Genomic DNA, 137,656 nt, shown 5'->3' on the forward strand with positions numbered 1-137,656 from the left:
CAGCTTAGGAAGAGCAGTGTGGCCATGTAAGCCTGAACAGTTAAAGATATTGCCTTGTATTAAAATATTCATGTGATCATCTAGTTAAAAAAAAAATGAATAAATAAGCCCAGCTGAAAAGAAAACCAGGGTTTAGTAGCACAGCAGCGGTGTCCAGGAGAAATTGTGGATCCCGTGCTAGCTGCTGCCCAAACCCAAGTTAATTTTCTGCCTCTCAGTGCTACAGCAGCACACCGACAGACAAGAGGCAGGCTTCCCAGGGATGGCTTTGCACTGCCCTTCCCCATCTCTGCTGTCCCCTGCTCTTCGTTTTTCCCCAGTTCAAGCCAGCTGCCTGTGCCGTGTCTCATCACGTTGACTCATAACGCCAAGATAAACACGAGCAGGTTCTAAATTTATCAAAACTAGCGCGTATTTGTGGTGTCACGATCATCTCGAGCAAAGGGAAGGCAGGGGGAAAAGCTCATCTCTTCATTTAAGAGCACTTAAGTTTACTGTCGGGATGCTGCCTTAGTAAAAATCCCCACTGAGCATCTTTTTCCACTAGGGTATGAAATTGGTGTGTGTGTAAGCAAAGGCTCCCTTTTTGTGAGGTTACCTTCTGCTCTGAGGCTTGCTGCTTGTAATTTCTCCACGCCGAGGGCCTGCACAGACCCGGACATGGGGGATAGAGGGCTGCACGACAGAAGATTTTAGTAAAAACCTGAAGAGCAACAACAAACAAAGCAGAGGCTTTCCTGGGTCTCCGCACCAACCAGGGCTTGGATTTGTGATTCATCAGAATCTGGCAGATTGTGCCAAATAAAAAAAGGCATGGTGATCCAGGAAAAAAAAAAAAAAAAGCAGAAATACAACCCAAAATTTACAAAACAAATATTATTGCTTGCTGAAAAGTGCAGGTAGTCTGCCTGCGACTTAAAATTTAACTTGAGGAGGAGCCTCGTTTAGAAGAGAAAAAGAAAAATACTTAAGGCAAGAGCGGCTTTAACTAAAAGCAAAGTTTTCTTCCATAGGTGTAGTCTGGGTACATAAGGTTGGCTTGGCTCTGGCAGCTCTTGCTGTGATGGGAGAGGTGAGAATCCTTCGTCCTTACATAACGGAGATATTTCTGTGCCGTGGTAGCAATACGCAGTTTTGCTGATGCCTTGAATTAGCCTTTTTTTTTTTTTTTTTGCTCAAGACACAGCGTGCAGCCTGTGTTGCTAAGCCTCGGCCGGATCGAGTGGAGAGCTGTAATTACAGCAGCAATCTGAACGTCTCTGACTTGTCTTAGGAGATTTACAGGTGACAAAGAATCAAGCCCGGCCAGTTCAGTGACACAGCCCCAGAAAATGCTCCCCGGGCAGGCAGCACCGCGGCCATCGCCGCGAATTTCCTCCAGCTAAACGCTTGCTTTCAGGCTCGGTATCTGAAAGGCCACGCATCTGATAGCAGGACGCAGGCAAGGCAGTGTTTCTGGTCCGGATAACTGGCATCCAAGGTTATAAACTGGCATCCAAGCTTGCTGGAAGGGCTGGGGTAACTCGGTTGTAAATCAATTTGCTGCAACCGGCGGGCGAGCCGCTCAGCTCCGCGCCCCTGCTTGCACACCAGCGGAGAGCAGAAAGCAGATGGCAGCGCATGGCAGGGCTCGGGCTGCCTGGCACTCCCCCAGGGCTGAGGGCAGGGACAGAAGTTTGCTTTCCTACGGAAAATGCAGCAACAAGGAAACGCCGGAGAATTCCCCCTGCTCCGGCACAAAGGCCATTTCCTCCAACGGTTCCCTTCTTGCTGCGTCACGGTGACAGAGGATGGGACACATTTTGCAAAAAAAATTACATTTTCTCCCTTCCCTCCGGTCCCGCTGCTGCCTGGAAGACTTCAGATCCCTCTGTGCACATCACCAGCACAGCATCGTTGGGTGGTGCCTGGCTCAGAGAGCCACGATTCGGCACCCAAAGCTCCGTCTGAGCGCACTGAGAGCATCACCCCTCCGCTACCCCCCCAACTGAATAGTGTTATCTGTCTCTTAGGCCTTGCTCATGCTGCCACCATAATATCTGAGTGCCTCCCAGCCTAGTGGACTGCTATCGTGAGGTCCCTGCTCGACCTCATGGAGTCCTCTGCTCTCCTCCCTGCCCAGGTGTCGGGGAGCACCGGCTGGGGTAGGTTTTTGTGCGTTTTCTCTGCCCAGAGCGAGGCACCTTTGGGGAAGGACTGCAGCCGTCTCTAATGCCAGGGGGATTCTGGTGGAAAGGCTTTTGGTGGAAAGGAGCTCTGCTGCTTGCTTGCTTCTTGGCAGGTTGTTCGCCTTGGGCATGCAGCTTCCGACAGGCTGCGTGTTGTTCTCGCCTCTAGCAGGGGTCTCTTCCAGGCTCAGGACGCAGCAGAAGCCGTGAACTTGCTCTTCGGTCCTCCTATGGGGTTAAGGATAAGGCTGGTGATGGGTGTTTTTGCATGGTTTAGAACTAAAGGGGTGTTTTTTTTTCTTCTCTTCCAGAGTCTCCCAGGGCTCTCCTTATCTCCCCGGGCACCGTCATGTCGTGTTTCACCCAGCTGTGGCACTCCAGCACCCCGGACTCGCCCACCAGCCCCGTCCCCGCCTCTCCAAATGAAGCCCCCATCCCCATCAGCCCCATCGTTATCACCTCCCCGGGGGACAGCAAGAGGAAAGCCAGGTCCCCCACCGACAAGCCGGGCTCTCCAAACCCAACCTCCCCGAAGCCGACCTCCCCCGTCGAATGCTCCATTTGCTTCAACACCTACGACAACACCTTCAAGACGCCCAAACTGCTCCAATGCTCCCACGTTTTCTGCCTGGAGTGCGTGGCCCGCCTGAGCAAAGGGCTGCCCCCAAACCACCCCGAGGACCAGCTCCCCTGCCCTTTCTGCCGCCAGCTGACCAGCATCCCCCTGGAAGGCGTCCCGGCTCTCGAGACCAGCAAGGAGCTCCTCGCCACGCTGCCCCCTGAGCTCCAGCAGGAGAAGGTGCTGTGGATGGAGGGGACCAAGCTGTGCTGCCGCCGGTCCTCCGACGACCCCGAGAACCCAGACTCGTGCATCTCCATCGACGTTGCCATGAGCAAGCCCGAAAGCCCCGAGGCTCCCCCGACGGGGCTGGCAGGGAGGCTGTCCCGCTGCGACATGTGCGACGACTGGAAGCGCATCGTCCTCCTCTCGGCCCTCATCATCATCCTCTTCTGCATCATCCTGTGGCCGGTGCAGTGCGCCCTGAAGACAGGGAACCTCCGCTGCTTCACCAGGACTGTGGCGATGAGCAGGCCGGAATACCTCCCCCCGAAACACACCACGGCAGCCCCAGCCGTCACGCAGATCCCTTTCCAGTAGCAGCCCAGCGAGGAGGCACTTTGGGAAGGCAGGAGCAGGGCTCGCTGCCTGACAGCATCCCTCGCCGTGCCTGCACACCCCGAGGTCTCCACGCTCGTTCCGTGGCTGCGCTTGGGTGCAGGCACCCTCTTCCAAGAGCTCTGCTGAAACCCGTGCCTGCCAAGCTGTCTCTGGCCCAGAAACGCTCTCAGGAGCTGTCAGCATCCCTCTGCCAACTCTCCACGGGAACCAGAGCCTCGAAAGCTGTCGCAAAGGTGCGGTGGGCGACGGATTCACTTCGAGGACTGCTCACCCGGAGAGGCGCAGGGGCCTTGGCTGGATACCAGATGACAGTGGGTGTAGTTCCTTCCACCTCCCTTGGGGAATAAAGGGCTGTTTCTTTTTGCAAACCGAAGGATCGACATGCTTATTCCTGCGAGGAGCTGGGTTTGGGAGAGTAAAGACATGTCAGAGTTGTGCAAGCAGGTGAGGAGTAGCCTGATCCCACAGCCTTGAAACATTTCAGTGGTGCATTGGGTGCTGGAGGTGTTAAATGCTGCCTCCTGCTGACAAAACCCATCCATCCCCGCTGCTCACCGGAGCTGTTACCACCGGGACGAGCTAAGGCACTGCTGAAATTGCGAACAGAAGAGAGTAGCATTTATTTGATTTATTTTTTTCCTCCCAGAAGGTGATTAAAAATCACTCATCCCTTACCTGGAAGGATGAACGCGCCCAGGGTGAGCTCTGCTAGGCACACCAGCACGATGCTGCCCCTCGGTGAGCTTCATTCACACCTCTCCCAGGCAAATCGTTGCCAAACTGACAGAAGCTCCAGCTTCTGACAGCTTTACCCTCCTAATCTCAAAAGGTGTCAGTATTAAGACACGGGCCAGTTGCTTACACGATATTTTTATTTAAAGCAGTGATTTTCCGACAGTGATTAACAAAGGTCTTCGTGAAGAAGGCGGCTTACAATTAAATCTTGTTTATTCAAACACATGGATGTAAGACAGGATTGTATGCAAGTACCATACGTGTATGTATTAAATTATGTTTTCTACGATGCGAGGTGTCAATTTGTAGCATTTACTCCACATTTTCCCCTCTTACTTGCAGTTGGAGGTGCCCGCTCAGCAGTGCCGGGTCTGGCACCTCTGGAAGTTCATACTTACTGCCATCGAGGTGGTGTTGTCCCAGATGCAGCTGCCCCTGTAATTCCCCGATTTAACCTGAAAAAGGAGACGCTGCCAGGGCTGCTCGTCCTTTGCTTCTTGCCAGCTGGATGAAAGACGTTTCCAGTCTCGCTTTGCAGCAAAGCTGGTTTGAAATAAAAAAAAATAAAAAAAAAAAAAAGGCCAAAGCAACGGCAGAAATAACCCAAGTCTGTCGTTATGCAAACCTGCTGCTGGGCTGCAGCTGGGATTATCTGTGCCAGCCACACGGCTGCAGAACCCCCCCAGGCACTGCAGCAGCCACCAGAGGCACTGGGCTTGAGAGGGATTCTCCCTGCCCGTTCCCCGGTGCTTGCTATCTTCACAGCACCAACTTCAGGGTGTTCCTGGAAAAAGGCAGATTTAAGGCAGAGGAGGCACTTTTTTTCCATTTTACACGGGGTGCATTGGAAAGCCCAGCAAATTGATGCTAAGCAGCAAAAGTGCTTTGCCGTGCACATCTTGGTTGGCGCTCAGTCCCACTGATGAGACCTAAGGGCAGGCGAGAGGGAAATAATATCTTCAGCTCAACAGCCTCATAAAAATCTGTCGTGGTGGCAAACTGAGCACAGAGATGTTCTCACAGCTCCGGCTATTCCTAGCAGTCTGTCGCAGCATCCTTCTGGGGACTGTCCCTCTGCACTTCCCCTCCTCACCGCCTACTGAGGAAGAAGGGCTGAAGGTCTAGCTCGCACGCAGCCGAACCTCACACTCATGCATAGTCAAAAGGAAGGATCAAAGCAAGTGGAAACAGGCCCCCAGGCAGTAACATTGGGGTTAGGAGACATCCCTGCTGTCCACACCACTCAATGCTCCGTCGCTTTCCCAAAGAGCAAGGCGCTTAGAAAGAAAGAAAGCAGAAATAAAAAGCCTTGAGAATAATCAACATTTATTAAAAGTGCAATAAAAAGAAACAGTTCTCCCATCCCTGTGACCAGGGAGCAGGAAGACCAGCCAGGAAATACAGCCAAGGTATGTCATTGTGCTTTTGTTCAACCCCTTCTGCTCAGCCAGGGGAGCCAGCACCCTGGGCACCAGTGCCTCAGCACGCAGGGGGCCGCACGTCTGCCCTCTTCCAGGCACCTAGGAGGACACCAGCATCGTCCCCACGCATGCTCCAGAGCTTCAGGCACTGGCACTCAAGCCCAAAACTCCCCAGAGAGAGCACTTTCAGTCCCTGGTGCATCCTGCAAAAAGGGGGTTCTTTGGCAGGGCTCGTTGCAGACCTCAGGGCCGGAACGGCAGGGAGCCCTGGGAGTCACAAGTCGAGATTTAATCAACAGAGCTGGAATATTCCACTCAATAACACACGTCTTCACGGCACTGGTCAAGTCACAAGCGCTCCTACAGCACCCCTACACTCCGCAGACACAGCACTTGCCTTGTGGTAGGGTTGCAAGGGGGAAAAAAAAGAGCTCATACAGCAAGGTAACGGCAGAGCTGCGTCCAACTCAGAGGGGCCCAGCTCAAGTTCAGCTCAAGTCTAGCATCCTACGCTGTGTTACTCGCTCGGGGGTGGCTAAAAGCACAGTGCACAGCCAAAGCTGCTTTCCTACTCTTCAGCACCCTTCAGTTAGGTGGGATCTCCCAGAGCTCAACGTTCAGACCCGCACCAGGGTGGAGATGCCCCCCTCCGGCCCCAGTTCTGCTCCAAAAACCGAGCTCCGTGGGCTCTCAGGCACGCGCACACCCTCCTGCTGCACGGTGGCAGCAGGGATGCCCGGGGTGCTTTGGCAGGCTTGCATAGAAAGCTAAACTGGGACAACCCAAAGGAAGCGTGAGGAGAAGAATTAGAGGCACAGACAGCCTGGGCCAGGCCGTGCTTCCTCTTCCTCACCTCCACAGGCAGCGAAGTCACTCCAGGAATTAGCCGAGAGCCACTTCTAGCTTGGAAATGATCGACCTAATGAAAACATCCGAGTGCACTAATACTTTGCTAACGCCCTAAACGGGCAACCCTGGGAAAGCTCCTAAGCAAACAGTCGTTTCCATTCCTTTAACGATTTGCGTGTAAAAAATAAGAATCTTAAATTAAAAAAAAAAAAAATTAAAACTGAGCCTTGATGCCCAACGAATGTCCAGAGGCACTTCCACATAAATATCGACCTACTGATACAGGGGAGACCGGGAGAAGATCCTTCTCGAGAATAAGTTAGGTCAAGGCATGTTCTTAAGGCGCAGACTCTGCTTGCTTCTTGCAGCCAGCTTCTGAACTCCTTGCTGAATCCAAGGTGCTAGGGGAAGGCAAAAAGGGCAAAAAACCATTGTCCGCAGTTGCAGCACGTGGAAAGGGTGGACGTAAACACCATAAATCCTGCAGGCCAAGACAAGAAGGAAGAAAGAGGGCAGGGTTTATAACCGAGGGAAGGGGATGGGGATGGCACAGAGCTGAGACACTGTCGGCGTGCAAAGTCCCTCCGACTTGTTTCCAGTGCCTGCCAGCTCCCCGAGTCCGAAAAGCAGACCTCTCCCTTGCAGTACAGGTAGCATTTTTTATTAAAACGAGCACGTTTGCCTACTGAGATCTCACCACCCCATTTCTCCCCGGCCACAGCCGCGTCTTTAGGCTCTGCCAAGCTTCATCAGAGCACGTTTGGCTTCCCTGGTGGGAACAGGGAGCTGTGCGTGTGCTGAGCTGAAGGCTGGGGTGAGAGGCGAGGTAAAGAGACGGCGGCAACACTCGGTTAACCACGGGAAGCATTCCTACCTGGGCAGCCTCCGTACAGCTCACCTCCGACTCTTTATCGCCCCGTGTTACTCATCCCTGAAACCTTGGGGCTTTTGATGTTGAGGTTCTCGTAGACGGAAGCTGATTCATCATCCACCCTGTCAGGACACAAAGCCTTGTCATGCACGGCCTGGGCTTTGGATCCTTGCCCAGGGGCAGGTGGCCGGTCGGAAGCAGGGAATGACCCAACCAAGCTCCCTTTCTCCCTCCCTGGCCCTGACACTGGTTTGGGGCCCTGTTCTCCCATCCTCTGGCTCAGCTGTCCCTCCGAGGTGTGAATCCAGCTGGGGAATAGAGCCTTGAGCCTTCCTCTGCGTGCCAGCCTTTCAAGGGTGCAACCTTCCTGCAGGATCAGTGCACACAGTTCCTGTTTTTTTTTTTTTTTTTCTTTTTTTTTTTTCCCCTATTTATTTTTTTTTATCTACATACCCAATTCTCTGGATTTTCCAAAATCTAACGGAAGGGAAGTGTCAGACTGGGTGTTAGGAAAAGGTTCTTCACTGACAGCACTGGCAGAGGGACGTGGTCATGGCCCTGAGCCCTTCAGGGTTTGAGAAGTGTTTGGACAACGCTCTCAGACACATGGTCTGATTTTTGGGTGGTCCTGTGTGGAGCCAGGATATGGATCTGATGGTCCTCGTGGCTCTCCTCCAGCTCGGGATATTCTGTTATTCTCTAAAAGGGACACTACAAAGCAGATCTGAGCACCTCTAGAGCCAATCTGACACCCAGAACCCAACTCAGGGGATGCCTGGAGCTGGCAGGACCGGCCCTTTGGAGCTCCTTAACTCCATCCCTCACACTCCTCCCTGCCATCGTTTACGCAGAGCTCCAGTTTCAAAGCCAAACGCTTGAAGCAGGACCCAGAGGACTCCTCTTTCCTTTCCAAAGCCTGTGCAGAACTCCAAGACAGGAGGCGGGTGGGCTGCTCGCAGCATGCTGACAGCGTGGTGGGATCACCTGCTTATTTTGAGGCACTGCCATCTGCCAGCCAGGAACAGGCTGGCAAGGGGTGGGTACTGGGGACTACGCTGCAGCTATTCTCCTGCTGCTACGGGATTTTTTAGACCCAGCAGAGACATCCAGCTTACACAGACTGGGCCCGTGGTGAAGGAGGCTGCCCCTTGGCTCGGCCTTTTTCCATAGGAGAGTAGCCGATATTCAAGTAGTCTCGCTCTTTCCTTTTATTCCTCTGGAAGAGAAAGCAGAGACATTAAAACCCCAGTCAGAGCTGAGGCAGAAGAAAAGCCCTACAGCATCCCAAAGCCAGCAGGGAGCAGTGGGTGCGGGTTTATATCCACGTGCTCAAAGCAGGATTTTGGTCCCAGTCCGAAGGTGGCAGGGGAAGCGGTCGCGGTGCCTGGCGTGCACCACAATTTGCCCCTGGATTTCCAACCCAGCTGAACAGGACTCACCTGTTCTTCTTCCAACCTCTTCTGCTCAGCCTCAATGAACTGCTGGACTGCCATGTAAACGAACTTGTACTGTGCCTCCGTCTGCACCATGCCCGAGCGCTGCCTGCGTACCATCTGGATAGTTTTGGGGATGTCGATATCGCAGTCCAAGCCTGCTCGAGGTGAGAGAGGGAGGTTTGAGGGAGCGGCAATGGGGTTGAAAAAATTATTCATGCTTGTGTGGTTTAAGAAATAGGCTCCTAATGGCCCCTGGAGCAGACCCAGAGCTGCCCAAGGAGAGTGCTGCAATAGCGCTGGGGCTTCAGGTAAGGGTGGCAGCCCTCCCATCCAGAAGGGTTTGGGGGACTCCTCTCCAAAAGGGCTTCTGGAGTTACATGCCAATAAGAGAGGGCTGCCCAGGAAACCTTGAAATGCTGGCCCCATTTATGCCAAAAAGAAAATTCTCCCAAAAGAATGGCCCATGCGCACACCCACTACTTGGGGCTGGGGCACAGCTCAGTGCTGCAGGGATGGAGCAACATTTTTTGGCTCACAGGCTACAAAAGCCCCTCTCACCTCACATGCAGACCCGTCCTGTGTCCAAAACGAGTAAAACCCACTGCTGGGAGATTGTGGACCCGCTGCTTGCACAAGAGCAGGGTTATCCCCTAAGAGGGCAGGGTCAGGCAAACAGTGGAAGCCACGAGGTGTGCACGGGGCCGTACCTTGCCTGTGGATAATATCCACCAGAATGTCTATCACAATGATGGTGCCTGTGCGTCCTATTCCAGCACTGGAGAGAGAAAAGGAAAAACGACTGCAGGAGGAGCCTTTGCCCCGTTGATCGTCGCAGCTCCCACAGTCAGCCCCATCCCTGGTCCATCCCAGATGGATTTGGAATAGCTGCTAGAAAACCAGCCTGGGCAAAAGCTGAGCTTTTCAGGCCACCAGGGTCTAGCAGGCTGCATTGGAGCTAGCAACTTCAGAGCACGAACCCACCACCAGTTTGTGTGATAACCCAGCTGTGAGTAATGAAAGGAAAAGACACGAGGTTCCCCTTCCCCACGGCACCGCCCCGCTGGCTCGTACCTGCAGTGCACTATGATCGGCCCCGTGTCAGGAATGCTTCGCTGTGCCCGGTTCACTTGGTCCAGAAAGCTGAGAACCCCTCCCGGCTCGTTGGGCACCCCGTGGTCCGGCCAGCTGAAATACTGATAGTGCTTCACCACCCGGGGACGCTCGTCCTGCGGGGAGCAGAGACCCACCGCCTGGTCAGGACACCCCTTCCTTCCCTTCTGCTTAACAAAACCGGGGCAAAACAGCCCAGAACTTCAGCACTGGGTAAAAATCCCCGGGATCTCTCAGCTCCAGGCCTTTCAAACAGCGTGGGGACAGCAGCAGGGGACTCACCCTGTCCGTGCGCGCGATCTCCAGCTCCCGCAGGTAGTAGCCCTGGGCCTCACGCTCGCTCACGTTGCGCACGCAGATGCAGCCGTACTCCTTGGCGCAGCCCTTGTCTGGCCAGTAGCGGAAACATTTGTTCTGCAGCAAGGTGGGAGAGATGCTCGTTAGTGGGGAGCTGGGGAGGGACCCCCGAACGCCTCGCCGGGGATGCTGCTGCGCTCCGTGAGCAGCCCCGGGGTGAAGGTTTAAGGGGAACCACACGTTTCCTCGAGCTGTGCTGGGAAGGGGCAGTCCTAGAAGTGTTGCTTCATGGAATTCCTCTCCCCTTTTGCAAGAGCAGAGCTGTCCCAGCAGGGCTTGAAAGGCAACTTTCCTCCCTTACACAGCCTGTGACTCCCTCCCCTGCAAGGTCCCCATCATTACAGGCAGGGACCTGCAGCTGTCCAGGCAGGATAACGCACTCAGGTCGACCACCCAAGATTATTTCATTACTGATTCCGCTTCACGTGCTCACACAAGCCCCTGCTAAGCACCCAGCCTGGCTCTGCACCACCCTTTCAGCTCTGAAGGCCTGGCTTTGAGACTACTCCCTGCATCCAGCCTCACAGGCTGGCACGCGACGTAGGTGACGTTCAGGCTTGGTGGCGGTGCTCACCCTGCCCCGCTCCACTTCCTTGGTTGTCATCACGATGACGTGGCTGTTCTCTTGGTACACCATGGTCCAGAAGTCGTTCACGGTGGTCTGCAGGCAGCCCTGGGTGGCTATGTAGATCTTGCAGTGCTCCGAGTTCCTTCCATCCTCAGGGATGCTCTGAGGAGCAAAGGGGAAGGGGGAAGAAAAGCCAACGAGACCAGAGTGAGGGATTGAGAATAGTTTAGCAGCAAAGCCAGCACACCTTGCCGGGCAGGATTTCTGAGCTAGGTGATTCTCCTCCACTCACTGCCCTTGTGGACAGGAGCCGCTCCCATCACCAGCTTCAGCAGAAGCTGATGTCCCCAACAAATGGTGCCAGCTCGCCACCAGGGGCTTTGTACTGAGCTGTAAGACATTTCTGAGCATGCACTCAAGCCACCTGGCAGCTGCAGAAGCTGGCTGGGATGAAGCGACCATGAAGGTTTCCCTAAGGCTGGTGCTAAAATGCCTCGGTGCTGCTGGAAATACACCTCCGGGCAGCTCTTCGCTTTCAGGTGACAATTATAATTTGACCTCAGAGATAATGGCCAGCGACAGAGTCTGGGTCAGTCCCCTGGGACCTCCTGAGCAGGTAAGGAAAGGAGGGGATCGAGATCAACTCTTGGATGAGGGCAAATAGGACTTGGTAGAACGGTGAGATCCCTTGGGGATACGGCAGAAAAAGACCCTGGGGATGAAGATGGCTCCTGACAAGCTGCTCCCTCCAGATTTACACCAGTACTGCATCCCCACACCAGCAGTGGGGTGAAGACAGCCCCCCCGTGCTGCCCTCCCCTCCCCAGGTACCTTGATGTAGTTGGCGTTGATGTAGTCTGACCCAGGCACGCTCTCGTCCACGTCTCGGAGCGCGACCCGCGTGGTGTCGACTGGAGGAGAAGAGCCCGGAGTGAGCAGGGAAAGCAGCAGCCTCCAGCATCTCTTTTGGAGATTCTGGCTCTGTGTGACTTTTGGAGCTACACTCGAGCTCCATGAAACAAGCTTGGGCTCCCAGCACCAAGTGGATAGCGGTGCACTGATTTCCCAAGCAAAAGGGTAACAAAGGGGATGGAGAAGGCCACGAGCTACCCAGACCACTCCCATGGGACACAGCACACCTCTGTCCAGCTCAGCCATGATCAGAAAGCTCTGCTGGGTTAACTAGCCCCGGAGAAGGCTTCAGGGAGAAAAGAAAAAAAAAAACAAGCCTATATTCAGCGACTCCTTACAGGGAAGGATGTTCTTGTAGCGATTCTTCGCCTTGTTCTCGGGTCGCTGTCCCTCCTTCCTGGGGTAGAGGAGCTTGCACTCCTGCTGCTGCAGCATCTGTGGGGCAAATCACACAAAATAAACTGTTCTGGGTAGAAAAAGGGCTCGGAGGTTCTCTCGGATAACTGCTTGGCTTCCCAATGCTACAAAGAGCAGAGCGCTGGCAGGAGAGGGCAGGGAGCCAGGGTGCAGCCTGGTGGGGGAGTTAATAGGGGGAGAAGGCACAGACCTCTGCAGGATGAGGAAGGAGAAACTGCCTCAGACATAGAAAAGACAAGGAAAAAAAAGGACCAGGAAGCAACTCAGTTAAACACAGAAAAAGGGGAAAGGAGCAACAGCACCACAAAAAGCTGTTCATTGGGGAACCACAGCACTGCCATGCAGGGATGATATTCTTCACTCGTAGGTACTACCAGTGGGACAGAGCACAGCAGCATCCCATACCTCAAACTCTTCCCAGAAGCCCTGCTTGGCCTTCTCGCTGTGATCTGCCATTTTGTTCAGCTCCTTCACCCTGTTCTCGATGTTGGCCGCATTGATGCGGGTGGCATTGAATGGCTGAAAGACAGACGGAGACGGAAAAGAAATCAAGGTAAAGAACAGGAAGACAGATCTCGTCCCTTGAAAAATCAGTTCCTGAATCCCAGGGGGGTTCAGGCAGGAGCTGAGTCCGTCCCTGAGATCTTTGTGGCAGTGGAGAGCCCGGACAAGAGGGACAAGTGGCCAGCAGAAGGTGCTGGGGCAGACACGTGCACTCACCCAGGAGCTTGCACAAGCTCCAAACCAACACCTACGTGCTACAGCAGCTGTTACCTGCTTGAGATGAACCACGGCTCCAGATTTCTCCACCATGGGGTTCTTCTTATAGTGCTCCACCAGGTCCGTGAGCGTGTCAAACCTCTCTCCTCCTCCCACGTCGTACTTCCCATCTGGCTGCAGGAGGGCGACAGAAGCACGGTGAGACTCGAAGGCGCCGGGTCACCCACCCGGGGGAGGACAGCACATGGCCCACCTGGTAGTGGATCATCACGTGGGTGACGTGGGGTTTCCTGTCCCCCGTCTCCATCTTGTCCTCGTTTGTCAGCACTGACAGCACGAAGTCTCCTGGTTTGCTCTGGCTCTCCCGCACCAGAAAGCTGCCTGGCTTCCCCTTCTCCGTCAGAAGTTTCTCTGCCTCCTTGCCAGTCAGGTGCCCGTGGTACCACCTGGAGAGCAGCGTTAGAGAGGAAAGTCAGCTCAGGAAGGTGCAAGAGCCTTGCCTCTAGGCGAGAGCTGCACCAGCTGCTTGGGAAGATGCTGGTGGGACACCGCCTCTGTGCTCCTGGTCTGGCTGCTCGCCTCCCTGGCATCACCAGACGGAGTGATTTTAGAAGTGACGTCCCTCTAATGCTTCACAATGTCACATTGGTATCTTGGCCTGAGGCTGGAAGAGGCAGGATTTTGCTCAGCCCTCCAGCCAAACATGAGATGGCATCAGGAGGTCGAACCACCACGGACAGTGAGCATCAGGGATCCATCCTCACCTAGGGATTTGTGGTGGAGCAGTAAGAAACATGATTCTGGCAGTTCTTACTGGAAGGTAGCTATGTTTTTCTTTATTTTTTTTTAATATTGAAGACAAATAGAATGCTTGGAGCCAGTAGGCTGAACCAAACAGACAGCACAGCCAATGCTGACACGGGGCAAGAGGCTTTGATGCAGTTTGGGAACAATTTTTGCACAGGTTCTCCTTGCTGTGGTCAGTGCCATCACCTCCCAGGATGAAGTTGACAGAGCAGCAGTCAGTGACGCTGAGCCTTTCAAATCCCCCTCCCAGCCATGCCAAGCCTGGCTGGGAAGACCTTTAAAGAGCAAAATCCCTTCCTGCAGGCCTGAGGTCTGCACAAGAGCAGGATGGAGCAGCGCTGAGGTGGCTCAGTACTGCTTATGGCGCTGCTGCTGTTCAGGGCCACGTCTCGGAAATGCTACGATCCTGACGCATCCCGCTATATTCTGACACCACCGTCATTTCTTATATTTAGAGGACTTGGAGCCTTTTCCCTCTCCTCTCCCCGGTGCTGTTGGATGTGTGGTCTGGAGCACAGACCTTTCTGGAGCTCCTTTGCCAAGCCAGCCTCTTCTTGGCGGCAGAGCAGGGGGAAACCCAGCCGAAGGGGCTTTCCACTTCTCCGCAGCTTCTTCTAACGTGAGTGGCTGCCCGGCTGCTGCCCACTGGGATTTGGGACTAGCAGCAAAACCCCATGAGCTGGAGGGGATTCCCAGTGCCCCGGCTCTCATCAGAGAGCATAACTCACCTCTCCGAGGTGGGGTCCTGGCAGTTGAGGGGGTATTTCAGCTCGATGACGTTGCTGTTCTTCTCCCGCAGCAGCCCCTGCTGCTCGGTGTAGTACTGCACCAGCTCCGCAAGGGTGGCAAACTTCTCCCCTCCGTACAGGTCATAGTAATCCCCCGTGTTCTGGATCTTAATGTGTGTCACCTCATCGTTCCTCCTGTGGATGGATGGCAAACAAGGCTGTAAGGGGGGCAGAATGGAAACCAGGAGGAATGCCTGGCTTCCAGTTGCACCGTGAGCTCCCTGCTCACGCGGGTGCTGCTACAGGTACGGGAGCACCTCGGCCCTGTTTTCAGCCAAGGTTTTTCAGCCAAGGATGGCCTCAGCACCTCCAAAACTCCCAGCCTGATCTCCTTCCCAGCCAGCCTGTAGAGAAGAGGTGAAAAATTCATGCCCTGCCTTCCCCTCTGCTTCCTGCACCACTTATCCTCTCGGCCAGATGAGGCTGCCACCTTGCTCTGTTTACAACAAACCATATTCTACATAAGGGAGCGCTTGCTGTCATCTAAATAGCTCTAAAAAAACAAGAGACAGAAAAAAAAATCACCCATACTTGGCCTGGTATTCAGAAACCCTACAAACTACAGAAAGGGTTAATGTTTCCTCTCTCCAGTGATGCCCCTCAGGGAATATGGGGAGGTCTGGGGAGTGCCTTTATCAGCCTCCCCCCTCCAAAGGCCACCCCAACCTTCCTGAGAAGCAGGGTAATTGCATTTTAAATGCAATCAGCAGCAGTCCCCCCCCAGCCCAGCAGCTAGGGCTGGAAGCCCGTGGCTTGATGGACGAGCCGGGTCAGGGAGATTTGTAAATCTGGGCAAATTTCTCATTTTCTTTACCGTGCCGAGCTGCTCCCAGCCTCTCTCAATTTGTTGCCAAAGCAACCACGACGGCGAGATGCAGGAGACCCGAGGTGGTGCGAGCAGCCTATCAGGTCGGCCAGAAAAGCCGTTTCATGAAGTGTGAAATTAGAAATGCTACGGCGGTCTGTGCACAAGGTTAAATGGGAGAACGAGCTCTCCCAGCTGCGGTACCGCTCCCCATTTCTGCAGCAGAGGGCACGGCCCCACGCAGGGCAGGCAGCACAGCAGCAGCCCAGGTTTCTGGACGCCAACCCCAGCTCCACAAAACCACCTCATGCTCCGTTTCCTCGGTCTGCAGGTGCCAAAAGGCCAGGCAGCAGAGGACAGGAGGCTCACAGAGCTGTGGGGCTGCAGGATAGTGAGCGAAGGGCACACCTGTGATGGTACAGCAGCCCTGACAGTGACAGGAGGGTCATCGAATCCTTAGGATGCACTCAGGTAGCCCAAAGCTGTGGCTGCCTTTAGGTACCTCCTGCCAGGGATTCTGCAACTTCCACCTGCCTCAAGGGTTTTAATAGCCACCAATTTTGCCTTTTGAGGGGCTTATTTGTTGTGGGGCCAAGCAGATTAAACACTGACTGCCCACTGAGATGTCCTAGAGCATGAGAGACGAGAGGAGGCCAAGGTGGAGCTGGGCAATGGGGTTTCTGTGTGCCGAGCCTCCCAGAGCCCACAGAAGCATTGGCAGCCCCTCGTACCATCCTCTGGGACTGCCTTTTGCAGAGACACGGCCTCAGGCCAGCAGCACTCGTAGCCACATTCGAGGCACAGTGTCACGAGGTCCTTCCCAAAACGCTGCCCTGACAGATGGCCCCAACCCCATGCGCTCCATCCCAGCTGCTAGCGAGGACCTCATCAGCGTGTAACCCCTAATTGCGCTTAGTGCTCACGCAGCTCTTCTTGGATGCTTCGTTTGGCTCGGGTTGGGCATCGAGGTGACTTCCAATTAGCACCACCCCAGGGGAGATGACCAGCCGAGCGTGAACACAGACTGCATCCACAGTGCTACCATCACCCCGCAGCGGGGCAAAACCAGCAAGGGGCTGACAAACGGGGCCTGAGCTGTGAAAAATTGGCATCTGGGTCTCGACCAGGCACTCTGCCCCTGGTGGCAAGGTTTTGGAGACTGGCCCGAGCCATGTACAAGACGGGAAGCACCGCATGAGACACGGTTATCTCGTCCTGGCCCATCTGCTGAGCTCGGCCTAGCACCTCGCTTCAACCACCGCATCGTCGCAGCCTCCAGAGCTTGGCAGCGTTTGCATCTAGGGCACGAGCAGAGCTCACCAGATGGAAACGAGAACTGGCAGGGAAATTGAGAAGCCACAGGAGGAGCTGGCACATGGCTTCGGCCAGCAGCCGGGCCTGGATGAAGCTGTGCTCGTGCCTCTTGGCCTGAGGCTCCCCAGTTCCCCGCGTCCCAGCCCCATCGCAGACCGACAAAGGCTCGGTTCACAGAGCCACCCCCACGGCCTTCGAGCACTTGGGGGATGAAAAGCAGGGGAATAATCAGGGTCATTCATCCCACCAGCCCCCAAGGTCAGGCTAAGCACAAAGGGCATTCATCGGCTCCCCTCTCCCTCCTTTTCTTCTCGCAGACCTCGCGTCACCTCTGCAGCCCCAAACGGGGCAGCACTGGGCTCCGCACCAGCAGTATCCACGATGCTGTGCCCTCAGCGTGCTGAATGGTGAAAGAAAGCACAAAAAAGACACCCGAGCACCCAGCTGCCTTGTGCTGGAGGGCTCGGCTGCTCCGAACAGCTTTGTACAAGGATGTTATGCTGTTTGGTCACAGCCACCAACATCTTGGGCGGCTTCAGAGGCAAGCAAGAGCTGCCTCTGTCCCCTGCGAAGCTTCTGTGTGCTATCAGAGTGGACTGCCATCCTCTCCAGGCTTTCAGCAGAGAGTTGTGTTAGTCCTAGAGAAGCAGGGAATCGAGCAGTTGCATCTTCACCTTCACTATGCAACAGGCAATTCGCAACCCAGAGAGAAAAAGAGAGGAGCTCGTGCACAATCTCCCAGCAAGTCATAGAAAAACTGGAAGCTGAGACTCCCTTGCCAGTCCCACGCTGCCCACAAGATGCCCATCCTCGCTTCAGCACCTTACTTCAGCCTTGCTTCACCCCTCTGGCATGTCCTCAGCAAAGGAAACATGTTCCAGCCCCATCCCAGCTCTGCTCTGTGCCATCTTCAATGCAGGAACTCAAGTGCATGTTAGTATTCAGGAGCGAGTTGGCACCACATGCGGGATAATTTGGAAAAAATAATTCACTGCCACTCAACGCTATGAGCTCTAAAATGAAAACTGTTTCCCAAACCCATCCAATGTGCAATTTAAATACAAAATGAGAACATTTGTTGAATTGCTGCCTTTAGTTTACAATAAGCAGCAGAGTGGTTATTCCTGTCACAGTGCAAATAAGACCCGTTTTTCACGAACAGCACAACTCCTCCCTAGATATCCAGGAGTTTCCTGATCCAAAATATTCCAACTTGAGAATTTGAGTCTAACGTTTTCAGTCCACACTGCATTGACCACCAGTGCAGATGCAGTCTGCTCTTCTTTATAATGAAGTACAGTCAAGGACTTGGAAAAAAAACAAAAAAAAAAAAAACAAACAAAAAACCAACCCTACCAAATAGACCTTTTTTTTAATCACTGAAGGCAGAACCACCTCAAACATGAGAAATACATTTCTCTGCATCCCAAGGAGTCTTCTTCAGTCATGTGCTTTTCCTGCCTGCGTCAGACAGAAGACCTAGAGCTTCACAGCACACGTGTATGACCCCTCTGATAAGATGCAAAAAGCAGCCCAGAAAAAAAAAAACAAACTGAACGATCTGCTTCCAGATAAATCCCAGCCACTCCAAGACAGGAGGAAAGGCTCGATGTAGCTGTCAGAGGAGAAGATACTTTCTTAAGAGAAGAGAGGCCTTGTGATGAAAGCACTAGGCTAAGACACGATGATCTAGTGCTGTCGAGTACCTCCTGAGCAAGGACTTTCAAAGTAAGCCAGGATCCGTCATCTCTTTCCCAGCTGTACCACAAAGACCAGCGCTTCCTTTCGCTGGTTGGCCTAGCTTGGAAAAAGCAGAATCAGTCCTATCTCTCCCTAAATATTTGCACAGCCTCACAGGGCCTAAATCGGGTTGGTAGGTGCTGTTAGGACGAGACACAAAGACAAGAAGAGAGCCTCTCGCAAGCCTCCTTCCATTTTTCTCCAGACTCAGCCTTCTTCCTCTGCTGCATCTGGATTGCCTGCAGGCAGCGACTCAACCAACGCAACCTGCCTGTGGTATTGATTTAGTCCTTTTTGTGGAGCACATACTCAATAGGACAAAAAAATCTTCCTTCATTGCATGTCTTAACCTGTGCCCACAGTGCGTTTGTACATGTCTTTTAGGAAAAAAAGGAGAAAAAAAAAGAACAAAACCCAGTCCATTTAAATGTCAGAATGCTCGGTGGAAGTGTTAATAGGGAAGCTGCTCTGGGAGAGCACAGCTCTAACACGATTTCCTTACCAGAAGCACACTTTGCACTGCATCCCATGAGCGAGCATGGGAACTGTTCCCATAAAACCCGACCCAGTGACCAAGTGAGCAGCATCTCCTCGAGATGGTTCCTAAATGTCCTGGCATCCTCATCTCTGTTGTGCCCACAGGCCAAGCACCACTCGGGCAAACTTTCAGGATGCCTTCTCCTTTTGTTCAAGTTCCTTACCCAGCCTTGGCCAGGTCTGTAAGAAGCTGCAGAAGCAGTGGAAATATCTGGGCTTCTGCAAACACACCTTGGCACATCCAGGTGTGCACTGCAGTGCTGGAGATATGGAGCATTTCTCCTCCAAAATCAGGAAAAATCACAAAAATCTGGATACCTATTCAGAGGCCCAGCCCCATGCAGGCTCAGGAGCTGAGGCTTCCCTGGCATCACTACCCACATCCTCACTCAGCACAGGTTTTGTGAGTCCCCAAGGGACAGCACGAAGCGTTGGGGTGCTGGCAACCTCTGCAGGAGCCAACCCCTGCCACAAGAAGCATCTCCCCCAGCCAGCGATGTGTTGATACAGAGCTGTCTGATTTTCTGGGCTTAGGCAGCACTGAAATACCTCCAGAAAGCAGAGCTGCAGCGGCTGCACGGAACAAAACGAGACAGCTTGCATGTAGGCACAGCGCTTAGTACCGCTGCCGTACTCAGGATGACTTCTCCATCATCTCCACCTCCAGCCCAAGCTGCCAGAGCACTTCCCCCCCCCTACTGATGCGCTCCACATGTTTGCAAGGAAAAAAAAAACAAAAAAAAAAAACAAAGCCTTAAGAGCACCAGCTGCTGTAATGGAAAAGGCTGAAAGGGTACAAAGGGCTAAAGAAAGGAAGGAGAATTAGACACGGAACTTCACGGAAACCTCCTCGTAACTTCTGCAGTGCTATTCCCCAGCTCCTCTTCTGGATACGCACCAGCACACGGGTCAGCTGGTGGGTGGTCTGCTCAGCCAACGCTCCAGCGCCTGCTTTCTTTGCAGTCCACGGCCTCTCTCATTAAGCTGCCTTTCCCCTCGCTGGCTCTCAGAAACCCTTGGAGGAGCTGGAAGGAGGGCGAGAGAAGAGGAAGAGGTTTTGCTTGCTCCCCTAAGAGCACTCTCACCCACCAACACATCTATTTTAGGTGTTGTTTCAAAAATATCTGTATTATTCCTTTGTAAGCCTTTCATTTTTCTTTTGGAAAGAATATATATGCATTGCCCTGTCCAGATGCAATTCTAGGTGAGAATAACACCACACTGTCCCACCTGTATGTGTATAATGTAACAGAGAAAGGCTCTCCAGCTTTCTGAGCCCTTAAATCTGCTCACTGTGTACTCTATCGGATGCTTTTGGGAATTAGAGCTGCAACACCTCTGCAGGCGTCTTGGGGCCATCGATTTCAGTGAGACAAGAGCACGTTGCTCAGATGAAGTATAAGCAAAATCAATCCCTAACCTGGACGACGGGACAACCCCTGCCTCAAGTGTCAGGCCAGAGTGATGGCACGAGCCGGGGAGGGGTTTACTCGTAGGTAAAAGCAGTCGCTGAACATAAATTCTTTCCTCGTCTTCAATTCACGATGCCTCTAAGCTTTGTGTCACGTTTCACGTGCCTTCCTGGAAACACCGTACGTGTCACGGCTTTGGGTTACTGAGAACTGTGAGAACTGGTCAGACTTTCCACCAGGGTACAGCACGAGTGGGCTGGGGCGCAGTGGTTCGGTGGCACGGCGCTAGGGCACGCCGTGCTGCTCTGCCCCGTGCTCTTCACGATTGAAGGGCAGTAGCTCTGCGGTTTTTACGACCGAAATGATGCTGTCGTTAAATATTTTCTGCCACACAAGGATCGCCCAGTGGTAGGAAGTGGCCCAGCCCCCCCGAAAACCTGCTGCAGCGAGGGGTAAAGAGATAAAAGCACCAATAACGCTGCTCTGGGGCTCCCCGGGGGAGGCAGCGGGCTGGGACAGGGGGAAGGTGACAAACCACAGCAGCAGCAACGTGCATGGTCTTCTCCTGAGTCACGGGACGGGGCTGAGGGACAGAAACTCTGCCAAGCCGTGGCGTGACTCCCCGGCAGAAGGCACCAGCACAGCAACGCAGGCGTGGGCACGACTCGCCCGGCAGAGCGATTGACTCTGCTAATTCGGGGTAATTAGGCTGCTGGCCGGGTATCTGCCCACGTCACGACACCGCTGCACAGGCAAAACCTGCGTCTGCCTGCACGTCGCCCGGCTGAGCGGGCGCTGTCGGGACTCACTGCATGGCCAGGCATCGCCCTGACTCAGAACACGACACCAGAAGAGCTCACGTGAAGCCAGCCCCCTGCTTCACCCGTATTCCCTCGCTGCTGCTGCTGCTGGCTCGAGGCAGCTCTCCGTGACCGAGTTTATTTCCCATACTAATTACGCAGTTTCCTGTCTCTCTCATTAGCTCGCCGCCGCCTCTGATTGCAAGCTCAGGGGCGAGCCAGCGGGGTCGGATCCCACCCCTGGCAGCACCCCACAATAGCTGGGCTGGGTCCTGCCCGCTGGGATGCTCCATACCCCGATGGCTGGAGAGGAGAGAAGTGGCTGGGTGCATTCCCCTGGCTAAAAAAAAAAGGCAGCACGGAAAAAATAAGGCAGCTGCAAACTCGCAGCAAGCTAAGAAATAACTGCACCTAGCAGACAGGGCAGGTTCTAGTCCAGAGATGACTGCAAGGGGGGAAATAAACTTGAAGAGGGGGAAATAACTTGAAGGGGGGAGAAAGGAAAGCAAGAGATGCTCCGTCCCTTTCGTCATTTGCACAGTCTCTGCACACAGCGTGGCGGGAGGATGCATAAACTCACTGGGGTTTGCTAAACAAAACGAGGGTTGTTTAAATTAAACAGAAGCCACCAAAAAAGAAAAAAAAAGGAGAGGTCTGGCTACAAGTGCCTGGAGGAACCTCTGCAGAGCTCTTTCCCTGCGAGGCCCCAGCTGGATGGAAAGAGCTCGGCCACAACCTCCTCCTCCTCTCATCTTGGGGACGTGCTGGGTCAGTGCTGCTCCTGTCCCCCCTGCCAGCTCTACCTGCTCATCGCCTGCACCAAGGCCATCAGCAGAGCTGCAGCTCTCCCTTTCCAAGAGCTTTGCTCCTACGGGACACCAGAGCAAGGTGCACAGCCCTGGAAACACTGCACCATGCGGTCCCGCTCCCTTATGGGGTCTGCACCTGATGATTCATTCCTGCTGGGACCGAAGATGCTCTTCCCAGAAATTTAAGCACGTTGCCTTCCCTCCTCTGGCATTGAAGGCCCCAAAAGCACACGCAGCAATCTGCTACCAGCTGCTTACCTGACAGAGAGGGTGAAATCCCCGGGGTTGCTCTTGCTGGGCCGAGCCAGAAAGCTGCCATGGACGCCCCTGGTCAGGAGCAGCTTCTCTGCCTCGATGCCGCTGATGTTGGGATGAAACCACCTGCAGAGGGACAACGGGATGTGAGCTACGTGAGTAGCAGCCCATGGGGCAGATGCCATCCTCCTGCCTGCAGTGCTGGCACCGTCCCTCCACCCACCAGCTCCCCGTGGCAGCTGCCCCCCAAAAAAAACCCCAACTCATGTGTCACAGCGCAGGAAACCTCAGATATCCCCCAGGAGAGACCTCTTTGCTCTGCCCTCCTCTTCCTCGGAGCAGGAGCCCCGCAAGCTTTCTGTAGTGCCCCTCTATAGGAAGCCACCAGATGGTTTTTGACTTTTTTTTTTTGGGTCTGGGTCTGATCCCAGCTGGCTGGGCTCAAATCAATTTGCTGGCAGATGGGCTGACCCCAGGAAAAGTCCTGCATCTCCCCGAGGGCACTCGAGGCATTTCTTTAAGGGCTGCCGGGTGGGTTTTACAGCAGAGGACCTGCAAAAAGAAAAGCTCCACCATCAAGAGCACTGAGTTTTTCAGTCTCCTAAGCAAGAGCACAGCCTCAGCCCTTCAGTCTCCGTGCTAAAATCCCCTTACAAAGAGGGGATGCCCTGGCTGGGGAGAAGAAAGGGGTTCCACTGAGACCCCATCAAGACAGAAAGCCGTGCTCCGGACTGCAACACGAGGCAGGGACAAGCCCTGACACTACAAAAGGGATTTTAATTGCTGGAGCAAACCCAGCGACTTGGTTGCATCTCATCCAAGGCAGCTTCGCCTCTCCAGCTCATGACGAAGCAGCTGCTCCTCAACCCCTCAACAGCTGGAGTCGAACCTGTGGTGACACAATCACCTTTCCCGTGAGCACAGAGGAAAAAAAATGACCCAAACCGTGCCGCCGCTGTGCCAAAAAAGCACAATTCTCTGCAAGGGACCAGCGCAAAGCCCAGGGAAGGAGGCTTTTTGCACGGGGCTGGAAAGCATTAGTGCACGGACGTAATGGGATGGCCTAGGAAAGAGGCAGCTGACCCGCAGGGAAAAGATGTTTCATTTATATTGCACGCTGCTTGAAGGCAGTCTTTGTGCTTTCAGTGTCATCAAACCAGCGACTGCCCTCGCTTGTGATGCTATCAGCCTCGATCAAGTTCTCTTGATGGAATCACAAGAGCTGGTGTTTCCCCACGGCTTTAAGGCGTGATAAATATGCAGAGCGGCTTAATGATTTCCCATGTGGCACCAGCTTCGTGGCTCGATTTTTCGGAAGCCACCGAGAATCCACTGCCTAAATGCCAGGCTCTTTTGAGTAATCTCACGACCCACACACGGGCTGATAGCTGCTCAGCTCGGAAATTCTCTCCTGCTTTCGCTCCGGCACCCGTTTCCACGTGGCACCGCTGCGATGTTCCTCCTGAGCAAAGAGGAGGAGAGGAGCCCTGGCTGATACTGCCTTCTGGGCAGTGCCAGCTGCAAGAAAATTAAGCTGCAGTGGCTCTGAGCCCTCTTCGGAGAGCAGGATGAGAGCGCACGAGTTCCTGCACAGGCGGATGGGTCGGCGGCACCACCTCTCAGCCCAGCGGCTCGAAACCGCAGCGCTGAATTTTCCAAGCAAAGCGAAACGCGGCCCTCGAGAGAAGCATCTCTGGAAATTGTGAGTAAGCTAGCTTCTTGTACACAGCTGTCCCGGGGCTCGGAGCAGCTGACACGCCGTCCCCACAAAGGGTTTGTGACTTGGTCTCGGTTGCTGCAGGGAAATGCGCAGCCCAGCATCTCGCCGAGCGCCTGCCTGGGGAAATACACCCCAAGACTGGATCTACAAACATAAGCGCGCTCGTCAGAGTGTGTTTGTCTCCCAGATACACAGAGAAAAGGTCGAGAAATGTCACGGCCTCCTCCACAATTTGGGATTTCCTCCCTCACACCACAACCCAAACAGTTTTGATGAAAGATCCTTGAGTTCTGGAGGAAGGCGGCGCCGTTCGGAAAGGGCCACGCAAGCAGATGGCAAGCAGGGCTCCCGGCGCTTCCGAGCCTCGTGTTCCCGACATCACCAGTGACACCCTTTTACAAACCCACCCTGCACAGGGCCGGCACTTAACTGCTCTGCAAAACTGCTGCTGGCACGGGAACGGAGCCTCTAATGGAGCTTAATGGAGCTCGGGGACACGGCGGAGTTGCCGAAAGCGAGGCAGAACGGCAAAAATAACAGCGCAGCGCGGCAGGAAAAAGCCAAGACAACATCGTGGGTAAAGCTGTAGGAGGAGAGCCCTGGCAGGCACGTACTGGCAGCCAAAAGTGTGCTCTAGGGCTGAAAATATCTGGGTTGGTGTGACAGCAGTGCCAGAGGGGTGCTCAGCGCTCAAGGGTTGCCACCATGGGAACCACGCACACCTACACATCGTCCCCATCCCCTTATCACTCACGGATCCCAATGAGGGGGCCAGGACCTCGTGGCTGCCTCCCAAAACAGAAGGATGGGTGTTTGGGGAGGGAGGAAGGTTACCCATCACCTTTGGGGGCAGATCAGGGGGCCTGTCGGCTTTGATGTGCTCTTGGTGCCACCGAATAGAAACCTAACTGCTGAACGCCTTTTCTCTCCATCACTCCCACTGCTTGGACAGGGACCAAAGCACACAAGCACACACAGGCCGCTTGTTATTTAGCTCGCAAGAAGCACAAACAATGGGCTGGGGAGAAAATCTCCGCAGCCCTCGCAAGCAGGAGAAGGCAGGGAGGCAGCTTCCAAATCCCGAAGCAAAACAGAGAGGAGGAGGAACAAAAAATGGGGAAAACAAACCTCCGTAAACATCAGTTTGTACCTCTCCCCTGGCTCTGCAGAAGAAAGAAAACCTGGGGAAAGGGATGGTTTCAAACTCAGGGTCGTCTCCATTTGGGAATCCCAGCTCTGAAATCCATCACTTTCTCCCCGGAGGCTTTTCTGCCTGGATTACATGGAAATTAGCAAAAAACCACGAGGTTTGTCCCAGCGCAAATCCTCGCCCCTGCTGCAGCTCCAAGCTGCAGACAACTCAAATCCACCTCTCCCCCTCCCAGGATCTTCTGGCACACCTATTCCCAGCTGTCAGCCCTGCTCCTGTAAACAGCGGATTAAAAACCGAGAGCAAGACCGGCTAAAACAGGATTTGAGGCTCTTTACGGCTGTTTTTCACAACGTTTTTATACCAAAGTGCATTTGTTGGTAAGCAAAACCAAGCCTCAGTGCAGCAGGGGAGAAGCAAGCACCAACCCTGGTGGAGGGAGGGCACCAAAACCTGCACAGAGCAAGCACCGGGCTTCGAGTCCAACCTCCTGCACTTATATTTATGTGCCGAGCTGCAACATTTTGGGAAAAAATGGGAAAAGAAAAGCCAACAGAGAGGATCCAAAGCAGATCCCCGACCTAGGAGACCAAAAAGGGTTATTATTAACATCAATGGCAGCTAATGACAGGCGTTAGCGTGCAGCCGGGCACGGGCAGCCCTTCGGTCGCGAGCTGTTTTGTGGAGCTGAGTCACGCCTGAAGAATTGCTTTAAATAATAAAAAAAAAGGGGGATCTCGCCACTTTTCGTGCCTCCTGCTACAAGTCAATATGCGCCCTGCCTGCTGCAGGCAGCGCTGCCTTCTTGCAGAGGAACGAGTTTCCCTTCCACCCGCCAAGCCATCTAGAATAAAAGTTGAATTAAAAATATAGAGATATCGAGTGCCTGTCAGGAACCAAAGCTAGACAAAAAAATATTTTGAAATAAAGATAGAAAGCAGGCTTGCACGCAGCGTTAGGTGCCCAGGACTGCCTGCTGGGACGTCGCCCAGGCTGCCCGGGGGCTGGGATTCAGATGGGAATTGCCAGCACGTGGTGGGAGCTCAGACATCAGCCTGGGCTGGCTTACACCAGGCCACACGGCACGTTCAGAAGCAGCAAGCACGCTCTGATGACCACCAGCATGCTAGCAAAGCCCACATGGAAAGCCTGGCGTGAGCACAGGCACTGGGCACTAGCGGGACACGTTTGGAGCATCCCTCCCCTACTGGGAGCCCCCACAGCACAGCTCCAGCTCCTAACAGCTGCCCAGCACCCCAAAACGCTCCCGTTTCAGACCTACACAAGCAAATGTAGGCTCAGGACAGCTTCTCCAGCTGGGGTTTACCCACTGGAATAAAAAGGCAAACCCTCAACGGGTGATTGCCCCCACCCAGGCATTACAGCAAGGGCTCGGTGTGATGGCACCGAGGTGAAAGGCACAGCAGTCCCCGGGGTGGGAGCAGGGCTCCAGCAGAGGCTCTGGAGAAGGAAACCTTTCTGCACATTAAAAATTCCCCCCTAATTTCTCTTTCATTATTGACGAGGTCCACGCAGCGTTACTCATTTCCTCCCGACCACACGCATCACGCTTTTTTCTGCTGCAAGCGCAGCCCTGGCGCCCTTGGGACAGAGTGGAACAGAGAGTTCACAACGCTGTCAGACCCTCGGAAACGTATAAAATCAGGCATTTTGATAAGCCTTGCCGGGAACCCCTGTATTCTAAACACGTTTTTTTGTTAGGCTTGGAGAAGATCAAAGCAAACGTGGCTCAAGAGCCGCCGCCTACGCACCGCGTGTGGTTAGCGCTGGGTGGCTGAACACCACGGAGACCTGGCTGGCCGAGGGGCTGGCAAAGGGGGATGAGGGGACCAAAACCCTCAGGTTGGCCCCCCCAGGAGCTGCTGGTGGCCCTGTTTGCCCGGGAGAAGGCAGGGCAGGATGAGGACCCAGCAGCCAAGCAGATAACGGAGCGGTGCTTCTTCCAGCAGAGAAACAGGGAGGTGGGCTGGGGAGAGCTGGTGTGACTGAGGGCACCGACTCTGCTTCCTATTTAGCAGCTAGGAAGGAAACTTCAGAGCTGCTTAAAGGATCCCTGCGCTGATTTTCTGTTTAAAGGGAGGAGAAAATGCCATCAGTTTGTGTTTGCGCACAGCTGAGACGCTCCCTTCGGTGCCAAACACGAAGGGGATGCACAGTGTGAGCTCTCACCACGCAGTTTAAGCAGCAGTGGTGCTGAGACAGGCACAGAATTCACTCTCTGCAAGGTTTTTAATCCTTGGAACGGTCCTAAAAGGTGCAAACATCTGGGCTGAGTGAATGATGCCGTCCTGTGCCTGCAAGAGCCCTATGGACGGCGAGGAACACCCCTGGCTTGGAGAACCAAGCAATAACTCCTCTTTTTGAGGGATATCTCCAGAGGTTTGCCGCAGACCCTGCTGCCTCCAGGAGCAGCGAGGCTCAGCACAGCACCGTTTGCTCTCTACGGCTTTGCAGCTCCCCAAAGAGCAGCAGAAATTCGCTTGGGTCTGAGGAGCTCATGGATTACCTGGGGGCATAGAAGATGCTTAGGGTCACCTCGCCCAGGCTTTTTCTTTGGATCCACCAGGGCTGAAAGTTTCCTCTGCCCAAAATACAGGCACCCCAATGCTTGCTTGGCAGACGGGGACTCATTCTGCAGCAGCTCCAGCACCAGGGGGTGATGCTGACACCGACTCCCCTGCAAGGAGCCGCTGAGCAAGATGCTAAAACACTGGCCATGGGCAAAAACCTACAGCAAGGTGACATAGCACATCCCAGACGGCTGGAAAAAAAAATCAAATAAATAAATCAAAATGACAGCCCTTGCTGAAGGGATGAAAATAAGCAGCTGCACGTTAGCTGGGGAGGGGACGCACTCATCCTGCTCCCTTATGGCTCAATTTAGTGAGGCGTGCAGAGCCAATGCTGCTGTTCTCCTGGTGTTTCCGTACCAAATTATTAGCGTCCACGTCTTCATTGAAAGCTGCTCTCCACGGGCACGCCTGCATCTCGCAAACCCTCCTCTGTTGTCTCTGGTCTGGCTCAATCCAAGCCCCAGCAGAAGCCTCGTTATGCCGAGCGGAGCCCCAGGGGGGGCGCGCTAAATAAACAGACCCCGCACACATCCCCCTCGCTGCCACGTACAGGTAAATATTTTCCTTTTCCTAAAGCAATTAGCCTTGTGACGGCTCGTCACGCCGCCGCGCAACACCTGACATCCCCCAAGACTGCTGGAAACAGCTTTGAAACCACCCCCAAAAATTCTCGTTGCTTTTCCAAGTCGGCGCATCCGTTTCCAAAGCAGGTGCATGAGGGTCTCGCGATCTCTGGGGTGCTTGTGCCTTCCCCTTGTCTTTTTCCAGAGCATTTCCTAATGGATTCCTGTCTCAGGCGAGAATAATTTATCTGAGGGGGTGTAACACTTGATTTTCACCAATTTTTACTACAATCAAGATGCCTGACATCCCTTTAGCTCATTGGAGCCCAAGTTGTGCGCAAACCAAGTTCTCAGCACCAGCTCAAAGCAAACTGCACGTTTGCGCAGCAGCTCTGGTGTGCCTCCCCCCCTTGTTTAAAGATTTAAGGCTGGTTTAAGCATCTTTTTCTTTTTTTTTTTTTTTTCCATAAAACTTCAAGGCGTATGGTTAGTGAGAGTGTGTGCACGGAGGGACTTCCCCAGAGAACACAGCAGCAGAACAACGCAGACACCGTGTCGGAGAGGAGGGACCGGCAGCGGCGGGCACAGCCAGCTTGGCACCGTGGGTTGGGCTTATTAACATCCTGCTAATTAGCCCAACCACCTTCATTACACGGCTCGGGTCATAGGAGGTCTCGCCCTGCTCCAAAGCAGCAGGAGGGCCAGGGAAATGACCCAGAGCCCTGGTTCTGGGCACTGCAGCCCTGGGGAAGTCCCCGGTGCTGGTTTCAGCAGCCTCAAGGGACAAGCAGCCAGGCTTTCCTTCCCCTCCCAGCACCTTTAGGTGGCTTTTCCAGCCAGTGGCCATGCCAGGACCCAACACCGAGGCACGAGCAGCTTCCCCACTGCACTCAGCAGCCCCTGGATGGGGCTGGACCCTCCTGAAACCCCCCCAGCCCTGCTGCAGGACACCCCACAGGGCAGGGGACATCCCCGGCCAGGACACCCCACTGATACCTGAGCTGCAGCAGCGTACCCAGAGCTCCTCCACGGCACGCTCAGAGGGTTTTTGACCCAACCCCATGCGTTTTGCTTGGAAACTTTGGTTTGGAAACGGCACAGCCAGGAATGGTTTCACACGCAGCTCCTCAGAGCTTTGCCATGAACATCACACACCAGGCACAGCGCCTTGAGGCAAAGCAACTGGGTTGAGCTGGAGAGCAGCAGCACCTCACCACGGCACCAGCTTCATGAATTTGTCATTTAATCCACGCTCAGGCCCGGGGACCTGCAGGAGGGTCCCCGGGCACAGTCCCCAGCTGCCCCCTGGTTGTCCTGAGGCAGGAGAGCGCACGTGCAAAGCCCAAAGCCAGCAGCACCAGCAGGCACGGGCTCTCTCCTCCAGCCCTTGCAGAGGTGTAGCAGGATGCGGCTCCCTCCTGGCAGCAAGCTGCTGCAGATGAGTTGATTTACCAGCTCCGGAAACCCAGCTGGCATTAAGTTAATTACTCTAAATCCACATCTGTCCCATCTCCGTGACACACGCAGGAGGCTGCGCTCATCCTCTCCCTCTGATTCAGCCCCTTTATCTGCATTGTTCCAGTCCCTGCTTGCCACTGGCACCTCTTCCTCTTTTTAGGCCCTGTCCCATTCTTCCTCCTCCTGATCCATCCGCCCCACCTCCCAAAAGCAGCAAAATCCTGTCCGTAACTAGCAGCCCGTCAAAGGCACACATCAGTTCCTCTGCCTGGGATGGATGCGGGTACAAACTCAGCCTCCAGAGCGCCTGGCACATAAAATCAAACCATTTAGGTTGGAAAAGACCTCTGGGATCAGCCAGTCTGACCCTAAACACAGGGCCAAGGCCCTACGGTAGCATGGACCAGAGGCAGCATGGCCTGAAAATCACCCAGCGCTTCATGTTCCTATTAAATACCACCTCTAAGCCAGGCCATTAGGGCTGGAAGGAAAATACACCATCCAAGGGACCTGCAAAGTCTTAAAACTCGCAGGCTGACGTAGGGACAACGTCCATGGCCTCCATCCCTGCCTGCCTGCTTGGGGAGAAGGAAAGTCTGCGAGCACCAGCTGGCTCCTCTAAAGGGCTGCGAGCTGCGATGGGAAGAGTCAAAAATGCCATCCCACAGCCACCTGTCAGCTCTCGGGGGGAGGAAATCCAAGGCTATTACCCAGGTCATCAGCTCAGAAATAGCCATTTCCAGAAGAAAAGCCAGAAAAATGTAAAAAAAAAAAAAAAAAAAAAACCCTGCAGATGCAGGCACTCCCTTCTTGGTGAGCGCTTCTGCCCGCTGCACAGGGCGCATCATTTTTGTCCTGTACACTGAAGACTGAAGAAGCCGGGGTGATCTTTACAGACAAAAGGTCACGTTTTCATGCTTCTCGTTAGATAGTCACCATGCCCGCCTTACCATGGGGACAGAAAACAAGGGGGAAAAAACACTCATCTTGGGATTTTTCGCTTTGACCCAGCCAGCACTCGCCAGGCGGAGCTGAGACAGCTCCACCAGCAGCCTCCTGCTGATGGCAACGCCTGTGGCACAGGGATGCTCCTCGTGCCAGCTAGCAGGGACCAACCATGGGCACCTGCACCAGAGCAGGGCCACGGAGGAGCAGCTAGGAGGATTTTGTGCCGTGGGGCACGCAAACCGCCCCGGTTCTGACATCGGTTCATCTGCATGCCCGGAGGGCGGCTCGGAGGAGAGGCTGATTTCGGAGGATCACTGCCTCCAGCAGCCAAATCCAGGCTGGGCCGTACCCAAAGGCCACCAGGCTGCCTCCAGCCACCCCAGCACACGCAGGCAAAGCCTTCAGACAGCCTGGTCCTATCTCCGAGGCTTCCTCGCAGCCCATCCCACAGCGCCGATACGGAAAACCTCGTCCACCACCATCTCTTGCACCCCGCAGATAAAGGCCTGACGGCGGCAAGGAGAGGAAACCACGGGCAAAATTAAGATCGGGGGGGGGACAAAAATACATCTTTGAGGATGCCAGTTTGTTCTGCAGGGCTGGAGCGAACAGCAAGGCGATGGAGCATGCGAGCTGGCCTTCCACTGCTGCAAAAAGCCGAGCTGCGACGTGTTCTTTGCATGGCTGCATGAAGGATGTGAGAGAGACGGCACCTGCCTGCTGCCTTCCCCTCGTCCTGCTCCAGTGAGCGGCTTTCAGCAGCACCACTGCACCTGCCCTGGTCCCACTGGGTCCATCTCCTCCCAGGAGACACGGGCTGTGCGCCCTGGTGCACGTGGGCAAGAAACGAGAGGCATTACGGCCGTGTCTGCCACCACCCCGCTCCAAAGGGCTGCAAATATTGGGTCTAGCAGCTCAGATCCCGAGCGCAGCAGCTCGCAAGGACTCGAGGATTCAGACATTGCTCAGCCCTTGCTGAAGGCAGGTCCCCTCTGTAGCTGCAGGGAGAGATGCCTCGAGGAGAGAGCAAGCCCCTGTCCTTCCCCGGGGTGCCAGGTGAGAAGGGAAAGGGGAAAACCTGACCCCACGTTGCTGTAGGGCACCACATCGTACCCCCTGTGGCAACACAAAATTCATAATCTGGCTGGAACAAAGCACCTGAGCATCTCGGGATGCAACAGACGTGGCACATTAACACTCACCTCCACGTCTATATCTGTTGGTGGTGTTTCCCCTCTCCTAATAAAATAGGAATTGGAGATAAGCAAAGGGGCAACTCCAAAATGAGTCGGGCTGCTCAGAAAACCAGCCACGCACACAAACACAGCCCCTCTTTGCTCCAAGGACGCGGGTCAGGCTTGCAGGACACACATGGTTCGGGTGGAAGGGCGTTACACAAACCTTAAATTAACTCAAATTATTCGACCTGTGTAATTGAGGCTCAGGGCAGAGGCTGCAGGGCAAGCCTCCTGCCCACACCTCCTCGGAGGGTGCTCTGTGATAAAGGATAAATCTTACAATTTGTCCCCTTGCCACCTCCTCCTTCGCATTGCTTGTACCAGAAAGGATTTTGGCTCTCAGCTTAACAGCTGGTGAAGTACAGGTCTGAAACAGCCAGGGAGCTAAAACTCCACATCTCTTGGCTACCTGCAGCAAAGAACTGACCCCAGCCCGCACCAAGCACCACGGATGCTGGCACCCATCCACCTGGCAGCTCTGCAGGGGGACACTGGGGTCCCGTTGGTGCTCCAGCTGGCACAAGTCACCGCCGATCGAGCTGCAGGATGAGGGCCGAGTGCCCCAAGGGCACTAAGTCTCTCGTTGAGGCACTTTGGGTTTGTTTTTAAAGAAAGCAGCAGAAAACCATACAGGATACGCACGGTGCTAATTTCCCTCTTTGGCATCCAAATATTTGCTCACCTCAGAAATCAGCAGGCTGCTTCCTCAAAAATGTGCCCTGCTGCCAAGGCAGGGCCTTCTCCTGCCCTCTGCCCAGCTCTGCAACCCAGCCAAGCTCCGTGCACGGCCGTGGGTGCACTGCCTCCATCCCTCCTGCCTCTGCTCGCAGGGGGACAGATCCTTTGGTCCTTCCCTGCCTGAACAGAAAAGGCAATCCCAAACGTTTGGAGGCTTTCTGTGGCAGGGAAAGGCTGCCGGTTTGAAATCCACCGTGCATTTTATTCCTGCTGATGTCTAAACCCTGGCTTTGCCAGCTGGAGCGCTCGGGCCAGGTACCGCAAAGCTTTCCACGCCCCGGGCTCGGCGCACGCCGCGCGGATGGAGAGGAGAGGGATGGCGACACGAGACCGAAACCGCTGGGGGGGGAAAAAGGTACAAGCTGTGCCTCTTCTCCATTTCCACAGGATGGGAGAGGCAGATCCAGCTCTGTCTGGCCGCCCTGCACCTCCACACCCAGCCGTACCCACCTGCACCCGCAGCAAGCCGAGAGCTGGGGCTCCTCCAAGGCGCCCGGAGGATTTACACCCAGGCTCCCTTAATTAAACAAGGTGTAGCTGCGTCCCTCCAGCTGCTCTGGATGGAGGCACCAGCCCCCTGAGGTGTGGGAGGTGATTTTTTTTTTCAGCTGCAGCTTCCACGTTTCCTGAATTAGCTCCCCAAATTGAAATTAAATTGAAGCTCAAGCTGCGTTGCCATCGGGCTCTGTGTTAGGACCACCGTAAAAACGTGCTGTGCTTTACCCTCAGCCAGGCATTACCTCCTGGTCCAAAAAAGGTTTGATAGGAGGAGAAATATTGCTTGAGCTTCCCCCGTTCATGGAAGTTTCCTGGCCTGCCCATTGCAGATGTTTTCGTTCTCACAAAGCGAGCTAAAATTAAATTGCAGGCCCACCTGCCAGACTGTTGGGGCATTAAAAATACACAGCTCTATCTCACCAGCCAGCAACGAAACCAGCCCAGCTGCTGTCTGAGTGACAGCCTTCCTCCCGGAGCAGGAAAGAGTTTGTTTAGCTCTTCGCTGTGACCCAGCGGAGCAGAACACACCCAGGGCAGAGAGGAGAAGCTGAGAAATCAGTGAGTGGCACCAGGTGGGCGAGGGGGCTGGTGGAAAACCTCAGGATGCTCCGGCCAAGGGACCATTTCACACCCCTACCCAGAGCCTTCCATGTCTCATATGCCTTGAACAACCCCTCCCTGCTCCACAAAACGCCCTTCTCTCTAAATTTTGCTCGTTTTATAACCACAAAATTCAGCCAGAGGTACCCAGCCCCCCTGGAAGCCCAGTGCCCCCGTGCCGGCAAGGTGGCTGGCAGCACCCAAAGGCACGGCGCACCAAGAGATAAGCGAGCAAGCATCCAGGCAGCCTTGCTAACAATGCAATACACGATACAGATCTAATAACAACCCCGAAATAACCTCCTGCTCACTGGGGTAACCTCTCCCGGGCACCGCCAGCCTTATCAGCGAGCCCTGTTAACAATTGGGGTGATCACGCTCATGAAACTGCTCGCGCGGCGCTGGAGCCAGCACGAGGAGAAAGCCACCAGCACCCGAGTGACGAGGGGTAATTTCCAGTGGAGAATCTTACACGGCTGCAGAGACCTTGCCAGCTAACGAGCCCTGTTAATCACCGTGCCCACGCTTTTGTTAGTAGCTTCACACAGAACCAGAGGTTTTCTTGCGACCGAAGCGCCGCAGACGACCTCCACGCCGCGTCCCCATCACCTTGCTCCCACTCAGATTTCCCATCTCCGAAAGAAACAGAAGCACGCAGAGCAGACATCCTACCTCACCATCCCTGGCCAAGGCTCCCGGCCCCGCGGAGAGATTTCCTCGGTCCCCAGAAACCGCAGGAGAGCTCGAAAAGGCCAAAAGGGTCGCGGGGTACGGGAGGTGGGGACGGCTTGGTTAGGACGTCCCAGCCTCCAGCATCCCCCGCGGGGCTGGCCGAGGTGGCGGAGCGAAGAAGTGACAGCGAGTTATTTACCCAAAAAAAAAAAAAAAAAAAAAAAGCTTGTTCTGGACGGGAGAGGGGGAGGAGAGAAGAAAAGGAAGTCATCTCCTCCTCTTATCGGCACCAGCCCGGCAGCTGTGAGCTGGGTTTTGGTGGGGACTGGGAGGGCGAGCGCCACGCGCATGGGGTGTGTCGGCTGGGGGGCAGCCCAAACGGCAGGGAAAGAGAGCAAAAAGGGAGGGTAACGGGCAAAGTGGCATCCCTTGGAGGTCCTGTATGTGGACAACACCCCCCCCACCCCATTACATCTTCCTCCTGCAGGAGATTTCTGCCCCGGCAATGAGCGGCTCTGCACGACTCAGAGACGGGGGCTGATCCTGCCAGGGATGGGGCTGCCACACACCCTCGAGAGGAACAAGGGTCTCAGGACGTTCAGATGTCCCCAGGCATCTGTTGATTTGGGGGATTTCGAATTTAAGCTTAAGAAGCCGTCCCTGACCCGGTTCCTCTGCCATCCAAGGTGGGATTCGCAAGGTGGGATTGACCCCGAGGTACCCGGGCTGGAGACCTTGTAAAAGGGATTTCTGCAGGATGAGGACCACGACAGCCCTACACACTGCACGGCAGGACAAAACCCTTCCCCTGCCCACATCCTCAGCATCCTTCCATTACCAGCTTCCTAGGGCAGGAGAAACAAGACCTCAGCTATCCTGCGGGCAGGCAACCAACTAAACACACATCCATGGAGGCATTAAACATCCAGGAGCACGGCCGCCTCTGCCTGAGCCTTCAGCCCATTATCCTACAGCCACTCAGCACAATTAGGGCTGCTTTGTGGCTAGCCCTTAATGTGCCAGCAGAGCAGCTGGGGCACGGAGGAGATGGGGATGACAACAGCCCCAACCGCAGCGCTCCAGCCCAGCCCTGGGGGGGGTGGCAGAGGAGGAAATGCCAGGCAGGGCTGGGATCACCCCCAGCCGGGTGGGATTGCACCCAAAGGACCTAGCTGGGCCCAGCAGGAGGTGGAGAGCTTAACCTCACAGCCCAGGGCATTGGAGACGTGGCACTGGATCAGGACCTGCGCCCCCAGGCCAGCCGGTGCTTTATAACGCACGGCACTTCCCTCCTTCCACAACACCGCCCCCAGCGATGGGCAGGAATCAGAGATGCTGGAGATAAAAGTTGTGAAAAGGGGCGAAAAAAATAGGTTTTGTTGTATTAGCCTTCCATGGAAGTCCTTTTCCACAGTAGGTCTTGCCCAAACGTGGTTGGATAAACCACCAGCGGGGCTCTTTTCCCTGTCCTCACCCAACCTCGCACCCGAGTCCACCCCCTTCAAATCCCAGACCCGCTGCACCCCAGGGATCAGACGGGACGCCAAAAATCTACCCGACCCCTCCAAAACTGCACCTCCCTCCCGAACTGCCCTCCTTGAAGCACGCCAGTTCCTCCCCGCTTTGAACAGCGAAACGACAGCACCCAAAGTTTCCGCTGCTGCAGCAGCAGCGCTGAAGCACCCAGTTCTGACGCCAGCCCCCACAAGAACAGGACCGAAACCCCACTCCGAGCCGTGGGTGACGGCAGGAGGTGAGGTGGGGTGGGGTGGGGTGGGGTGAGCCTGGTGGTGGCATCGCTGCTGCAGCACGGCTCCTCTCGCACGGGCGAAAAAAACCCTGCTAAAGACGCACCAGGGCGCAAGGAGCTGTCATCCGCGTGGCCAGCGGGCAGGGAACGGGCTTGCAACGCCCACCCAGCTCCAAAATCCTGCCCTCTTGCCAGGCTCATCCCAAGCCCTGCTTCCCAGGAGGGGTTTGGAACCAGCACAGAGCTCGGCAAGGCGCTGGGTGCCACCAGTGCCCGCACGGCGCTGGGGACACCTCCCTGCCCAGTGGCAGACCCTGGCCAAAACCTCAGCTGGGGCTGTTTTAAGTTCCTTTGCTCCATCTGGTGGCTGCAAAGCTTTTGAAAGCTTTGCTCCCTCGCGGGACCCGCTCCTCGTGGTCTAAAAGGGGTGGGTGAAGAGAGGCTCGGGATGAGCCACGCTGCGCCGGGTGAGCCCTCTCCTCCGAGGAGCTGGTGGCCTCTGGATTGCCCCACGCTGGATCAACGGGGTCATTGTAAACCTGGATGCAATTGGGGTTCCTCACACAAAGCCCAAGCATGGCCATCCTCAAAGCACATGAATTCTGGGGCCGAGCAAAGCTGCAGTGGCAGGGCTGGAGATTGGGCACAGCGCAGAGCCACCTCCCCTGGTGGACGATGAAATTAGGATGTTTTCCTAAGCTTAAACCCTCAAACCTGGGCTATGGGAAGACAAACGTCCTCCATTCCACCAGGACCACAAGATTTACTGTCAGGATGCTGCCAGGAACACCCTGAGCCATTCCCCCAGGAGCAGAAGAAACCCAAAACCAGCCCCAAGGCAACGCAGCCGGCCGAGCAGCTTGGTTCATTTCCCCAGACCCCTTCCCCACTCAGCTGGCTCCTCGCTCCCCAACCAGGACAAAACGAGGAGATAAAGGCAATAAAGAAGAGAAAAAGAAACAGGGAAGAGCAGAACCCGGGGGCACAGGGTGACCTACGGCACCGTGGCTGCCCCAGGTGGCACCGGGAGGGTCCCGCGGTGCCGTCCCCACCGCCCTGCCAGAGCCCAGGGCATCACGTGCGGGCCTGCTGAGCCCAGAAATCCTCAGCTTGCAGGATTATATAACCCGGCGAGCTAATTAAAACCGAGGGGGGCTATTTTGGAGCTACGGGCAGGGTGACAAGACAAAAATATAGCCCGTAACAGGCCCACGTCCCCTTTGAAGAGTCGCCAAGGCTATTTTTTACCTAGATACATCACGAAGAATCGGAGGGAGAAAAAAAAAAATAAAAAAAAATAAAAATACCAGGGCTATATTTAGAATTTAATCAGTGGCAGGGCTTGTTACACTTCTTAGAGAGGAGACCGATGGAAATATTTCAGGAGGGTGGGAGGAAGGAGGTGGGGGGGGGGGGGGGGGGGGAGAGAGAAATAAAGACAAAAATAAAATTTGTAATAATAATAATAAAAGAAATCCAAGGCCAAAGATAGCCCCGGCATCTCCCTTACATGGAAGAGATGCTGCTGGAATGGCGTGAAGGGGGATTTTCGGTTGTTGTGAAACCAAATCTTGTGCTGTCAGGCGTCCCACCCTCCTGACACCCCTGCGGGCAGGCGGCATGTCCCGAGGGAAGGGCTGTTCCGTGCCCGTGCCAAGCACCCACAGCTCCCTCAGGCTGCCCCAGCTGTCCCCGCTTCCCTTTGTCACATGCGCCCGGTGTGACAGCTCTGGTGGGGACACAAAAAAAAAAAAAAAGAGCTGGAGGTGGCCACAGGGCAGTGGTTGCAGGGCCACGGGTCCCTTGGAGATGGCAGCTGGTGGAGGTGGCACTGCCCAGAGCCTCGTGCCACCACGCGCACTCCTCCCGATGTTTCCCCAGCTAGAACCCATCCACTTTGTAAAATAAATACTTTTTAAAGTACTTAAAATCTCGTTGGAGCAGAGGGGAGCTGCACATTCCCATCTTCTTGCCCATATCCATGAAAACGCGCTGGGTTAAAGCATCCGGGGCACGGCAGTTCCCTTGAAAGCCAACTGGAACCTCAGCCCGAACCAAAAAGGGAACTTCCAAGCACATTGTTTTGGAGAGAGGAAGGAAAAAAGAAAAAAAAGAAAAAAGAAAAAGCCACGTTTGCTTTGGCACCACAGATGCAAACTGCAGCTCGCGGCCGGGCACCAAAGGGGACCCCGTAGGCAGCGGGGCCAGGACCAGGAGGGGCTCTGGGGGCTATGGCAAGGTTGAAATTTAAGTGAAAAACCACTGCTGGAGCAGCCTGGGGAGGCGGGTGGGCTGCTAAACGGAGCCACAGCGCTGTGCTAGCGGCGTGATGACCGGACACTGGGAATGTAAGCAATTTCCAGACCTTACACCCCAAGGTCACAGGCAGGATCTGGGCGAGCCTGATAGGAACGAGGAACGGATTGGGTTGCACGAAGGGCCCTCACGCAGCAGCAGCACCGATATCTTCTCCAACAGATGACACGAAGGGGGGCACGGAGGTGCCTGGAGCGCAGGGGGAAGCCACAACCATGCCTGCTGAGCTCCCGAGGGGCTGGGCAGCTGCACAAACCCCTCGCCATGCGGGAGAGGGAGCGCACGGATGGAGGCGCACACCGACGGGGACACCTCTCCACTGGTACCTGGCCTGGTGCCTTTTCTCCCAGGCCACCAAACAGCTCACAGAGCAGCCTGCTTCTTCCTCGGGGAGATAAGAGCCAGCAAGGCAGAGCCAGCAGGGGCTGGGCACCAGAAAGCCTCCAGCAGACGCTTGCAGAGAGGCCGGCTCCTCACCTGATAACACAATCAGGGCAGGCGCAGCGAGCCCCTGCCCCTTCGAGCAAGCTCAGCTCACCCTTTCTCCCCCCCGCCATCCCTGCAATGAGGGAGATAAATGCAATTTCTGCTCGCCCTGAGGCTGCCCCAGCCCCAAGCTGTTGCACGGGGAGCTGCTGTGATTCGCCCCGGGCACGCGCGCTCCTGCTGTGGCCACGGATGGCCCAGGGGCCTGGCACACGAGGGCATTTCGAAGGCGATGTCGCAGGAGGTGAGGCTCATCCACAGCTTACCCAAACACCAGGAAAATCCCCAGGAAATCCCCTGGGACCCAGAACCCAACACTCACACCCCCCCAGCCCACCTGGGGGATCCCACAACTGGACCCCAGCGGTGCCCTTTGCACGTGGGGGCTGCACGGGACACCTGCGACAGCTCCTGCTGCAGGAGAGCAGCAGCTCCAGAAGGCCAGCAGGAGACCCCGCAGCACACATCTCCTCCAAACATCCCCCTCGGCCACCACGAGCAGGCAGAGGTCTTTGCAGAGCACTCCTGCTACAAGCAGCAGCGTGAGCCGCTTGCACAAAATTAACAAAAAAAAAAAAAAAAATTGCATGTACAGGAAACGCACAGTTCCCGATTTCCAGCTCGGTTTAATGCGAAGAATTTCCTTCTTCCCTTCAGACTCACGCAGGAAGCCTGCAAACACAGCAGCCCCGTAATCTGATTAAGCCCCGTCCTACGCACGTTTCCTGGAACGGCGCAGGGCTGCGGGAGCCACTTTCCATCCCTCCCCGGCGCGCATCCCGCGGGGCAGCAAGTGCAGCCCTGCCCGAGCCCCCGCCTTCGGTCACGGCAGCGAGAAAACAACAGAAAAAAGCAATTCCTACTGCAGGGAAAATCAACGGAAAGGATTAAAGTGATGCCTAAAGGACGGCAGCCTTCAGGGTGCTTCTCTCCATACGCATCCCAGAGTGTAGGGGGTTTTTTTGGGGACCAGATGGTGTGGGGTTGTTTGGGTTTTGGCTCCATTAGGCCCCTAGGGTGGGGAGGGAACCCGAATTTGGGAAATCAGATTTCTGGGGGAAATCAGCATTTGGGAAATTGGATTTTAGCAAGCCTTTTTGGGAGTCAAAGGGCACCTACAGCGCACAGGAGGAGGGCGAGCCCCAGAAAGGCACCCCTCGGCTGCAGCTCTGCACCCATGGGTGCAGCCTAAAAAGGGGCTGGGCTGGTGGGTTGCTCACGGGGAGGCAAAGGTGATCGGCACCAGGGATGGAGGAGCCCTTTGGCCAGCCCTGGTGCTTTTTTGGTGGCTTTTCAGTGGGTTTTGGCACCAAGGAGCATCTCCAGCTGGTGCCGGCAGCGCCAGTGGCACCGAGCGGTTCCCTTTCCGCAGACCCACACTGCACACCTGGGATCCCTCGCGGCTCTGCAGGGCTCTGATTCATTCGATTCCCGAGAAGAACCATCTCCCAGGAAGCCGAATAAAGCAAACCCTGCTGGAAGAAGCGGCCAGCAGCTCCGGCACCACCCAGCCACAAAGGAAACTCGCCCTGCGCGCGGCGCTGCGAGGCTGGCTTCCCCTCCCGTGCGCCTTGCCTTCGACTGCCGCTGCAGACGGCGAGGAATTCTGCTTGGCAGCTCTCAAAAGAGATACAGCTGCATCCCAGAAACGTGTTCCAGGGTCGAGAGCGCTTCATTTGTCTTGGGACCATAACAAGAGCAGCTCGCTGCCTTGGGGGAAACCATAGGATGCTGGAAAAATCACCGAGGGCCCGATCCAAAGCCCTCTCTCTGGCAAGGTTAGCTTTCCTGCTCCGAGCTGGGCCATTAACCGTTCTCATTCCCTCCCTGGAGAAGGGCAGAAGTGGTGTATTTATGCATTTCGTGACCCGCAGTAATGCACTTGCCCTATCTGGAAATAAACAGCGGACTGGGAGCTCGTAGCTGAATTGTGACTTCTGCTGGCTCAGCATCTCCCACCCCTCGCCTTCCCGTCCTGGCAGGCTTCGTACACATTTTGTGCAATTTCCCTTGCACAAAAGTCCCCGGGCTCAGCTGAGGCATCTCAGGGCTGCAGGGGGATGCTGCTGGCACAGCCCGGTGGGATGCAGATGGATGGCTCACAAGGAAGACAACGAGGGGGCACATCCGAGGTCGCCCATAGAGTCACCTGCTTCGATTCTCCCTCCCAGGGATCCCCAAACACCTGATCCCGGCCACCGTGGGGCCACCGTGGCCCCAAACCCTGCCCCTGGTTTCGGGGCAGAGCTGAGCGCGTTGGGTGCCTCAGATGCTCAGAAACGTGGCCACCACGGGCACGGGGACCGCACAGCACCACCCTGGAGGATGCGCACAGGATGCCGTCGTGGCCAACCCTGAGCTGCCAGCCTTGCTTTGTTAATAGCTACGAGCAACCCGAGATGTCAGAGTGAGCCACAGCGTCCCAGGGAACCTGGCTGGGAAGAAAAAGCCTGCCCCAAAGGCCAGGGGCTTCTGACCTCCAAACCCCGCTGCACCCCGTGCCAGCAAAGCCAGGAAGGGGACAGAAAGGGGTTGTCCTCTGCTCAGGCTTTGAGAACCAACACAGCCAGGCCCTGGCAGCAGCTCGGAGCGGGGTTTGCGACAGCTCTGTGGTTTAGGCTGACGGCAAGCAGCTCGTTCTCCCCGCAGCAGGGCTCGGTTCTCCCTCGTGTCACCCACGTGCCCCGACGTTTCATCACCGCCTCCCCGGCCAGGCCCAGCACGGGGAGAGCGAGCAGCAGCTCCCAGCCCTTGGCACGGCTGCCAGGGCAGCTTCCCAGATGGGCTGAGCACCCAGAAATGGGTTTGTTTCACCCTCCGCGTGGCCTCCCCGAAAAGATTTGGCACGCGTGGGCACCATCCTGGGGGTAAAGCCGTTCCTTCAGCCAGGGAGCCGCCGCACCTCCACCTGGTCCCCCCCTTGGATGCGCTCCCGTGCAGGGAGGGGAGGTGGGAAGCAGCACCCAGCGCTCAGCACCAGCACTCCTGGTGCCAGCAGCCCCTCTCCAAAACCTGGCCACGCACCCCACGGCATCCACCTCACGGGCACGGCCACGGGGATTTTTAGGGCAGGTGCTGAGCTCGGTGGGTGCAGCTGGGCTCGACCAGGAGGCAGGCAGAAGGGGGAGATGCCATCCCGACCAAGTGGGCACCCTGCATTTTAGGCCAGCCCCCGGCACAAAGCCTCTCCGCACCAAACCCAATAACCGGACAGGGTTTTTTTGGGGCTCCTGTAAGCAGCCTGCTGCCCTGAAGGGTGGAGCGAGCAGGGTAGAGGCACCGCAGGCAAATATTGACTTGCCTGTGGGCACGGAGAGCGCTACCAGAAGGAAATCCAGGGGCCCTGAGCCCCAGCTTTATGTTCCATCACCCATCAGCGTGCGTTTTACATAGGGGAAAAACTGATGAGCCCGGCCTCCTCCTAAACTTCTGGGTGCTTTGAGCCACAGATGCTCGCAGAAGACCTGTTGTGCAGGGGACACAGCGAGTGCTGCATGGCAGAGAGACCCCAAAACCCCACAAACCCTCAGCGGTGGCACTGCAGGAGTGCCCGTGAGCAGGATCTGGAGGTGCTGTGTGCTCCAGAGGGCCCGTGCCCCGTCCTGTACCAGCACCAAAGGAGCCCTCTGCCCTGTGACCCATCCCATTTCTCAGCCTGAAGCACCCACCCGTCAGCTCCCAAACCCCAAACCTGCTCTGGGGACACCACCAGGCAGCTGCCTTCCCCTCCTGGAGCCACCCCAGGGAAGGGACGATGTCCCCAAGTCCCCCAGGCTCCGGCTGCCACCATGGGAAAGGGGCTGAAGCCACAAAACAGAAGCTGGGGGAGGCACCAGCACCTCGCCAGAGGCACCAAAGCACCTCACCCTGCTCCCTCACCCCACAAAGCTGCTCCGAGCAAGTTGGGGTCCCCTGGGGACCCCCCGCTCCGTGTTTTTTTGGGGGCACAGGGGCAGGTAGAGCATCACCAGGTGCTTGGGGGCAGGCTCAGGGAGCTCTTCCGCAAAGCAGGCGCGGGGCTGGGGGAAGCAGAAAGGGGGGAGAAAAAGGATTTGGGGGGGGGGAGAACAAGGATTTGGGGGGGCCTGGGACCCAGCTTCACCTCCTCCCCCCCCAAATTTCCTTTGCTCGCCTCCCCAAACGCGTGGGCACGCACCCGTGGGGAGCCGCGCGCGGAGGGGACCCAGGCGTGGGGAGCCGGAGAGGCACCGGGGGGTGCCGGGGGGGGGTCGTGGAGGTGGCCCCCAGCCCCTTACCTGCGGGAGGTCATGGCTCGGCACGGCTCGGCACGGCTCAGCCCCGCTCCGCACCGCGCTGCTGCCGCCGCCGCACCCCGGCGGGGCGGCCGGGCTCCGGGGAAACCCCTCCCAGTGACGTAGGGGAATCCCCGCCCTCTGCCCCGCCCCTAACATAGTGGGGGGGACACGGAGAGACACCCCCGAAGGCAATTTGGGTACCCCCGGGGTAAATTTGGGCACCCCGGGGTAAATTTGGGTACCCCCGGGGTGCCCCGTCGGGGGGCGCAGCCTCCTCTCATGCAGCCTCCAGTCCACTCCTGGCCTCCGGCTCCTCCTCGCAGCCCGGTTTTGGCTCTAAAACCCCCTGAAAAAATGAATACAAAGCCAAAAGGAAAAGAAAAAAGCACCAAAAAATGGCACCGGGCACCATCCGGAGACCCCCGGTGTTACCCCATCGCCCCCCAGCTCGGGGGCTGCCTTGGTGTCCTGGGGGTCCCAGGAGGGATCCCAAAAGTGTGGGGGGGTGGAAGTGGTGACCCCAAGCTGCTGCTGGGGCAGGGGTGCTGGGTTTGTGGGAGGGTTTGTGCAAACAGAGCTCATTTTGCTGTAGGAAACGTAAATTCGGGCGTTTTTAACCGACTCGCATCAAACGGACGGAAAAGGCAGAAATTGCCCCAAACGCGTGCCCTGAATCTGGCACCTTTTGTGAAGGCCGGGTGAGAAAACAAAGCCAGCTGTCCCAGAGGGAGAAAAAAACCAGGACGCAGCCAGCTACCTCCCCCCTGGCCCGGCCTGGCTGTAGTGGCAAAAATAGCAATTTCTGACTATAATAAGACTCAGCGAATTCCGCGGCTATTCGGGGAATACCCGGGGAGCTGGCAGCGGGCTGCATCCCTGCCCCGTGTGCCTCCAGATGGCTCCCGGGGCAGCGAGGAGCACAGGGGGCAAATCCAGACCCCGATACCAAGGAGCCCTGTCCTCCCCTTCCCCATTTCTCCCCCCTCTGTCTGACTGGGGGCTCCTTTCGCAGCACTGAGAGCTCATTGTGAGATCCACACTGCGGCTCTGTCTGCGTGACCCTTCTGCTCCATCCCCGGCTCTGTCTCGGTCACTGTCTGGCTGGGAGAGGTTTTGGGGCAAGCCAGGCTCTTTCCCTGCTCTGCATCCCCCAAAAAAAGGTTTTCTGCCCCATTTCTTGCTGCCAGGTGGTCGCCGGAGGCACCTGCTCCTTGGGAGGCACGATGCTTGTCTTGAATTTATAGAGCGTGCACCCGGGCTGGGGGAGTGCCTCAGTGCTTGCAGTGAGGACAGCTTCTAAAGATCCCATTTAAGCTGTGGCGAGCACCCAGAGCTGCCCAAAATCTTTTGGAATTCCCTCCTGAAGCCTTGTGTGCTCGTCTGCAGGGCCGGCTGGGCACCTGCGCATCGCAGGGACCTCCAGCACAGGCTGGAAGAGCCTGTTCAGGGTTCAAGCTGTCCACCTACAAACACTGCAGCCCTGATTTTCTCCAATTTTCTCTCCGAATTATCCCGTTTCCCAATCTGGAGACGTGGAGGTGCGTCACTGCTGTGTTTTTTTTGTGCTGCTTCAGCAGGTGGGCAGCACGCGGTGCAAGCTGGGGAGCTGCCATCCCAGGCTGTGTTGCAGCAGAGCAGGGAAAGGCATCCCTGGGGATGGATGGGACCACCCAAATCCAACTGCCCTCTCATCCCTCAAGCCCCCTTGCCCCCAAGGAGAGCAGAACCAGGCTGCCAGGCCTGCCACGCACACGCCGTGCTCCCGAGGGTGCTAAGCAGGCTGCACGGGGCTGCCAGCAAGCCTGGCCGCACCATTCCCCTGAGTCACGCCTGCTGCCTGCCCAAGCGTGCCCCCAGCGCGGCTCTTCCCCTTCTTTCCTTCCTCTTTCCCCTCACAAAGGGTTTTTCCAGCGTGTTGTTAAAAAAAAAAAAAAAAAAAAAGAAGCCACACATCCAGCTGTCAGAGCTCGGCTTTTCATTCCGGCCGAGACAACGCCAGCTTTTTCTCCTCCCGCTCCGCAGCGAGCTGGCGGCGAGCCTGGGAAAGAGGCACTGACTTTGCAAGCCCGTGCCTGCTGGAGCATAATAAGGTCATTGTCGAGAAGACGCGGCACCAGGAGGCTGATCTGGAGCGCAACACGGCCCCGGTGGAGAGTTGTGCAAGCCCCGTGGCCGCGCCAACACTGGCCCCATTGTTTGCCGCCGGGAGCCGACAAGCCGGTTCCTGCGGAGCCGCTGCAGACGGCGATCAAATGTGCGTCGTCGCCGGGTATCAGGACGCGCTGTGCCAAATTAGCGGCCTCCCAAATGGCAGGACACCCAGACACCCACATCCCATCACCACGAGGTCCTGATGGGGCGAAGCTCCTCGAAGCTCCTGGCCCCGCGGCGTGGCAAAGCGCCGGGGGCAGAGCGAGCGCTGGAGAGGCCCCGCCGAGACCCGTTGGGAACAGGAACCTGGGTGCTGGGATGTCTGAAACCACATCCTGCTTGCATATACACGTGCTGGCGGCTGCCTTTCCAGGGCTCCTCAGCTTGCTGAGGGCAAAAACCCTGGGGGAGAGGGCTGGTGGGGAGAGGGGGGCTGCGGGAGCAGCGCTTGGGGCGCGCGGGCACGGTGCCGTGCCAAACCCCTGCTGAAATTGCAGCCCAGGAGGGAATAAAAGCATGCGTGGCAAGGAAGGAGAAGCTAGGGCGTATTCGGACAGGTGGACACAGAGTAAAATCAGGTGGTGAGAGGAGGATAAAGCCCCAAAATCTCTGGCTACGAGCACTGGGTGGCATCCACGAAGACAGGATGGAGGAAACGCAGCAGGCACCTGCACGGATAGGGAGCAAGCAGGGCGCACGGGAAGGAATAAAAAAGCACCAGGCCCCTTAAAAACATCTTTAATAGTTCTCAAACTTTATTTCATGGTGATTGACGAAAGACACAAGTTAGTAATGGTTATATCATGCTGCTCCTCTACTGTGCATTGCCCTTCAGAATTCATACAGCAGTTCACAACGGTCATTAATTTACCCTATAAATGAAGCCACGTGGACATCGAAATTTAAAAAAAAAAAAAAAAAAAAAAAAAAAAGAAAAAAAAAAAAAAACAAACTTCAATGTCTGTTTTGTTTTTATGTACATACATGATATAAATGCTATTAAAAATAAAGCCCAAGTTAAGTGCATGGCCCCTAGGGAGCACTGCTGAATCCGACCTTGGTTCAAGATGCTCGACCACGAGGACGCGGCGTCCTGTTTTAAGGCATTTCCAAGCCCCAGCAAAAGCAGACAGAGTTTGCGTTGGCTTTTTTTCTTTTTTTTTGATGTTTGTTTCGATTTTTTTTTCTTTTTTTCTTTTTTCTTTTTTTTTTTCCTGCAGTGACCCTGGCTTCATTTCAGTGGCATTGTGGAAAATTAGCAGCTTCCTCCGTGCGCGCCCAACTCCCTCTGCACCTCCAGCTCCAGCCGGCACGGTCGCATCTCCCGGCTCAATCCCCTTGCTCCAAACATCACACGAGGGTCTCGCAAATCCTCCCACCCCATCCAACACCCCTGGACAGCTTCTGGCTTGCTGCACATCCCGATCAAAATGTTCCCCCCTGGCCTGGCCTGCCTATATACATGCCACACAGCCTATATACAGCAGCCACTTAAAATGTGGGATTGCCACGCACACACCCAGGTACACACACAAATTCGGGTGTCCTCTTCTCACCAGGGGCACGATATCCCCTCTAACATATCCCCTCTCTAACATTTTGCCACCATTTTAGAGAAATAACAAGTTAGAGCAGATTTCTCCCAGGTTTCGCTGGGCTGGGGGGCAGGTGGTGCCATGGTTTTGTTTCCTTGGGTGGCAGAAAAATTTCCGGAGGAATCGATTGAGGAAATTGAGGATTTTGATTGATAACTGAGGAGATAAAGGGGAAAAAAAATGGGAAGAAGGAGGGAAGAGGAGAAATTCTGGCAAGGACCACCAGCAGCCCTGCCTTGCTAAGCATCATCCTGCCCCCTGAAAAGGGAACCGCAGAACGGGGCTGGCTGAGGTGCTGGGCACAGCTTTTGTGTCCTGCAGGTGAGTGGTTCTGACTTCTGAAAAGGAGCCCATGCAGCCTTTAAATTAAAAAAATAAAAAATGGAAAGAAAAAGCAGGCTGAGTGGTTCGCTGCCGTGCTGTTCCCCTTCATTAGGTCCGTGTTCAGAGCTTGCCCTGCGAAAAGCGATTCGACTTCTCACGGCTCGAAGGTCAGTGCTCGGAAACAACACTTGGAGAGGGAAGGGAAGCCAGGAGGTGAGCTGGGAATGGGTGGGAAAATGGCAAAATGATGGCAAAACGAATGGCAAAAAAATGGCAAAATGATCCCCAGGACATCCAGCACCACGCGATTGCCGGGCAGGGTCCTAATTCTGTGCGCTCCACGAAGTAGGATGGGCACAAAGCAATGCCACCACGGTGTCCCCATACCTGGCAAGGGGACACAGATGCAAGGCAGCAGCAGGAATTTCTTCCCATGGAGAAGGAACCTGAGAGCAGGAGGCCTTTTTTTTTTTTTTTCATATCCACCATCCCTTTGCTTTCCTCCTACTTGGAGACCCGGTGTTGGCACCCACGTGCGTGCAGGCTCACAGGCACTCGCAACATCCATCCACCCAAGCACACACGCTGGCCGTGCAGCTGGCATCGTGGCATCACTTTTAGGACTTTTTTGGGCGAAGACAAGAGCTTAAAACCTCCCAAACTCTCCTGCCCAGCTGCTCGCTGTGCCCGTTTCCATCGGAGCTGCTGCTGCTGCTGGGCTGGTGGCATCCAGAGGGGCTTCGGTCGCGGCGTGGAAGCCCCCACATAGCACCGGGTGCTGCAAAAGCTTCAGGTCAAGATGCAAAAAGGACGTGGGCCAGGAAAGGACAGGTCCGAGAGATTTTTTTTTAGTGGAAAGGGGCCTGATCCCATCCCCTCGCAGCCTGTTTGTGGTGCAGGGAGAGCGCTCCCGGCTCTTGGAGAGGTGCTGCAAGCGCTCAGCGGCGCACGGGAGGGCAGCGTTTGGTACGGGGCAGCTCTGGGAAGAGCAGCCAGGGCGAGCAGGAGGTGAGGACGTGGCTGGGTAAAGGCAAAGCGTGGAAATGAGGTTTCACAGCTGCTTCTGCACGTGTCCAAGAAGAAGAGGAGGAGGAGGAGAGCCAACAGAGAAACCCAAATTTCTCCCGCAGCCCCTTCTCAGTCCAGCACACAGTCATAAGACAACCAAAGAGCAATGCTTTCCTGCCTGCTCAGAGCAGACCTTGGTCTCTCTTCCAGTGCATGGCATCCCTGATTCGAACAGAGCATAAAGGAGAAAAGCACTTGAGATCCTTACACACATAAATTAGAGTGAGAGGAAGGGGGGAGGAGGGAGATGGGGCGAATACGGGGCCGGGAGGAGGCTCGCCAGAGCCAGACCCCGGAGCAGTGGGGCCATCCCCACCTGATGGCCACATCCCAGCTCAGCCAGCACGCAAAAAGGGGCTTTGGGGCCAGGCCTGAGAAAGGCAAGTGGCCAAGCCACTAAGGGCTTGCCAGCACCAGCATCCTTTTCCCCCCGTGGCGTGAACAACGACCCAAGAACGCAAGTAAGGAGGGGAAAAAAATAAAATAAAAAAAAAGAAGCTTCAAGTATGGATGAGATTTACAATGCGGGTGCAACGGGGAAGTTCTTCTGTCACTTCTTGGAGACTTGGTTCAAGGTTTGTTCTTTGTTGCTGCTGCTTGCTTAGAGTCTGACCGACCTGGATAGACTGCAACCGAACAAATAACCCAACAAAAAGGTGTTTCCTCCCCCCCCTTTTCCCCCCCCTCCCCCCCAAAAATATAAAAAGCAATAAGTTTACAAAAATAGAAAATAATTACAGCAATAGGCAGGAGGGAGGGAAGGAGAAGGAAGGGTCCCTGGGGGTCTATTTGGCTGAGCAGTGTAATATCGTGGGGTTGTTTAAAGCGTCCTCCACCAGATGCAGTTCCTGGCGGTCGACAACCACGTCCCGTATACAGCCAACAAAGCCGGTGCTGTAAGCCTTGGGCAGCTTGTGGGCCACGCCGAGCTTCTCCATCCCCCCTGCAAGAAAGAAAGGAGAGTTGGGGGGGTGCGAGGACAGCGGGCACGCCGCCGCGCCCCAGCACCCTGCCCAGCCAGCAGGGCGCACCTGGGAACCAGGCTCAAAAAACTGGCCAGAAATATTATATTCTGTATTATCATCATCATCATCATTATTTTTATAATTATTATCATTATTATTATCATTATTTTAATCAGGTAAATGCCAGTTCCACCCAACACACACGTAGGTTTCCTAAAGATGCCTAAAACGGCAACGTGCGTTTTTAGATATCGGTTCAACCTGAAACATTTCACATCGAGGTTGATCAATCACAAAGCCTTCTGGCAGAGCCAGCAGGGAAGCCAAGCCAAAGCTTCTCATGGAAAAAAATTTGCTTTCCCCATGACTTCTAGGCTGCTTTCAGCACCAGGAATAGCATCTGGGATGCTGCCTGCTCAGGGGCGAGGCTGCGTTTTTGGATACGGGCTCTCTGGAAGCCACGTTAGACCTGGAGCTCCAAATTTAGACTGGGAGAAGAGATAGTTCTGGAAGGTCAAATGTGGCAAAGCCACCCGGGGGGCCAAGGATCCCATAGGAACAAGCCTGGGAGCCTCATATCCCACCTGGGGGGGCTCCCCCTGTGTGCCCCCAACGTACCCAGCCACAGGGCCCCGTCCGTGTCCAGCTGCGTGGCGCCGAGCGGAGAGGAGCCAGCGACGGGGGCTTCATTGCCAACTTGCAGGGACCCTTCTCTCTGCACCCTGCTCCGGCGGGGAGGCAAGGAGAGACACAAATTAACCACCCCGCAGGCAAAAAGTTACCCCTAGAAAATAAAATACCCGTGGGCTTTCTGCAAGACCCACCACCGCTGCACCCCAACTGGATGCTCCGGCGCACCCCGGCCACCCCACAACCTCCCCAAAACCCACCCAAATCCTCCTCCAAGGGGCAGAAATGCCCCCCAAAGGGGCAGAAATCCCCCCCGAGGTGGAGAAATCCACTCCCCAGGAGCAGAAATCCCCGGCACGCCAACCACGCCAGCCAGCCACCACTCCCCATGCCACCCGAGCGCGGGGCCGAGCAGCATGCCGGCGCCTCCGCCAACCCGAAGAGAAGGCACGAACCCCTCCGCACCTCCCCGAGCCCGTCCCGTTGGCACTTCCCAGAATTTCGGGCAGGCGTGTCGCAGCACGCGCCCCATTGCCCACATGCCTCTCCTCTATTCTTATCCCAGGAGAGCGGTGACCCCCGGGGACCCCCGGGAGCGGGGCCAGAGCCGTGACTCAGGCTCTCGACCCTAAATCACCGCTGGCCCGTCCCGGAGCCACCCGTGGCGGCCCTGCCAACCCTTCCCACCTGGAGGCTTTGATGTGGACCCAACGGTTGGTGTTGACGGGGACCGTGGAGCGCAGGACGACGGGCTTGGAGCCCAGGTCGTAGGTCATCTGCACGAAGCCGTCGACGATGGCGAGGGCGATGTAGTCGGAGCGCTCCAGCCCCTTCCCACTCCACAGGATCAGGCCCTGCGTGGCCTCCGTTTTGATGCTCAGCTCGAAGCGGTTGGACTGCAGGGCCTTCTCGCTGCGCCGGGAGGTGGGAGGACAGGGAGAAGGGTTAAAACACGGCCGCGAAAAGCACGAGCCTGTGGGGTCTAAGAGAGGGTCCACTGGAGGTCCCCAACCCAGCTCCCACCCATAAAATTGGTGCCAGAGATGGATGGGGGCACCTGGGCTCTGCCCTCCTGAGCCTGAAGGCACTGGGGATGCAAAGACCAGGGCAGGAGCTGCCCAGTTCCCTTGAGAATGACTTATTTTTTCCCAAAAAATCCAAATCGAATGCCCCCATTTTGCCCTCCGTGGAGGCACCGAGCCCTGCAAGCTGCGGCACCCCAGGCTGGCTCGACCAAAACCCAACGGGAACCCCAGGGGGTGGAGAGCGTCCAGAGGCAGCAAAACCTTCCCCCTCCTGGACGCAGCACCTTTCTCCAAGGGAGGAATGAAGGACAGGATTTTCCCCACACTGGCCTTCCCATTTTTGCTCAATCCCTTCTGGAATGGGCCAAAAAAAAAAAGGCTTTTGGCTACGTGGCCATACGGAGTTGCCAACTGCCACGTCGCCAACACGTGCACATGGACAGGACAACACAGACAACACGGGGGGCTTTTTATTCCCAAGGGACACTGCTGGACAAGGGCACCACGTGCCCCAGCCTCCCCCTCACCCATTTTTGCCTTCTCATGTCTCCCCCAGGAGCAAGGGCCAGAGCCGGAGCTGCTGCTCCTCTGCTGGAGCTCCCTCCGCGTTCGCCCTCATCATGTTCAGAGCCGGATCCCTTAGGGATAAAAAGCCCGGAGCAGGGACACACGGAGCAGGCACGGACACACAGACACGCAGGGTGACAGCGGAGCACGGGGAACGAGCTGGAAGCCTGGCACGGACTCACCTGGGCTCGGCGGGGTAGTCCTCGTCGGGACTTAAGATGCGGGAAGAAAGGGGAGCGTGCCATAAGCGCGGGGCGGCGCGGGGACCCTGCCCTCCCACCCAGCACCCACCAGCAGGGAGCCCGGACCCTCACGGTCCTCGGGGCTGAGCTTTTAGGCAGCCGGGGGGGTTTGCAAGTCGCTGCTTTAGCTGGGGTGGGCACTAGGATGTCACCAAGCAAATGCCCCTTTGGGTCGCCCAGCTCGCCCGCGCTGCGCCACTGGGGTGCGCGGATGGGGATGGGGAAAAGCGGTGCTGGGGAAGGGACCCCTTGGTCCTGAGCGGCCAGCACCCCAAAAGGGCAGCCCCCCAGCTGGCTTTTGGGGCCGGCAGCGGTCACGTAAGGCTGCTGTGAGTCAGTGCGTGGAGAAGGGGAAACCCAGAGCCACAGCTGTGCTGCTGGCACTGCCTGTGGGTGTTTGGGGCTCCCGCGCCGCAGCCAGCTCCAGCCATCCGTGGGGATAAAAATGGGTGTTGGAGACAAAATGTACGGGCATGTCGCGGCCGGCAGCGCCCCGGGAAGCAACTGGAGCCTTAATCCTGCCCCAGGCACTCCCGCTGGCTGGCCCCGGGGAGATGGGATAGCTTTTTATGGGCAGCCCAAGGAGCCCTTCAGGGCCCCAGCTGCCAAAATCCTGGCTGAGGGACCCGCGGAGAAGCTCTGAGCTCCCTTTGCAGGACGAGGCATGCACGGCCGAAACGGGCACAGGCTGGCTCAGGTGGGGAGCAGCTGGGAAGGGCGACCTTCCCCACGGGGGCAGGATGCAAAGGCAGCAGCTTTCTGCTGGACTGCAGGCTCGTGGCTCCTCGGTGCCGCCCCTCTAAGCCCCCGTCTGCCTGCCCGAGCCCTCCTGCCGCCCCCCGTGCTGTGCTGCACATCACCTGGAGCACACATCCAGGCTCGGGAAGGTTTTCCCAGCATGGCCAGGCTGGATGCATCCATTTTATGATAATATATAATATCCATAATGATCAAAACTCATGCTGGGAAGCCAAGGCAGGCCTAGCCCCGCTCGCTTCCCTCTCCAACGCTTTGCTGCTGATGGGAGAGGTTCCCCCCGGGACCTTCCCTCCTCCATCCTCACCCATCTGAAGGTTGAATTGCAGCTGGGACAACATCTCCCCGCAGCAAAGGGGACTCACACAGCTCCCACAGCCCCCTGAGAGCCAGCAGAGCTGTGAGATCCTTGCCCCGAAGCGGGGATCCCACCCACAGCAGCCCCCGGCGGGTGCCCCCCTGCCTGCCCCATGGATGGGCTGGGGTCAGGGTGCTGGTGGGGTTGGTCCGGGGAGGGGGGGCACGGGCTGTACTTACGCAGGGATCTCATTTGTCAGGTGGCTTGGAAATGAAAAATAGGGACACTGAGAAGAGACAGACAGACAGACAGACAGACAGAGCGACAGGCGGGACGCAGACGCTGTCCTTGGGGAGCGGGGAGGGGCGCAGGGGGCGAGGGAGGGAGCGCAGCACCCTCCCTGCTCAGCACCGTGGGGCTGGGAATCACCACGTCCAGCCTCGTCCCACCCCAAACCAAAGCGTGCCCCCCAAAAAGAGGGGGAGCACCCAGCCCCGACGTTGGCCAGGCACTGCGCTGCCATCAGGGCAGCTTTTTACCAGCTGGAACTTGGGGATCCCAGCCCTGGTTTGGCTCGCCCTGAATTTGGGCGCTGCTTTTTGGGCATCCTTCAGCCCCGTGGGTGCTCCTGCCCAAACCCTGATTCCTCCTCCTGGCCGTGGCTGGGCTCAGCGTTACCTCCTGGTCACGGCGTTGTGGTACTCCATGAATGTCCTGCCGTCAAACGCGATGGCCTCGGCGTCTCCAGCTGCCTTCTCGATGATCACTGGAGGGGGAAAAACGGGGAGCTGTCATGGAACAGAGCATGGCCAGGCCAGGAAAACCTCCCTTCATCCCCATCTGCCGTCCCCGGGGACATGCCAGCACCGAGCCAGCCCCTAGAGAGGTTTTACTGGGGTTTTAGGGCTGGTGAGCTGGGAGCAGGATCCTGTTTTTGCAGCCAGCCGACCTGAAACCCGCAGCTTTGGTGGCTTGCTGGCTGAAATCGGGGAGGAAGCTGGCGGCTTGGTGGTGGGCACGGCTTGGGGAGGGAAGGGAAAAGGGTCCCTGAGGCCAGGAGCCATCAACTCCTGCCTAACACCAATCTCTGCGCACAGAGCAGGGGCTGGGGTTGGCACCGTGCTGCCAGCACCCCCCAGGGCCACGCTGGAGCTTTGGGGTCGTGGGGAGGGGGTCCCAGCCCCTCCAGCCTCACCTTTCTCGCAGTGAGCCCCAGAGAAGCCCCTCTGGCAGGCACACTCGTAGCTCTCCAGCCGGGGGCTGCAGGTGCCCCCGTTTTGGCAAGGGTTGGGCTTCTGGGTGCAGGGGTGGGCTCGGAAGGGGGAGATCTCCATGGCGCCGCGGATGTTGGGCTCCTTCAGCACGGGCACCCCCTTGACGGAGATCTGCCAAAGGGGGAAGCACAGGGTCAGCCCTCGCCCCCGCGACCCCCACGGCACGTTCCTGCCCCTCCTCCTGCCGTTCCCAGCCCGTTGTGCCCCCCGGGACCGGCGAATCCCCCGTGCGCACGGCACCCCCGGCACCCAGCCGCCCTCCCCAAGCTGCCCGGCGGGGCCTTACCCTCTGCACGGCTCCGCTGAAGCCCGAGGAGATGGCGGCCGCTCGGGCCAGCTTGCTGAAATCGGGGGCTCCCCCCACGTAGAACGGCTCCTTCAGGTTCAGGAAGGTGTGGGGCACCTGGCAAGGAGACACGGCGAGACAAGAGGAGACGTGAGGCCTCGCTACGGTACCAGCCTCCTCCCTCCAGGGTGCATCCCCAGGCACATCAGGCCGGGGCACTGAAGCCACCTCCAAAGCCCCTGGGCTCTCAGGGGGCAGCCCCTGCCCCGTCCCAGCTGGCCACCGGTAGCCACTGGCCACCAAAAGGCCACCGAGGACCACGGGGAGAAGGCGAGCGCTGCGCATTTGGCACCAGGGGAGGCTGAAAGGGGCTGAGGAGCTCCGAAAAACCTCCAGCTGCGAGGTCTCGCCTGGCAGCAGGAGAGCCAGGGAAGGATTTTCCTGCAAATTTAATTTGGGGAGATGATGCTCCAACGCTCTCGGGCGTGGAGGGCTTGGGATTGGTGTGACAGGCGACGAAATATTGCTCCTGTCTCACCGGGGCGGCTGCTGGAACCCAAACTCGTAGCAAAGGGATCCGGCTGGGATTTGGGGACAGAGATCCTCAGGTTTGGGGACAGAGATCCCCAGATTTGGAGAAGGAGATCCCCAGATTTGAGGACAGAGAGCCTGCGGCCCCACAGCAGGAGCCGCGTCCCCTCCTGTGCCCCCCGGAAGGGTGCGGGGATGCGGTGACGTGAGTCTCTAGCTAATGCTTCGTGGAGTTAACAGGAACATGACTGGATTAATTGAGATGCTTCCGAAATAACGACAAGGAAATGCGACGACTGGCTGGAGATGGATGGAGGGAGAGGGAACGGGTGTCGCTAAGCTACGGGGGTCCTAAAAATGCTTGGGGCGAGGGAAAGGGAGCAAGGGGTAGAGGTCTGGATGGAAAACAGAAAGAGAGCGACGTGCCGATGGCAGATGGGATGGAGGTGGCAGGTGATACTTATCTGTACCTTACGGGATTTCTGGGATCCAGACAGCAGGGGAGGGAAAAATACAAATCAGAGGGAGAGAAAGAGAAAGAGAGAGAAACGGGAGGTCAGTGGGTAACGTAACGTGCAGGGCTGCCGCCGGCGGGGGGCACGAGGCACGGGGGCAGCGGGTGGCCGGGGCCGGCATCCCCAGGGCCACGGCTTGGGCACGGAGAGGAGCAGGGAGGGGACAGGGCATGGTGAGAGGCAGGAGGTGAGCTGCTGGTTGGGGAACAGAGCAGGGAAGGAGGGATTCGGCAGCAGGAGAGCGGTCGGGTTTTAGCTGCTGGGTGGCTTCTTCCTGCGTGCGCGCAAAGGGCTCCGAGAGTTGTGCAAAAAGGGGCTCTGAGAGTCACAAAAACGGGCTGAGCATCATGGAAAAGGGCCCAAAGAGTCGTGAAAAGGGGCTCCAAGAGCCACAGGGTGGCCACGTCCCCTGCAAAGCTCCGCGTGGAGGAGGGACAAGGAGGGACGAGGCGCTGGGAGGGCGCAGGGCTGCTGTCCCGCAGCATCCTCCTCTCCCAGGTCCCCAAATCCCCCTCCACGCACTCCTCCAACCCTTTTCACACCTCCGGGGATAAAAGCCCATGGCTCTGAGAGCTCTGATCGTCTCCCCCTGCCCTGTGGACGTACCGGTGACTCTCCCATCACCCGCTCGCCGTTGTTGATCCTCATCACCCCCTTGCGCCCGTTCCTCTCCAACAAAACGCTAATCCAGGTGTTGAGGGGAACTGGCTCCTTGCTCCTGGCGGGGAGAAGGGCGGAGAAGAGGTGGGTGAGAGCCCTGCCGGGATGGGCACAGCCCCTGGGGCCAGTGCTGGCCACGGGAAGCCCCCCCTGGCCCTTTCCCTGCCCCCAGCCCCCGTTACCTGAGCACGGCCGCCCCTTTGCCCAGGTCATATCTGTACTCCAGGTAGCCGTCGTGTAAGGCCAGGGACACAAAGTCCCCCTTGCCGTCAGTCTTCTGCCCGTTGTAGAAGATCATGCCGCTGGGGCTCTTGGCCAGGAACACCACTTCCATGGACATTTTGTCCCTGGGGGCAGAAGGATGAGGGAAACCCTCCGAACCAGCCACCCACACACTCCTTTCCTCCACCCCAGAGCCGGCTGCCACCCGTCCGAGCCCGTGGAAGGACCTGGCACAGAGGAGGTGCCTCTGCCACCTTCAGGATGGCAGCCAGCAGTGCCGGCTCCTCCAGCCCCCCACGCCTCGGGCACAGCCGTTCTGGCGAGATTTGGGGTCCTGCGGGCAAAACCCCGCTGGTTTCAGCGCCGGTGCCGCGTGGCCGAGCACTTACTGCAGGTCGGGAACGAAGCTCTGCAGCCCGCTCAGCTCCAGGTAGGAGAAGCCATTGAACTCCGGGAGGAAGGGCATGCTGAGGTCCTGCTCAATCACTGGGCAAAAAAGCAGGGAAAACGGTGAGGAAGAGGAGGCCGAGCAGCCCCAACCAGCGAGCACAGGCTCCCGGCCACGTGGGGATGAGGAAATCAAAGCCCCAGCCCCGCCGTCCCCGGCTCACCTCGCTCGCAGAAGTCCCCTTCGCGCCCCATGGGGCAGGCGCACATGAATCCCCCCTCGGGCAGCACCAGGCAGGTGGCGGAGACGTGGCACGGCGTCGGCTCGCACGGGTTCCTCTCGTCGGCACACGTGGGACCTGCGGCACCAGGGGTCACGTCGGCACCCCCAACGGCTGGTGGGCACCAGACGGGCAGAGACACCCCAAATTTTGGGGTGGGCGCACGACGGGAGGGCTCCTGGGAGCCCTGAGAATCTTTTTGTCCCACCCCAGGTTGGGTTCACACGGCCCCAGAAGCCCCCCTGCGGTTGACCCCACCAAAGGGGGAGGTGTACGGCCCTTGCCACAGTGCACTGAGCTGCCCTAGAATACCAGGGGGGATTTTTGGGGACAGATCCTGACCCTTATCTCATCACGTCTGGATAGCTCCGTGCCCAAAACTGATTCCACCTCCGTTGGACATGACTTTATCCTACAAATCTGGCAATCACTGCCAAGACTTCACCGCACCCTGCTGCTCCCCGTGACCCCAAAACCTCTGCGACCCCTCAGGACCCCCCAGCAACCTCCCCCCCGTCCCCGTGTACCCGTGTAGGCGTGCAGACACTCGCAGTGGAACATCTCGGCCTCCTTGACGTGGCAGATGCCGCCGTGGTGGCAGGGGTTGGGGTGGCAGGGGTCGTTGCCGCACTCGCCCACCCCGCTGCCATACAGCACGTCGCTGCCCTTCTCCCGCAGGTCATAGAGCTGGTTGTTCACGTCCAGGAGGCGGATGCAACCCTTCAAGCCCCCCGTGGCCGCCGTGCGCTCCGCCACCCTGAGGGGGACAGAGGGCACACGGTGGGTTGGGGCTTTTGGGAAAAACAGGGGGGACCCCACACGCGCTCGGGTGATGCTTTCAGGGGAATCAGCGGAAAAAAACCCTCTTGGAGGGCGCTGATCCCCGTTAGGGATGCTGCAGGCTATGAGGGATGCTGCGCCCTAATAGGGATGCTGCACCCCACACCTGGGGTGCTGTACCCCATTAGCGATGCCGCACCCCACCACGGATACTCCACCCCTCCACGATGCTCCCCGGGGATCCCCCACACCCCGCAGCCATCCCCCTGCTCACGCAGCCATCTGATCCTCGGGCGCTCCCCCGATGAAGAGGTCGGTGTCGAGGTTGAGGCCGTCGGTGCCCGGGGGGCTCTCCCCGCCGACGTGGGGCTCGCCGTCCACGGCCAGCACGCCGCTGCGCCGGTTGCGGTTCACCACCAGCTGGTGCCACTTGCCGGGCTCCACGCGCACCTTGCTGCTCACCACCCCGGTGCCGGAGCCGGTGTTAAACCTGGAGGGGATGGGGAAAGCTCGTGGTCGAAGCCCGGAGGCGTTGGGAGCACCCAGCCTCCTCCCCAAAAATCTGACAAAATCCTGCCTGGGTTTTGGGGGCTCCAAAGCTCTTCCCTCCACCTCACCTCGCCTTGAATCTGTGCCTTTTGGGAACTGGAAATGTAATTGCAGCTCGGATTCCTGAGACTTTTCTCCCCCCACCCCCCTTTTTTTTTTTTTTTCTTTTTCCCTGAATTTCTTCTCCCGGTGCCAGAAGGGTGCCAAAAAAAAGAGCTCTCGCTTGCCCAGAAGCCACCCTCCCACGCCTCTCAGCTTTTCAGCGTTCAAACCGAAACAAGCAAGTTAATCCTCTTGAAAAGCGCCAGAATCCCCTTCAATTTTCCCAACACACCAGGAAAAATAAAGAAAACATTCATCCTCTTAACCATTGAATGCTCCCCTCCCTCAACCTGGCAGCCTGTGCCACGGGGACGGGGCACGAGGGCACGCACCGGAGCTCCACGAAGCCTCCGACCAGCGCCAGGGAGATGAAATCCTTGCCGTGGCTCTGCCCGTTGTAGAGCAGCAGCCCGCTGAGCTCCACGGCCCTGAACTCGACGGCGATGCGCACGGTGTGGTACGCCTTCATCGTCTTGAAGGCCAGGTAGGACTTGCCCCCGAAGCTGGGGATGAAGTACCGGATCGCTGCCGGGGGTGAAGCAGAGGATGGAAATGAGGATGGAGAGGGGATGAAGCCTCCCAGACAGCGGGACCGGTGGCCCCCAACACCTCTCGTGATGGCAAGCCCCCAAAAGATCGCTCCCAGGCTTTAGGGATCCCATGGGGCTGCCTCCAAAATATTCAATTTTTAATATTCAAATTAACAGGACCGGCACGGAGCTCAGCATCCCCGTGCTCAGGGCGCTGGGGTGGCACAGCCAGAGAGAAATTGCTCCTGGCACCTTCTCCCCTTAAAAACCTCGCCTCTTACGGCTCACACAGCCTGCTTTGGGTCACCGGCACTGCTTACGGGCTGGGTTTGGGGGTGCCCCACATCTCTCCGTGCCCAAGCAGCCGGCGCAGGCTGCAGCAGCCTCCCTGCACCAGCCCCAAAAGTTTCCTGGGGAGACCGTGCCAGAAAACGGGCTGCACTTTCCCAGCTGGATCCTCTCTGCATCCTACGAGCCCAAACTTTGCAACAAAAACCCCAAGGAGAATCCCTTCCCTTCTTTTTTAGGGGGGCACCTCGCCATCCGCGCTTCACACCCTCCCCACCCCACGGCCACGCACCCGCTGCCGACACCCGCAGGGCTGCTCTGCCGTAAAAATAAAAGCTCCTGTTGCCCGTTTCTCCTATTTTTCACCTACGTTTCTCGCAGACGGCCCCCCCTTTGCCCGCCGGGCAGCTGCAGGTGAAATCCTGCCCGTCGTCCTCGCAGGTGCCCCCGTGCAGGCAGGGGTGGGAGTCGCAGGGGCGCGGGGGCTTCTTGGTGCCGGGGGGCTTGCGGCGAGGGGCGGCGGGGAGCGTGGAGCTGGGTCTCCGGGTGCTCAGGGGGCCGGGCGGCTTGGTGCTGGCTCGAACCGCGGTGTCCTGGCGCAAACCCTGAGCCGTGGTGGCCGCCGAGGCCGTGGTGTACCTGCGGGTGGTGGCCGGGGCCATGGTGGTGGCCGTGGTGGTGGTGACGGTGGTGGTGAAGAGCCTGGGGATCCAGTCTGCAAGGCAGCGAAGAGCAGGGAGGGGTCGGGGTTTTTGCAAAATGCTCCGGAGAGAGGGGGAAAGGAGGGGAGGCTGCTTGGAGGCTCTGCTGGTTGTGGTGTGTGCCAAAAGGAGGGGAGCCCCCAACCTCTGCCCTCCAGACCCCGCAGCGAGGCTGGGCTCTGCCCCAGGGGGGTCCCCGCTGTGCCCAACCCACGGGCTCACCGAAATCCATGAATTTGACGTGCTCCTGCTGGGGCCTCTTCACCAGGATGGTTTTCTTCTTGGAAGCTCGGATCTGCTTCAGCAGGGCCGCCTGGACGTCTGCCGCCGTGTAGGACGTGGCTGCTCCCAGCCAGGAGGAGAAAAGAGGAGGATGAGAGTGAGGATGCGAGCATTTCCCTTTGTGCCCTCTCCGTGATGTGCCTGAACCATTCCTTGTCCCCAGAAAAATGCTTCCAGCCTTCCAGGCACAGCCCCTCCCAGCACCTCTTGGTTTTGGGGGACACCTGGCACGCCCCTGGCTCATTTTTACGGGGCTTTTTGGTGCTCGTGCTGGTTTCGGAGGCTGGCAGCATCCTTGGGAGCGATGCCCCATCCCAGGCTGATGGGGAAACATCATCGGGAAGGGTCTTACCTGGGTCAAAGTGGGACTCCACGATGACACGGACAGCGCTGCTCTGCCCCAGGTCCCGCACGCGGATGCTCTTGAAATCCTTCTTGATGTCGGAGCTGCGGAACAGCTCATCCAGCTGCCGGAGGGGAGGGGAGGGGAGGGAGGAGAGACAGACTGAGCAGTGGGCACGGGCTTGGGTTCCTCGTGATGCTGTTACCCCACCCAGGGCTTCTTTGGTGTGCCCAGACACACACAGGGCTCCGAGCCCCTTGCTCCAGGCGCTGGAGATGCAGGGGGCTGGCTCTATAAAGGTAGAAAACTGGATTTTTTTTTTTTAAATCCCAAGCTGTGCAGCTGAACCAGAAGGGCAAAGGTCCGTGGGACGTGGTGTTGCCTGCAGGCTTTTCTTGGAGTTACAGAAGCTTTGGGAAAATCCAGGGCGTTAGGCAGAACCTCTTGTTGGGCAGCCCCACCACCGAGATCAAGCTGAAAAAGGAGCAGCTCGGCCCCAGCACGTGATAAAGGATGCGACCCACCGACACGGCACGGGGAAGAGCCTCGAATGCACGTAGGCTAGGAATAAAATTCACCGAGGGTACCTGCTGGGCACAAGCGGGCTGTGCCCCAGCTCCTTACACTCTTAAGCGCACACCCCGGAGAGGAGCCGTGCTCGCCCCCAGCCTCCACAGGCTAAATTCATCTAAAAAAATAAAACCAGAAGAACGTGGGGCAGTGCTCCTCTGAGAGCAAAGAGGTTTTTGTGCTCTCGGGTGATGGAAAGCAAGGGCGAAGTCGCTGAGCACGGAGAGGAGAAGCGGGGGACCCGGGGGTGATGCTGGCGCACCCAGGGCGCAGCGCCCAGCCCCCGCCTTTGTGGGGTGGCTGCCCCAAATTGCAGGCTCCTATTTTTTTTTATTTTTTTTCCCCTCTTGCCAAGCCCAGAAAGGCCCTCGGCAGCCTCCTGCCCCCGTGGCCAGGACTCACCGCGCTCTCGATGCTCCTGGCCGTCTCCCCGAAGAGCTCCGACTTGGGGTCAGCCATCTCGGGGGTGTAGAAGAGCTCCTGGCCTTCCACCTCCTCCAAGATGAGCACTCCTTGGAAGACTTTGGTAGCTGAGGGGAGGGAGGGCAGACAAGACAAAGCTTTTTCAGTGGGCTGGCGGGGAGGGGGCGGGCGTGGGGCTGAGAGCCGCGAGGAGCGTTTCGAGTCCCTGGGGGGGGGGAGGATTTAGGGGGATGGCAGTGCGCGGGTAGTGCCAGTGTCGGGGTTAGTCTGGATGGGTCTGGGAGAGCGCCATGGAGGATTAGTATCAGAGGGTGCTGGAGCGGATGGCAAAGACCAGGCTGGAGATGGCAGCTTTTACCATACGGTTTCCTCTGAGCTCCGGCCCGGAGAGAGCAGCAGCCCCCCTGCACCGGCTGAGTAACAAGAGAAAGACGTTAGCCAGAGCAGCACACAGGGCAACGCGGCGGGATCGGACGCGCGCATGCAACCGCGGGGCACGGCGGGGCCAAACTGGGCCGGGAGAGGCACGGGGAGACCCCGCCAGAGGGCTGCGGGGAGCCTGGAGATCCCCCAAAAACCTCCCCGAGGTGTGGGTGCCTTCCTGGAGGAGCCGCCTCGAGGAGATCCCTGCTGGGGGTAAAGTGGGTGAAGAGTTTCGGAGCTCCTTGCGCGGGGTCCAAAGGAAAAGGGGGTGCCCAAGGAGGAGCTCCAAGAGGAGACGCCTGGGAAATCGCCCCAATGCAGCATTTTTTTGGGCAAATGTATGCACGTGGGGGACGATACTCTGGATGAGCACAGGTCTCTGTGTCTCCTTGCCACGGGCACTGTGAGGCCAGCACCAGTCACCAGCACCCCAGCGGCTCTCCCTCCTGCCCTGGCACTGGGCTGCTCCTGCTAAGCCCAGCTCCACCAGGTAAAAGGGAATCCGACCGATTCCCTCATCCCCCTGCGCGCCAGGAATGCGCTAAAAAATAATAATAAAAAAAAAAAGTGGTGGAAGTTTGAAGGCTGTGATATTCGAGGGAGAAAGAGGTCGGCTAAACGAAGAAGACCACCGAGCAGCGCACACGTGGCTGGCCGAAGGGGACCGTGGCGGGGGACACAACGCCCGCTGGCCACCACGGCTCCGGCACGTCCACGGGGACAACCCCGCCGGCACCAGCTCGGGACCTGGAAGAGCTCAGCCCGACTCAAAAGCCCCGCAAGGACCGACTCACCCGGACAGTTGCTGCCCTCTGCGTCGGCGGCGGCCGTCTTGCCGTCGGAGCAGCAGCCGAGCGGGGTGTTGTAGCACGTTGCCCTCTCGATGGCCGGCGTGGGGGCTACCTGGCTTTCTTCCGCCTCCTCTTCCCCTGCAGGGCACGAAGGAGAACCTTAAGGACCCCAAATCCGTCAGACCACGAGGATGCCGAGCTCCTGAGAGCCGAAGTGGCCGCTCACCGGCAGAGCCGGCCCCGCTGGCCTCTTGGTCACCGCTGGTGCCCATCTCCTGGTCCCCGCTGCCCTCGGCGCTGCCCGATTCCACGTAGGCAGGCTGGGTGGTGGCCAGGACCACCGGAGAAGTGGCCAGAGGGCGGACGGTGGTCTTGGCCGCCCCGTGGGTCATCCAGGGGGTGGTGGCCGGCCTGGCCGTGGTGACGCGCCTGGTTGTAGGGTGAGCTCTTGGGGTGGGCTTGGCTTCTTCCGTCAGCGGGGGGCTGCTGGCCAGCTCGGTGGGCTCTGGAGCCCGGGTGCTCAGCTGCAGCGGTGGAGGAAGGATGATTTTGTCCAAGGGGAGGGTGGGCAGCGGCGTGGGAGGCGCCGAGTGGCTCGTGTGGGTGATGGACTCTGCGAGGAGCAGCGAGAAAACGAGGTGAGGAAAGGGCAGGTTTGGGAAAAGCTATCCGTGACGCTGGGGTGCACGGTGCAAAGCAGGGGCAGGGCAGGAGGAGGTAGCCCCGAGGCTGGGAGCAGCCTCGGGGCACGGAGGTGGCCCTGTCCTGGCGCTGGGGACAGCAGGGACTCACCGTGGCACTGCCCCGTGTGCTTCACCGTGATGAGCTGCCCCTGCCGGCACGCGATGGTCTGCAGCTGGCACTGGTCCCCGTAGGTGACACCATCGGAGCCACACACCTAGCAGGGCGACGGGGCAAGGCGTGAGCTGCGTCTGCTCTCTGCTAAACCCCTGGGCAAAATTAAACCTGCCCCTAAATTCCCTGGAGAGCAGCTCAGAGGTGCCACCGATGCCCTTTGCCGGGGACACCCACGTGTGTGGCACGTCCCCAAACCACGCAGCGAGGAGGCTGCCTGCTCCTGCTGGGCAGGGGGAGACCTCGAAGTCCCAGGGCTGGCAGCACCAACCCAGCCACGCATCCCTGCGCCCCCAGCCCCTCGGCGATGCCCCCAACCTTGGTCATGTTGGCCTCGGAGCAGAGCGGGGACGGGCACTCGCAGTGCGCAAAGCCGTTCACCTCCACGCAGGAGGCGCCGAACTCGCAGCTCATCTCCTCGCAGGATTTGGGGGCCGATGGGTCTGGGGGAGGGAGAGAAGGAGGAAAAGGGGATAAAAAGCCTGTGCCAACCTTAAAACAAACCGATAATCAAAGCCAAGAGGCGATGCTGGATCCAACCCTGTCTCCCCTCCCAAGGACTTGGCAGAGCAGCACCTCTGTCCCCACGTGTCCCCAGCACCTCTGTCCCCACGTGTCCCCCTGGGCCGTCCCGCACCTTTCTCGCAGCCGGTCATGCCCAGCTTGCTGCCGTTGGGGCACTGGTTGCACTTCATGCCGGTGATTCCCGTCTTGCAGGAGCACAGCCCCGTCATCTGCTCGCAGTCGTCGCGCACCGAGCCCACCGGGTCGCAGTTACAGGCTGGGCAGGGAGGGGAAAAAGAAAAAAGGTTCTGCTGGGGGGCTGGCAGCAGTCAGTCCTCCAAAAAAAACGAGGAGAAGGATGCGGGGAGAACCACGATGCCGGCTGTGACCCTGTGCTCACCCTCCCAAAGAATTGGATTTAAAGGCTCCAGGTACGAGCAAACGAGGTGTACGCTCGGGGAGCCTTGTCAGCAGCGCAGGTACAAAGCTGCCTGCATGTTTCTAGCTTTTGCTTTCTGGCATCGATCTCCAGCTACTGAATCCCGCCGTGCTGGTGCTCTTGGGGCCGGGGAGGAAGCCAGGAGCTTGCCTGGAGCACCGAGCATCCCTACCCTACAGCGGCACCGTGTCCATCACCCGGCTCCCCGCGATTTCAGCGAGAAACGGGCAAAACCACGTTCCCTGCTGAGAGTTTCTTTACAGAAACAGCCACCGCCAGCACGAGGGTTCCCAGTTTTAAATGGCACGATGGCCCCAGAGTGCCCAGAGCCTTGCCAACAGCAGGAGACCCAGGGCGAGGGGTGCCGGCACTCACGCGTGCAGCCGCTCTTGCTGTCGGTGACGATGCCGCGGAAATTCCAGAAGCCGGGCTCGCAGCGGTCGCACTTGAGGCCCCCCACGCCCGGTTTGCAGGAGCACTGCCCCGTGGCGGGGTCGCAGGCCCCCCCGTAGGAGCCGTAGGGGTTGCACTGGCAGGTGCCTGCGAGCAAAAGGGAGGCCGTGAGGATAAATCCTTGCCGAGGAGGATGGGAGCCGCCGCGGGGAGCACGGAGCCACCCGTGCTGCTGAAAGCCTCCTCCTGCTCCAGCTGCAAAGGGCAGGACCTCCAGGGAGGGCCCCACTGGCTTTGCTCTCATCTACAGCTCCTTTCACATCGACATCAAAGGGGGAGGAAGCTCTTAGGGGTTTATTATTAATTCATTGATTGGGAACTCGGCGGAGGGAAGCGATCCGAAGACGGACGGAGAGGCGCCCCCTGAATCCCCAGGGAGGGGTGGAAAAGGGGATGTGGGACAGAGCTGGAGAGCAGCACAGGTGGGACAGAAACCAGTGGGATCCCGTACGGGTGGAAAAAGAGGTGGGAAGCTGTCCCCATGGCTGGAAGGGCAGGGGACAGCGTGGCCAGGGGCGCACGGGAGCATCACCAGGAGCCCCCAGGGCGATGCTGAAGGCGAGACGCTCCGTCTCCTCCCCGACCTGCTCCCGCTGTCTGGGCTGGCCCCTCTTGGCCCCAGGAAGAGGCAGCGGCCGAAGAGGCTGCTTTTTAAATGATCTGGCACATCAAGCAGCGCTGCAGCTTCGTCGGGCAGCTACAGCCCAGGCGCAGCTCGACTCACGTCTCCGCGGGGCGATGGGGATCCCTGACAGGCAGGCGCAGCCTCAGCTGTTAACAGCTCGCTAATGCCTCTCAAAACGGGCCTTCTGCTCAAGCCCCGTAATTATTTAATAAATATTAATGAAACGTTTGCCCGGCTCAGCTCCCTGCACGGTGTCACCAAGCAGTCACGGGTCCCGGGGTGAAGGGCCGCGAGGGAACCCGAGGGCGCTGCCCCAGTTCAGGCAGAGCCCGGCATCGTTTGTCCTGCCCCAGCTTCCAGCAATGGGATGAAGGCACAAAAAAGGGCACGGCCTGGCCCCAGGGGCACCTTCTGCTGCCTCCAGGACAGGCTCAGCACCAGGCAAATCCTCAGCAACCTCCCTGAACTGCAGGGGGCTTAGATGGAAGATCACCGCTAGGAGATGGCGAAGGGAGCGCGCACACCTCCGTGCGCACACGCTGCTCATGGAGCTGGGGACAAACGGAGGCTTTTTGAGCCTTTGGAAATCCCTCGCTAGCTCAGGAATGGGGAGGACCAACCTCTCTTCATTTCCCCTGCGATGGGACCCCAGGGATCCCCTCCCTGCCTTCCAGCCACCCTCAAGGGCCCCCTGTGCCCCCCAAAAATGAGCGTCACTTACTTGGGCACCCCGCTGCGCCCACGCCGAGCGCCAAGGTGGTGTTGTCTGGGCAGCACCCGTAGATGGTTTGGCTGCAGTGCACCACCAGGAGGGGCGGCGGGGTGGTGGCCAGGGCTGCAGAGGAAAGCAGAGAGGCACGCGGGTTATTTTGGCTGCCTCCGGGCAGCGCAGTGCATCGAGCAGCCGGCGGCACCCCTGCAAAACCACGGGGTCCTCGCGGGGATGCTGGGGAAGGGGTGACAAAACGAGGTCCTGGCTTTGGCCAGGGGAAGGACGGGGCACAAAACAGGGCCACGGGGGCACCGCCGCGGGGTCTCACCGCGGCAGGCTCCTTGGCTGGTGACGTAGAGGTCCTGGCGCTTTTCGCACCGCGTCTTCTTCAGCTCGCACTCGTTGGCGTAGGTCACGCCGTCAGAGCCACAGACCTGGCGGGACAGCGCGGGGAGCTGCTCAGGGCAGGTCCCCCAGCCATAGGATCCCCTCTCCCGCCCCGGGATGCACGTGGAGAGAGGAAACCAGGTTGGAAAGAGAGCCCCAAAAAATGCCCGGCGTGCTCACCGGGCTGCGCGGCACCGCCAGGCAGGTGAAGTCGCAGACGCAGCGCTCGTCCTCCGCGTCCTCGTCCCACCAGCCCCCGTACTGCCGGCACCGCTCCTGCTCGCACTCGCTCCCGTCTCCAGAGCCCGAACCCCCCGAGCCGCACTCTGGAGCAGAAGAAATTTGGGGTGAGAAGGGATCCCAGCCACCGGGGCAGGGCTGGAGGGGAAAAGACGCCCTCTCCGAACCCATCACAGCAGGTTTAACCTCAAAGGCACAAAATTACGGAAGAGTTTAGTTTGGAAGGGGCCTTTGGAGATCACCTCGTCCCCCCTCAGCTCAGCAGGGAGAGTGCTGCCGCCACCGCAAACACGCAGGGCAGAGGGATGGATGGGGTCTGGGCTGGCTCCGACGGCCAGCCAGGCACAAATTCCTGGCTCGGCAGGCAGGCAAACAACATAAAAACCCTGTCCCCGGCCCGGCTGCCTCTTCGTAAGATGCTCAGAGCTCCGGCAGCAAGAATAGAGATGTTGCTGATTTCAAAGGCTTCTTTTAATTAAAAGGAAAAAAAATATAAAAAAAAAAAAAGAGAGAAGGGAAAAAAAAAAAAAGTGAAGCGAAAAAGAAAAAAAAAAAGGAAAACCTGCCCCTTTTTATTGAGCGATCAAAGGCTGGGAGCTGGCATTACACAGGGAATTATTTAAGATCTTCTCCCAGGGGGACATCAACCTGCAGCTCCCGAAGGAGGGCCGTGATCAAACACCGCGCTCTGCCTCGCCGTCTCCCCGAGCCCTGCCGTGCTCTGAGGATTTTATTTTTTTTTTCTGGTGCAACGAGCTGGGGAAGCTCAGCTGGCCGGGCTGGCACGTCCCAGCAGCCAGGATTTGGAGAGGTTGAAGCTCTCAGCCACTGTTAACACCCCCAACGGGGGGCTCGGGGGGTCCTGGGCAGCAGCAAAGCGAGTCAAAGGGCTGGAGGCTTCCTTCCAGGGGGTGCTGATGTGCTTTTCCCAAAGCACCCGGAGATGGGGAAAGGATGGGGCTGAAGGAGTGGGATCGTGGCTAGCAACGGGGGATGCCACAGCCGATCTCCTCCCCAGCTCTGCCCGGCTTTTTTTGGGGGGAAGGACTCGGAAAAAGCAGCCTGGGGGTGGGTTTTCCCCAGCTGCCCAAACCCAGCTGGGATGATCCCAGCGGAGAAATGGATTTGGGACCATCAGGGAGCACAAATCCCCCCCCGAGGGGGACGATGAGCATCGCAGGGTGACCTCAAGCACCCCACGAGAGGGTCCGGACAAGGAACGCGCGCGGAGAGCCAACACCCCGCCACCCGAAACACCACCGCTGCCCCAAAATAAACCCAGGGGAGCAGGAAATGAAAGCGGCCACACGTCTCCGGGGGCAGGGCAGCGACCTACCGTCCTCGCAGGGCCCCATCCTGGCCACCTCGATGCTCTGCTGGCGCTGGCAGGCGGCCGCCCGCAGCTCGCAGCGGTTGCCGTAGGTGAGCCCGTCGGTGCCGCACACTTGGCCCGGGGGCTGCCCCTCGCAGCGGGGGCACACGCACTGGCCCCCCACGCAGGTGCTGCCGAAGGAGCAGACGGTGCTGCCGCAGGATTCTGTGGGGACAGGGGGGGCGAGGAATCCCATTTTAAGGCCCTGCTGGGGGAGGTCGGGCTCCGTCAGGCACCTCTCCGGGATTTGGAGAGGGGCTGCACGCTCCAGCCCCCGCAGCGCCAGGCTGGGCGGGTGGGATGGGGGCTCCGAGGCTTTAAATTCGTTAAGGAATTAGCACAGGCAGCTCGTGAGGAGGGAGGGAAAAGGCAGGCAGAGAGGAATTAACCCCCAGGGACGGAGGGGAGGGGGAGCTGCCGGAATCTGTGCCACCAAACAGCCCCTCGGTGCTTCCCATTTTGGTGTCCCATATTAATGTGTTTTCAGCCCGATTTCCTCGCTCGGCTCAGCCAAAGCACAAAGCCACCCCCGTCCCCAACCCGGGGTGTCTCTGGTGCCTCCCACGGTGCCACAAACACCCGGGGAACCTCGGGTGGCCATGCCCGGGCACCCTGAGTAGGCAGGGAAGGGGTTGGGGGTGGGGGGCTGCCCATCCTCTCCCCAAAACGCCACCGAAAGGAGCGAGAAGAGGGACGAAGGGGACCTTGCCAGACTCACTGCAGTCGCCTTGGGCAGCCACCAAGATGTTCTTCTGCTGCGTGCACGCCCGGACGTGGAGCTCGCACTCGCTGCCGTAGGTGTTGCCGTCCGTGCCGCAGACGGGCTGCGAGGAGGGCACGCACTCGGTGGGGCACACGCACCTCCCCGTCTCCGCCTCGCAGATGGCCCCGAACTGGCACTTGCCACAGCGGTCTGCAGGGGCGAGGAGCATAAAAAAATAAAAGAAAAAGAAAAAGAAAAGCAGGTTAGAGCAGCGGGGAGGGCATCGCTCTCTAACCAAGCTCTGCGCTGGAATAAAATCCCCGCCGCAGCCCCCTCGCCCGCGCGGGTCCTCGTTGGGCCAGGAGGTGAGGCTGGGGGAGGCAGAGGGAGGAGAACTGCTGGAAAAAGCTGTCAGGGCCAGGAGAAATCGTGATGAAATGTCCCCGGTGCTGGGAGTTGTTACAGCTAAATGAGAGGGCGCGGGGCCGAGCGCAATTAGCAGGTTGATAAATTAGCGGTGGCTGAGGGGTGCAGGGCGCAGGCTCCTGGGGACAGGGGAGGCAGGACTTGAACACGAGAAGCCAGCACGGTGAGAGGTTTTTATTGCAAGCCCCGAAGCCAATTTGCTTCCCAAAACAGGGTGTGGGTGCTCCCCAGGGGCACCGCTGCCTCCCTGCCCAGCACCCTGGGGTGGCTGCGCTCCTGGGGATGTGACACGAAGGTGACACCGCCGCCTGCTGCAGCCACGGGGGGAGATCCAGAGGCTGGTTTCATGCAGGGAAGGGAACAGCCCCAGCCCAGGACCAGGCTGGGCTCCAAAATCCACCACAGGCTCCCCGCGTGCGGGTCTGAGATCCTGCAGATTGTTTTTTTGTGTGGTTTTTTTTTTTTTTGCTCATTTTCCTTTAGCCCAGCAGGAAGGGGAAACGCCTTGAAGGCACCGAGGCCGGTTTCGGCAGGGCCACGGGGCTGTGCCACGCCAAGCTGCAGGCACAAAGACAGGGCTCCCACCACCCACCCCGCAGATTGAGGGCAAAACAGCAGCATTTTGACAAAAAAGTGCAGGAGCCCAGCCCTGCGTGCGCACCCTGGCACCCTGCGCGAGGGGCTGAGCGCTCTGCCCGTGGGCAAACACTTTTCTGCCTGGCAAAGCTGCGCTGGCACGAGCGGAGAGCTGGCAGATGGAAGAGCTGCACGCGGGGCTCGGCTGCGCACCACAGCTCTTGCTACGAAACAGGACGGATCCTGCACCCTCCGGGTGAGCTCGCTGCACCCCAAACCACCCGGCAGCACCCTCCGGGGGCGAGGACACGCGCCGATGCCACCCTCCCCTCCTTTCCCCGTGCACCCACAGCACAAAGGCACCCGGGCGGCCCCGCTGGGGGCACCTCCTTACCGCAGGGCCCCTTGTGCTTCACCCTGATCTCCCTCCTGAGGACGCAGGCCATGGAGTCGAGCTCGCAGGGGTTGCCGTAGGTGCGGTTGTCGCTGCCGCAGACGGGGTCGTAGCGGCCCTGGCACACCTGCTGGCACTCGCACACGGGCTCCCGGTTCTTCACCACGCACGTGGCCCCGAAAGTGCACTCCACGCTCACGCAGGGGCTGGGGGTGCCCAGGTCTGCAGAGGGGAGAGAGGAGAGACGGGGAGCGGGGATCAGCCCGCTGCGTGCCGGGCACCCCCGGGCACGGTGCACGGCGAGGCATGCCAGCATCTCCAGCACCCCCCCCTGCCTCCCCAAAAAAGCCTGGGCAATCACGCAGAGCTCCTGGCCTCGCAGCAGCCCCCGTTTCTCCCGTTCCCCCCCCACGTGCCCTGCTGGGCATCCCCCCCATGCTCGGTGGAGGTTGGGGTGGGAAGCGGGCACGAGGTTTTCCCCCTGCGTGCCCGGCTGCTCTCCTCCATCCCGCGCCCCTTGAGGGGGCAGCCAGGCTCTGATCATCCCTGCAGATTTTTTATGGCTTCCTGAGCCCCCCCCCAAAGATATTGGGGTCTCCCTGGCATCGGCAGGCATTGTTCTGGGGTTGGGGGGGGCAGCACAGGCTGCAGGCTCCCCTTCGGCAGCAGCCAGCACCCCCTCGCTCCGCGCAGCCGGGGAGGTTTGGAGACGGCACCAGGGCTGAGGTGGCGCTGCCTGGGGACCCAAGAGAAAATCCCCGAGGACACGGGGGGGGGGGAGGAAAGGACGTGGACTGAACGAGGACACAGCGAGAGGAAGGATGTGGGGACAGACAGGGGTGAGATGGATGCAGGCGCAGGCGCGGCGCGGCCCCCGTGGCGAGGAGCAGCGGGGCAGGCAGGGGGCGGGGGGCCAGGCAGAGCCCCCCCAGCTGCCAGCACGGCCTGGGGGTGCTGGTTTTCCTCCCCTGCTGGGCACAAGGGGATGCAGGCGCAGGGCAGGAGCATGGTTTGAGCCCTCTGGAGCTTGGCTGCGTGCAAGAAACCAGCCTGGAACGGGGGCACCGGTCAGGCTGAATTTGGGATCTTGATTTTTTTTTTTTTTTCTCCTCTTTGGGAAGTCCCTGCCAAGTCAGAGCTTAGAGCAAAGGAGGATGATTCGGGCACAGGGTCACTGCCTGGACCCTGCCTTCCCACCTGTCCTCAATTTCCCTGAGGCTGAAGGGTTTACGAGCAGTTCCCGAGCACCAGGAACCTCTCTCGCCCTGAGACGCTGCTCACACCCCCTGCTTGTGGGCCCCTGGAAACCAAAACCAAGCACCCGTACCATCAGCACATCCCCCAAACACCCACGGGGCAGCGTGCTTGTATGGAGAAAGAGCCCAAAATGTGGAAATTTTGTCCTGGGGAGGGAGCAAACGGGAGCACGGGGAGGTGCCAGGGCTGGGGCACAACGCAGCCCTGACATTTGGTGCCCTCCCTAAGCAGAAAACCCCCCCGAGAGGTGGCACTGGAGGCTCCTTCACAGCCCAAAATCAGCCTGTGAAGCTCCCCTGGGTGCCCGCAGAAGTCAGTGGGGTTTTGGCCCTGGTTTTGGCACGGGTGGATGCAACGAGGAGCTAACCAAGCCCCAGGAGCTGGGGACCCCGAGCTCTCCTGCAAGCCTGGGGCAGGTGAAGGGGAAGAGGCTCCGAGGCTGCGCACAACCCCTGGCATCACACCCAAAGGGCTCCACCACCAGCTTTATGGGGCCGTAACGGGGTTTTCCTGGGGGAGAACCCCACGTGAGCGCAGCCAGCTCCTCGGTGCTGCCAAAAAGGGGCTTCGCTGGGTGCTGGGGGGGCCACCCCAGCGAGCGCAAATCGCCGCGGGGAGCAAGGGGACGAGCGCAGGAAGGAGCAGGAGGGAAAAGGGGGGAAAAAGGAGAAGGAAAATCAACCGGGAGCAGTCCAGGGTGATGGATCGGCCAGAGCAGGGCTTGCAGAGGAGGGGGGGGTCTTGAAAAACCCACTCTCATTAACCCCTAAGGGTCAAGGCACAGCCAGCAGCAGCCGAGCCCCCGCTGGGTGTCTCCGTCGCGGTGCGGGGTAAGGGGATGGGGGCGAAGCCGGGGGGACCTCTCCGTCCCAGGGGCTCTTTAGCAAAACTGGCGAGGGAGGGAGCGGCGGGGAGAGGCCAGGGCTGCCACTGGCTACGGAGAAGGGGAGAAAGCCGACCTCCTAGCAGAGATGTCCGGGTAGGGAGCAGAAGGGTGCTGCGAGGACACAACTCCTTCCTCCGCACAGGCAGCGCTGTAAAACACAAGACACAGACGAAAGAGGAAAGAGAGAGAGCGGAGGGGAAAGAGAGCAAAAAGAGAGGCAGGGAGGAAAAGACAGATGCAACTCCAGAAAACCTTCCCTCCGCCTCCTGCCCGCACCGGCCTCAGCCCCAGCCCTCCTTCCTCAGCTGCCCCGACACGGGGTGAGAGCAGGGAAGGATCCAAAAGAGGGGCTGGGCTGTTGTGCTTGGCTTTGCCTCTTTGCCTTTGCTGCTGGAAAAGGCCACGGCTGGGCTTAAGAGGTGGGGAGGTGGGAGAGGTTCCAACGCAGCCCCCGGGTGCCCCCTGCATCCTCCAAAATAATAAAAAATAAAAAGGAGCTGTGGACACCTCCGTGGGGGCTGGGGCATCTCCGTGTCTGCTCCCACTGCCTGCTGGCCTCGCTCCATGAAGATCGTGTCCAGGATGCCAGCCGGGGAGCAGGACAATTCCCAGCAATTCCCCCAAAATCTGGAGTGCCTTCCAAGCCCAGCTGAACACGGCAGCCCTTCCAACGCTGGCCACCGGCAGCTCACATCTTGCTTTGTCCCCATCCTCCTCCCACAGCAGGGACGAGGGAGGCAGAAAAGCGCCCTGGCTGCCCTCCCCGTGCAAAGAACCAGGGGACCTGACTCAGAAGCATCCAAAAGCCAGAAAGATGCTAAAACGGGCGATTCAAAATAACAGTCATCATTACGCTGAGTGGGATTTTGGGAGCCTGACAAGCAATTTTCCAGCAGCTGGGCCTGGCAGGATTAAAACGGAGCGCGGGAGCGCAAAGCCAGCAGAACAGACCCAAAAAAACGCCGGGCGGCCTTTCCAAGTGCTTCAGGAGGGTTTGAAGCCCTGATCCCTTAAAGAACATCAGCTTAGGACGACGTCCTGAACCTCCGGCGAAATCAAAGCCAGGCTGAAACCACCGGCCCTTCGACCTCATGCAAACCAAGCTCGTTGCTCGACCTTCTTCATTTTTTTCCATGCAAAAATCTTAAAAAAAAAATAAAATAAAAAAAAATCGGATGTTCCCAACATCCTAGGGCCCTGAAACCCCCTCCTATAAGATCTGTTTCCATTGGGAAGGTCAAAAGCTGCTCGTGGAGATGTGACAAAGCCACGCTGAGACCTCCGGAGAGCGGGAGCGCCGTGGCCGGATCCTGCGGGAGAGGACCTGGAGCCGAGAGAGGTGGGCATGGAGGGGAAGCATGGCAGGAGCTCGGGGTCTGGCACTACCCTGGGGGCGAGGAATGAGCGGGGTGGGCTGCGGGGGGACCCACACGGCGATGGGGACGTGGGGGGTGGAGGCGGTGGATGAGAGGAGCTGGCGGATCCCAGCGAGCAGAGCGGAGAGAGAGATGAGAGCGAGGAGGAACACAGAAAAACACACACACAGACACGGGACACCGGGCTGCTGGAAGGCAAAAAAAAAAAAAAACCACGAGGAGCCGCTAACGGGGGGTGGCCGGCCGGCCCTAAAACCGAGGTGGGCACCCAGCCACACCACTTACCTGCTGCGCCCCGGCACCGACCCCGGGACGGGGTTGCCGGGACGGGAACGAGAGGTGCGGGCGGGCGGCCCGGCGGCACCGGTGCTTACCACAGGGTCCGCTGTGCTTGACGGGGACGGCAGCTTTCTGCTGGCACTCGGCTTTCTGGCGCTCGCACTCGTTGCCGTAGGTGCGGCCGTCGCGGGCGCAGAGGGGCCGGTAGGCGCCGTGGCAGGAGAGGCGCTCGCAGGAGCAGCGCGCGGCGCCGCGGCGGTTCAGGCAGACCCCGTTGAACTTGCACTCCTCCTTGCATTTGTCTGCGGGGAGGGAATTCGGCTGCCGGGCTCGCCTCGAGGATGGGGAGCGCGGGGAGGTGGATGGAGGGTGAGTGTTCCCGTCCCCCCCCCCAAGGGGTCGGGGTTACTCACCCTGCTGCTGGCACTGCCCCGATCGCACCTTCTGGATCTCCAGCCCCCGCAGGGCCCCCGAGCGCCCCATCACGCACTCGTTGTCGTACGTCACCCCGTCGTCCCCGCACACCGGCTCCCGTTTCGGGGGGCAGTTTTCGGGGCGGGGGAGCAGCTCGGCTCTCCGGGTGCGGGGGTTCACCCGGCACACGCGGTTCATGTCGTTGAGGATGCCCTTGCAGGGATCTGCACGGAGAGGAGGAGGAGGAGGTCAGGCACGCTCGAATCCTGCCCAAGGAGGTGCTTCCAAAAAGCCCCCCCAGCCCCCACGCACCCCTGGGTGTCCACCTTGGGGTTCAGGGTGCCGGTCTCCCCCCGAGGACCCACGTCTGGGGGGGCTCGTGTCACTCAGAGCTGCTCACTGGGGACACGCACCCTACCCGAGGTGACCACGGAGGGGATGAGCTTTTTAATTTTTGAGCTTTTCCAACATTTCAATCCTGTTCTATGAAATCCCTGAATTTAATCCCTGAGGAGCTGAAAGGAGCCGTGATGCTCCGAGCCTCCCCTCTTACCCCAGAAACCGGGAGCACCCAGGGTGCCACCAGCCCCGTTGCGCCTCCCACTCGCACCCCGTCGCCCTACGTGGGGCTGAGCAATTGATTTCAGCTCTGCAGCCTGCCCAAAAACACTTCCACGCCTTCCCCCGGGGACAAACGGGGCCTGGCACGTTTCCTGGTGATCTCACGGCTTTCCTAACGAGCACGGTTGCTTTTAATTAGCAGCACCCATCGCCAGACAAAGAGGAAGCAGCATCCTTGGAGCGGCAGCACCGCCGGATTTCCCCCCCCTAGGACCATGCCTCAACTTCTCCTGGCGCACACACAAAAAAATAAATACGTGATGCCCACCGGGGGCTGGGGACTCACCGCAGGCTCCGTCAAACTTCTTGAAGACGTTCTCCTGCTTGTCGCAGGCGTGCTTGTTGAGGTCGCACTCGCTGCGGTAGTCCTTGCCGTCGCTGCCGCAGACGAGGCTCTCGGCCACGCCGCTGCAGGACGCGGGGCAGACGCACTTGGCCCCCTGGCCGTCGGCCGAGCGCACGCACGTGCTGCCGAAGCTGCACGTCACCTCGGCGCAGGGGTCCTTGGAGCCTGGGGGAGGATACGGTGTGAGCATCGCCGGCGTTTCCCCGATAGCTGCCTCCAAAACCCCGAGCGTCCTCCGCTTGGATCCTGGGGGGATGCTGGAGCGAGCACCCAGCCGCGGAGCTGCGGCGTCCACCCCGGGGATGAGGATGGGGAACCCGCAGCAAGCAGGGACGGGGAGCTCAGCCCCTGCTCGCTGCACCCCCAAACCCCCTCACCGCCAGCCCCTCGCCCTCCACGAGCCCCGAGAGCCTCCTGCTCCAGCACGAGGGTCCTCGAGGCACCTCCGCAAGCCGTAATTAGAGGAAGAGCTTAAGGAGCAATTTCCTCCCCGCCAGGGGATTGCCAGAGTTTGTTTGCCAGCTCCTTTTTTTTTCTTTTTTTTTTTTTTTTTAAATTCATCACTTTTTCCACGATGATGATTTTAAATAAATCACCCGGCGCTCTCCCCTCCTCTACCCAGCGCCCCGGCAGGGGGGCCGGGTGCGGGTTTCTTGCAAGCCAAGCGCGCGCCGCGTGCGAGAAAGGTCAAGTTAATTTACTCGCAGACGAGGAGGCCGGGGTCTCATTTACGCAGCTCTCTGCTCCCAGCTGCTGAATGCCAGCCAGGGGAAGGGCTTTCATCAGCCCACCCAGCCCGTGCGCACGCCGCCGCAGGGGTGAGGCGCGGCGGGGAGGCTGAGCTGGCTGCGAGGGGGCTGCTCCCAGCGGGTCTCCATCTGCACAACACCCCCAGGACGTCACCGTGCCTGCTTCTTACACCCTGCTGGTGTTTCTCTCCTCGTCTTTTCCCCACAAGTCCGTGCCCAGCCACCCAAGAGCATCCCCAGCACCGGAGCACAGCCGTGGGGTGGGAAGCATCGCCAACCCGGCACCCCCCTCGCCTCCTGGCCCCAGCCCCGGCGCGGTGCTCACCGCAGGGTCCCTTGCTGATGACCTTGATGCGCCTCTGCTGGTTGCACTGGGCTTTCTCCAGCTCGCACTCGTTGCTGTAGGTGGAGTAGTCGGAGCCACAGACGGGAGCCACCACCACGGGGCAGGCGGTCTTCTTGCAGACGCAGGAGGCCTGGGAGGGGTCGGTGGGGCTCCTCTCGCACACCGCCCCGAACCCGCACAGCATCCCTCGGCAGGCTGGGGACACAGATGGGGGACCCCTGAGGCACAGCACGCCCGAGACGTGGGGCAGAGCCCGGCTCGGGGGGCTGCAGCCCACCGGGGACCGGGTTGGGGATGGCAGAGGATGCTCCAGGCGCAGGGCGGGGAGGGAGGTGCCATCTCCAGCTGTCCCCTCGTGGACACCCAGGGGGAAAAAGGGACGTCAAGGGATGGAAAGGGAAATATCCTCGTGTGGGACGCGTCGCCCTGCACACGCTGCTTTATTTGGTGCTGTTTATGCAAAGCAGCTCGAGCCCGTGGCTGGAGTGTCTCGGAGAGGAGCCGCACGGATCTCTTATCACCTCCGCTAATCAGAGCAGCCAGCGCAGACCAGTTCAGCATCTGAATTGCAAATGCAGCAGGGAACGGCGTTTTTACGCTCGGGGGAGGGAGAGAATGGGTGTCCCCAAACCCAGCTGGGGCAGGTGAGACGGGGAGCAAGAGACACCCGAGCCTGTGCCAGCGCCGCGCGCCTCGCGCACAGCCTGCGTTGGAGATGGAGCCTGACCTACATAATGGCAGAGCCAGGAGTCGTAAAAGGCAAAATAAAACGAGCCCGACAGTGGCTCATTTACACTTCAATTCCCGGGCATTTGCCTTCGACCGCCTTGAGATTTTGAGCTCATATGCACAGCAACAACGCGCCACTAAGAGACTAATATCATCAAATAAAGAAGAACTCTCTTTCTCTCCTGCCCAATATCTAAAAGCAATTTATCATTTTTATGAAGCGCTCTGGATAGTCTCTCCCGCTCTTGCCATTGCTGCTCTTTCTCTCTCCCTTCTGTTTTTTGTTTTTTTAATAGAGATAAGCCTGTTGAGCTCTGAGCTCTGGAGGTGCAGGGGAGGACAGGGAGGGATGCGAGCGGCAGGACCCATCCTGTCCCCATGGAGCAGGAGAGTGACCAACCTTTGTTGTACCCTGATGAGGAGCTGGAGGGCAGCTGGAGGGCCTGAAGATGTGCCCAGGGACATCAAACCGCCCCATGGGCAGTGCCTTCCCGCACCGTACCTCAATTTCTGCCCCCGAAGGAGCAGTGCCCGCCAGCATCTGCAAACCCCCACCTGCTTTGCACCGCGCTGCTGTCCCGGAGAGATGGAGCAGGGTTAAAAACACAACAGGAGCCCATGGGTGCTCTGCCCGGCCCTTCGGGATGCGCCAGCTCCAGCATCACGCAGACAGACCAGGAAAACCAGAAGGGAAGGGTGCCCAAAATTTTCAAGGAGGTGGCACAGCTCGCACATCCCTCCCACTTCTCCCTCTGTCCCCACCGTGCCAGCAGCGAGGAGTCCCCGTCAGACGGGACTTCTGGAGGGGTTAAACCCCTGCCAATGGTCTCGACCCTTCTCTAAAGGACCTTCGGGGGTCGTTAATTTGGATTTGGAGCCAAACTCTTACAGCGATCCGCGTTGTACTTGGGTCGCCCATGCGTATTTAAGGGCTCGGTTTGAAGTGATAAAAGCAGTGGTGAAAGACAAAAAGGCCACAAAGTCAATGGGGCCAGGTCACAGAAGGAAAGCGGATGGTTTATCAGAAATGAGGTCTCTGCCTGCTCCTCCACCTGGAACCACGTTCCCAACATACAAACCAAAGAGGTGATAAAGGGCATTTATTCACCTCCCGGCCCTAAGAGGGAGGTAATTCCCTTTCCTGTGAGCTCCATCACCACACACCACGGGCTGCCAGGCACACAGCGCTCGGGGACAAAGCTCTGGGTGTCCCCAAAGCCACCAGGGCAGCACAGGGTGGCGGGGCGCAGCGGGGCCAAGCACTGGAGCACGCTGCGGATGGGGACCCCGCATCGCTGATTTTCCGTCCTCGAGCCGAGAAACAAAGCAAGACACACACAAATGCTTCAAACCAGAAACAAATCGTGATGGGCAAATTGGCTGTTTGGGTTTCTTTCCCTTCTAATCGCCACCAATGCCTCCGCTGAGGGAGCCTGCTCGTTCCCAGCAGGAGATTTTTAAAGCTCGCCCACCCAACACCGCGATGCGCTCGGGTGGCGCGAGCTCAGAACTGCCCCGAATAAACCCAAACGCCTCAAATCCCCTTCCGTGGGGTGGGAGGTTGGGATTGAGAGGGGTTTTCCTCCTTCCAGGCACCTCGAAGCTCTCGAGGAGCAGCCCCAGCGAGGTGTCTGTGCACCGCTCAGCCGGGCGGAACAAAAGGCAGGGCTTGGCGCGCTGCAACCGCGCCGAACGGCAGCCAAGCCCCGCTCCATCTCCGAGCAGCACCGGAGCAGAAATAGGATAAATAAGCAATAACAACAATAACCCTAATAACAATCATAAGAGGTGCACCTGCTGAAGAGGAGTGGGAGAGCAGAAGGTGTTTGGGACAAATAAGGCAGGCTGAGCCAAGCAGCGTGGTGCCCGCGGGAGGACAGGACGCGAAGGAGGAGGGGGTTGGAGGAGATCAGAACTCAGCTGGGATGCACGGAGGAAAATGAGGGGTTTTTCCATCTGCTGGTTAATTGGGGAAGGGGAGAGGGCACAGCCAAAGGGTTTACCCTTTGCTCTGAGCGGTGCAAAGCAGGGGGTGGCACCTGGAGGGGTCTGGGGAGAGGGAGGATGGGGGCGCACACACAGAGCCGCCCGTGGGAACGCCTTGGTTCTCCTGCTTGCAAAAAAAAAAAAAAAGAGACGTGGATAATAATAATCATCAAGTCCCTGATGTCAGTAGGTAAATAACTCGCTGCCAGTAGTGGGGATAAATAGCAAGCTGCCTTTGTCGAGTGCTTTGAGATCTCGAGGTGAAGAGCTCTGCCTAATAAGCCCCGAGCGTTCGCATTACGTTTACGATTATTGTTATTAAAGTGGAGAAACATTTTAATGTCAAAATTGCTCTTTTCCACCGAGCAGGGAAGAAAAAGAAACCCACACCGGAGCAGCAGCGTGCGGGGATTGCTTCCTGCACCCCCAAGGCCCCCCCCACATCCCCGGGGTGATGCCTGCAAAGGTGCAGGAGGCTGCACCCCACTGAGCGCCACCGCGGGGACACCCTGGTGACGTGCCACGTCCCAAAACCAGCTGTCGTTGCCAAATACCTACACGGCAGAGGTGAAGCTGCCTTCATGGGGCAGGCAAGAAGCGTTCCCAGCGCTCCTGAAGCGAATCTCCTCCTGGGGAGGGTGGTAGGGCTTTGGGATGGCGGAGCCCCCAGCGCTGGGGGCATTTCGGGGAGGTGGGGACGTGGCACTAAGGGATGTGGCTCGGTGATGGGACACCGTAGGTCAGGCTGAAGGCTGGGCTTGGTGGTCCTGAAGGTCCTTTCCAGCCCCTGCGATTCCAACAAGGCACTGAGGATACATTTTGAAGGGGCTGCCGACACGAGCACGGCGGCAGCAGGCGCAACGGCAAAGGGCGAGAGCAGATGCACCACAAATCCCCGGGGGCTTCCGTTTGGAGACGGGAGGACGCCCCACCGGGGGATCTCAGCGAGCAAAAACCCTCCGTGGGCCAGCACGAGGACATCACGGACAAAAATAAAAAACAGGACAGGGGGGAGCAAGCCCAAAGCAGGACCGAGCTGGTGCCGGGATGCGAAGGGAGGCCGGGGCCGGAGCGGTGCGTGCGTGTCGGGGCGGCGAGGGCCGGCATTAATTCTGCATGAGCCCGGCACACGTTGCCATGGAGATCGGCGAGGCTGGCGCTCCCGCCGCGCCGCTCATCTGGTGCGCATCGACTGCTCGCCGGGCCCCCCCCCCCCTCCCCGCCAGCAATATTAATTACGGCCCCGGGAGGCGGCACGGGGAGGGCTGCGCTCCCCTGTGCTGGGCACGTCTTCGTGGGCACCAGGACGAGTCACCAAAGCACCCGAAGTTTCCCAGTTTGGAGAAGGGAAGGTCCTAAAGAAGCAGGGAGAGTGGCAGGTGTCCCGTTTGGGAAGCCCTGTGATGCTCTCAGCTCGCCGAGGAGCGAGCTTGGACAGCTCCAGACATGACACAGCTCTGGGAAGCCAAGCATCACCTCCAGGACCACAGCTGGGGGGCTCAGCACCTCCAAACCCACTCCTGGGCAGAACCCCAGCAGCTTGGTGCCCACCAGCCCCAACCTTTCAGAGCCCAGCACCCGAAATTCCCCTTCTTGAGAGCCACCAAAACGTGTGCTGAGCGCTGCAGCCCCAGCTCCCCACCTGGAGCAAAGAGCCCGGCCCCGGGGGGCAGAGGAGGGGTGGGGAGAGCCGACCGCACGCTCCCGTAATTAAGAGAGGAGGGGGCGGCGAGAGGACGAGCTTTGGGGAGATCTGAAAGCAAAATCTCGTGCTGGAGGCAGCGAGGAAGGTGAAAGTGGTGCCGGGGGCGGGCAGGGCAGGGGGGAGGTTAAAGCATCGCCTCCTCGGGATCTGAAACATCAAAGCCGCTCTCGCGAATCCAACACCATCTTAAAAGGCTCCCTCATTAATCTGTCACCAGCCCCGCTGCGAGAACGGCTCCGAGCAGCTCCAAATCAGCTGGAAGGATTCGTCAGCACACAGGGGAGAGGTTGGGGAGGAGCCCTCGCAGCGGGGTCCTGCCCGTCCCAGCACACGGAACCCCCCCGGGGAGCTGCACGGCACCAAAACCTGGAGCCCGACGCGCACCGGGTGCGCACCCCGGTGGGACGCACAGGGGAGAGGCGAGGGGGAAACACCTGGGGATGGCTCCGAGCTGCTCCCACCCTCCTGCTGGAGCAGAAAGGGGTGTTTACAAGCTGCTCCCACCCTCCTGCTCCAGCAGAACCGTCTGTTTACAAAGCAGGGAGATGAGAGGCGAGGAGGCTGCAGCCGGCTGGGTGCCTGCGGGGAGGACGGCTCCTCCCCAGCCGCAGCAGCAGGTCCAAAGCCTGTCCCCATCTGTGCCACCCGGCCAGCACAGCACGCTGCCCTTTGCTGCCCTTTGCTGCCCTTTTCTGAGGCTGCAGGCTCTGGCCAGCCCTCGTGCAAGGTCTGCGTGCAGCTTGCTGGACCCACGCTGCTGCTCCTTCCCCCTCCCAGCCCAGCACCGGGCACCCCCAGCATCCCCAAAACGCGTGGCCACGTGTACCAACAGCTCCTGCTCTCAGCCAACACCTCCCCGGCACCAAAGCAGGTCTGTGTCACCCCAACTCGGTGACACACTCCTGCAAAAAATAAAATAAAAGCAGCGCTCGCAGGTCAAGGCGCCCTCGTGCAGAGCGCAGAGCCCGGCCGTGCGCGCTACCTGGGTACACCTGGGGAGCTGGCAGCGAGGCACAATGAGACTGAGGGGGAGAGAAGAAAAAGCAGCTCCACGGTGTTGTTTTTCGGTCACCAGGCTCCGAGACTAAACGGCACATCCTGGGAGACACCAGGCAGGGATAAGGGGGCAGCAGGGTAAATTTAAGGGATTGCAATCCTAGCCAGGAGCTGATTTAGGGAGAAGTGGCAGCACCTGCGAAGGTGCCCCCCATCTGCTCCTCCTCCAATGCTTAAGCCACCTGACGTGAAAGCACAAATTGATCCCCAGGAGAAAGCTCAAACTTTGCTGCAAATGGAGAGGAAAATGCTCTCGAGAGAGCAAAAGTGGTGCCTTAACTGCTGCCGCCTCACCTGCCGCTCAGCTGTTTGAGCTGTGCTTAGCAGCTCTCCTCTCTCCACAGCAACCCTGCACTGCTCCGACCTGCCCGGGCTGAGGCAGGAGCCACGGCCACATTTGGGGTGCTCAGGGGGGACACGCCAAACGTTTCGGGTCCCCACGGTGCTGGCGTCCCCATGGGATGTCCCCTCCTGGTGCCTCCGCAACCACGTCGAGCGCTGCGCCCCCGGCCTGGCACGGCACGTTGGGGTGGCATCGCTCCATCCATGCTCAAAATTAAAACGTGTCCAGCCCTCTCCGATGTTTCCAAACCCATCAGGACGGGACCTGAGGCTTTCCCCCAGCTGCTTGGCACCTGCAGAGGTGCACGGATGCCAGCAGAAGGTGGCACACCCCAAGCGAGCCCTCCACGAGGGACGCTTGCTAGAGGAAAGCTCTGGTTGATCCCTCACCAAGACCAGGACCATGCAGGGGCACGGTGGGGCTGAAATTGCTCTCCCTGAGCAACCTCCCGAAAGAATTGCACCTCCTGCACGTGACCCCACACCAAGGGATGTTGTAGAAAGAGCCCCAGCCCCTCCTCACGGATGCTGGAGGAACGAGGAGCAGGGGTGGCACCCTCCAGATCCTCGCCCCGGGGGGTGCAGGAGGGCGCAGCCACCCCGCACTGCACCTGCCCCAACCCCAAAAAAAACACAGCCAGCCCTGGGGGGGCTGCGGCTGAGCCAACACCGCCCCCGCTCCCCCTGGTGCAGGGAACAGAGGAGCATCAACCAACCCCAGCTACTCCAAAGAGCACCCAACAAACACCCCCAGCACCTTACCAGGCCACCTCTTCGCCCCCCTACCCCAAAAAAAAAAAAAAAAAGCCCCCCAGGACCACGAGGCACATGAGGATGCGCCTCACCTGGCCAGGCAGCGCTTTCCCCATCTCCACCGGGGACCTGAGATTTTTGGGAGCCTGGCATCTGGCTGGGCCGGGCTGCTCATATTTTGGAGCCCCGAGCTAGGAGTTACACCTACGTGCGTTTTTATTTTTCGCTTCAGATGTCTCCACCGGTCCAATTATAGATTAATCACATTTTATCTCGCATCCGTTTCTCCCCCGCCTCCCTCCCCACCCCCATCGGCGAAGGGAAAGAGAGAAACAAACGGGTTATTAATTGGCTGCAGCTCTCGGCCGGGCTCTTATCTGGGCACATGAAACGAGGGAGGGTGGGGAAGAGGAGGTTGAGGATCCTGCCAGCAGAAGGCAGGGCATTTTAAGCCTGATTTTCAAAGAAAACACAGCTCGCAGGGCGCCGTCCGCTGAGCACATGCTTGGAGCATGGCCTCGGAGAGCGAAACTCCACGAGTGCGGGGATCTGGGGGGCTTTTGGGGGGCTTTGGTGAGCCGTACTGGGCAAGGTCAGCACCTGGAGGACTGCCTGGTGCTGTTAAGAGGGGATGGGAAGGCTGGGGAGCTGTGCTCCTGGTGCTGGAAAAGCTGGCGCCGCCGAAATCCCTGCTCCCCGAAGCACACCCCGTGGCGCAGGGTGACTCCTGCCTGCTCAGGTGCCACCTGGAGCCTGCAAAACCCACCCCGACCCCTTCCCCAGCCAGCCCAGGACCTGCTGTGCGCAGGGAATCGCCGCGTCCCCATCACCCACGAGGTGGGCATCCCTCCCCACGTGTCCTGCAAGGGGTCTCGGGGCAGGGAAGGATGCGGCTGGCTGCCCGGCCACGTGCGTAAAACCCTATAGGACACCAAGGGGATGAGCACAGCACAACCCCAGAGCTCAGGTCCCTTTCCTGAGCCCCCACGGCCCCAGCAGACGAACCTACAGAGCTGCTGGAGCACCTGGAGCTCCCCACCTCCTCCTCCAGCCCTTCCCCAGCTGCGGGACGGGCTGCTGCAACACGCAAGCAGCAGTGCGAGGAGCGAGGCTGTGCCATCCCTTTTATTCCGAGGGGAAAAAAACCATCCCCGGGGAGGGCGAGGGCGAGGGCAGGGAGCACAGCACCGTCAGCTGCTCTGCGCCGGGCACAGAGACTGCAAAATAGATCACTGGGTCACCGAGGCTCCAGGACTTTGCTTCTAGGCAAAGCAAGCTCCAGCGGGATGAAGGGGGGTACTCACCATCTCGTGGGGTCGGCGGGGTCTGGGTAAAATAGCTATTGGGCTTGTCTGCAAAGAAAAAAAGAATGGGGCAATCAGTAGGGTTAGTGGACACGGCACCCTCCTCCCCCCAGCCTCGATTTGCGGCTCTCCAGTGGGTTTGGGGCTGGGGTTTCATCCCCCCAACGCCCTCCCCGTGCAGGGAGCACCTGCAGCAAGGAGGAAACAGCCCCGGGAGCCCCGTCCCTGCCGCTGGCATCAGAGGAGGAGCCCTGGCAGCAGCCCTCCTCGGTGCCATTTGGCCAGGGCTGCAGCACAAACCCCGTGGTCCAGCGCTGGGGTCGAGCAAGGACAGCAGCGAGGGGGAGAAACGGGGGGAGAAAGGGGCAGCAGCAGCAGCTGAGATATCCCCTGGATGGGGCTGGAGCAAGGTGGCACAGCCCAGCCCTCTGCTTTTGGGAAAGCAGAGGGGATTTTGGGGGGCAGCTGGCTCCACACACCCTGCCACCCCGTGCCGAAACGCCGCGGAGGGAGCGCTGCGCTCACGGTGCCAACGCCAGGTCGTGGCAGAGGGTGCGCGGCTCCTCACCGACCCGCTTCCCTCCTTACCTCCTGCGCCCTGCTGCGGGCAGGTCTTTTTAAAACCACCCATTTTGCCACTTTTCCATCACGCACAGGCGGGCAGGCAGCGCGCCCCAAAGCTGGAAGATCCCAGCTGGGTGCTGGGGGCTTGCCAGCACCGGGGAGGTCGAAGGCGCCGAGGGCGAGCACCCGCCCGTGCCAGGACGAGGCCACAGCGCAGCACCAGCAGCTGCCAGCAACACGTGGGTGTGCACGACACGTTTGGCCACGCCAGGGAGCGAACCGACAGCCTAACCATGGGGAAAAAAAGCCCCCCCGTCTCGCCCCGACCTCCTGCTGCTCCTTCCTGCCCTCCCTTGGCCCTGCCCTCCCTCGCGGCCGGGGTGCAGGACACCTACAGTTATTGAGGAAGAGCAGCACGGCAAATCCCAGCGTGGAGGTGGCCAGGAGGATGAGGCAGATGTTGCAGGGGATCATGAAGTACCGCACCACCAGGGAGACCTTGTGCTGGTACAGCCGGTCCCGCTCCAAGGCCCCCGGTGCCATGGGGTACTGGCAAGCCGTCATGCTGGGCCGTCACGCCGCGGGCCAAAGCTCAACCCGCCGGCGACCCATCCAAGGCAGAGCAGCCACCAGGCTCACGCGGACGCCCTCCGGCCCCGATTCTTTGCCAGCTGCAAGCCCCAGGCGTCCCCAGAGGTCCCCATCCTCCAGGAGCAGGAGGGCGAAGAGGCTCGGCGGCGTTTTCAGCAGCAGGCGGCTGGCCCCACGTTGGCCATCCCGGCTCCGAGCGCGCTCCCGAGGGAGCCCTGTGCCCCCCTGCTCAGCAATCCTCCCCCCTCCAGCCGGGGGGACGTCGATCCACGGGTGCCGAGGGGCAGCAGCGGGCTGAGCAGCGCCGAGCTGAAGTGCCAAGAGCTCAACTTGCGCTGCCGGGATGGGGACGGGGTGGCACGAGGGAGCTGGGGGGGCACGCCGCGGCACCCCCGCGCACCGCTGCCTGTGAGCGGGGCTGGGAAAGGAGCAGTAGGAGGGGGACCAGCACGGGACCCCCCTCTCCACCTCCGTGTCCTCCCAACGGGAGGCTCAGCCTCCGGGCTTGCTCTGGGGACGCCGCCGCCGCTCCTCCGGGCGCGATCCGGGCGCCTCCTGCAGCCGCAGCTCCTCGGGGTGGGCGCGCCCGCGATCCCCGACCCCGCGGGGAGGGTTTCGGGGGGACCCCAGCAGGCTGCAGCTCCTCTCACGGCGACTGCGAATCCATCCCCGCTGGGCTCTGCTTTCTCACGGAGCAGCCGGCGCTCAGCTCTCCCCCGCCGCCTCGCCAGCTCTCCGGCACCCTCCCAGCCCTCCGGCGAGCAGGAAGGGGCCACCGCCTCGCTGGTCCCCCTCCGGGGGCTGTCACCTCGCTGGCAAGGAGCACGCTGCTTGCTGTCACCTCCCAGGTGGCCGGGGCGAGCCAGCTCCCCTGCTCACGCCGCTGTGACATGCCAGTCCGTGGCGGAGAGGTCCCCGTCCCTCACCGAGCCGGGCATCAAGAGAGCACCGAGCGCTGCCGGGGGGAGCAGCGGCCGCCTGTGCCCGGTGTGCGCCGTGACAGCTCGGGGACCCGATCCACGGAGCCAGACAATGAAAGAGCCAGGGGAATTAAAAAAAAAAAAAAAAAAAAAAAACACCAAAAAAAAAGCCAAGTCTGCGTCCCCGCCTGCCCCACGCCCTGAAGTTTCTCCGCCTCGCTCCGCTCCTGCGAGCCCAAGTCCCTCCGGAGAGGAGCAGCCGTCCCTCCCCGGCGCTGTGCCGCCGACAAAGGGGGGATGAGGAAGAAGAGGAGGGCGAGGAGGAAGGACGCCGGGGCTGCTCGCCTCGCCCGTGCCCGCGGTTGAGAGCAGGAGGCTCGAACAAAGGCTGCGGGCAGCGTTCTGCCCCCGTGGTTCCTCGCTGGGCAGGAGCACAAAGGCGGTGGGGAGGACGTGGGGGGACCTCAGCTCGGGTCCTCGCCCCCCGCCACCGCTCCGCGGCCACCTGTGAGCATCCCGCCGCTCGCCCCCCAGGAGATGGAGCGGGGTCCTCCTCGCCCTGCTCCCCAGGGAGAGCACGGGAAGGGGAGAGAAAAAAAAATTAAAAAATAATAAAAAAAAAAAAAATCCCCCTCCTCCGCCTCTTTCCCCCCACCCCCTTCGCCTTTTCATTCGTGAACTAAAGATGTTGGGAGAGGCGGGGACTGCGCTGTCAAAACTCATTATGCCTCCCCCGGCAGCGCCTCTGCCCCGCGCCCCCCTCCCCGCTCTCTGCCCGACCCCCAGGACGGCGGCGGGACTTGGGCGAAGTGGCCAAAGGAGCAGAGAATAAAAAACGGGGATTGGGAAAAATAAAAAAATAAAAATAAATCAGGGGTTTTTACGAGGTGTGTTCCAGGGAGGTGGAATTATCCGCGCTGGAATGCTCCGAGATGGATAAAGGGGACCGCACGTGGCCAAAATGCTGCCCCCAGGGGCTCAGCTCCACTGTAAGCACCCAGGGGGTTTTTTGGGAACAGCACCAAGGCTGTAAGGACCCGGCAGGAGCTGGGACCTGGTGCACACCCTGGGCTCACCAGCTGGGTGGGGTGGAGGAGAGGGAGCACGAGAAAAAGGAGGTGCTGGGACGGGGACGCACGGTCACCGCCTGCCCTGGGCAGGATGCGGCCAGAAAGGGGATGCCGAGGACAGAAACAGGGCTGGAAACCAGAGGGCACGGCCAAGAGATGCGTTTCTGGAGCCCAGCAATGGGGTAAAAGCAAAAAAAGAAAGCAGGGCGGGACAGCCCCCAGCAGCACCAGGTTGCACCCGGAGCGCCGCGACCGTGCTCCTCAGCAAAGGGGCTGAGCTCCTCCATGCAACGCAGCAGCTCTGGATATTACAGAGAAATCCCTTCCCCCCTGGGGATTTCTGGAGCAGCACACAAGGGGCTGAGCCCTTCCCAAAAAAACGGGCAGAGCGCCCTGGCTCTTTTCTCCTGGGTCAGCACGCCGCACCTTGAGCTGCTCTCAGCATCCTTCCCGTGCGCACAGGTGCCAAAATCTCCTGCGTTTGCATCCCCCCTGCGTTTTTACCCATAGCAGATCAGCCAAGACAAGGAGCAGACACGAAAACAGCTGAGAGGGTGACAAAGGGGAGACAACATCAACTGGGAGCTCGTCCCTTTTCCCCCCCCTCCTGCCCAGCTTTCTAACTGAAAGCATTCGGCACCCGAAGGGCTCCGCGTGGTCACCGAGCAGCCTCTGGAAAGGCTGCTGCTGTTAACGGGGTCATTTCTGGGCTTTCCCGGCGAGGATGTCACAGCTGCTGCCAAAATGCTGCAGGTGGGGCTGGGGAGGGGGCAGGGTCCTGCTGCTCCGAGCCCAGTTTTGGGGCTGCACAGGGCTGGGGGCACGCGGGTTGCCCTGCGCACCCAGAGGATGCTCACTTGCAGCTGGTGGGGCACAACCCTGCGGTTCCTTGGGAAGAGACCACCACCAGGACCCCTTTTATTCCCTTCTCCTCCACGCTTCTCCATCCCAAAAGCCAGCTCCTGGCCCAAAAAACCCCAAACCTGGCACTGTTTGGGGCTCGGGCTGACAGCTGTCAGTCCGTCCCTCCCCACCGGAGCAGGGAGCCCGTGCCGAAGCCCCCGGCTCCTGCCAGGCTGAGCCCCCACCCGGCTCCCTTCTGGCTAATCCCATTAGGCAAGGAGCTAATTGGGATTTATCTGACAGCACCCAGTGCCTCCAGGGCCATCTCGCTCTCCCTCCTGGGGAGGAGGAGGAGGAGGGAGCCCGCGGAAGGCGCTCGCTTCTCTCCCTTCCCCGTCCCCTCCTGCAGTTTTCCAGGCTAATTACCGGCATTACGGCGAGCCGGGAGAGGGAGGGGGGAGAAAGTGGGGATTTTAATTATTTCATTTAACACTTGGCAGGACCCGGCTCGGCTCCTGCTGAGCAGAGCTTGGAAATAAAGAGCTTTTAAACCCTGTCAAGGGGAGAAAGGGGAGGGGGGGAGCGGGTCACAGCCCCGCCGGCCACGCTCCGAGCATCCATCTGTGCGCACCCCTCCATTAACCCGTGCTCCCCCCCAAAAAAAAAGCAGGGAGCCCATCTCTCCTCGAGTATGCAACAGGGAATGGGTTTTATGGAGCCTCTGCGACCTCGCTTACCAATTAAAAACCAAATTAACACGAGGTGTGCCCGCAGAAACCCGAGGGTGGCTCCAGCACCCACGGTGCTGCCCCGAAGCGGGTGCAGAGCAGAGCAGGATGGTCCTGGGAGGGAGGAGATGGGGCTCGGTGCTACAGCCCCCTGACCCTAATTGAGGACAGGGACCTGCCCTGACCCTAATGAAGGACATGGACCTGGGAGCCCCCCCCGAGCTGCACCCAGTCCCCGGCGCACCACGGGCACCAGCAGCAGGCAGCTCCTCTCGCAGTCTCACACTGCCACCTGCCGCCCTCACCAGCTAAATTCGGGCTGTGGATGGAATAAAGGAGCCCTGGCCAAGCTGGGAACGCTCGCTGCACCCCAATCGATGCGGCAAGGGGGCAGGATGGAGGGGGTGATCCCACAGCAGCACGAGGTGGGGAAGGAAAGGAAGCCTGCTCCACTTGCTGGGGGGCAGACAGCATTGAAACGCTTCTGGAAGTGTCATTCTGCCCCAAATTCCCATCAGCCGGAGGCTGCTGCTGATTTCCCAGGACAGCATCAGCTCCATCCGCCAGGGGAGAGCCCTGCCCGGCTGCTGGGAAGGACCCGGGTGAGCCGAAATCCTCCGGGATGCAACACTGCGTGGGGCAAACGGGAAAATAACCAGGAAAAAAATAATAAAATAAAATAAAAAATGGAGAAAGCAAGCTCCAGTGAACAGCCAGGAGGCTAAAATTAGCCGGTAGCACTGGCACTCTGGTCACCTCCCCGCAGAGGAGCCAGCTGCCACCAAGTGCTTCCAGGCAGCGGGGGACATCCCTTGGCAGCACGGCTGGGGGCACACTTCAGATAGGTTTTTTCACCCCAAAAAAAGCAGCACTGGCTGGATTTTAAAGGAGGAGGGATGCAGGCCCAGCTGCGTGTTGGCTCACACACACCCTCAGGAAGCTCCGAGTGGATCGGGAAGGCACAGGGAGCCCCCAAACCCCCCAAAGGAGCAGCCCCTTGTCCTCTGAGCAGCACAAATCCCGTGTGGGGGCTTGGGTTTGTGGTGGGCACACACGAGGGGGACCCCAGGAACCCTTTTTCCCCTCTGTTACGCAGGGATAAAAGCCAGCAGCACCCAGCCCGCGTGCTGTCAGCCGCATAGAGCTCTGAGTAGCTTTACACCGGGTTGCAAACAGCGAGTAGCACCCAGCCCACTGTGGGGAGCAGGTCCCAGCTATGGGATGAGCAGCGATAGGGGCTGAGCAGCAGCGTGCAGTGGCTGCGAGCATCCCACAGCTCTGAGAACCAGCAGGGGATGCTGTCGGCTTGGCTAGCATCTCTCCTCACCGCTCCACACCCAGAGAGGCGCAGGGTGCAGGCGGCTTGCAGGAAAACTTTTTGTGTCCCCTCGGTGCCTTTTACAACAAGGGGCACGTTGCCAAGCGAGCCCCCAAACGCACACCTCCGGCTCTGCACGGCACAGCCCACACATCACACATAACCAGGGGCAGAAAACGGGGAGAAAAAGGAGCAGAAACACCTTGAAACCCTTCCTCGGTGCCCCCCACCAAGGCTGAGCTGCTCACGTCCCTGCCACCCCACGTCCCACCCCAACGCCCCGCGGCTCCGTGCGCCCGGCAGGCTCGGGCACGCAGCAAGCAGGCTGCTGGCCCCATCCACGTCCCCAGAGCCTTCCTCCCACCCTCTCAGCCCCAAAACAACACAGCCGGCCTCCAGGCCACGAGGAGGTCGGCGTTCCCAGCCCCAGGGATCCCCGGGAGCAGGCACCCAAGCCGCGGCACGCAGCCACGCCGCACGCCCTGCGCTCCGCTCCCAGCTCCTGGGGCACCAGGAGCCAAAGGATCGGCTTTCCTTTCCCCCAGCCGACCCGGGAAGGTGGTGACGGTGAGAAGAGATGGAGCAGGGCATGAGAGAAGCGCTAGGTGAGCGGTGGCCGTGCTTAGATCACAGTTTCTCAGCCCCCCCCGGGGACGCAGCGTTTGCTTTTGGCGAGGTCAGCGGCAAGCCAATGGAGCCCAGGGAACAACATCGGGCTGGGCAAGGGGGTAGGAAGGGGTAGGAAGGCTTCGGGGGCAAGGCTTCAGCTCCTCAAACTGTGATCTAAAAGCAATAGCTCCCTCCAGGGTGAGCGCCCACCCTCCCCAGAAGGGTTCCTATTGCTCCGGCACATCCCGCGGGGATGGAAACATGAGAGGCACTAGCCGGTGAGTTTGATGGTGGATGGAAAAAAAAAATAAATGGGATTTTTATTTTTTTTTTAGCGTGACACACCACCACTTACCAGCGAGAAGCTTCCTATGTTCTTTAGAAAGCAGGGGGAGGAGAAAAAGGAGAGAACACAGCGGTTAGAACAGGACAACAGGCAGCCGCCCGACGCTCTCCAGCCCCCCTGGGTCCCCTTCTCCAGCTCCAACCCGCACACCCCTGCCAAGGGGATCCCCATCCCCAGCACCGACCACATGCAAACAACAAGAAAACCCTCTGCCCTGGCCAAAACCCCTCTGTTCTGTCCCTTGATCCATGGGGAATGCTACAAAGGCAGCTAGAGGACGCCCTGCAGAAGGTAGCGAGCCCCCAAAACCAGGGAGCATCAACCCGTGCGTGCTGTCAGAGTAAGATTTTTCCAAAACAAGGCTCCTGCTTTGGAAACGTTCAGCCTGGAGCGAGCCACAGCCACGCCAGCTGCCCCATGCCTGCCCCTACCGAGGCTCATTTGCTTCTCATGGGGCTGGAAGGAGAACATCCTTCAGCAGCTCGATGCCTCCTGCCCAAACGCATCACACCTGAGCCTCAGCTGCTCGTTGAAGGCCAGGAAACCAAAGCACAAGACAAAACAAGGTCCCAAACACAGTGAAAAAAAAAAACAAATCAGAGAATATCCCAAGCTGGAAGGGACCCACAAGGATCAGAGCAGGGCAAGGTCTGGAGGTCGTGGCGCTTTGCTCAGCCCAGGCTCTCATCGCCTGCTGGATAAGGATGCAGAGCCCCAGAGGGAGCATAGCTGGGATGCAGGGGATGGAGGTGGCATCCCCAAGAGGAGGAAAAAATGAAAATATTGGGGCACAGAGCAAATAATAGCGAGGATGGGGCTGGAGCAGAGCCTTGCCAACTGCCTGATACCCGACCTGAGGGGCGCAGAGCCCTCCCCAAAGCTCCGCCGGCAGCAGCAGCTCCCACAATGGGCTGTGGGACATGGGTAACGTGACCCTGCGAGGAGCCCTGACGGCTCGCCGAGGCGCTGGAGGGGAAAACAAAGTGAGCATTGAGGGCTGGGGACGGCCCCGTGCCAAGGAAGTGACGTGCAGCCTTCTCCGCTGGCAACGGGGAGCCCGCTCGGCTCCCAGCCGCTGGGAGATGCGGGGAAGAAAGGAAGAGGGAAAAAAAAAAAAAAAAAAAAGCTTAAAAATATCCCAGCGCGGCGCGGTTATTTTGGGATTTTCATTTATTATTTAAAAAAGAAAAAAAAAAAAAAAGGCAGAAATGAGAGCCGAGGCTCCACGGCCAGCTCTGGTGTGGATGGGGACGGGCTGCGCCTGGCGGGGGATGCTGCAGAGCTGGCTGCCTGCTGCGTTTTAGGGGATCCAGCCCTTGCCATGGGGAAGGAGAGGGGTGCCCGGTGTGGAAGATATGCAGCCACCGCAGGGAAAAGTGCTGCACGTCCTGGGGAATCTCTTCTGTCGAGCAGGGAAGCTTCGCAGCACCAGGACTGGAGGCGCGAGGGATGCTCCAGAGCTGCGGCTACACAAAGCAGCTGCCGGCATCGGGAAGGGGACAGGGAGCTGATTTTACTGTATATTAAATGACCCCAAAAGGATGGGAGGGCAGCAGGGCTCTGCGCCAAGGTCAGGCGCTTGCCTCTGGAAGGTTTTCCCAGCCAGAAAGGCGCTGGGAGCAGGGGCACGCAGCCGAGTCCTGCAGAAAAGCTCCACCGAGGGGGAATGGCACGTTCGGGGAGCGTGGCACCGAGCAGAGGCACCTCTCCAGGACAAGCCACCCCACACAGCTCCTGCAGGGCGGGCAGAGCTACCAAATACCAGCTCGGTTCGGGGATGCCCATCCAGACCATTTCCTCATCATCCCAAACATGTGGATGGGCCCCAAAGGCTCGGTGAGGGCAGCGTGGTGCTGGTGTCCCCCCCCCCCAGGCACCCAGCCAGGAGCAGACACAACGTTTGAGCCCCAGGACCAAAAGCCACCGAGGCTGGGGGTCAGCAGCTCGCCTCCAGCTCCTGCCCTGGCCCCACGCAGGACCTCCACGTGCTGGCCCTTCCCCTCCATCCCCTGCAAACTGTTTTGGCACAGGGTTTCGGCACCGCCGCACCCCCACGTGCAGCCAGACCGCTCTGCCCTTCAGCTGAGCGCACGGGGAGATGCTCGGGGGCTCACCGAGGGGATGTCCTCGGGGAAAACCCTGCACCTGAAGCGCAGCCGACCCTGCAGAAGGACCCCCAAGTTGAATAAGGACTCAACCCCGGGGCTCTGCCCACGGCAGAGGGGTTTTTGGGTGCCCCTTCCTTCACCCTAAGCGCCCTGCGTGCCCGGGAATGGCGAGGGGGGGCACGGATATCGCTGGGGAGAGCCAAGTCCCACCACCTGCAGGTGGCAGGGAGCGGGGCTGGAGGGATCCTCCCAGCCAGGAGGAACCTGCAGATCCCAAGAAAGCCAGGCGGTGATGTTTGCTTTGCGCCCCGATAAGGCCGCCGGGGAGCCCCGCGTCGCGCCGCCTCATTCCCAAGGAAACCAGCCAAGGGTTCCCACGCCACCTTCCCGCTGTTCAGCGCATAAAAGCAACACAGACTTCCTGAAATCCCTCTCTCCCTGACCCTCCCTACTGTTCCTCTGTATCCTGCTCCAAGGCCGCGCTCTGCGCCGAGATAACAAGGCACTTGGCTGCCAAAACCAGCAGCCAGAGGGGCCCCGGATCCCCACAAATCTGCATGTGAACAAAGACCCGATTTGAATGGTCAGTAAGTGGAGATGAAGCCCTTTCACTTGGGTTTTCCCCATCCCTGTAAGGCCGGCGTGGGAGCTCTGGAGGAGCTCCTGGTGCCCAGGTCCCATGGAGAGGCGGCAGCAGCCCCGGGGCAGGGACACGGCAGGAGAGGTGCCACCGGCGGAGCAAACAGCAAGGACAGTTTCCATCGGTTGCACATCAAATCCCTACACAAAGGAATGAAACCCAAGCAAGCTCGTGCTCAAAAAAATAAAATAAAATTTATCTTTGGTGGTGTTTTTTTTTGGTTAATGCAGAAATTTCCCTAAGTCTGGGGCATCCAGCTGGCCTCGCTCTTGGAAATTACACACTAATTAAACACACGACGCTCTCCCTCTCAAAAAAAAAAAGAAAAACCACCCAACATATCAATCAATTGGCATGCGATCAGCAGCCAATAACTGCTGCTGCTGCTGCGATTCGGCCTCCCTGGAGGGGTGTGTTAATTGCCTCGGTTAATTGTCTCCCCTCGGATGGGGACTAACGAGGTGCCCAAGTGGCACCTTGGGAGGAGGGTGCTGCGGGGAGGGGAGGCGGCGGGGATTTTCCCACCTTCCTCCGCTGCCGAGCTGGAAGAACAGTCCCCAAAACAGAGCCAGAATTGAAACCAGCTGTGTAGGAAGTGTCTCATTAGCAGTAATTGCTTTGCGAGGATTTGAGGTTTCCCCTCCGTGCCGCCACCAAACACACTTTTAAGGAGCTGCCGCGCGCCGGGCACTGGGACGCGCTGGTGGGGGGAGGAAAGGAAAAGGAATTAAAAAAAAAAAAAAACCCGAGGGCAGAGCCTCGATTACACTAATATTTTTATTGAAGCCAGGGAAAGTTTACTCAGGCTGGGCTGGCGGCAGAGGATCGCTGCTGCAGCGGATTAGGCTGAAAAAACTGAGCATCCCAACCCCTGCTCGGCACAGCCGAGGGTTCCCGCGGCAGCCTCCTGATGAGGAGCTGGCCAGGACCTTCTTCATCCCTTACCCAACCATCCCCGTGCCTAAATCTACCCCTGGAGTGATTTTTCCCTGGATGGCAGGGCCGAACACACGGCAAAACAAAGGCAAAGGAGGTAATGAAGCTCCATCGGGACCTTGCACCGGAGCGCAGAGCTGCTTCTGCTCCCCGCAGTGGGGTAGGAGACCCAAGGGGTGAGGCACCCCGCTCCCAGCCCCTTCCCTCTGTAACCCCACAACAAAACCACCCCGCCAGCTGCATCCCATCGAGAACAAGCCACGAGGACGCGAAGCTGCGCAGAGGATGCCATGCATCCGACAAACCAGCAGCGAGGCGTTTGGGGAACGGATGGGGGGCACCCGCCCCGTCCCAGCACCCTGACCCTACAATCCCAAGCAGGGGAGGCTCAGTGGGAACACCTCGCTGCAGGACTCCTCTTCCTCCTTTTCCAGCCCGTGCAAGACAAAGGACCTGCTCTTTGCTGGAGAGAAAAAGAGAAGCAAACATCCCTCGGGCGTTCGAGTACCAAAGGAGCAGCGGGCACCCCGGATTTCGGGTGAGGCGAGCGCGGCGAGGAGGCTGTAAATCTCCCTTCGTCCTCGGGCTCCTTTCTGCAGCCCCCTCAGCCTGCCCTAGCCCCTCTCCCCTCCCGGCTCCAGCAGAGCTCGCATCGCCTAAGACAATAGCTGCTTATGTTCTGAAGCAGGGCTGCTTTCTGGGAAGGGAGCCAGGCCTGGCAGCTCTCAGCAGCGGGGAATAAAAGCCCCGTTTGTGCTGCGCAGCCCCTGCGCACCAGTGGGGCACCCTCGGAGGGAGGCAAGGCAGCAGCCTGCTGGGGATCGGAAACAGGAACGCAGACAGACGCCCTGGGCCGTGCGAGAGGAGCGAGGGAGAAAGGCGTGAGGACGGGGATGGAAAAGAAAAAAAGCCGCTTGTTCAAAGCGCCGGCGGCACCGCGGGCACAGCTGCTCGGCATCCCCTGCGCCACGAGAGCAGCGCATGGGGCGCCGAGGATGCTCTGGGCACCGGGGAACCCAAAGCAGTGCGCCCACCAGAGCGTGAGGTGCACCAGCAGGACCCCTTTGGGGACGGGGAGCTGGGGACCCCCTTTGGGGATGGAGAACCGGGGAGCCCTTTGGGGACGGGGAGTCAGGGATCCCCTTTGGGGATGGAGAACCAGGAACCCCTTTGGGGACGGGGAGCCAGGGATCCCCTTTTGGGATCTGTATGGCTGCATGGGGCCATCCGTGCAGAGGGATTTTGGCTGGATAGGGTGGAAAAAGCCCCCCTCCATGGCACAGAGCATCACAGCCACCAGCCCTCCACCCTGCAAGCTCCCCAGTGGGTACGATGCCCACCACGGCCCCGGCAGCCCAGCACCGTGCCCCACGGGGGGGGTTTATGGCTCCACCAAGCCCTAGGCAGTACAGAATTCATCCTCCTCCTCCCCTGCACTGCTGTCAGGTGCAATAAGTGACACCAGCGGCTTTAAAACATCCGCGGCTCACTGCGGTGGAACAAAACGCAAATCAATTAATCTGAAAAAATATATATCAAACTGGCCTCTTATTTCCAACCCCCCCACCTGCCTTTTTTTTCTTTTTTTTTCTCTTCCTGAAGCTTTAAAGTTGCTTTTCGGCTGTCCTGAATAATTGAAGTTAACATGAAAATTTAAAGTCTTTCAAGATTTCATTAAAATTCATTCCCTTTCCCTTCGGAGAATTGTCATTGCCAGAGCCCCGCGTAGGGCAGACAGCAGAGGCAGCTGCCTCCATTCACAGCAGTTAACTCTGTTCTCCCTGGCTGAAGAAAACTCACTCCTAATCGTTTAATAGAGACCCCCAAATAACATCCTTCGCTGCTCCCTCCCGATTCGGGCACAAATCCTGCATTAACCCTCTCTCCTCCGGCTGCTTTGGGCTCAATTTTTCCGCTCCCAGCCCAGCACCCCACAGGAGCAGAGCGAAACCAGCTCGAACCATTAACCCCAGCCCAGCTCCTTCGTAGCAGGGACTGTCACGTCGAGTTAGGCACGGAGAAAGCAACCCCAGAGCCCGAGACGAGGAGCAGCACTTGCAGAAAAATGTATTTTTTAAGTGGCAAGAGTGCCGTTTGCTCTTCAAAAAGGCCCCTCCTGAGAACGCCTTGCGCAGCAGCAGGGGTGGCCCTTGGGTAGGCCATCAGACAGCCTAAACCACAGCTGGGGAGAGCAGCAGAGACGAGATAAAATAAAAATAAAGAGGCTTTATGCCGAGGATATTCCACCTGTAGGGTTTTTCTTCTGCTGGATTTTTTTTTTTGCTGCTTTCTGCCGGCGCTGCTCCCAGTTTGGGGTTACGACCGCCGGCGCTCTCCCAGTTTCCCCCCACTTGACCGCCTGACCCTGAGGATTTTCAGCAGCTTCTGTAAATCCTATTGATTTTTTTTTCCAAACCCATGTGGATTTGGCTTCTGGGAGGGAACTGGCCATTAACCTCGTGCTTTCCTCCAGCCCTGAGCCACCCCCTTCCTCCCCTTGGCACCCATCCCCGCTCCCAGCTCACGGCCCCAGTGCCCCCAGCAGCTCCTCTCCTCTGCCAAGCCCAGGGGGCTCTGCATCATTTCTGCCCGTGGGAGGGCCACGAAGACCAGCTGGGGCCTTCTTCTGGGGTCCTGCAGCATTTTTGGGAAGGCCATGATATATACACAGCTATAAAAAATAAAAATGCCAGTTTTGTATCTCCTATTAAGGTGAAGGGAGAGGAAAGGTTCAGCGCATCCACACGGGTGTGGGTCCCAGCCATGCAGTGGGAACGTGGGAGCACCAGGAGGAGCCAGCCCTGTCACCCTACAGGGATGGAAAGCATCGCCACCAACTGGTGTAACTGGAACTGATGGACAACCTCCCCCCCAAAACCTCCACAAACCCCAAATTTCCCATTCACGCTCCTCCAACGACAAGAAAAAAATGGATAAAGGGTTTTTGTATTTTTTTTTTTTTAGGGGCAGGGGACAAACCCTCCCCGTGCTGCTCAGCCCGCCACCTGCACAGGAGAGCTTTCCACGCCGGGAAAACCCCTGGGGCAAAACGCCCACCGCTGGGCTAGCTGCTGCCCAGAACAGGCTGCTCCGAGGAACAAACCTCCCACGCGCCCGTGCTGGGAGCGCACGTTCCCGTCACACAAAGCATCCTTGTGTGTCCCGGCTCCCCCCTCTGCCCAACCCCGCGGCTCAAGAAGGGAGAGAAACGCTGCTCTTACCTAGTAATGAATAATCCAGAAGCCGCAGGGGGAGAGGACAGCACATGCAAGAGAAAAAAGAGCAAAAGCAGTTGGTGAGACCGCGGCAATGCGCCCCGTAGGATCACCACAAGGGCTGCTGCGCTCCTCCCTGGGGATGAGGGTTGGTTCTGGCTCCCTCCTCACCCCCAAAGCTCCCAGCAGCCAAATCCATTATTGCTGGGCTAATCCTGCTCCTTGCCAGGCTGCTGGCAAGGGTCTGAGTGCCTGCCTTTCCCCGCCGAGGGGAGATGCCCAAGCAGAGCAGGAAAGGGATGCCCAGAACACCCATGGAAATAACGGATGTGGTGGCAGGAGGAGGCGTGGTGGCCCTGCAGCGTGGAAAAGGGTCACACACCTCAAGGGAAAAGGACCCATCTGCCCAAAAAACATCCAAATTAAATTTATCTGGGGCTCTCCAGGATGGAGCAGCATCGCCAAGGGCACAGGACACAGCGCCAAGAGGGCACACAGGGCGAGGAGGTGCTCACCATCCTCCTCCTCCTCCAATTTCTCCGAACTGTTGGCTCCTCTCTCACCACATTTCCACAAGCCCCGGAGCTCTGTGCTGGAGCCAGGCACCCTGCAGCTCAGCAGGCAGGGCCTGACACGGGGACTTGGCAGGCAGGAGGAACCAGCGAGCAGACAGGCAGCCTCCCCTGCCCTGCCGATGTGCCCCAAAATTCGCCGAGGGGGAAGCGCAATTATGGCAACGGGGATCGGGTGCACAAAGCTCGGGGGATCCGAGGGTGGATCAGCCCCACAACCAGCTGGAGGAGCTGGAAGCCAGAAATCAGCCCCGGCCCATGCCGCAGCAGCCTCATTTCCTAATGGCATGCTTTAATCTCCTAATTGGGCTGCAGCAATGTGCCCAGCGTGGGGACGGGGCCGTGCAGCTGAAGTCACCTGGATGGCTCGGACAGAGCTGGGCGAGCAGCCAGGGCTGGAAAAGCCCCAAAAGCTCCAGCAGCGCTCAGGGTGTCCCAGCCCTCCCTCTAGTGCTCCCCAGAGACTGCTTGGCTTAAACCAGGGCAGAAACCACAGTGAGGAACCAGAGGGGCTGCTCTGAGGATGCTCTGAGATGTCTCACCACGGGGACGGCCGGGCACCAAATTTCAGAGCAGGGCACGGCACAGATTTGAGGCACAAGCAGAAATGAAGGGGTTTGGGAGCAGCAGGCGAGCAGAAAGAGGAGCCCGTGCCCCCAGCACGTACCCTGGCTCCTCTCCGTGGAGGACACGGGCACTTCTCCCGGCCCAAAGGGCAGCGAGAGCCCGGCAGAGCCGGGGAGCAAGGCAGCTGCTGCCACTGCTCCAGCCCGCCAGGGTTGCCAAGGCGGCTGGCTCTGTATACGCAGCAACAAGCTTTGAAGTCAGGGCAGAGGAATGTGCCCCCGTGCCGCCCCGCCAGGGCAGGGCACGCAGCCACCGCCGCGTCCCCGAGGGGCTCCGGAGCCGGGGTCTGCACAGGGCGCACCAGGAGCAGCGAGCTGGCGCCCCAAAGCATCACAAACTGGGGCTCCTGCCTCCCTGTAGCAGCTTTTGGGAGCTGGAGGATGCTGCCCAGCGGGCTGGCAGGACTCCACGGCTTGCTCAGCACCAGGTAATTCCCTCGTTTCTCCCCCTTCTCCAGCCTCTTCTCGTTTTCAGCCGCCCCGCCGGCCCCTTGCTGGGGGAGGCAGCCCCCCGTGCACATCCCTGCGTTGCTGCCCGCTGTCCCACGCTCCGCCTGAGCGAACTTCCAGCGGGTTTCAAGTGTGGATTCCCACGTAGGCAGCGTTCTGCCTGCAAACAATTATTCCTGGGTTTGGACACCCCCGGAGCGCGGTCCCACCATCTGTCTGAGCAGGGCTGCCGTTAGCTGGGGCTGCAGAGCTGGCACCGGCCCGAAGCCAACCCCAAACCCCCGCAGGGCACTCAGGAGTCGAATCCTAAGCCTGTCCCTCCGACCCAAACCCCACGACGCGGAGCAAATCGATTCCCACCCCGAACGCGAGCGGCATCCAGCGCGACGCCCACGAGCCCTCGAAGCGCTCGGTGGCACGGCAGCCAGCCTCCAGCCCCGCTCCCCAGCCGAAATGCAGCGTGTTAAAATGTTAAGCCAGGCGAGATTTCCTGCCAAGAGAAAGCCTTTCATCTCGGGCAGGCTTCGAGCGAGTGCCAGCTCCTTTCAACCCCGGTCCCGTAGAAATATCGGGGCCGGGTTGGCCCCGGGGAGGAGCGTGGCAGCGAGGGCATCACAGGGCAGGGCCCCGGCCACCACGGCTGCTGGAGGGAAAAGCCCCCGGGGAAAGCAGGGCAAAAGGCGCCTGGGATATGTGTGAAGAGGCACCAGACCCTGCTGGGGAAGCAGGAGCTGCTGTATCTGCTCCTTTTCGGGTGGACGCAGGGTCCCCAGGGGCTGCGCTCGCTGCTCGGGGTCACAGGGTGGAGGCTCCAGCCCACGCTGCTGCTTCCCTTCATCCGCCAGCACAAGGCTGAGGATTTCTGGGGATTTTTCCAAGGGTTCCCACGCTTCTGCCGGGACGTCAAACATCCGGGTCAGGGGGGGAGAGTTCGTCACACTCCTAACGAGGCTTTGCTAATGAACCGAGAGCAAAACGCGCGAGGCGCGCGAGCAGCAAGGTGCAAACGGCCAGAGGTGGTGCCCAGCCCTGGCGAGGGGACGGTGCTGGGATGGGTGATGCTGACACCTTTTAGGGTTCCTAACGCCATCCATCACCTCGGCACAGGCAGATTCTGCCTCCAGCCCTGCCCCAGCACCCACAGAACCAGGGGATGGCACCAAAAGCATCGCCCGCAGCCCCGCGGGGAGCCCGGCTGCCCTTCCACCAGGCCCTGGTGGAGTTCAGGAGAGACTCCCTCGGGCAAAGAAAGTGCAAGTCCAGCTGGCCAGGAGCCTCCTGGGGCTGTCTGGGAGAAATTATCAGTCTAGGAAAACAATTCCAGCCCGGGTTGCTTCAGATCCCCTCCCCGTTCCTGGGCTTGGGAACTGGGTCCCAGCCAGCAGCCCTGCGCTCAGCAGGCGAGGTTTCTCAGGAGCCAGAAGAGCATGAAGCACATCAGCTGGTGCGGGCAGGCAGCTCGGGACCAACGCAGGCTTTCGGGGGAGCAAAGCAAGCTCTGCACCACGTCACAGCACCAGGGCAGCTGCCCTGAGCCTCGCCAGACCTCCCAAGGAAAGCCTTTATCCTTCGCTGGTGTGAGCAATCCCAGCCAGGCTCCTTTGCCAGGTAAAAGCTGCGTCTGCTGGCACATCTGAGCTGTTCCTAACCCTTCCCAGCATCGCTTCTGCCTGGAAGGGAAGGGTCTCATCCTTCCTGACCCCGTCTCTTTGGGTATTTCCCAGCGGGGTGCAGCAGCACGAGCAAGCACCGGAGATCTGAGCCTGCCGAGGGGCCAAACGCCCTGCAAAAAGAGACTGGGACACAGCAGGGAGGGATGAGGTGGGGAAGGCAGCTCCTTTCCCCCAGGAACGGGAATTCAGCATGCTTGAGGAAGGGAAAAAACAAAATAAAAATTGAGTTAATCTGAAAAGCAAAACCTCACGGCGCGAGCAGCCTGGCGGCTGGCTTCCAGGCTGAAGGGATGCGCTTGAGGAAAGCAAGCTGTGTCCATCCCAGGCAGCCTGGCGTGGCCTCCCAGCCGGATCTCACAGCACCGACCTTCGCGGCGCCCTTCCTCGCCAGAAAATATTCAGGCTTTCCAGCTCCCAGCTCCCAGGGTGGCCAGCGAGTAGGGACGGGCAGGAGGATGCCGTTTGGAGCAGGAGCGCAGCTTCCACCTGCCCCTGGCTCCGAGCAGCTCCACCAAAACCGAGCCCTGGTTTCTCTCCAGAGATGGGGAAGCTGCTGGGAACAACCCAGGACCATCAAAAACCCTCGAGGGTTTTTGCCAGGAGGCATCTCAGGAGGCACGGGGGGAGGGATTTGGCACGCGGGGGTCCTCCTGCAGCACGCAGACAGCGGGCGCTGGCTCTCCGCGTACTTCCCCGGGTAAGGGGGGTGGGAACACCCAGCCTTTGATCTTCCACCCAGCGGCTCCCAAACACAGGAGGGCTCCAGGAGATAAAGGAAAAGACAACAAACACGCTGCACAACGGGACGCATCCGGCAGATCCAGCGGGGAAATTTCATTTCCCTGGAACAAGCTGCACGTGCTCGCTGGAATAACCCGTGGCAGATGCTCTCCACGCCCAGCACACGCTGCCCTGCGCAGGCTGGGTGGTACAGGCTGCCCAAAACCTGCAGTAGAGCATCCTGATAAAGCTGTTCCCTACCAGCACGCCCAGCTTCTGGGCAAGGCAGCTTCCCCACAGCTTTATCTCAGCCTGCCCAGGCAGCCGGGGCCCTTTCCAGGTGTCCACGGCTGGATATCAGCCAGCTGCTCGCTCGCACGGTCAACAGGCATCGGGAACCAGTGAGCAGCTGGAAAAATTGGGTCCGAAAACCAGTCCCTGTCCATCGCTCATGTGGGATCTGGAAGGTAGAATCGGTGCCAGGCGAGCACGGCAGCTTAGCAAGACGCGGGAGGGAGCGGGTGGCGCGGCGCATCGCCGCCAGCACCACGGACACCCGAACCTCTCCAAGGTGCTCCTGCTGTCCCCTGGCTTTTTGGCTGGCCACACGAGGTGGCCAGGGGATTTGGCCACGGTTCCCACCAGCGTTACAGAAGGACAAAAGCCTCTTTTTGCCAGAAGCAGCAGGGCTCGTGCCCCGGCCTCCTCAGCTCCTGGGCTGCCAAACCTCAAGGGCTTGGTCCGAGGGGTGAGCCAGGGCTGGGAGTAGAGCTGGCCGAGCGATGCAGAGACCTGCTTTCCATAGGAAGTGCCTCCAGGGCATCCTCCAAAACCCTTCCTCCAGCCATCCTACTTCCACCACGCAGAACGGGGCTTGCTCGAGAGCTAAATATGCGCCTCCATCCCTGCGGGATGCTGACAAACCCTGGCAATAGGGCTGCAGGAGCCCCGATAATATCATGGGATTGGCCCAGCCCTCTGAGAATAACTGCTCTGCCTGTGATCACGTCGCAGGAATTCGCTTCCTCCTGCCCACCACAGCCCTGGTACCCCCCAGGAGCCAGGAACCTGCTGCTCTGGAGCGGGCACATTGCCTCAAATGGAAAAATCGCCCCATTTTTTTTTTTTTTTTTTATATATATAAAGATTGGGAGTTTCATCCCCAGCTTCCTGCAGAGAACAGCGCAGTGCTGTGCCTGGTGCCATCAGAAAATAACCCAGAGTTCTCCCCATAAAGAGATTAAAACCTTTTTATATTCATAACGAGCTGCAGGGCGAGGGAACGGGGACGCTGCGGGGAGCGTGCGCGCACGGGACACCACGCTTGGGCTCTCCAGGCACAAGCTACCAAGCCAGGGGCATCGGGATGGCAGAACCCCACTCTCCCCAGCACCGAGCATCCCATTGCATCCCAATCCCACTCAGGCATCGCTGCTTTCCCCTCGCTGGCAAACCCTCTGCAACCCCAGCACCGCCGCAGCCTCCTGGAGAGGCTTCACCCGGCCCAGGCTCCCTACACAAGTCCCCACAAGAAGCCAGGCAGGGATGCCAGCTGCTCTCCAGCAGCCTCCCGCCCTAACCACCAGCCCCAGCCCTCGCACCAGCCTTCCCCACGCCCTACCAGGGCTGCTTGCTCCGGAGCCCTCCCCTTCCACACCCTCCGACAAGCTCCGGCGGTGTCCGAAGCCTCCCCGGCGCGGTGCCAGCGCTGCGGGGAAGCCGCCGGCACCTTTGCACGCAGGCGCCTGCGTCTCGGGGGCGCATAGCTGGCATTCCAGGCTGCCAGAGCTCTCTGCCACATGCCATCCACCTGACCGGGGCCGTGCATGCCACGGCAGGTTGCAAAGGGGAGCGCAAAGATCCTCGTCGGGGAGCAGCGCGGGGCAGGAGGCTGCTGCGCCTCCCCCGCGCGTTTAAGGGGTCCGGCGGCTCCTGCTGTGGCACTGACAAGTGGAAAGGTTTCCCCCTTCTGCCAAAAAATAATCCTAGCAGTGCAAAGGGGGGGGAAAGAGCTTCACCCAGCCTCTCCTCTTGCCCCCAGGTGGGGGCCTGCCAGCGATTAACACCCCGCTTTGGGCACCAGGAGCTGGGATGCGCGCTCACAGGGGACTCGGCACGGAGCAGGGCAGGGAAATGCGCTCCGAGGATGGAGCACAACCCACGAGGATGGAGGATGGAGCACTACCCGCTGCCCCCGCCCAGGGAAACTCACCCAGATAGCCCTGGCTGTGTAGATAAGAGAGTTTTTTCCGGAGGTGAGGCAAGCTGTGCCACTTGGCCTCCCGCAGCTTTCTCCTCCCCTGCTGCCTTTCCCCTGCTCCCAGGCCAGCAGGAGGCCCTGTCCCCAGCAGGGTTTCTCCTCTTTCCTGCAGGAGATAAAGGGCAGAGGGCAAATCTCCAGGCGGAGGTTCACCTGGCACCTCGGGCTTTGGCTGCCCAGGCGCTGGTGGCTGCTGTCTTGGCCAAAAAGGAGCGCTGCAACCCGCCGGTTGCTTGAGGTCGAGCCCACGTTTTGGGGTAAATTCCGGGGAGAAAGCAGGTGCCCGCGGGGATGGCACAGTGCAGGAGGGAAAGCTGCAGGGAGGAGAGAACGGGAACCACCATGGATGGCCTTCCCCATCACCCCCTGTGCCTACAAAGCCCCTCTCCACCTCCTCACCTCCCCCGGGTGCTTTAGGGGAAGGGTCTCGCTGCCCCCTCCGCTCCACCAGCGGCTCCCAAAAAGAAAGAGGGGGAAAAAAAAGAGAAAAAAAGCAGTTATTAGGCATGTTTCTGCAGCCCGGCGACCTGCCCAGCCTTGTGCTGGGGGAGCCACGTGCCCGCCCTGCGCAAAGCCAGCGCCTCAGCACACAGCAGGCTCACGGGGCACACCAGGGCAACCCGGTGGCACGGGGAGCTCTGCAGCTCCGGGACGGGAGCCTGGCTCAGCACCCAGCTCCTGGCTCAGCACCCAGCTCCCCTGCCCGGGGGACAGCCCAAAAGCAGGCTGCGAGGGGTGCCCAGCTCACCTCGGGGTGCTGCAGGAGCACCCTGCGGGGTCACCGTGGTTCGGAGCCCCCTGGGTGCTGCCGTTGGCAGATTCTGAAATGAAGAGTGCCCAAAAACGAGCTGGCTTGCCCCCAGAAACACCTCCCCCCCGGCCTGGACATCACTCTTCAGGACTTCTTCAAGCCAGAAAGGACTTGATTTACACAACAGCCCATCGAGTGCTGGAGGCACCCCTCCTGATTTCGCCTAATCCCTTTCCAAGCCCTCCACTGGGACCTTTCCTCCCCATTCCCTCCTGCCTGAGGCCACCGAGCAGAGACCTCTCAGCGAGGCAGCAGAGCTGGTGGCTAAAATCATCCCCCTTCCCAAGCTTCTGGGGCCGCAGGAATTTGGCACCCGGGCCGGGGACTTACCCAAAGGCCATGGGAACACGCCCCGCTGACCAACGCAACCTATGGAGAAGAGGTGTCAGCCCCGGCGGGGCCACCCCAGCGTCCCCAAGTGTCCCCGTGCCTCGTGTGCCGGCAGCCTCACTGCCCAGGAATGCAGCAGGGGGCTGGTGGGAAGCACCCGGGGCAGAGAGCTGCTCCTGTTCAACCACCCCACAACGGAGCTGGCTGCTCCCGGAGCGCAGCAGGGGCAGAAAAAAGCCCCAGGACCCAGCCCCAGCCTCGCTCCGTGCCCCTCTCCCGGCCAGGACTGGTTTTTACTGGAAGGGAACGGGGCCGGGAAGCAGGGGAGATGCTCACCCCGATGGGGCTCGCGCAGATCCCCACCGCCGAGCTCCCCCACGGCCCTGCCAGGCGCTGATCCTGCTTTATCTCTTAGATAAACAGCATCAGTCGGAACAATTTGCTCAGGGATTTCAGCGCTGCCTCCACCGGGCAGCCCGGGAAGCCGGCTGCGTGCGGGAGCCGGGCTCATCAAGCAGAGCCAGACCCTGTTTTCCCTAAGGCTGGCTCCCCAGGACGGAGCCACAGCCCCTGGCCAAGCCCAGAGCGCACAAATTGGTCCCCAAATTCTCCTGCAACCATTTGCTCGGGTTGAGAACTCATCCAGCCTGAGCCTGCGGCGCCGGTACCTCCTTTAGGATCTCCGTGTCTCTCCCAGACGCCTCCCACCACCGCTGCATGGAAAACAAAGTTCCTTTGGGGATCCTGGAGACCTCGTGCGCCCCAAAGCGACCCCAACCTGCACCATGCCTGGCACCAGCCACGCACGAGCATCCTGGCACCAGCTGCACCTTCCCCTTCTAGCACAGCCACCGAGGGACCCCTCGCTCTGTGGGGAGCCAGAAGAGGGTGGGCAGCACCCGGCCACTGCCACCGGCACCGCGGTGACCCCAAACCCTCCCCGTGCAGCACATCGCGCCCTGATGGGGCTTACCCACGCCGTACCTGGCTGAGTTATGAGAGGAATGCCAGCCCTGGCCGCCTGCCCAGCAGCACGGGAGCGGATTAGGGTTTATTGAGCAGGAAGGTGCAGGGGAAGGGCCCCAGGACGGAGCCGTCCCACCCTCTCCCTACACCACCCCACCGCTGCTTCCTTCCCCCAACAACTCCTCCTTCCCTTCACGGAGGCACTTGAAGGCCTGAGCTGACTCGAGGATCCCAGAGCATTGTTTTTTTTCCCCAGAAACCCAGCGAGATACGGTGCTTTTTGGCCGGGGAGAGCCGTGCCAGAGCCAAGACACTCAGAGCTTGGCAGCCGGGCGGGAGCTGGCGAGGAGCGGCGCCCTGCTCGATCCCACATCACCCCCCAGCCCCTCTCCTGCTGCCTGGGGGGTTTCATGGGGACCCCTGCCAGCCCACAGCCCCCTTTTTCTTTCCACCAGCATGACCATAACCACCAGTATGGATCCATCCCAGTGCGTTATGCTCCCTGGTGGTGCCACTCACACCTCCCATAGGCGCTCGCCGCGGAGAAGTGGAGCAGGAATTAAGGGGAGCAGGATTTAAGGGGAGCAGGATTTAAGGGGAGCTCCAGCACCTCGCTTTTGTAGGAAGGGATGAGGTGCAGCTGTAGGATTTACGCTGGAATCGGCACAAACTGGCTCCAGCCCTGCTCTTTTTGTGAAGGAGGCGGCGGAGCCCGATCCCACCGCGTCTTTTCTTCGCCTGCCCCCGCAGCCGGCTGGGCTGCCAGCATTTCGCAGGGCTGGGAAAGGAGCAGCCCAGGGCTTGCAGGCCAGGAAAACGCTTGGCAGCCCACCCCCGGCACCACACACACACCACCAGCATGCCCTGGGCTCGGGGACGGGCTGCAGGAGGGAACCCGGAGCACATCCATGCTCCCAAACCCCCCTGGATCCAACCCAAATCCCCCTGGGTCCAACCCAAATCCTCCCCAGGTCCACCCCAAAGAGGCAGGAGGCTCAAACAGGGAACCTGGGGCCACGAGTGGGGCACAAAACTGCAGGGATCCAGAGCTCCTCAGCCTCTGTTCCCTTCGTTTTAACCGGGTATCCCCCCAAAATTGAAGCTGCAGAGGCACAGCCTGTCCTGGAGCTCTCTGCGGCTGATCAGCATCCCTGCAAGACGGAGAGAACAGCCAGAAATATTCCCTGAGTGGCTCCGGGACACGAGAAGAGCCAAAGGAGGATAAATCAGAAGAGAATAAGGACGAGCGGTCCAAAGCCTCGCGTCTTCTCCTTCATTTTGCAGCCAGGCTGAAATCAGCCAAATCAGGAGTCAATTACCGAATGCACAGGGGTCCGATTCCCTTTGCCAATCAAAGAAAATGACCCCAAGGAGCTGGGAGTGAGGGACAGAAGCAGTTTTCCCCCCAAAAATGGGGAAGGAGCCGCTCGAGCCCCTCGCAGAGCGCAGCCCCTGCTCCCCAAAGGGACAGGAGCCCCCTCCCCAGCATCCTCCTCCTATATCAAAGGGCTCCCCACAGCTCCTGGAAGTCACCCCAAAGGAATGCGGGACCCGTGGGGAGTGCTGGAGAAGACAAACAGAGCCAAAGGCACAGCACGGGGGGGAGGATTAGCGAGCAGCAAGCCCGGGCGGGCGCAGGGGTGCACGGCGGGCGGCTCCGACACGCACACAGCCCCCGGCCCAGGGGCAGAGCCCCGGCACGGCTCCGTGGGGACCTTTTGGGAACCAAGGAAGCCCCCACGGAGCCTTTCCAGGGGTGTCCTGGCTGCTCCCAGTGCCCACGCACGGCGCTGATGGTTAAACTGGGGCTCGCAGCGGGTGGGGAGCGACAGGAGCAGGGCGCACGTGGAAGGAGGCAGCAAAAATTTGGGCAGGTTTTGGGCAGGTTTATCCTCCTGTTAACCCCACAGTCATCCCTGAGCGGGTGACACCGAGCCAGGTGGTGCAGGGGATGCTGCTGCCAGCCCCCAGCCTGCTGGAGATGCTCAGAGGGAAGGGGAAGCCAGCCTCGATGGGAACAGCCCCTGGGAAGCATCCCACCACCAGCACCCGCAGCTCCTTAGGAACGGGGATTTCTTTAATCCTACAGCCCCCAGAGACACCAAAGGCTCCCTGGGGCAGCCTGAGATCCCCTAACGCCCATATTACCAACCCCAAAGCAGCACAGAGCAGAAAGAGAGGGTGCTGTGGGGATAAAGAGTGGGAGAGGGGCGTGTTGCAGCCTGGTCCCATATGGGAATTGAGCGTATCTGCCTCTCCACTCGTCCTTCCCACCCCACATCCCTGAGGAAGGGAGGGATTCAAGCCCACCAGAGGTGCTGGAGCCTGCAGGTGGGAGCTGCTGGCACAGCTCGGAGCAGGATTGGGGTTCCTTATGGGATGCAAAAAGGAAAAGCAGCACCGTGGGCACCCCGGGGCCGAAGGAGCCTTCCCGGAGCAGCAGCCTCCCACACCAGATTAAAATTCCATAGGAATTTGCTAAACAAGCCAACTCCCTGCGCTACTGCCCGGCACCCGAGGATGTTTTCGCATTACCACCACGCGAGGGAAGCAGGGGGGGTGGGCAGCAGACCCCTGTGCCTGGCCCCAAAATCAGGGCTCCCCCCTGCCCCAGCTGCTCCAAGGGTTGGGGGGCAGGAAGGGGCCCCCAGGATTTCACTGTGCAGGGTTTCCCTCTCCGGGTTTAGCGCATTTTTTTTATTTTTATTTTTTTTTTTTTTTACAGCTGCTGGCTGGTTTTCTCGCCCTCCCGAGCCGGAGGTGTCGGTGCTGTTCTCATTATCTTCGATTCAAAACAGAGCCAAGAAGAGGAGAAAAAACAAAAAGGAAAAAAAAAAAAAAAAAAGAATAGAAAAAAAGAAAAAACACTTCTTTAAGCAAAAACCCACACACCAACACTTCCAGCCCCCTCCCTGCCTGTTCGGAGGCACAAAGAAGCGCCAGGGAGGGATTCAAAAGAAATAGTTGCGGGGTGAAGGGCTGCAGAGAGACCCGGCCATGGGAAGTGACCGCAGCCCGCATCACCTAACACGAGCCCGTGCCAGCGATTTCCTTGCTGAGAGGAGCCCGCTGTGCATTTCTTACGGCCCCTGGAAGGAGCCTGAAAAGGGAATTTTGCACGGGCTGGCTCGCAGGAACAAAACGTCTCCGTCCTGCAGAGGCAGGGACCTCCGAGGAAAGGCAGGAGGGGATAAAAATGAAGAGGAAGGTGATGAAACGGGGTGGGCAGCAGCACATGGAGGTGCTTTTAAAGCCGTCCCGCTCCCAAGTCCACCAAAAAAGTTTGGGCAGAGGGATTTGGCAGCGACCATCGGGCTCGCCCCTATAGAGGAGGGAGCTGGGAGAGAGCAGGGAGCCACACGGGAGAGCCGAGGCTGGATGCAGTTCTTCCACGGGAGTAATTAATAGGGTTGCCAGAGAGATGAAGAGTCAGGAGGGTTCTGGACTGGCTATAATAAGGATTTTAATGAGAGCTAAGTGACATTTTTAAACATACGGAGCATCTGCAGCACAGCGCATCTTGAACAGGAGCCAGAGCAGAGAGCTTCTGGCTGGGCATCTATAAGGGGGAAAGCATTGCTGGCATCCTCGTGGCAGCACCTGCAGGCACCCCTGTGGCTGTGCCTGGTGGCCAGGAGCCCCAAAAAGCTCAGGAAGGGCCGGGCACACCGAGGGATGCCTCTCCCAGCACTGGACAGACCCCTGTGGGGAGGCAGAGCATCACCCCTGGGCTGCCCCACCACGAGGGATGCATCCATCCCGACCAAAAGGCTGGAAAAAACCCCACTTGGTGCGTGTTTTCCCACTTCATCTGAGAAAAGGAGGTGAAAAAGGAGCTCCTTACAGGTGTGCTGCCCTGGGATGGGGGCTCCGAGCCACCGGCAGCGGCACAGCACCCCGTGCCCGAGGCTGTCGGGTTCCCCTGTGCTCACTCACGGCTTTTCCCAGGAGGTTCAAAGTCCAGCCCCATCCCCAAAGCCAGCACAACAATCTCGGCCGGGGCTGCTGCAGCCGGGTTCATGCAAATCACGCCTGGAAGGAGCCCTGGCTTCTCATTAACCAGGGCTCCGCCGCGGCTTTCGGCTGAACTTCCTTCCACCCAGCCAGCTCACGCTGGAGTCAGCGCCTGCCCCTCCCACACCGCACACAAAAATCTCAATTTTTCCTCCAAGTGGAGCCGCGATCAAAGGGAAACACAAGCCAGGCAGACCCGGGGAGCATCTCCCGGGCTGCAGAAGCGGGTGCTCAATGGCACTGTCCGGGGACAGAGCAACGTCGCCGGCACGGAGCCGCGCTTTGGAGCCTCAAGCACCCGAAGCACAGCGACTCCAACCCCCTTTTTGCGACCCTGAGGCTTAAAAGGCACCCAACCAGCAAGGCTGTGCGTCCTCGGGGAAATCTTCTCCCAGGAAACCCCATCCAGATGTCCCAAAGAGCAAGGGGAAACCTGCACGAGGGGAGCCCGCGTGCGCCTTCCCGCAGAGGCAGGAGCGAGCATCCCCTTGCGAGCATCGTCCCAGCCCTGGGGGGGCTCCTGCAGTCCCTGGGGGGCTCCCGCAGCCCCCTCGCTGCTGCAGCCAGTTTGCAGGCTTAGCCCAAGCCCTACATTTCGGCTGCAACCAGCCAGAGCTCCTTTAACACAATTAAACATCACCAAACCGATCGCTGCTCCAACCCCAACCTGAGCGGTTTCGCAGCCTCGCCCTGGTTTGAGCTCCCCCTTTTTAGGGCAGGAAAGGTTTTGGGTGTCCGGGATTTTTCCAAGCCGCAGCGACAGGAGATGAAGATTCTCCAAACATCCGTGTTTTTCTTTTTTTTTTTTTCCATTCAGCTGCCACCATTCTTCCAATTCCTTCTGCAGAAGCGCTCCGAGGTTTGTTTTTAACCTCGGAGCGCAGCGTCCTGGGCAGCTCCGCTTTGAACCCTCCTGTGGGGAGCTGATGGGAAACAAGTCCTGGAGCTAAATTCTCAGACTCAGAGCTCAGAAAGGATTCCCAGGGCGGCGGGAGCAGGTTCTCATGGCCGGTTTTTCACGGCCTCCCAGGGCCCAGCTCCTCAGCCACGCCGGGCAAGTCGAGAGGAGCTCGCGCACACCACGGGAGAGGCGTGAGGTTTGGGTACGGCGAATTTTTGGAGGGTCCTGGGGTGCAGCCAGCACGCAGGACGCACACACGACACCCAGGCTTCCAAGACGTGGATAAAAAGGAAAAACAAATCCAGGGGATGCGACAAGAAAGGCGGCTTTATCAAGGCACGGGAAGAGCTGCCAAAGCAGCCTGAAACAGCACAAAACTGCTGCGCCTCCCCTGCGCAGCGCTTGGAGATGAGATGCTGGCAGCTCGGGGCTGCCTGGTGTTTGGTTTTTCTCCTCCTCAGAGGTCCAGGCAGCTCTCACCAGCCTGGGGAAGGCAGGTCCACCACTCACGGCCAGCTCTCCCCAGGCTGTTTTCCAGCCCTTGCATGTCCCCAAGCCCTGGGCACCTCTCCGCGTGCCCGCAGCATCCTCCGGGATGAGGGTTTTAATTAAAGGGAGCAAAGGGATTGGAAAAAAAGGAGAGACACGGAAAGAATCGCCTGCTACCTGACATCAAGAGAGGGCGTCAGCATAGCAGGGAGGAGAAACAAACCCACGGAGCTGTCATTTAAGCACAGGGGGGAAAGAGAAAGCTCAAACAGGCCCAGCTCTGGCACCTCCAGCTCCCTTGCACAAGAGGTCACAGAGCAAACCTTTGCAGCAGGACACGCCGCTTCCAGCCGGGAGCACGCAAGCCCCGTGCACCTCTCCTGGCACCAGCACGCCTGTAGGGCCACGGGGCACAGCCCCACGTCCCTGTCACCCTCTGCAGGGAGAGCTGGGGGATGCGTCCCCACCGTGGGGACAGGGCTCAGTGCTCCTTGTCCCTGCCCAGGTGGCCGACACAGCCAGATGCTGCACACCGGGGTTTTAATCAGCTTTTAATCACTGAAGAAACCAGTTTTGAATTTCCCCCGTGGAATAGGGGAGCAGGCACGGGTCCTGGATAAATTCCGAGTGAAACCCACAGCACAGGAGGACACTTAGAGCCCTCACTGCAGGTCTCCGGGGACAGCCACGAGCAGGAACCACCCGGCTCGGCACGCGCCAAGGAACACAAAGCTGGGCGAAGGCAGAATCCCTCCGAGTGTTTGCTCAGGTTTACCAAAAAAAATAAATAAAACAAAACACCAAACAAAACAAAACACACCGCACTCCTCCTCCTCCTCCCACCCCCTCCTATAGGGCCGATGCTTTGGGATCGCCACACAAAACGTGCGCGCATCTGCTCGGAAACCTCCAACATCTCTCCCTCTTGCAAAAGCCACTGGAGCCGGGCGCTGCTGTGCTGAGCTGGCACTTTCCCAGCCCCGGAGGCTTCGAGCTGGGTCGTTCCCCTCCTCCGGCAGCCTCCCCAGCTGGAGAACGGGGTTACGGCCTCTGCTCTGCACATCCAGCGGGGAGGAGGGAGCCGCGCCGCGTGTTTGTTTGTTGCCTGTGCAGGATTCCTGCATTCCTGCCCTTGTTTACTCATCTGCTCCCGGGACGTGCTCAGACCCCACAGAGGGCTTTTGGGGCACCGCATTCCCCCCTCCTCCCCGAGCCCGGAGCTCTTGCTGGAACAGGACGAGCAGAGGGAGGAAGGGAGAAGCCAGCAAGTGAGGGATTGCAGAAGTATGTTTTCATGGTGGTTGGGCAACCAGCTCAACCCTCTGCGGATCTGCTCTCCGTGGGGGCATTATTCCGTGCCTGGAGGTGCAGGACCCTATTACAGAGGGCAGGCGGGCTGCCCCCCACTCGCCATTTCCCAGCAGCTGAGTTGTTGCACACCCACGGTGCCAGGATCTCAGCCACCTCCTCGGCACAGGAGCTGTCCCACGGAGGGACAAAAGCACCGAGAGCCAACCCCGTGCGCGTTTAACCCACGAGCTCAGCACGCCGTGACCTCCTCGTGCAAAATTTTGGGTACGAGCGCAAAGGCAGCAGGGAGGTGATGCACACAAGGGACACCGAGGCTCGCCACAACACCACCAAAGCTCTGCTCATTCCCCCTCGATTCCTAAATTGCTCGGCTTGGTCGCGACCTGGTTCCACCCCGGAGAAGCAAGCTTTGCCCCCAAGGGGAACTCAGCCGGCTTCTCGTGTCCCTGCACGAGTCCACAAGGCAAGCATGGGGAACTGGGAGTCGCTGTGATGAAGGACAGGCCTTCACCACTGGGTTAATGAGTTCACTTTTAAGCAATAAACCTAAAAAAGAGGGAGCTCAGGTGTGAGGCTGAACTCCCCAGGGCTGCCAGGACGGGGCTTTGCAGCGGGATCTCTCCAACCCCATCAGATGTTTTGCAAAGGGGGCTGAGAACCTGCATAAACCCAGACCAAAAAAAAAATAACACAAACCAACATCACCTGGCTGCAATCCCCACCTCTAACAAGCTCAGCTCCAGGCACCATCCCTTCGCTGACCAAATCCACCGAGCAGCCAGACCCTGCCCCACGCGCGGCCAGGACGAGCGCGCCCGCCCCGCGGCCAGCAGCACCGCGTGCCCAAAACTGGGTTCCAAGCCCCGAGCGCGCCCCGCTCACCTTCCACGCAGTGCTCCACGTCCTCCAGGTTGCGCAGGGTTATCCGCATCAGGCTGGAGTTGAGCATCAGCTCGTTGCGGTGCGCCGGCCACATGTACTGCGGGGCCGGGTTGACGAAGAAAATCCGCGTGTCCCCCGTGGAGACCTGGTTGTCGCAGATCAGGGGGTCCCCGAAGCCGCCGATGACCACCTTGTTGCCGCCGTCCAAGAGGATCTCGTGGGTGACGATGTCTTTGCCCTTCAGGTAGCGCCACACTCGCACCTGGGACAAGAGGGACACGGATCAGGGGAGAGCTCTGCGCACCCACAACCCGAGGTGTCTGGCACCATCCAGCCTCATTTGCTTCCAATTGTGCTGTCGCACGGTGTTCAGGAGCAGCTCAGGCTGGCAGAGCCTTCCTGCAGAGCTGATTTCACGAGGCAGCCCTCTACCAGCACAAAATGTAGGGCCAAGGCTACAGCGAGCACTGCTTCTTGCCAGAATCGCACCCAGCGCCCCAACACGGGCACGTGGTGCTCCTCACCCCTTCCATCTTCCAAGGTCTCCATCAGCCACGCGGGTTTTTCCTGGCAAGGGACTCGCTCCCCTATTCACATCTGGGCACATCACCACCTTTCAAGCCCCCAAATTCACGTTTTGTTCCTGCCTCTCCTCCCCTGGTGAAACTTTCCGACAGGGAAAGCCCTCGTGCCCAGGGACAGGCAGGATGGCTACGCGAGGGTTTCCTGTGCCAGAGCAGAAATCTGCTGCATAAAACTAGTAAAATAAAGGTGTTCTAAGCAACTTCTTCCCCTCCTCTATTATTTTGGCCTTTACACCCACAAAAACCATCTCAGCTGCTGCGCAACCAGCTAGGGCAGGGGTGCTGCTCTCCAGCAGCAGGCACTGCACGTGGCCATGGAAGGGAAAATAAAATCATAATAATCGATCAGAGCTGCTGCCTGGTGCTGGTAAGGAACCCAAATCCCGAGCAGGAGGCTCCCTCCTGGGCTGGGTGCTTGCAGATCCCGCTCCTGTGCGTCGCCTCTGACTCCAGCCCTGTCCCCAAGGACCCTGAGCCAGGTCCCCAGGCAGCATGCGGGTCTCAGCCCGAGGGATCCCCCTCTGCTCCCAGGGGATCTTCTGGCTCTGGGAAGGCACCAGGGGGTTGGGAAGAGAAGAGGCAGAGGGGATAACGCCCCTAGAAATGGCAAAGGAGATTTATTTTAAGTGACTGAAGACAACCTGCGCGTTAGCAGACCGGATTTGCTAAAATACACAGAGGAATTGGCAGTAGCAGCCGGTTTCCCCTAAATCAGCCGAATTTCTGGAAGAAAAATCAGCCCTGGCCACAAGACTTGGTCCCTCCCTCCCTCTCCTCAGCCCCCGGAGCAGCCTCCCTGGACGTCCACCAGGCACAGACCTCCCCATTGCCCCAAAAGGGAGACGTGCAAAAAACCTGCTGGCCAGCCCTGCTCCAGCACCACGCTCTCTGCAACGAGCTGCCCCCCAAAAACACCCACCGAGGACGAAAGCAGCAGCCCTAAAACAAATGATTTATTGCACACGTGATAGGAGACGTGCCCACGTCCAGCCCTGATGGGGCAGAAAGCCTCGCCGTGCTCGGGGTGTGCTTTATCGGGGTGTGCTGTGCCCCCTCCAGCACCCCAGGGCCCCATCCCCTGCATTCTCCAGCCGTCTCCCCTGCCCAGAGAGCACTTCAGCACCCCGTGCCAAGCACCGAGGAGGCCGGGGAAGCGGAGGGTGGGCGATAAGGAAGCTCTCGAGCCTCCCTCTGGAAGGAGCACGCAGGTGTGTGCCCGAGGAGTGCAACCGCAAAGGGAACGCAGGGAGCAGAGGGGATGTTGCGGGCAGGTCTCTCCCACCCCAGGGGACAATCTGGTGGCAGTAGGCAGTTGTTCACCCTACAGACCTTATTCTTGCCATATTTTAGCTCCGTGGCTCGTTGCAGATGAGGAGGAGAGCACAGAGCAGACATTATCCCCCTCCAGAATGAGCCATTCTTGCAGCTCTCCGCGCCCGCAGCTCGCTGGCCCCTGCCCCGCGCGGCCCTTGGTGCGCATTGTGCTCCCCTACTGACTTCTTTGGGGCTGTTCAGAGGGGAAAAAAAAGACTCTCACTCTCTGCCAAGTGCCTCCGTCCCATTACTCAGTGACTACAGGACACGCACACAAACATCTGACACTGCAGGGGTCAGACACGAGGGTTACAAAAAAGCGTCGGGGGTTTGGGGGAAATGGGAGCCCTGTGAGCTTTAGTCAATCCTGTGACTTTCTGAAGATGTCACTCCAGGATTTTAGGGCTACAAGCTCAGCACTACCTCAGTCCCAAATGAGAGGGTTCAGGGACCACAGCCATCAAAAGCTGCCTCCATGGGACCTGGAGGAACACGGCGAGGCTGGCAGGAGGCGCCGTGCCCGTGCGCTCGCACACATCTGCCTCCAGGCAAGGAGGAAACCAGCTCCACTCAGACCCAAGGGCTCAGCAGTGCCCCAACAACCAAAGGACGAGGAATAACTCATCATCAGGCTGTCGTCCTGCCCCGTAGAGCCCAAATTTGGGGTGAGACGAGCCGGGGAAGCAACGCCTCCTGAAGCTACCCACCCGACAGCCACGCGCCGCGCACAGCCCCGGCACCCAGAGCTCTGGTCTCGGTGCTGGCAGCCGAGCAGCAACCAGAGGGAGCTTCAGCTGGCGAGGGGCTGTGACAGGCAGCTCCCCTCCTTCCCTATCCTCTCCTCCTGAATCCCAGTGCTCACACCAAGACATCTGCTCCCCGTGGCACCAAGGAGCCCATTTGGGGACCCCCAGCCCCTGCCGAGCGCCACGAACTCCGTCCTGCACGGCTCTGCTGCGAGCCTCCTGCCTCGCCGGCGCTGCTGGCAGCTCCCCGGGGTGCTGCTTCTCCCCGCAGTCAAGTCAAGACACCTTCCTTCAGCAGCACCAGCCCCACCTCCTCTTCCTTCAGCAGCGGCCCCGCAGGGCGAGCGCTCGACAAGGTGAGGTGCGGGAGCAGCCGGGGCAAAAAAAAAAATAAAATAAATAAAATAAAAAACAGAACACAAAGGGAACAAAAGGGTTGGGGGGAGAAAAACCAAGAGAGGCAGGCGGGGAGAGCACCCCGAGGGTCCTGCTGGAAGGCAGCAGTCGGGGCATTTTCACAGCTAGGTCTTTGGGGGAAGAATGGCTGGAGCCTAGCCCCTCTCCCGAAGCAGATGGTAATTTGAGTTAATTAGCAGGGCTGTTGTAGTCATGGCTCGCAGAGCCAGGCCACAGCATTCACAAGCAACATCAGAGTCCACCAGCTTTCTCCCCACCCTCATCCTCTCTAATGAATGGCCGCCAAGGCACCAAAGACCCAGCGATTACCTGTAGGGCATCCCATTCATCACCACGCACAATTAAGACCTTGTTACTGGTGACTCACTGGCTACGGCGCGGATGGGGGAAGAAAAGGGAGAGAGAAAAAGAAATCAGGCTGGAGCCCGGATCCAGAAGGTCCCTTCTCGCAGCCCTGCTCGCTCTTTCACCGCGGAGCGCATAAAACACTGGATTAAGGCTGGTTTACAAGGCTCCTGGCAGCTGTGGGAAGGTGCGGCGAGAACAGTGAGGACTTTATTTAGGCAGAACCTCGCAGAAGGAGGTTTTAAGTGCGGGGCAAACCCGGGGAGTAAAAGGATTTTCCGTGGGGGTCTGTCACAGCAGGGAACGGGACCACCTGCACGGGCACGCGTGGTGCCGGGAAGGTGCTTCAGGAGCGCAAACCTGGGGCTCGTGGGGTGCCCAGGGAGGTGAGCAGAGCCCTCAAAAGCGAGGGGACGCTTGGATCAGAGTAGGAGAGGTCACCAGGAGACCTCGGCAGCCCTTTCTGCAGGAGCCAGTCTGTGTCCCCCAGCCCTTTCCACCCAAAAGGTGGGCTCCATTGTTCGGCACAGGATCCACATCCTTCCCAGCGCTTCCTATAGCGCATATAGAACCTGCGTCTGTCCTATAAATAGGAGCTCCCTCCAGAAATATCAGGTCAAAGCAGAACGAGGCACGGCACAGGGCTCAGGAGCGGGGAAGGACAATGCCAGCAGCGGGCTGCAAATAGGCTGAGCAGAGCAAAAAATAAATAAAAGGTCCGGGGACACGGCATGGACCAAAGCCCTCGTTCCCAACCCAAATCCGTCCCTGGGCGAAGGGGCACATCAGCATCACTTTGGGGAAGAGGAGACTGAGAAAACTCCTAATTCTGACCCCCCTCCAGCAGCACCGAGCGGCTGGTAGCTATTTCAGGGTGTTCCTCTCCCATTAGCCTCCCGTTTGCAACGCGCTCCCTCTTCAGATATCAAAGGCCCCGGCGGGGAGGGTTTCGGGTTTAGCTGGGAAGAACAATGCAGGGCTGCAGCACGCAGCCACCCGCGGACCACCCAGCACCAGCAACGCTTCTGGGGGTGGGCTCGGGGCAACTCCTCCCGCACACTTGGCCCTCGCGCTTCCCGTGCAGATAAGGAGCCCGGCGGGAGATAAGGGTGGCATTCGGAGGCGCCTCGGGGTGTGAGGAGCAGCGAGCAGGGGGCTGGAGGGGGAAGCACACACGGGTTTTCTCGCCGGCTTCTGCGCCTTGACTCGTTGTGGTTCAGCAAGGAACCGGGGTCAAGGAAGAAGCCAGCGGCCAGGTTTAATGCCAAAAGCGCCCCTTTTGGGGTCAAGGTGCTGGGGAAGAAGCGGAGCCAGCTGTCAGCCCTCGAATCCACAGCGATCCCCAGTGTTTGGGGAGATTTTAGAATAAAAACGGAGGTTTTGCTGCTGTAGAACTACTCCTGTACCAGTCACGGGTGTCATGCAGCTAGAAGAGATTTTGATTTGTCCCTTTGCAGGTCCTTATGACACCTCAGACCCCTTTTTTTTTTTTTTTTCCAAACCCTCTACGCACACCATGTAAAGTCCCTGGAGAGGAGCACAAGGCAGTACGGAAGGCGCAGTAAATGCCACTGGGATGGGATGGGCGCTGCCACGGATGACAGGAGATAAGGCTCTCCTCCTTTCAGTTTCTTTTTAAGGACTGGAAAGAAACCCCAGAGGCAGCTTTTGGCCTTCAGGAGCTGCCACAACCCCATTCAGCAGAAGAAGGGCCCTACGGTTAACCCTGGAGTAAGCGGCACAAACCTCCGCAGCATCACTTGGGACAGCTCGGGGAAAGATGAGCAGGAAAATATCCTCCTGAGCCGAGCAATGCCACCTGGGTTTCAAACAAAGCCCCCCACACACCAGGTTCCTCGCCCCACGGTGCTCCCACTTGTATCCGATGGCACCCTCCTAAAGGCAGGGCTGCTGAGCAAGCAGCTTTACCACCCCAGGAGCAGGGACAAAATATTTGTTCCCAACTCCAAGCCTGCCTGAATGAAATGTGGATTTTATACTAGCTAGGAAAAAAAAAAAAAAGAAAAAAGCTTTTTGAGATGAGCACCTCCTGCCTCGCACCACAGCCCTGCCCCAGCATCAGGCGGCTCGCGCCCAGCCATATGTGCCCCAAGCTGCCACAGGACGACACCGGCTGCTCGCAGCAGCTTATTAGTTTTCCACGTAGCACCCAGGATGTGCCAGACACGCCGCAAACATACGGTCCCTGCACCAGCCCGGAGGGGCTGTGATCTAATTTACACGAGCAGGGTACAGATTGTACCCTCTGGTACCGTGAGGGGCAGAGCTGGGGAAGCAGGCGAGGAGCAGCAGGCACCAGCTGGATAGACAGGGGCTTTTCAACTAGTTTATAGGGCCGAGAGGTCCTCCAGAAGTGAGGACAACCCCACGGTTGCAACTAAGGCCGGGCAGACCTTGCCCACCAGCACGCTGCTGGGCATCGCCCCAGGCCCCCTGCGGCACCAGCACCCGTCGGGGACCTCAGCGTGCTTTAGGATGGGGAAAAAGGGGTTGGGAGAAGAGGTGAGGGAGGCGGCAGCAAGTCCTCGCAGGCAGGATTCCTGCCCTGGGAAGGGTTAAGGCAGCCAGCACGTTTTCTGACAACCAGGCGGATGGTATTTCAGGTTGCTGAGTACTTCACCGTCTCGCAGCTCAGGGGGGGAAAAACCGTAGCCAGAGGCCAGATTCATAGTTAAACAATAGCTCGAGCTAGAGGAACTCAAGATGCTGTTAAAGTAAACAGGGAGCTGCGTCTGCAGCCAGCCAGCGGCTCCGAGCACCTTCCACGGCACCCGGAGCCCTCCCGAAGCTGAAAGTTGGGAATCGGCTCCGCACCGCGCAAAGCAGGGAAATGCCCATAAAAAGCAACCTCCAGAGATTCCCCTCGAACCAGCCGGTGGAGCAGCGACGGGGCGAGCCTCCGCAGTCTAAAAATACCTAAATTACCCACCAAAGCCTCCCATTTCGACAATAAAAACCACATGTGCCAGCGGGCGGCGGGGCGCAAAGTTTCCCTTGCGCCCAAGCTGGGGCGCGCCCCCCGAGCCCCTAGAAGCCCCCCCCGGCCCCCTCACCTTGCAGGAATAGGTGTGGTGCACCGGGTCCACGTTCATGATCTCCTCCACCGTGCCCGTGAGCACCACGTTGGCCTCCTCCTCCCTGCGCTCCAGCTCCCGCTCGGGGCAGCTCGCCCCGCCGCCGCCCAGCGCCAGCCCCAGCGCCAGCAGCGCCAGGGCTCCGGCCGCCCCTCGCCCCCCCATAGCCCCCCAGCCCCCTGCCCCCGGCACGGCCAGACAAAGCGGGGCCGCTCGCAGGCAGGGCTGGAGCAAGAAAAAGGGGGTTACTTTTGTTCCAGGAGGTGAAAAGGAGGAAAGAAAGAGAGGGAGGGAGGCGGGGAGGGGGAAGGAGGAAAATCCCAAGAGGAGGAGGAGGAGGAGGAGGAGGAGGAGAAGGAGGAGGAGATATCTCTCTCTCGCTCTCTCTTTCCCCAAAGCCGCGGCCGGGGAGAAATGCTCTGTCCCCTGCCTTGCCCCTGTAAGAAAGCCTGGAGATTTGCATGCAATCTGAATTGCTGATAAGGGGGGAGAGCGAGCGGGGGGGGGGGGAAGGGAGGGAGGGAGGGAGGGAGCCGCCGGGAGCGCGGAGCCGCCGGGAGCGCGCCACCCCCAGGCAAGGGAGCTGCCGGCAGGTTAATGGATAATCGGCACGGCGACGTGAGGAGACTTTTAAAGGTGCAGGGAGCCCGGCACACAGCCTGCCGCCCCCCCGGCACAGCCCCCCCGGCGGCGTCCCCCTCCTCCGGGCAGCCGCGCTGGGGCGCGCAGGGCTGGAGAGCCGGGGGGAGGGAGGAGGGGACCCCGCTTCCAACCCTCCCGCACCCCGGCCACGGCGAGGGGCTCGCTCCCGGGGTGCCCCCCCCGACACTTTTCCGCATGGGGAAACTGAGGCTCGGCCGGTGTTCCCTGGGGACCCCCGGAGGTGCCGGTGCCACCGTGCGCCACCGGCCGCAGGCGGCGCCCGCCCCCGGGGCTCGGTCCCCTGAGGGGGGGGGGACACAGCAGCTCGGGGTTGCCCCCAAAACACCCTGACCTTCTGCCCCCGGCCTCCCCCAGGGAGCGGAGGGCAATTTTTCCAGATGTCGTGGGCGATTACCGCCGCTGTGAAATGAAAAGTTAAGTGGCACCAGGGGAGGGATATTGTTTCGCCCCTCTATAAATTAGCCGGCTCCCGGAGGCGTTTTTACAAGGCTGTTTTCCTCGGCGGCCCTAAACAAGTCGTGTTGGTGATCCGGGGCCGAGCAGGTGGAGTTTAGCCATGCTAGGGCCACGAAGCCAGTGCAGGACACGGTGTGTGCCCTGATGTCCCTCTCGGAGGGGCCCCTTTCTCCACGCACAGCATCCTCTGAGCTTTGGGGACTGCTCCCTGCGCTGTTTGCCCCCGCGGCCGGCTATGTGCCAATCCTTTTTCTTCTCTCCTCTGGAACATAAACACGAATTAACTCTAAGATAGGAACAAATGAATCATATTGAGTGCTCAAAATGCTGTCCAAGCCTACCTTCTCCCCTGGAGAGAACAAAACACCAGAGCTCCCATAAATCTGTCTGGAGATAGCACAAGTGCTGCGCTTTTACACGGGAGGCATACTGTGTATCCTCTGCCTCAAACCATGCACCTCACATCTCAGCACTGCCTTCAGTCCCAGCACCCGGGCTGTCCCCCTAAACCCCTCCCGGCTTCCTTTTGCCCAAAACCTCGATTTCTGTCCCATAAAACTGAGCCGACACTTCGACACCTAAGGAAGGCCGCGTGCGCAGAAGCGTGCAGTGCTTTACCGCTTGGACAAGGACTTTAGGGCCATGATTTTTTGCAAGAAAGTGGCCTACAATGTAGGTAGATCTTCAGGAAATGTGGTTTTCGGGAAACGTGTGGTTATTTTCCGAGGGGCACAGCACCAGTGCTCAGCACCAAGACCCCACCGTAAGCCAAGAGCGGCGCAGAGGCCAAACGGCTCCGCAACTGCGCTGCCGCTGCTCTGAACTCAACACTCAACCAGCTAGAAATATTTCCCTGCCTGGCAGATTATTTTTGCTATTTTAATTATTAATTTTTATTGTCTTCCTCCAGCGCCGCTCGGCAGTAAATCGCAGAAACCACCCCAGCTCCAGGTGGAAGAAACCAGCCGCGGCACTGCGCTCCCACACTTCGCCGGGCGGAGAGAGAGGGGAAGAATTATTTACGCTTTGTTTGTATTATTTGCTGTTTGCTAGCTCTCGCCTAGCCCCACCCCGCCATCTGCTTTCAGAGCTGTGAAGAGAAAAATGGATTTAACAAGCCTTTCTGGTGCGTTTGCCCCTCTGCGGTCAGCGCTTTCAAGTGGATCTCCTCGAGCTCGTGGGCTTTCGGGTGGAGTTGCCACGGAAGCCACCCCAGGACCTCCTTTCTGCTGCAAATACACAGTTTTAATGAAGTCCATAGGTAGAAGAGAGCTCGTCTTCTTGAAGGACAGCTCCAGAATCCCAGGGGAAGAGCACCCGTGGTGGGAGCACCTCTTGCAGCCCCTCTGCTCCCCCTTTTTCTGCTCCCCCCCCCGGGCGCTGAAGCCTCACGCGGCCGAGAGGAGAAATCGGCCAAGCAACTGTGGGAAAACTGAAACAAAATATTTGGCAAATCAATGCACAAGATAAATAAACCATGCGACTGACAAAAGTAAATAAATCACTGGGGTTTGTCCGGGCTCTTTACAAGACAGCTATTGTAAACCTGGGGCTTGCAAAAACTTCATTGAGCCAATCTTACGACTGAGGTATCACATTCAGCCTCTGAAATAGCAAGAGATCTTGGAAAACTGGCAGGGACTCAATGCCATGTTTGCTGCCTGACACCTCGGCGTGCATTTGCATTGTATTTCCCCGGTTTTCTTGCAGGAGGGGCCTCGAGCAGCGAGGGAGAGGAGAACAAAGCAAAGCAAAGCGCCGTGATGCTCCCAGTCCAGCGGTTCCAGAGGCCAGCAGTTTTGCCAAAACCCCCGGTGTGCCAAGACCACTGCTGGCACCAGATGGATGTGCAAACCCTGACCTTTATTCACCTGTTTAGCTTCCAGCCCCGGTGATGTCCACGCATTTTCTCAGGCATTTGAAGTTAAGTGCCTGGGTACGGCTCTGCCTGATCGGGGCTTCTCCCTCCAGCAGCAGCAGCTGTCGCATTGGAGACAGGACTGTAATTTTTCAGTGTCCTTTGAAGATTTTTCCAATTTTAACAACTCACGGCGCAGGCAAACGAGCTGCTTTTTGGCTGGGCTGAGTAATTCCGCAAAGGTCTCTCATTTATTGCAAGTTATTGCCTCCCCGGGATGACTGTACAGCCGCTCCTGCTGCACTCAGCACTTTTACGCCGGCATCTCTCTGCTGGTTGACCCCGGAGCATTTCCCTTCCCAGATATTCTTTATCACAGCTCTCAGCCAAGACTTTATTCTTTGGCGGGGCCCCGGTGTCTGCGGGCAGGTGCTTGGCGCTGCTACAGGTGCCTCGATGTGCGCCGGGGTGCGCACGGTGCAGCAGCCCAGGGACCCAAAATCCCGGGGGAAACGCATCGGCAGCTCCTGTCTCTACCTCTCACCGGTGGGACATGCTCACCCGAGCAGGAAACCCTCAAGATCTCAGGCCAAGCCTTCAAAAAGCAAATAAAATTGCTGCACGAGCACCCTGACTGAGCAAAAGCAGAGCCCCAACATTAACCAAGGGGAGCGAGGGGCCCCCATCCTGCTGGGGCTGGCCCCCCATTTCCCTGCTCTTTTCCCCCCGTGCTCCACCAGCTGGTTTCCCTGCTCTGAAGCTCTCCATCTCTGATAAGCTTTAAGACATGTTTTAATGTGTGTTTTTCTCCCCCCCACCACCACCTTTTCTCTTTCAAGTTAATCCCTCTCGGTGGTTCCTGACATTGTCAAATGGCTTTTGTGTACCATCAGAAACCCTCTTGATGTAGCTTCGGAGCAGCTGCTAACAAGTTGCCCCTGGGATCCCACATCCACGAGGCTGTCTGCCTGGATAATGATTTTCTAATAAGTAAATCTATTAACGAGGGCTGGGGGGGGAGCGGAGCAGTGTCGGGCACCCCTGGCCCGGTGAGATTTGGGTGCCGTGGGGGCTGCAGCATCACCGGAGAGGCTCAGGGCTGCTGTCCCCGGGTGGCAGCGGGGCACAGGAGCTGCTCGGATCGGTGTCAGTGCTGGGTACAGCACGGGTACGTGGCAGTGACCCGCACAGTCCTTCCCCTTTAGTTATAGGGGAAAGGGAGGGAGCACGCTTGGATCTGTCCCTTGTGCTGGGAAGGGACCGATCCCAGATTTGTTCTCCAAGGAGGGAACCCAAGAAGCCGGTCCCCTCCTCGCCACATCAGGACGTCGGCTATTCCACAGCTGCTCTTTGGGTTTGTCCCAAGGCTTGGGAGCTACTGGGATCCACACTATTCTCAGCAGCACAGCCCTAAATCTTTGACATTTGCGGGTGTTGACCCATAAATGCCGTGCTCCCCCCCCCCCATGCCGTGCCCTGCAGGATTTGCAGCGAGCTCGGCACCGCTGCAATCAAGGAAAATACATCAAAGGTGCTGGGGCTGGGAATGGAGAGCAGGGAGAGGAGATCCCCGGTCCCTGCTGCCTGTTTTTTGGTCAAGGGGATGCAGGAGCAGCCTGCTGTGCTTCCCCAGGCTCACAAGGACGGGTTGGAAAAGCAGCGAGCACCGTGCAGGATCACACAGGTGGCACCGCAACCGATTTTCGGTGGCCACAAATTCGGGGGCTTCACCCAGCAAGCTCCGAGCCGGGAGGTGAAAGTATCCAGTGAACCACAGCGACTCTTTTAATTGAAAAGGGGGGGGGGGAAAAACACGCAGCAGAAAGAAAATCCGGTGTGAACTTCGGGGCAAATGATCCTCCATTATCAAATCCCATCTTAAAAAGTGCACGGGGCTAATTGAATTACGCTCGCTGGATTTCTGTGTAGCCATGAAGGCCTCTTAATGTGGATTGATGGCATAAATCTGGGCTCCATTGAGGAAAAAAAAAAAAAAGTGAACGCTGGCCCCCGACATCTATCTTTCTTTCCAGAAATCCCATCTAACTGGACGTCTCCCTAGGCCACTTCCCAGAGAAAGATGTCTCTATCCATTACCCCCGACACGCAGCAGCGAAAGGAAGCGAGGGCCGCTCACATCTAATTACTCCCACTCCCGGATTTATTACGATCATGCCAGGATTAATTGGGAAAGTAAAAATGCTTAGTTGGGTGATCAATCTCCTCCGAGTTACTTACCTTGTCACTCGCTAATAACTGTAAAATAAAAATGCCCCTCTCCGCTGCATCTCGGCAAATGGATTCCTATAATACATTGCTGGGAATCTTTAAAAGGCATTTGAAAGCAGTAAGGAGACAAATTGGATTAGCTGGAGAGAAAGTGCAACCCAAGCATTTTTTCCCCCGTTCCTATAAGGCACAAGTTTCCCCTCTCCAGGGCTGCAGGTAGCAGCTTTGCAGGCCAGATCTGTTGCCCTATATCAGGGTGCCTGGGAGGGTGTTCGGGTCCTTGGCACCCTGCAAGTTTTGGCTCAGCCCCTCGTGCAAGGAATATTTGCTAGTAACCCAGCCGTAACGTTCCCAAAGTGCTGTCCGAGAGAAATATCCCATTTTCCCATTTCCCGTGCCACTGGAAAACCCAGAGCCACCACAAAGCCCCGCAGCTTTGGGGAGCCCTCCGTCACCAAAAAGCCATTACGGGCTCTGGGAAGCAGGGCCGGGGCTGAAAGGGAAGAGATTAAGATTCCAGGCATGCAGGATATGGGGCTTTTTTCCTTTTTTCCCCTTTTTTTCAAGGAGCGAGGATCCAAGGTTTTAGAGCTCCGTCGGAGGGCACTTGGCAACCTTTCCAGGGCTGCTGGCAGATGGGTTTTCTGCTCGGGTCCCCTCGGTGCTGAGCACCCAGCACCCACCGGACCTGCGAGGGGGACCCAGCCCTTGAGGTTTCCCACTCCCCTAACCCCATTTCCTAGCTCGAGGAGGGATTTATTGGAGCAGCCACTCCGGGAGATAGAGGCTTTTGTGTTGAGTTTCGTCCAAAAGAGTCAATGCAGCTGCTGCTCTTGCCATTAGCGTGGGCAAAAGAAAGAAAGAAAGAAAAAAAAAAAAAAAAGAGACAAAAAAAGGCGAAAAGAAAAAAAAAATAAATTAAATTACCAGCTCTTAAAAGATTTCTTTTTGTATCTGAAAGCCAATTCCTCAGCACACACCCCTGGAATAACGGGGGGATGTTGCAGGCTGTCGGTGCCAGCACAGGGCACTGCTGCCCTGCTGCATCGCCCAGACGCTCGCCTCTGCGTTGGGTATTCTGCGCACACGCACGGGGAGCAGGGATTCGGGCTGGGTTAACCTCTTCCTGCTCCTCCAGGGCAAAGCGAGGGGATGTTGGTGGGGCAGAGCAGGACCTCGCACCGCAATAAATGGGATTCCCTGGCCTCCCATCCCCTGGGTCGTAGGCGAGGCACGGCCTTTCTGCTTAATGCTTCCCCAGGGGGAAATGGAGAGGATGGGAGGCATCCAAAAGTGATAAGAGAGGGGTGGAAGAATTAGCCTGAGCAAAACGGGAGAGCAACAGGCCTCTGTGCACGCCTTGTCGTGGTGCTTTGGCACGCCAGCCTGACTGGGGAAATTATTATTTATGTAGCACTGCAAAACTGGAGAGCTGAGCTCCCTTCACCAGCAAAGCAAGAGCGTCTGGAGGGTGCACGAGGGGTGCACGTGGAAAATGCACAAGGGGATGCACGTGGAGATGAACGTGGAGATGCACAAGGGGATGCAGAGGAAAACGCCCATGGAAAATGCACGAGGGGACGCACAGCCACTGCAGCAAAAGGTTGAGGGTGACTACTCCCTTCCTGCCGAGCCACTCGGCTTGCTGCAGGGCTCCGGAGGCGAGCCAAGCAGCGAGCAGAGCCAGGCTGGGGACAGAGCCACCACACACCGTGTCATCTACCCAGGGCCCGTCAGGGGAACCACATTCCTGCTCCCCTTGGCAGCCACAGGCAGAGCCTTTCAATTAAAGAAAGTGCCTGGGTGAATTGCTGCCTCATCCATTAGGCTCATCTGACTCAGGCGCTCGCAGACTGTCTGCTCGGCGCTGCGCTTCATTTGGGAAATTAGATCCTTAAAAAAAAAATAAAATAAAAAAAAAATAGAAAAAAAAAAAAAAAGCAGAAAGGGAGAGGAAAGGATGAAGTCTGTGCAAAGGGAGAGCAATGACCCCAGGGTGAGGAACCAAACCTTGCAGGTGGTTTTAGCACTCTGATGGCTTGGGGAACAGGGGTGCAGTGCTCAAGGCAGCAGGAAAATGGGGGGAATTTCAGGAAATCCGTGGAATTGAGGGGCTCCAGCAGGAGCTCAGCTCCTCTCCACGATGCTGCCCATCCCCTCTACGCAGGCATTTTCCTTTCTTCCACCTTCCCCACGGGAGGAGCAGCCCAGCCCCGTGCTGGGTGCTGCGGAGGCGCTGGTGCTGAGCCCCGCCACCCTCGAACCAGACGGCTGCTGCAGAGAAACCAAGTCCTGCTTTTTTTTTTCTCTTTTTTTTTTTTTTTTTTTTTTTTTTCCTGCAGTCATAAAAGTTTTCTTTGTTAGGCAATCGCTGGAAAACAGCTGCTCCCAGAGCTGAGGGCTTGTTCAGACACATAATCCTGGCTGAGAAGCCGGGCCGTTCACAAGGGCGAACAGATCCTGCGTGCGGATCTCGGCGCTCAGCAGCTCCTCGTGGCCTGGCTCTATCTCTGCAGGCACCCTCAGCTGCCAAACGGGAGCCAGGCTGGGCTGGGGAGGGCTTCTGGCTCCCACCACCCCCTGCCAGAGCCCAAAGAGCATCGGGAACAAGGCGCTGTTAGACCTGGGGTTAACCCCGTCTGATTTACTGGGTGGTAAACGAGGCACAATTAGAGGTAAACTTGCCAAAATAGGGCCGAAATGGAGCAGAGCCAGATGTTTTAAGACCAGAGGCTTGCTGGGGGGAGGCACGGGAAGCTAACTGGCCTCGTTGCTTGTGGTTTAGCCATTTAATTCAAAGCTCAGACCCGGGACCGAGGATTTACCCCCCGTGGATGCTGATGGATGCAGGAGAAGCAATGGCAGGGCTGCGAGCCTGGCACGGCCCGTCCACTTCTCCCTGGCAAGGCCCTATTATTAATAGCATTTACGCTAATTATAGCAAGCACGTCCAAATCAGGCCTGCTGGAGCTAGCCACCATGGAGAAAAGGGCTCACAAGCCTTAGAAATCCCCTCCCATCACTGATCCACCCGGGTTACGGGACCCCAAACCACAGCACTCGGGTACACAAAGTCTGAACCCAAACCGATTTTGCCCGCAGCGGCCGGCCAGAAGGAGCTGCCGTAACCAAAAGCAGCTCCAACTCCATCCTGCTGGGCTCCCAGGGCACTTGGCACGAGCCTGCCTCTGTCTGGACAAGGGGAGACAAAGCTCTCAGTGACCAAAATCCCCGCGTTTCCCTCCCACCCGTGCCCATCAGGACCTTCCAGCTCATTCCCCCAAACCCTCGCCCGGTGCCGGCCCCGGGTCAGCCACCGCCGCGTTCATTCTTCTCCTTCCTTGCAAGGCTGGAAGGAAATCAGGGCTGAATTTGCAAAAGTGAGACAAGAAAAGAATGTTCAATTAAAAACACAATGCGAGCGGGGCCGGCCCGGGGAGAATTAATACGGTTAAAGTAAAAGGCTGGCTGGAGGCTCTGGCAGCGGGGAAAGCTTCTGTGAAATGAAATGCCATAAACCTCCACCAAGTGGGGAACAATAACGGTGCCAAGATGCAGCACTTAGATATTACTCACCCAGCCTGAGTTATTGAGTGGCTATTGTGCTGGCAGGACCGAGGGGATCGGGTCCTGAGTAACCAGCGGGGCTGTTCGGTGGCACGGGGGGGAAGGATGGAGGAGAAATTTGGAGCAGGGAGGGCTGGGGCACAGCTCTCTGCCCAGCTGCCTTCTGCTCACAGGCTGTGGTGCCCAAAGAGATGAGGCACAGGTTTTTTTTCCAGCTCCTTTGCCCTGTTATGGGGTGAGCCTTCTGGGCTCACATCACGCTGGAAGAGAACCGGAGCAGAGCCGGAGCTGCTGGGGGGCCCCATCCCAATTTTTGGTTCTCTGTGCACCCTTTTGGCACCCGCTAAGCTCAAAACCAAATCGGTGATGGGGTTGGAGAGGTGTCCGAGCATCCCTAGGTGGGGGATGGCACACGTCCGAGCATCCTCAGGTGGGTTTATCCAGGCAGGACGCGGCACGGGCGCTCCAACACATCCACCCGAGCGCTCCCACCTCCTGCAGCCTCTGCCGGGTGCCCAAACCGTAGCGCAAAGTGGCCCCTGGCGGAGGAGAGGCGCGGTGCAGAGACCTGCAGCGCCTGCAGCAGCCCCGGCAGAGGGCACGCGTGGGCTGCACAGCCCCCTCCGGGCAGGGGGCTGCATCCCACGGCCCTCCCCTGGGATAAAAACCGGGCTGGGTTGGAAGCTGCCCTTCCTTGAATTGCTTGTGGACACCGGGAGCATCCCTCCGGGCAGAGCGCACCTTGATTTTTATTTTTTTTTTCCCCCTTAACGCAATAAAAAGTGGCTCTGCTGAAATGAACTTGGTTGCTCGGTGCACGGAGCTGGGTTATTAAAACATCAGGAAGGACAGACAGACAGACAGACAGGCGGGCAGCAGGAGGCAACCTGGTGGAGGCAATGAGCCATGCTGCTAGGACAGCTCCGGCTGAGCCTCCCCTCCCTCTGCGCTGCCGGAGCTGCTCGCTGCTTTGTGGAGGGAGGGAGCCCGCTTTATCCAGGTCAGCGCAGAAGGAAAATGCAGCCGAGCTCCGCTTTCAGAAGTCGTTTTGTCCTGAACAGCGGGACAGAGCTCTGGGAAGAAGGTTCCTGCTGGTGCAGTGAGCGCTCGTCACCGCGCAGCTTTGGCGAGGATGCTGCAGGTCGCAGCAGCCCCCAGAGGGGAGCCAAAGTACCCCCGGCAGCACTATCCTGTCCCAAAAAGTGCCCAGTACCTCTGGACACCCTGAGGCACAGGGCAGGCACACATCTACCCTGCAGAGCCCCAAGGAACCAGCAGCAGAGCTCACAAGACACCATCGCAGTGCGTGCCTGCCCCTTGCCAGGGTGTGCGGTGCCCACAGAGAGCACTTGGGGTTGCAAAACGCCAACATTTGGCACAAAATACTCTGCTGTCAGTCCCAGACGGTGGTGACGTGCCAGCCTGAAAGCCCCCGTGTTCCCGTTTCTAAGAAAAAGCCACAATTCCTCACCCTTCTCCCCTCCCTGGCACACTCAGTGATGCCCGAGACGGCGGCGAATGGCGCGGAGCTGCCCGCGCAGGAGAAAATCAGCCCTCGGCTCCCAACCCCAAATCCCACACCCCTCACAAAGCAGCCTGGCCCCGCTATTGTCCCCGGGGAGAGACAAGACCGGGTCCGGAGCCGATATTATTCTCCTGGCTGAGATTCATCACGGCGGTGGCTCGCTCCTGGGCATAGAGTCATCAAAGCGCCCGTCAGAGCTAACCCGCGCTGACAGCCGCGCAGCGGGAACAAAGGGGCCATAACACTTATTAATCATATCCCTCCCCACCGAACCCAAGCCATCCATCAGCCGCCTCGGCCCTCGCGCTTTGAATTCCCCGAGCTGCCGATCCCAGGGCCGTGCCGGTGGGGGACCGGGCAGCGGGACGCGGCGTTGCTGGGACACCGCTCGCCGCCGTTTCCTGTTTGCCCAGATGTCGGCCATGTGTTGCCATAAGACCAGGGCTTGTCCCCGAACCAGATGGAGCCACGGGGCTCTTTCATGGGCTCGGCAGCAGCTGCGGCAGCCCCTCGCACACAGATGTTGCCCCCTACTCCTGCCTTGGCCGTCCTCGCGTCCTGGTGGCTCTCCCTTCCCTCCGATCCTCCCACCATCGGAGGCCCGTTTATTTCAACCCCCTTGGGTGGTTTTCAGCCCAAATCCTTCCAGATCTGAGGGCTCCTGGCTTCGTCTGCCTCCCCGCTGCAGAGCTGGCGCCCGGCACCAGGAGCCTGCGTGCCCCCGCTGGGCTGAGCACACCAAATTTTGGGGGACACACGGATGCTCCATGCGACGGACGGACACCCCAGCCGTGCTTGCTGGCCCGTTCAACTCAGGAGGTGCAAGAGATGCTTCTGAGAGCCTCCAAACCTTGCTGCCTGCTCACATCCAGACAGAGATCTCCCCTGCAGGTCTCCAGCTGAGGGCGACACAGAGGGTGGCACACACGAACCCATCACAAAAAACCTCGGGACCTTCCTGCCATGCTGCAAGCCTGATCCCTTGAAGTTCCAGCCCACCTGCATCAAATAGCCCGAGGTTATCCCGAGCAATGCATCCACATGCAAGGGCTGATAAAAGCTTTTCAGCACACGCATTATTTTTGTTTGCTTTTGGGGGGCTGTGGGGGTGTCCCTGGGCTTCGGAGCCACCTCCTCCCCGTGCTCCTGATGCACGTGAAGCTGGAGAAATGGCACAGGCTGCCCCACGGACACCTCCAGCTCCAGGGAGCGCTGCCAGGGCTGCTTTAGGGACCTGCAGAGGGGAGCCAAGGCTCTCCACGCCTCCCTGCTCAGCATCAGAGGCTGCAGGGAGCTCGCAGCTCGTTTTATCACACAAAGGAGCTGCCCGCAGCGGGCTGAGAGAAATCAGAGATGTCCTTGCCTGGACCTGCAGCCTCCCCTCGTACGGAGAAAGGCTTTGGACCAGCTGGAAAAGACCTTCAGGATCACCAAGCCAGCCACCAGGTCCCGTCACTGAGCCATGTCCCTTAGTGCCACGTCCACGCTGCTCCTAAGCACCTCAAGGGCCCACAGCTTAGAAACCAGGAGCCAGAAGCTGCACCTTGGCCACTTCTTGGCTCAGGGGCTTCCCAGGAAAAGCCCCCCCAGGCTTTTTCCCTTGGCTCCTTAGGGAAACGCTCGGAGCAGCGTGAGAAGAGGATTCAAACAAGACCAGGAGCACGCCCCAGGACCTCTCCCACCCCACACAAGTGGTCCCCAGCTACCTACCTGTGGAGCAGGAGCACCCTCGCCCTCTTTTTGGGGTTAGGGCTGGGAGCAGGTGGTTAATTCCCCCCCCCAGCACAACCCGCCGTGGCGACCCCAGGCTGCTGACCCACGGCCCCCAGGAGCATGTTCACCATTTCCAGGTCATTGGAGGGGAGGAATGGTGATTTTTTTTTTTCTCCTCCAGGGGATAAAGCTCTCACAGCCCCCTCCACGGGCCGGGAGGGGGATTCACAGCACCGTAAAACCCCCGCCTGCAGGGCTGGAGCCCCCCAGGTCCCTGTCCCTGGGCTCGGGTCCCTGCACCAGCAGCCCCGGGGGGTGGATGAAATGGGGGTGCGATGCAAAAAGCCAGCCCACCAGCTGCCGTGGGGATGGGACACGAGGGCATCGCGTCCCCTCGTCCCAGAGCAGAGAGGTCCTGGGCAGCCAGGGCTGAGGAACAGAGGGAATTTCCTTAGAAAAAGGTAAAAAGCGAAGATGAAAGTAAAAATTACACATTTTCCTCACTTCGTTTTGCTCTTACCCTGACTCTCCCCAGAAATCTGCTTGTGGTGTTGCACCAAGAGCTTCTTTGGGGGCTTTCTGAAGCGCCTGAGCTTAAAAACTGCTGCTGCTGGCACCAGGTCTGAGCCCATTCCCCTGCCCCACGCTTGTCCCCATGGGGCTGGGGCACTTCTACCCCTTCGACCCCCCCAGAAACCCCCAGCTCCAGGGCGATCAGGGGCAGGAGAAGCTGCAAGGAGGGCTCAGCCCCCTGCAGGAGGATGATGCTGGATGCTGTGGGGTCCTGGACCCACAGGGGATGCTGAGCAGGACCAGGCAGCATCCCCTTAACCCCACATTCCCACACTCCACCCCCACACTCTCTCTCTCTTTCTACCCCCTCCTTAATGAGATTAAGGGAGAATAAATTATGCAGAGCCCACCCCTCTCTCCTCTCCCCTCCCTGCGTGGTTTCTAATTAGCATCATTAATAGGGGTGGGGGCCGCCTCGCTGCCACAGGGCTGTGACAATCGGAGCTGTCAGCGAGGCCCGAGCCCCTCGGAGAGCAGCCCAGGGCTTTTGTCCCCGGGCAGGAGGGAGCCGGGGGGCTTAAGACCACTTTCCTTTTGTGTCGGGCAAGGGGAAGAGGAGGGGAGGCTCTCCTTGCCCTCCTCAGCCCCCCTAAATTATTCCCGGGACCACCGGGAGAGGGGAAGCCACCGGGAGCTCTCCGGACAGGTGATGGAGCAGCAGCAGCAGGGGCTGGGGGGGGATTTGGGTGCCTCCATCCTTCGTTTTTCCATAGGATTTTTGGGCAGGGGAGCACCACAAGCAGGTGGCTGGCCCTAAACTTGTAGGGGGGGCATCACGGAGCTCCGGCCACCCCCATCAAGGCCCCTAACGAGCAGCAGAAGGGGGTGCGTCGGGAGCGGATGTGTTCAGGGTTTTCTGGTTCACCGGAGGGAGAAATCCCCACAAAGGAAGGTGTACAAATATTGTGGGCAATCTATTGGCCCCTTAATATTTGATGAAGGGCCGGGCCATTCAGCCGGGGTGAATTCCCCCAGCAAGGTCTCATTCAGGCGGCGTCAATGGGAAACTTTTAATTGAGAGGCACTCGGCTCGGGTCATTCAGCGCCGGGGCCTTTCAGCAGCACACGGGGGCCGTGTCGTCCCCGAGGAGCACCAGGAGAAGAAAAGCCGACGTTTCCTGCGCCCCGAGCCTGAATGCCGACGGCGTTAATCCACCCCCGAAAGGGAAAACCCGTTCCGTTCAAAAATAAATGTCGTAGGAATAAATTCGTTTCTTAGACGGCGAGGAAGGAGGGGAGGTGGAAAGGGACTTGGGGAGGGATGGGGAGCGGTGCCCTGCGGCCCCGTGTTGCCAGGAGGAGGGCTGAGCTCCTCGGGGTGATGCTGTGCGGCCACCCCCTTCCCAACCTGCCTTTGGAGCGCACAAAAACGCAAGATTTGGGGCCACAGGTACAAATCCGCCTCCCTGCCCTCCCCCTGGAGACCATGAGGATGCCCCAGCCTCCAACACTTCATACCAACACCGTGCAAAAGTCCCAAAAGAGAGGAGAACCCCCGTTTTTCCCCTCTCTGACCTTTTTTTTGAGGTCTCCCTGGAACACACCGTGCACCCCCAGCCCCAAGGAGACACTCCCGTAGCAGCACCAGCCCTGAAACCCCCCTACCCGAGCCGAGCTGCCCCAAACCCCACAAAAGCCCGGGCCGAGGGGGATGCCCCTCATCCCCGTGCGGTGAAAAAAAAAAGGCGAGGAAGGAATTAAAAAGCGGTGGGAGGGAAGGGAAGGGGCTGCTCATTATGTCCCCGGCACGGCGGTCTCCAGGACGACTGCTCCGCCGCCGCATCCCTCTCCCGTCCCGCTGCGGCCCTTTGCAAGTGGCCGCGGTGCTGGCGGCTGCTTTCCCTCTGTTCCCAGCTGTCCCCCAGGCCCTCTCCCAGGGGAGCTGGTCCAAGGTGGGCTCGGCACCAGATGGGAGAGAAAAGAGCCCCCTCCGGCCTCCCCGAAATGTCTGGTGGGCTTCGCGCGGCGCCGGGAGCGGGTGGAGTTGCCGATCAGCTGGGGCCGTGCTTTTCTCCTTTTTTTCTTCTTCTTTTTTTTTTTTTTTTTCCTGATAATTCCTTCATTTTTTCAAGGTTGTGATGTGAAGTCATTAAAACTTCCCCCCCCCCCCCTTGCAGGGCAGCAGCGATGTGAAGGCATTTCCCTCCCTGCCCATGGCATTCAAGCCCCGGGGCTTTGGGGAGCACGCAGCCAGAGCCAGGGCCCTGCCTGGAAACAGAGAAATCCAGAAAGTGCATTAATTAGCCACTAATTAGAAGCTATTTACCGGGTTTTCTCTGCATCCCTTAAAATCCAGGCATCCCCATGCCTGTGCACCACGGAGGGGAACCCCAGCACCCGCCATGCTCCGTGTCCCCCCCACCCCATCCCACGCCCGCCCGTGCGTGCATGAGAGCCCAATCAGCTCATGCATGAGCGCCTGGCTAATTTATGCACGAGGGCCCAATTAGCACGCGCACAAGCACCAGATTAGTCCCTGCACGAGCACCCAATTCATTTCTGCTGGCTGGCTGGCTCGCGTGGCCACGCGTGAGCAGCCGGCAGGTTCCCATCCGAGCTGCGAGCCCCTGCCTCGGCTCCAAGCGGAGCGTGCACGAGCTGAGCACCCAATTCAGCCCTGCACAAGCTCGCAGCAGCAATTTAAATCCTGCACGAGCTCACAGCACACTTTTTCCACCCCGCACGAGCACCCAAGCAGCTCTTGCAGGAGCACCCGGTCCGTGCCTGCGTGACCGGGTGCGTGCGTGCTGCGTTAGGGCGCACCCGAGCACCCGTTTGGTGCTCCCCCCCTGAGCAGGGGGAGGTTGCAAGGAGGCTGGGAGCTGCCTTTTGGCTGATCACGGCCTCTTCCAGGCAGCTCCGCAGCCAGCACCGTGCCCCATCTCCTGCAGGAATCTGGCCGTGCACGTTCCCGTGCCTGTAGGGCCGGGAGGGAACCCAGCAGGGGACGCACGAGGAGACACCAGCAGAGCTGGGCTGCACAGCGAGGGCAGAAAGGAGCAGCTCGCCCTCGGACTGGCCGTGCCAAGCCTCTTTTTGGGCTAGTTCACCCCATGAGAAGTCGAGCATCAGCTTCTCCAGCCACTCGTGCCTTGGTTTAGAGGAAAATGGGAATAAATAATAGGAAAAGAGCAAGAGGGGAGCGGAGGAGGGCGAGGAAAGCCAGCAGAGGAAGGGAGGAAGAGCTGTGCCAAACACTCCCCGTCCCCTTGAAGCCCCGAGCTGATCCCGCGCAGGCAGGTATTTACAGGACGGGCTCAGCTTTCCCAGCTTGTTCCCAGTCTTGGCACAAAGGCCAAGAGCAGGAGAAGAAGAGGGCCAGAGAATGGCAACAGGGCCGCTGAAAGCCCCCGACAGACCCCATTGAAGCGACGGCCCTGTTCCCATCTGTCAGCAGCCCCTCGGTGAAAGGGTGCGCAGGGGAGGGGGCGGCGGTGTGAATCGGGGGCTGACACAAAGAGGAAGAGACTGATTATGCTGTTATTTCTCCACTTTCAGACCCCATTAGGGGACATGCCGGGCTTTTCTCAGGGTCTTTGGGATGCTTAAGCTGCCCATTTAGCAGCAGGAACGGTCCAATTAAAAGAAAGACAAAGGAGGAGCCCGGCCTGTCTTAATTGAAATGGGTTTCAGTCTAATGAGGATTAGGTTCAAGAACAGACCTAAGGGAGCAATCCAATACCCATTACCCTCCCGGGCTGTACCACCGTGCCTTTTGGTGGCTCAGCCAGCCGGCCTGGTGCAAGGGAAGCCACCAGCCCTCTCAAACGGGGCGTTTGCCACTGAATTTTGGGGCAAAATGTGCTGGGAATCCTTGGCTGCAGGGCCAAGTTGGACTTAATGGTCTTTGTTGGTCCTTTCCAAATGAATTATTCCATCCCGTCCCATCCCATCCCCATCCCATCCCATCCCCATCCCCATCCCCATCCCCATCCCCATCCTATCCCATCCCAAATTATCCCCCAGATGTTAAAAAATCGATCAGACTCTTGGGGTGCACAGCCTGGGGACATCTTCCCCCCAGTTCAAGCTCCCTTCACCCCCTCCGAGTGCTGCTCCCGGAGCCCTCGGTGCCCTTTTCCTCTCAAACCCATCCCATACATCCTGGTGTCCCCTCTCCCTGGGGTGGCTCTGCCCCCAGTGTCCCCAGTGCCTCCAGTCCTTAGGGTGGCTCTGCCCCGGTGACCCCAATCCCTGGGGTGGCTCTGTCCCGGTGTCCACGGTGACCCCAATCCTTGGGGTGGCTCTGCCCAAATTCCCTCATCCCTGGGGTGTTTCTGCCCCCG

At 58.8% G+C, this 137,656-nt stretch overlaps 3 protein-coding genes across 9 annotated transcripts; 1 reads left to right on the forward strand and 2 right to left on the reverse strand.

Annotated features, from left to right (window-relative positions):
• Positions 1-2,092: 2,092 nt before the first annotated feature.
• On the forward strand, positions 2,093-3,327 carry RNF223 (ring finger protein 223). Its single transcript, XM_032201685.1, has 2 exons — positions 2,093-2,144; positions 2,480-3,327. The coding sequence occupies exons 1-2, from the start codon at positions 2,093-2,095 to the stop codon at positions 3,325-3,327; spliced, it is 900 nt and encodes a 299-aa protein (XP_032057576.1).
• Positions 3,328-5,390: 2,063 nt separating this feature from the next.
• On the reverse strand, positions 5,391-43,024 carry LOC116497573 (tyrosine-protein phosphatase non-receptor type 11-like). Of its 3 annotated transcripts, none has more exons than XM_032201400.1 (16): positions 42,999-43,024; positions 22,015-22,137; positions 14,280-14,474; positions 12,998-13,190; positions 12,799-12,918; positions 12,430-12,543; positions 11,946-12,042; positions 11,527-11,606; positions 10,702-10,857; positions 10,053-10,184; positions 9,732-9,886; positions 9,368-9,435; positions 8,664-8,815; positions 8,340-8,440; positions 7,252-7,346; positions 5,391-6,834 (listed from the first exon to the last, which is right to left on the reverse strand). In XM_032201400.1, the coding sequence occupies exons 1-15, from the start codon at positions 43,010-43,012 to the stop codon at positions 7,262-7,264; spliced, it is 1,785 nt and encodes a 594-aa protein (XP_032057291.1). In that variant the 5' UTR covers positions 43,013-43,024; the 3' UTR covers positions 5,391-6,834; positions 7,252-7,261. The 3 variants fall into 3 exon arrangements, with proteins under 3 accessions (XP_032057291.1, XP_032057290.1, XP_032057292.1); XM_032201399.1 differs by having other exon boundaries at positions 7,228-7,346; XM_032201401.1 differs by lacking the exon at positions 42,999-43,024 and adding an exon at positions 34,191-34,237 and having other exon boundaries at positions 7,228-7,346.
• Positions 43,025-48,861: 5,837 nt separating this feature from the next.
• Positions 48,862-120,951, reverse strand: AGRN (agrin). 5 transcript variants are annotated; one of them, XM_032201505.1, is made up of 40 exons: positions 120,766-120,951; positions 114,286-114,547; positions 91,391-91,411; positions 84,393-84,440; positions 76,497-76,712; positions 75,363-75,587; positions 74,455-74,679; positions 74,137-74,343; positions 70,244-70,465; positions 68,863-69,057; positions 68,109-68,309; positions 66,713-66,858; positions 66,474-66,579; positions 66,155-66,268; positions 64,731-64,895; positions 64,050-64,193; positions 63,731-63,855; positions 63,350-63,455; positions 62,784-63,170; positions 62,561-62,695; positions 61,323-61,450; positions 60,360-60,474; positions 59,948-60,067; positions 59,395-59,739; positions 58,539-58,731; positions 57,830-58,045; positions 57,303-57,532; positions 56,719-56,853; positions 56,497-56,593; positions 56,068-56,232; positions 55,832-55,943; positions 55,181-55,192; positions 54,180-54,296; positions 53,815-54,004; positions 53,298-53,385; positions 52,859-52,882; positions 51,506-51,535; positions 50,419-50,643; positions 49,720-49,823; positions 48,862-49,079 (listed from the first exon to the last, which is right to left on the reverse strand). In XM_032201505.1, the coding sequence occupies exons 1-40, from the start codon at positions 120,949-120,951 to the stop codon at positions 48,922-48,924; spliced, it is 6,240 nt and encodes a 2,079-aa protein (XP_032057396.1). In that variant the 3' UTR covers positions 48,862-48,921. The 5 variants fall into 5 exon arrangements, with proteins under 5 accessions (XP_032057396.1, XP_032057391.1, XP_032057393.1 ...); XM_032201500.1 differs by lacking the exon at positions 51,506-51,535; XM_032201502.1 differs by lacking the exons at positions 51,506-51,535; positions 55,181-55,192.
• Between the last annotated feature and the right edge of the window lie 16,705 nt (positions 120,952-137,656).

Source organism: Aythya fuligula, chromosome 21 (assembly GCF_009819795.1).
Source record: "Aythya fuligula isolate bAytFul2 chromosome 21, bAytFul2.pri, whole genome shotgun sequence".
In the NCBI taxonomy this organism is placed as follows: Eukaryota; Metazoa; Chordata; class Aves; order Anseriformes; family Anatidae; genus Aythya; species Aythya fuligula.

What these genes read in the sequence shown, in the direction of transcription:
- RNF223 (XM_032201685.1), top strand. Translation starts at nt 2,093, where the DNA reads ATGGAGTCCTCTGCTCTCCTCCCTGCCCAGGTGTCGGGGAGCACCGGC. An exon ending in GTCGGGGAGCACCGGCTGGG is followed by an intron (nt 2,145 to 2,479) that starts GTAGGTTTTTGT and finishes CTTCTCTTCCAG; the next exon opens with AGTCTCCCAGGGCTCTCCTT.
- LOC116497573 (XM_032201400.1), bottom strand. An exon ending in CCGTGGTTCATCTCAAGCAG is followed by an intron (nt 12,544 to 12,798) that starts GTAACAGCTGCT and finishes TCTGTCTTTCAG; the next exon opens with CCATTCAATGCCACCCGCAT. An exon ending in GGATATTATCCACAGGCAAG is followed by an intron (nt 8,816 to 9,367) that starts GTACGGCCCCGT and finishes CACCTCGAGCAG; the next exon opens with GCTTGGACTGCGATATCGAC.
- AGRN (XM_032201505.1), bottom strand. Translation starts at nt 120,951, where the DNA reads ATGGGGGGGCGAGGGGCGGCCGGAGCCCTGGCGCTGCTGGCGCTGGGG. An exon ending in CACAACGCCGTGACCAGGAG is followed by an intron (nt 52,883 to 53,297) that starts GTAACGCTGAGC and finishes TTCATTTCCAAG; the next exon opens with CCACCTGACAAATGAGATCC. An exon ending in GGACGGGGCCCTGTGGCTGG is followed by an intron (nt 49,080 to 49,719) that starts GTACGTTGGGGG and finishes TCTTTCTTGCAG; the next exon opens with GGGGGATGGAGAAGCTCGGC.